The sequence below is a fragment of the Pholis gunnellus genome, assembly GCF_910591455.1.
Source record: "Pholis gunnellus genome assembly, chromosome: 4".
NCBI lineage: Eukaryota > Metazoa > Chordata > Actinopteri > Perciformes > Pholidae > Pholis > Pholis gunnellus.
In genome coordinates, this window is record NC_136530.1 from 16,365,327 (window position 1) to 16,493,840 (window position 128,514).

Sequence of the window (128,514 nt, forward strand, 5' to 3'; positions counted from 1 at the left end):
GCACCAAATGATGCATTCAAGGAAGGGCAATACAAATACAAACAGCTTGCTTCTCTCACTTGTTTATTCCAACATCAGACATGCATATGTAACTACTGCTGCCTGCCTGATCTTGAGTGGATGCAAAGCAACCTGGGTAGAGAGGAACAACTAAGGACTGAAGGAGCAAGAAAGAGAGAAAGAAACACACGATGAAATAAGAGCACACATCAGAAGAGAAGGAGATGAAGGTGAATAAATTTAAAGCAAGCAAAGGAGAAAGAAATGAAGTGAACGAGAAAGAGCAGAATGGCTGCTGTCAGCGGAGGCCCACCACAGTGAAACACTAACTGTAGCGACAGGCTGATGAGTCAGTGTCTGTTTAAATGGCAGCTTGTCAGGCCTCCAGCTCTGAGGTGGGCTGCCGACCTGTCAGGGCCCTCACCACATTAACCAGCTGACCCTATCATCCTTAACATTGCTCCGCCACCGAGCCGCCTGTCACTAACTCTGCCATTTGGCTTTCCAGAGATCTGCCAGAGAGGGCAGGCACAGCCACCTCTTAGTGTTGTTTATTGATTTCTGACCCGCCGCTTAATAGTTTTCCCAGTCCCCCTGAATGGCTTTTGTAAGCAATAGGGTTTGTACATCTCGCAGATCAATACCTTTTATATTTACAATAAAATTGAAACGGCTTCTTGGTGGGTCTCGCAGCACCTCGGCATTTGTCATCCTTCTGCAGGGGAAAACTATGTCATTATCTGAATTAAAACATTTATTTCTGATTAAGAGAGTGTCCTATCTCATTAATTTCCCCCTTTCCAATACAAGGGGAATGGAATCCTATTGATTTTTGTACTTTTTACACGTCTCCACTACTGGGAAGATAATTGAGAAGTTAGCCAGAATAAATGAAGTTTCTAGTCTTGCAGGGCAGCCAATACCTTGGAAATGTGAGGTGTTTTTGTGGGAGCAGGCCTTTAATTTTGTGCCAGCAGAAGACAGGGGAACTGAACAAATTGGATTAAGGCTGGGGACGAGGGGCCCAGGAGTCCGAGGAGGTGGAGGGTGGGTGGCCGGGGATGTACCAACACTCTGTGTGTGTGTGTGTGTGTGTGTGTGTGCGTGTGTGTGTGCGTGCGTGTGTGCGTGTGTGTGCGTGTGTGTGTGCGTGTGTGTGTGCGTGCGTGGAGCGGGAAAACTCAGGATTTCAGCAACAATAAGACTGAACCCCCTCCTTTCAATTTTAACACCACAAAGACGGCGCAGGAAGCGCAGATTAAAGCATCTTTGGTCCAATAATGATAAATTGCCTCCCCCAGCTTATTGTTGAGGAAGAATTGAAAGACAGTAATCAATGCTTGAACTAGACCTTTTAACACAGCAGGTCTCATTGATTAAGCATTATCAAATTAATGAGATTGAATTAAGTTTGGCTGTTTTTTGTGTCATGCTGCAGTAGACCTTGTAGTCAGAAAATATATGAATTTTACAAACTTGAAGTTGTTGTTATCTGATTTTACAAAACATTTACCATATTGATTATCTGGAACAATTAAATTAAATCCCCAATTGAATTGCTGTTGATCTAGGAATTTACATTTTTTTAAAGATGATTATACAAAACATACAGGCATGCATGTATTAAAATATTAATTGTGAATGTATCCATACTGAGGGGGTAATCTCATTTTGTGACAGGTCTGGATGCGCTTGTCCGTACAGTTTACTTATGTTTATGCTATCATATTTCTATTTTGCTCCTAGTGACAAAGAGAAAGAGAGAAAAGTCACAGAGTTGAAATGTGGTTAAATGTTGTGGCATGGCCAGTGTGCAGATTTTGAGAAGGCAGGGCCGTGTGGTCAGCTCCAGTTTGCACAAGCCCAGCGCAGCTGATATGGGGGTCGTGAGAGGGGTGACTGAACACAGCAATTGGACCTCACAAACACTGAAAGAGGCCAGCACCAGCCTACCTCTGATGCTGCCCGATCTTGCTTCGGGGACTGAGAGAAAATGTTGTCGGACTCAGAGAGGGCATCGTCCATCATGGCCCCAGTCCGCCTGTCAGCTGGCAGATTGTGGGAGAAAAGAGAGAGTGAAATGAGAGAGAGAAAGAAGCCCATGAGTCCACCAGGAAGGCAATTGTAAGAGAAACAGAGGGAGAGAAAGAAACAAGGCATGAAAAAGGAGAGGAAGACAAGGAGAGTTTAGTCTCTCCAGCCATCTCACCGACTACCTTCCTGGCTTTCGGCCACAGAGCCCCTGAGCGGATACAGTCCTCTACTTCATCCCTCCATTTCTTCAACCAAATCTCTCCACTCCCTCTTCCCATCAAGAACCCATCCCTCTTTACTCTCTAGCACTACATCCCTTCATTCTTGGGCCCTCTGAAGCCTGATCTCTCTCACTCCCACTTCTTCCAATGATGCCTCCGTCCTTCCATCCCTCCTTCATGGACAGCTGAATGTGAGGCTGATAGGCCGTGGAGTGAGTGGGGCAGCTGCCAGCGCCCTACAGCAGAACCATCTCTGACAGTCACTAATTCAACTGACAGAAGAGAAACCTCAACCAAACACCCAGATTTTAGGTCCGAAGAGAGGGGATGAAAAGTCCAGAAAACAGGAAAATGAACTGAGAGAGACAGAGGTGGTGGGTTAAGGTCTGGGGAACAACAAGAAAGACGTGAAGATCCAAGATGGGAGTTTTAATGAGAGACTGAAAGAGAACAGAGGGGATGATGGAGAGTGAAATTGTGTTTTGGAAATCTGCCTAACCTACAAAGGCATAGAGCACTAACTACAGAATCAGTGGAGTTGAGAACAAAAGTTTAAAGTTTTCTGGCTTGACTGCAAACTGTAAACCGCCTAGGAAGGCTGTAATGCTTTCATTTTATGTATTTTTAGTTTGATTATTTTAGCCCATGAATGTGAATACTGTGGTATCTACCAACATGTGTTCTCTCAGCTTTCTGAAAACAAACTAGTTAAAATGGATTAACTTTAGTTTGATTATTATTTACAGTCCATAGCTTATAGTAATCAAATGTGTCTGTTTGATTTACATTGATTTATATTGATTTACAATATAATATATTGAACTATGTGATTTAAACCAAATTTACAAAATCACAGGAAATTCACTAGATGAACTAGTAGCTACTGAGATCTGCCAGCTACCTGTAGCAGGAGTTTAGCCGATGCTTTATATGTGGTGTAACAAGTTCATCAAAATAAATATTTTTCATTTACAAGTGTAAATAACAATAACACAGGGGAACTAGGGGAAAATCAAGAACTAATCTTGGCTTTAGTTTAGATAGCCTTCTTACTTAAGCTGTTCAGGAGTAGAGATACTGAGCTCAGGCTTGGATTTTAGGTCAGTTTTGTAGAGCCACATACATTTTACATTTCTTATAGTATTATTATACAGTAAAATAGATGCCAGAAAGATAGAGACTCGAAATTGATCAAATATGTACTTTGTGTGTTTTGCCTTTGTAGGGCAGTGCTGGTATTTGTTCAATGCATCAACAGCCTCAAACATTACCTCAAACATATTTGAAAGTGACTTGAGTGATAATCAATGTGTAACATCTCCATAAAAAGACAAAACTTGTTCAGGTGGACTGGTCATTTCTATCATCCTCGGCAGGATAAATACCATGAAATAGCTTTTACAAACTATCCTGTCAACACATCTGAGTCCAAGGCAAAATATTTGATACATTTCAAAATTGTATTCTACATTGTGTCAGAATGTATGCAACATGTACAACATTGTTCAACAGCAGCTGAAAGAAGGGGAAAAAAAACAAGGTTATTCCTCCTCTGCAGTAGGCCAGGCATTAAAAACCACCACACCACCTCTCTCAATTTGTTTATCTGTATAAACGTACTCATGGCCGGCCAGGAGCAGTGTTCAATGAACAGCTTAATTTGTGGATGCATTTCTATGCCTAGAGTAATCTAAGGAGGGATCCAGAAAGGTTGGATACATTCATCACAAACACAAGCTTAACATAAGTGAAAAATTACAGGATTCCCAATGACCTTCCAACCAATCAGGCCTGGTAATTACACTCATTCATTACGAAGGAAGGGAGAGATGGAAGAATACAGAGATGACCCTTCAGGACAACAAAAATGTTTATAGATGGGAACAAAGAGGAAAATGCTAATGGCTTAGCTATCTGGCTGGATGACTCTGAGACAATGCAGAATAATAATTTTTCTATCAAGAGCAAACTATAACCTCCGCAGAATTTTACATGAGAATTTGAATTAATATTTCAGCCGTGCATGGCAGCCATTTTTACTGCAGAATAGGAGAATGTTGTTAAACATTAGAAATGTTAAATGCCACAATACTGGTATCTTTCCAAAATCATGTATTCAATGTAAATGTAGTAATGATATTATAACAGTTAAGTCAATCTGCAGTTAATGTGATGACATCATTATCTAAGCGTAGTTACAAGTCAGACCATGCAGATATTGCTACAAAGCTTGTATATAAGTGACTATTTTGGATCCTTTCAATACATGTAATTTTGTTTTTTGATCATTGGGTTGTGTGTGTAATCATGGCACTGTAATACACTTGTGTTTTTGCAGATCGCAGTTATATGCTGTAACTTTGCAACTTTGTGTTTGTGCCACAGAGGCTCTGGTATTGCAACATTACTATGGTGTAATGTCAATACGTAACATTTCAGATAATTCATTTTTTAAAGTTATACCAAATTACTGTATATACAGTACTCAATGTGTACGTTCTTCAAGTTTAGGATAATTTAGGTAAAGGTTAGAGGTAGGTCTGGAGCTAATGATTATTTGTATTAGTTAGTTAGTAGTTCATTAGTCTTCCAATCCTTTTTGGATTAATTGGTTAATTGATTTCCCATGAAATGTCAGAAAATAGTGAAAAATGGTCATTCAAATGTCTTGAAGCCCAAGTTAATGTCCTCAAAGTTCTTATTCAAGTTTTGACTGACCAATTGTCCAAAATCCCAAAATTAACAAATGACTCCAAGGTTTTGCTTGAAAAATGACTGCAAAATGTATCCAACCAAAATAGTTAAAATGAACTTACTGTTGTTTTATGATTAATACTTCTAATAATTTCAGCTCCAGTGAATATCAATAGTCATGCAGTATCTGGGAATAGTTCTAATAAAAGTCCTCTTTTAGGATAGCATAGTCGACGGGGATGCAGTAAAGGCAAAGTGACACTTTATTCAGCATCTCAATGTCGTTACCTGATAGATAGCTGGGTGTCATCAGTGGACAGTCAAAGTAAAGTATGGTGTAATAGTTTGATAATTGCCTTTCATGTGTTGTATGCTTTCTTAGGCTTTGATCATGTGTCAGCTCCAGTGCCTCTTCTCGTACGTGATTTCACGTTAACTCTATTTTTATGCAGCACTACATTTGTTTTTTTCCTTGTATTTTGCTTGGCTAATAGCTAAAGCACCCATGGTACGCTTATTTCCCATACACTAACAACATGGAGATTCCTCGCTGACTTTAAATCGAATCACTATCAGCCACAAATAGCACGATGCTCTGGCACTGAACTTTTCGATTCATTCCATTTCGCAGACGATGGTATCTGACTGCTTTTCTCTGATTATGCAGATGATATTACTTTTTTTTTTCTTTGTCGATATGTGTTTAGGTGTCATTTGCAGTGGATGATGTTCTCATTGCTCAGTTTACCGCGCCCATAATAAGATCACCTGTGGTATGAATACATTTTCCCACTCGGCTCGTGTATTTGGATTTGCAGGGTAAATGAGTTTCTCTCAGCCTCGGAGAGAGCAAGAGAGACAGAAAGAGAGAGAGAACACATCAAGCACGTTCTTAGATTCACTTTAGAGCTTGACACCTCGGCGCTCGGTCAGTAAATGGCTTTTCTACAGGAGCAGGTGGGGAAGGGGTTTTTATGTGTGTGCGCTTGCATCAACATCCGTGGATATCTCTGTGTGAGTGTCTATGCAGCTACAAGACTACGTGTGTTTTCACACGTGTGTGTGTGTGTGTCTTTTGTTAGTGTGTGCGTCCATGTGTGTGTGTACGGTGGAGAAGCCGAATTTTACAGCCACATCAACATCCATATGCCCTCTTTGTATTCCACCCTGCTACCCAAGAACATGCCTCAGCTGTCATTATTCCCTGTCCATCCACAGAGAAGTTATAGTTGGCAAAAAACCCATCAGGTGGGCAGGACAACGGATAATTGAGGTGATGATCGGAGCTGTTCAAAGACAATTGATAGTGATGGAGACAGGGGGAGCGGGGAGCTCAGCTGGCTGACCGAGCTCTCTCGGGGTTTCGGGGAGCGCCAGACCAGAATGTGGAATAACACATAGCAAAGGTACTGCTCCTCTTGTATAAAAAAAAAAAAAGTTTTTAATTTTCTTTCTTTAAATTAATCCACCATATTCAGCTTTCAACCAAATGAAATACATTTTTTCTGTTTTATTTTGTCTTTGACAACAGAGGTACAATATGTGCTGGCCCCGAGACCACCTTGGGCTTTATTAATAGCCCAAATCCCCTTCGCCGAGCCTGCCTCAATCACACAGCAACATATTGAACTAGCAGAGAAAGCCGTGACCTGAACATCATATTTCCACCAGCTCCAATCCAAGTGACAAGTTGCCAAACTTCAAAATCTTCCAGAAAACCCAGTTAAGGCAAAGCAAGTTGTAAAGGCGTTTTTCATAAGCCGAGGGACAAGGGAGAACAAATGGAGGTTATTACTTTTCTCTATTCCAAATAGCCCCATGCTGTCTGGCTGAAATAGGCCTGGCAAAAGAATGTCTGTATATCTCACATCCATACCTGACATCATACCTCTGGATTTTTCAATTACCCACTGGCACCTTTTTTCCTTCTTTTTCTCCATTTTTCTTTGCCCACACGCAAATGTTATCACCTAAATGTCATCAATTGTGTACATATAAAATCAACCCATGACGTTAACGCGTCAGCTGATTGAGTACTTTCAGGAACATGTATCTCCAAAGTCCTTGGATGTCTTTGCTGAAAACTTTGGATTCTGCCAGCAAACGTATCCGTAGAGTTTGGAAGCGTGCAGATTTTACCTAACTTGCATGCAGGTGTTGTGTTTCTTGGAATCAATGGGGGGTTTGAGTCCAAGTGCACAATATCAATAACTCCATCACATATATGGTGACACTTCACACACAAAATAAGTCATTGACACACATAAACACACACGCACGTTACAGATGCAGTGTATCAATAACTCTCTCATTCGTGCGGTGACGCACACACGCTGTCACACACACGCTGTCACATAAGAGACACTGTATCGATAACTCAATATTTCAGGTGTCAGTCTTGTGTGGTGTGCCATGCCCCCTGAGTGGCGGAGGGGGGAGCAGGTTGGCAGCAGAGGACAGGGAGGGACACTCCCTGACAAAGGCCGTCACACCTTTCAATACCTCCACTCAGCCTGTCATTAGCTTGAGCGTGTGTGTGTGTGAACTGCTGGCTCGAGCTGGCACAGTCAGCAACTATCACTCCCATTCATTTCCACCACAGTCACAGACCTCGTCCTCTTTACATTCTGCAGACTTAAACTTAAAGCTGGCTGATCCTGGAGGGCGACCCACTCTAAGTCCCCCTTGTGGCTCCCCCTACCTCCCTCCCCAGTGCATGATCCTCCACCGGCTCCTGAGTATTGACCCAAGCTGTCACCCTGGCCGGCACCCCTGACCCCCCTTGGCGGCAGGGGATCCATGGCGAGGCCGAAGGTTCAAATGATTTTCCTCCACCTCCCGCCATCCTGTTTTCCCAGTGAGCTGATTGCTAATGGCAACATTAGAAAAGGGCATAATGGATATTCCAAAAACAATTTGCCCCTTGGATTTGCAAACCTAAATATCTGCAGAAGTTACAAACAGGTGATGGATGATTGTTTCGTTTGTGTTTGCTCATACTGTTAAAACTGTGAGGAGAAAATATTTGGTGCTTAAAGACTGTGGGCCTCTGTTGGCCTGAGGCTTGGAGCATTTTGTTTATAAAGATAAAGTGAATAATTGAAATAGTAATGTAATGACTGCATTGTTCGCTGGTGGTTTAAGGAGACGACCATGGAATCGCAGTGTCGTCGGTTTGAGTCCAGACGGAGACTTATGTTGCACTTCATCCTGCATCTCCCTCACTCAATTTCCTGTTATCGCTCTACTATCCACTGTTAAAAAAAAGTAAAAATTGCCCCAAAAGGTGTAACATCAGACCTGTGCTGATGTCAAACTGAGAAACCTTAGCACTGAAAGGGTCAATAAAATATACTCAGAGAATACAAATTTGCTTTGAAACTTCAATTTTACAAAAGGAAAATGCAGAGGTGGATACAAGAGCCTGTCTGACGATAATAAAACAGTCCCCACAGTCTTTTATCTTGCACATTGTGGATTAATGTTAATGTAAGTTTCTCTCTCAGCGCAACCAATAACATCCTGCCAAATATCCTAAAAGGATCCCCAGAGCAGCGCTGATGCTCCTCCATTACAGGCCTTATAATAGCTGCCTGAGATATATGTATTTATGTGGCAGGAAATAACATCAGAGTGAATTGCCATAACAACTTTATAAATCAGGCAGGCACAGGGATGGCAGGTACGGGAGAGAGAGAGAGAGAGAGAGAGAGTGCCAAGGTGGCGGTAACGCTCATGAGAGGTATCTGAGATGGCATCCATCACCACTGTGCAGTCACACAAGAAAATGGGTTAAACCTTGGTTCGCCACACTGGGAGCAACCCCTCTCCCTAAAAACACTGACCTGTCTGCATCTAAACTAAAGTTTCAAAGCCGTCACATCATCAACGTTGAACCTACTGGTCCTGCAGGTCGTCCCGTCCCCCATCCATCCAGAAAAACAGAAGAGATCTCCCCATAAATCAAAAGTTACAAACAGAATTTGCCGTGTCATAACTCTTGCAATGGGCTTTTCCGTTGATTGATTCCTATACACACATACTGTCTGATTACCATAATGTGTTCTTGTGGTGAAAATTCTGGCGGCAGGGTAGAGTGGGGGTGGGGGTTGAAGGGAGGGTGGTGTTGGTAAGGGGTTTGGGGCGGGGGCGGGGGCGGGGGCTGTTGTGAAGCGAGCAGGAAGTAAATAACAAATGGCCCGGACCCCACCTCATCCGGAGTGATTTCAATCCAATGTTCCATCATAGCTAGTGGAGAGAGGCGAGTGTTTGGGGTTTGGGCTATCAATTACAGATATGTGTAGGCAGGCAGACACTATCATTTCGCTGATTGTCACCAGTCCACCGCAGTGACATCAGGAAGTGATTCATCAGTCTATTTCCTGTGACACCCAGAGAAAGATGACATGCTAGGGCTTGTGGAATTATGGGGGGAACCTGAAAGAAGGGCTCTTTAACATGCTCGGGGGGGCAAACACGTACTAATGCAGACATTTAACCTCTCTCCGCCAGCGATTGCTCTTGACTGGCTCGGTCCATTCATTCATTTCGGTCTGGCTGTTGATGAAACCATTCGCACTATTTGTTCACCAACGTGTCAAAACTTGTATCTGTGGCACTGGAAATCTGAAAAGTACCTCCCAAAAAATGTCTCAAGCTTTAAAAAAATGTGACATATTAACATCCATATGAAAGAAAAAACTAATAACAAATAAACAAATAATGTGCATTACAAACATTAAAACTGCTAACATAATTACTAATAATAACTTTAATGATAGGGGCAATTATCTCAGAGTATTTATTCTTTATTAAGTCAAGGTAATTCCACTGGGAATAAAAAGAGAAAAAAGGAACATTTTAGGGACACGGTAGGAAAAATATAATATTTATATTTTCATAATTTGTATGTCTAAATATATGCTTTTCTATCAAAATATATTGAATTACTGGCATCTGATCATCTGCTCTTATTCTACTATAAACTAGTTTACCCACTCACATTGTGGCTCTGTCATTTTACTGTCAATAATTACAGTAAATAGCTTTAAAAAAGTAATTGATTTCCATTAACCCCACTAACTATTCTTTAAACTTTTTGTATGCCTTGCCAGAAATACTGAAACCCGACTGGAAAGAGAATAGGGCTGCAACTCAGTTTTCTATATTGATTCATCTGCAAATTATTTTATCGGTTAATCTATGGTCTATAAAATGTCCGAAAATTGTGAATTGTCACAATTTTCCAGAGCCGGTGGTAACATCTCCACATACTTCGTTTTGACAACCAACAGTCAAAATACACACAGATATTTTGTTTACTATCACATAAGACAAAGAAAAGCTAAATCTCACATTTGAGAAGACGAGACGAGGGAGTGTTTGGCATTTTTGCTACAACAATAAAAAATGATTCATCAATTTTCAAAATACACGGATGCTTTTGATTTTGATTGTTTTTGCTGTCAATCAACTAATCACTCGACTAATCGTTTCAGCTCTAAAAGAGAATGTAGAGAACCATCAAGAGAATATCGGTGCGTTTTTATATACAGTCCTGTGCCTTGTGTTATTCGCAAGTCATCCTTCCTCAGAGATTCATACCAAGCTGGCAGTAAGCACAGATGATACCGGCAGGCCAAACTTTATTCCTCCCCGTTGCAATTGCGTCTGTGGGCAGTGACTCTATCAATCTGCTGGCGGTTGGGAAGATTGCCTAATCCGGTAGCAATGGGACTCTTATCATCAGTCTGCCTCTTCATTGTGTGTGTGTGTGTGTGTGTGTGTGTGTGTGTGTGTGTGTGTGTGTGTGTGTGTGTGTGTGTGTGTGTGTGTGTGTGTGTGTGTGTGTGTGTGTGTGTGTGTGTGTGACCAGCCAGTACCTTATTGGTGGGAAATGTATGTACTGCTCCTCTGCTTAACATTGTCACCCTCATTTGTAAACACAGTCATCCATCAGGCGCCGGCCCCCCACTTATCCAAACAGATGAAGAAGGTGTATGTTCTTATAATTTGCTCTCATCTCAGCAAGAGAGGGAATAATAATAATCTCTCCCTGATGTACAGTCGCCCCCTCCTCCTTCTACTCCTTTTTTTCCTCCACTCTCATTCTCTCCTCTTTCCCTCTTTATCGCTTGTGGATAGTGTATTAATGAAGCGGCCTAATTTGACACCTCACCGCAGCGTAATGGATTAAAATGCAACACTGCCATCCGTCTGCCAGCCACAAATAAAGCATGCAGTGTAAATATTGTAATTCATACCTGTAATAGGAATCATGGTGCCACCTCTTGTCTGTGCGATAATAATCTTAACCTGCTGATGTCTTGCAGATTGGAAAAATCTGACTGTGTGCCTGTGTTTGTATGGGTGTTTTTGAATTCATGCTTGTGATGCAAATAATGAGAAGATGGACTTCCACCATTTATGTAAAACTATGCAAATGTTCTTGTTTTCTACCCTTCTAGCCAACATTCTTTTTTTGTGAGGCTTATAACTAACACATACATTGTGCTTGGCATTATTTTGATACATTGACCTACATATAAAATATTGTTACACACATTGACTTATCTAATATTGTTATAATGTTACTATATTATATAAGTATTTTTCCCCCATTCTGTATTCCCATTTAATGATCTCCTCAATGTTATTTAACACAGAAACGAAGCAATTTAAAATCATACAAGTTGATGTTTTGACCACCAGCTTTAATTATTTCAACTTAGTTTCTGAAAAGTCACGTTTTGTTTGTCAGTTTTGCATGGACTAAATACTAAATACTCCCGAGCCTTGGCTGCTATTGCAATGGAGACAACACCAATCAGAGCAGTTGCAAATTCAAAATGCTTCGTCATGGATTTTGAACAAAATACGGCAGCATAGCTGTTAGCCCACAATTGACAGAGAATACAAAAGTGAATCGATTTAAACTGCAGATTGTGCATGTATCTTCATTTTAACCCTGACGATTAGACGTTTTTTTTTACTAAAATGCACCTTGTGAGTCATAGTTTACTTCTCACACAAAGTTTTTATGTACACAGAATTGCACCTTGTGTCAAAGAACCAGATATTTTCAAACTATCAATCACGTAGCATCATCCATGGGAAAGATGTATAGAACCAAGGCCGCCCAAAATAACTCAGCAACTCTAAACTAACAATCACCTCCTCCATTTCCACTTTTATTTCAATCACACCTAATCATACTTTTCTTTTTGCTCTTTTTCAAATCACCGTCATCGTGTTCATCACCGTCATCGTCATCATCATCGTATAGCCGTCCTCTTTAACAGCAGGTGTCTTGACTTTAACAACTCTTCTTTATAAGCCGCTCAGGCCGTCCGCGCTTTCGTCACGCTCTCGCAAGGAGCTTTCGTCCTCACTCCTGATAAGAGCCGGGCTGTTGTGTTCCCAGCTTTGTCTGTTGCCAAACGCGGTTGACACGCTGAGATAGTCATCTGTACCAACTTTATGAATAGACCTATGACACGTGGCAAGCTGCATGGGAAAAGATGCAAGGCAAAGCAGTTGTGAGTGGAGATGTTGTTGCCATCTGTTCAGATGGCAACCTCAGAGAATTACACTCTTATATCTTTACAGCAAATATTTCTGAATGTTAAGCACACTTGCAGTTGCTGCTCAAAACTAATTAATGTGAAGGAGTGCAATACCAACGACACTTTTAATTGTGGATCTCTACATATATTGTAAAAATGTTAAGTCATATGCATTAAGATGAGGTGATGCAGGTGATGCTGGGTTGGGATCAATTACTGCTTAATTTCTGCTCTTGCAATGTTTTTCATTTTGATATATTATAATGCAGCTTTTCTCATCAGCAAATGAACTACTGTTTATAGAACCCGTATAAGTGAGATCTGCATTAAATCTATTGAATTTAAATTACTTCTTATGTTTTGCACTATTGCCACAAAATCAGCCTATCCCCTCAACAGCATTATGGTTGACTATTGTATTCAGAAGTGGACCTCTAAGCACTCGTACATAGAGGGCCTATCCCAACTGATGCTTTCTGAATAGCAAACATCCCAGTGCCTCCATTTGCAATGTAGATGTGCGTGTGTGTTCTCGCTCTCTATTGAATTGTTTTCTTAATCGTTTCCTTTGTGCCAAGAAGTAAAGAAAACAGATTGTGTCTGAAGAGCATTGGAAGTGCCAATGACCCCTGGTCACGACAGCAACATTAGGACTGCCAGAACAGCAGATAAAGAGCCAGACGGGTCAACCACTCTGTCCTGCCATGATTGCTAGCACCAACATTTTCTTAAAGGGAGACCATTCGAAAATTCTATGTAGAAAAAAAGGCACATTCTCTACTTATTAATTTGCCAAGCACTGTAGCAATGTTCAAAAGGCCAAAAACGTAGTATGATTGGAAATAAACCTAATTGCCTTTCAAACCTCTGTACCACGTTGTATTTATTAATCTGAAAGTGGTTCCAAATCTTGGGGATAATGAAAATCTATTTTATAAATATGTATGCAGTGAAGTCACAACATAATGGGGGCCTGGTGAAAAACAGGAGGCAGCAAGGCAGCTGAAGGATGAGGCGCAGGCCCTGCAGAAAAGAATCTTCCCCCAGCAGAAATTGGTTTAATTAATAGGACATTTTACATAATGATTACAGTGTAATTGCACCGACTAGCAGAGTGTCATTAAATATATCCTTGCTCCTTTACAACACCCTCCAGCTAAAAATAATGAGTTACATTGGAAATCACTATGCAACAGGTTCATAAATAACATTTAAGCCCATACAAGGAAAGTACTTATAAATAATAAATATTTGCCTTTTGTAATTGAAGAAAAAATGACTGCCTCTTTTATTTCCACCACTGCATACTGCTTTGTCCTATTGTAGCTGTGGAAAGGAGATTTTCCCCATTTTTTCCCTCTTGTAAGTGCTGAATAATTTATTTGCTGGCTAATAGTCAACACTGTCAACACCCGGTGGTTAAAATATACCTGTGTCCAGATAAATGCAGCAGCAGGCTACAAAGCGATTATTCCCTGCTTCCAGATATTTTGTTGGATGCAGTCCCTGTATACACTGCAGTAAATCACCAACTTCCAATTACCTTCCGCCATAAAACAAGGGTCGTATTCAAATCAGGCCCCAAAAGAGAGAAAAAGAGACAGGGACAACTGAACCCATGCCTGGGGCGCTGACTGAATGTGTGCATGCATGAGTGTGTGTCTGTGTCTTAGTGGAGGGGGGTAGGGGGTGGAATTTGTTTCTTCATTTAATACTTATTCCATTTTACTGCAAAGTGGCACTGCTCCACTATCCCTGAAATAGCGCTATCATGCTGGCTGGGTTTTCATTGGCTTAAAAAGTTGGCTCCTGAAATATTTTCATTAGTCTTTCTTCAACTGCAGAGCCAGAAGTTTCTCTTGAATAACGTCCAAAGCAGGATGAAGGAGTTAGATATGCCATGATCAAGTGCCATGATTGCAGAATTACCAAAGCGGTGGTAATTGTTCTCAAGGGATTGTTGTGCTGTAAGTGGATCCATCAATCATTTTTATGTATTGGAGCTTGGTGGCGGATATTGGAGGCCCCGCTTAAGTCCTTGCTACTGTTGGATGATTATCTTTCATCTTGAAAAAGTCAACCTTTCAGGAAATATGAAAAATTAAAAAAAATGCTTTGAAATATTTTGGAATTACGCTTATGTTTATAAGAGTTTTAAAATAAGATACTCAGTACAAACATTTTAAACTTTCAGTTGATAGAAGTTTTTTTATTATTCAGACAGTGTATTGTTTATTATTATTGCTATTATATTAGAGCTCACTGGCGTCCAAAGGATTTCTGGTCATATCTCTGCATCAGCTCATCAATTGTGCAACAGGATTAATTGTGTGATTACAATTTGTTGTCTCTGTGTCCTCTATGAATTCTCTGAGCACAGTTTAGTGCGTGTGTGAGTGTGTGTATATTTGTGAGATATGTGTGTGCATCAAGATATGGAGACATAATTCTGTTGTAGCATACGGGTAGTAACTCTGTATTCTCGATCAGGTTTGCCTTTTATGCTGGTATTAAGTTGGAGGTTTTGTTTTGGGGTTGCGGTTAGAATTATGGCTTGATTGAGTGGACATCCCACAGCATTGGAGGAACTATTTAGATCCTTTTCAGCAGATGTAAAGGATCTAAATAGATTGTGTTATAACGTTATAACACACTATTGCAAGCACAAGTCCTGGATTGCAAATCTCACTTAAGTATGAAAGTATAATTAGCAAAATGTACCAAAAGTATCAAAAATAAAAGTACTCAATGTCAAAAAATAGTCATCGAATTATGCAGGTGCACGTGTCATTTTACTGCGTAGTTGGTCCAGGTGGAGAAAATGTCAGTGTTTTATATACTGTTGGGTAGTTTAGGCTGTAAAATCTATTGCTCATCATATGTTTTGTATCTAAAATTTGTGACAATAACAGATAAATAAGATAAATTTGATTAGAAAGTGGAATATTTCCTTGTGATTTATAGTGGAGTATGACAGCATAAAATGAAATTGGAAACCTTACCTCAAACTTCAAATTTGTACTTAAGCAAAGTAAGTTAGTAAGTGAGTGTCCTGTGTGAAACCAAAAGTCTACATTGACTTGTGTTAAGATATGTAAAGTACTTAACTTACGTCAAGTGCGTAACAGGCTTATTTCAACCTAAACCAAAACCTTTTCCTAAACCTAATCAAGTAGTGTTGTCGCCTAATCCTAAGTGATGTCAAGGCATTAAAAAGCGACGACTAGGGGTCCTGACCAAGTGATGAGTTGAGAATGAGAATGGGTTGGTAGAATCCATGTTGCTCCCTTTCATATGCCTCCCACCTTCAACGACCTCCTTCGTGTCCTCGCATCACCAATCTCTCTTGTCGTCTTGGCTCCTCTCCTCCACATCCTGCTATCCTTCTTGTCCCCATTAAACTAGCACAGAGGGTCTGATGAATGTCTACCCAGGTATCATCATCACACATGCAGATTTCCCCTTGAACACGATTCCCTTTTGATCAGCGCCTCTGTACAGCGGTGGATAAAAAACATTCAGGATGCTCTCCTTGCCGCTCGCCTCCCTGCCTCTGAGTGTATTAAATACCCGGTTTCCACACTCACACACACACACACACACAACCAGCCGCCTTCCCTCCATACCTATATTCCAGCAGCAGACACCATCAATGGATTGCATTTATGCAGAATGCATCAATAACCGGAAAACCTAAGAGGCCTTGTCAGGGACGGGGAGTTGTCACAGGCACGGGCAAACGATTCTACGCGGTGCTCATCTGAGCTGCAATCAGCCCATAATCTGAGTATACATCAGGCCTCAGTGACATGGAAATTTCCTGCTCCTCCGCTCTCATTTTCAGAGGCAGTAATCACAGGGAGAGGCGCTCAACCTCACAGAAATGTATAAATAATTTTCATTCAAACATATTAACAGTCAAAATACCAGAATCCATCACGGCGGTGCGGGGAGCTTCTTAAGAAGCAATCAGGGCCTCTGCATGTGTTCTTTGTCTTTGGCAGCTGAGAGACAAGGCGCAGATTACTTGTGCGAGTCCTGTTTTGCATAATGGCCTACCCCCTTGGTGCTTCTAAACTTTCCTGCCGATCCATTACGTTTACCAAGCCCAGTTCCCTGCCAGTCTTTAATATCATGCTTCCTTGGGAAGAAGATCTGGACGAGGGTTTAAAGACCTTTTTATTAAGGCAGGTATGTGGGCCTCCATCCATCTTCCCATACCGGCAGACACGTTTATGTTCCATGGACGGGTTATGTACCGCCATCTTAAAAAGCGAAAACTTGCCCTTTTTACCTCCTTGGGAAAAAAAAAAGAATTTTGGAGACGAGTTGGTAGTTTTCAAGGTTACCAGGCCAGAAATACCCCGAACAGCAGTCGACTAAAATGTCTCTTAAAGTGTATGTTGTGTGCCATCAAGCTATGTCAGATGATTTTTATAACAAATTTAGATGAAAGACAACATTGGACCCGTACAGAGAGCCCTTGTGCCGCCATGGATAGTGTCATAAAATGGCATAATCCAGGCATAACACCATCTTACTAAAGTACAGCAAAATATCCCTTTTTTCATGCCAGAGGAGAAAGAGGATGTTAGCGCAATTCACAAGAGGTGAAAATTAAGGCAGTTTGAGCTTGGAAGCCACCCGAGCTTGACAGGACATGGGCTGCAGTTTTATGTCACGTCGTTTATCTGCAGTTTATATTTTCTATGACCGCATTGTCTTTTTCAAGAACCTTTGGAAAATACACAGGCTGTAAAAGCAGCCACCTTTTGTCTGCCGTGTACCTCACAAATGCTAATGTTTTTGTAACAGTTGCAGCCTCTTAATGATCCACAAACACTTTTTGCAAGATATTTCTTTCTAATAGCGGTTTAAATGTCTTCACTAAGCAGCAGATATGGGGTCAGCGGAGGTGGAAACCTTAGGAAAAATAGGAGAGTAATGAAACATTCTGAAAATGGTGTAAAGCTAGTGAGGGATGCCCTCATCGTCGACGATAAAGCACACTGAGGCAAAGCAAACACCCATGGATCACAACCTTTTTCATTACAACAGTAGGAGGATCCATACTTTCCATTTCTCACTATCAGCTTAAAAGGGTAAAACCAAAACTTTGATGTAAAGTTCCATAATAAAAAGAATAATAATGGCTCTCTGTGTGCTTACCGATTAATGGGTTGTATCCTAGTTGTTGTAGTCAGAGAACTGAATATATTCTTTTCTTGCTAGAATTAAGCTGAAAAACAGACATGTGCTATCTTTAAATTAAAAGATATGGTATGTGCACCCTGAACTTGAAAGTGCTGTCAGAGCTAACAGTGTTTACCTGAGGGGGAAACAGGAGGTTGGGTGCTACGCTTCCACAACGGTGATGTCTGTCTGCACGGCGTTATCAGCTGTAACCGCCATATGAGCACAATGCACAGCAGATACCGTGAGTTGGCCAATGGGGCACGCCCACAAACACTAACATGCACTAAAAGCTAAGGTAAAGCTAAAGGTAAAGCTCATATAACAACACACACAGAGGGAGAGTGACTTCATTCACTGCCGATAGGCAGACATTACTTAGACAATTTAGCAAATAGTTGCCACTATATTTATGCTCTGAATGTTAATACAGCTCCTTTAAATTGCAAATCAGGATGGCATAGTGAAAAATGCTCGCTCGTGTTACATCCGTTATTTGCTCATCCCTCCCCCTTTTTTTCTTTGTCCTCCCCTCTCTCTGCCCCTTTAGACCATGAGGGCAAGAAGGAATTATAGCTCAGTGAAGTGCAGTGGCAAAGCCCCAGAGATTCATAGACAGTCCCAATGATAAAGTCCAATCCGGGAGAATCGCTACTAGTGCAATAACAGCGAGAGAGGGTCACAATAAAGTTTAGTTTAATGACAAGAACAAATAACTTTAACATTTGGCTGGGGCACTGAACCCCTTCCCTGGGATCGCATCTGATATATCAGCGGGCAACTGCCCGTGACTGCCGGGCGATTGTGCTCGCCTCTCTAGCACTAGTGATGCATGCTGGGTCCCGTGGCAGGTGTCCATTTTATAGACTTATTCAGTTCGAAATGTTGGATACTGGCTTCGGCTCGAGCTGGGGCAGAGAGGCCTGGCTAGATTATTGTTACTGCACAGTTGAGATGTTCCCGGCATCTTTCTGTAGCGCTATCTGGCCCTGGGACTCTTATCTAACTGTTAGCCACTGAACAGCTAACAGCCAGCGTCTGAGGTGATATCAAGGCTACCGCTGCAGAGCTTGGACAGAGTCCTGAGGACAGGGGCACTTAGCCTCTAATCACCACACAAACGACACAGAGCAGAAGAGAAATTATCGGGGACCAGCTGTTGGTTAGTTTACTCTTTCGCTACCAACTGCCGTGGCATAAGAGTGCATGTGATCTTTCATATTTCAATAGGCTTACGACTAATTATTTGTATTATTTATTTCGTTGGGGATTAATCTACCCATTATTTTCTTGATGATTTATTGTTTTGGATGAAATTGTCACAAAGTAGTGAAGAATGAAAATCTAAAGTGACGTCTTCAAATGTCCTACCTTGTCTCAGCTAAAGTCCAGAATAGTCCGTGTCTGGTTTCATAAGACACATTTTCACATATGAAGAGGTGAGAGTTGGTGATGTGTGGTGATCTTGCTTTAAAAATGACTGAAACAATTAACTGATTATAAAAATAGTTGCTGATTCATTTTCTGGCGATTGACTAATCAGTTAATCAACTTATCCTTTCAGTTTTTATACTAAATATGTCGTTAATTTAGTAGCAAGAGCACTTTACGATGGCAGCTGTCAGCTGAGATTGCAAGATATTAAGACGAAACAACTCCACTGGTAATGGCTTAAAAAGTTTTTTTTCTCTCAAGCTGTACTGTCTTGCATCAACATGTGAACAACACGAGCAGACACGGTGCATTGATGAGAACATTCTATGGATCATAACAATATTCAATTTGCAGCCACAGCACCCTCTGACAGGCTACTTGGCTCCGGTGAGTGATGAGAGATGATGGCCTTGAGGTGTCGCTGATGGCTGCATGGGGCTCCCGGGCAGCTGCTGGTCTGTGGCCGTATCAGGGGGTTCAGGCCGGCAGCCATATTGGGAAAACCAGTGGGAGATGAAGCCATGTGGAGAAGGATGATGGAAGATAGATACAGTGCACAGGATCACTTTCCCACACCTGAAATGACGGGCTTGGATGTTGTGTTTAATTGATTTGATTTGAAAGAAATATGATAAATATTAGGATGGAAAGATTTAAAGGGAAAAAAAAGCAGCTTTCAGCAACTCAAACATATTGGAGGAGACCAGTGCTTGAACTCATCTTAATGCTTCTCTGTCTGAGCTCACTCATCCCAGAGACCCTGTTGGTTATTTGTTGCCAGATTTCTAGTTTACACGGCCTGAAAAGACCCATTCAGGACAGCTATTGTTGAATGCAGGCCTCATATGCAGATCCATTTGAAGGGCCATTATCCAAAAAGAATGTGGGAGACAAAGTGAAGACAGGCTAGTGACAAATGATCAACCTGATAATAGGCTGTAAGACACACTTACCATGCTAACAACACGCCGCACAGAACGTACGCGCCCCCCGTTGAAAACAAACAATGTGCTTCCAATCTATCATCGTTGATCCGTGTCATCATTACCCCTGAATGGCCATGCGGACATCAACATGACAATGCAACATGCAGGATCCGCATTTAGTACGATAGATTATTATCATAGAGAATGTGGCACAATTCTCTTATGGAGCATTATAGTCGGTGTGGATGGTAACAAACAAACAGATTTATGTCGTGCGCTCTCTGAGGAGGCAACCTGGCTGAGCAGAGTGTGTGTGTGTGTGTGTGTATGCATATGTGTGTGAATTTGTATAAGTGCGTGTTGGAAAGCTTTGCAGGTGAAATGTTGTGCTAATTCTGCACAGGTTGGGCTAATGTCGAGCCCCCGGGTCCTGTATGTTGGCAAGCTGATTGGTGATTAGAGATATAATTAAGAGCAGCTTTGACACAGGCGCTGTCCTCCACCTCCTCAAGCTCCTTTGTCAACCCCCCCCCCCCCCCCCCCCCCACACTCCCCTCCTTCTACACACACACACAGACACACACTCCAACTGCCCCAGCCACCCAACCCGCAAAGCCCCCCAGGCCACTTCCCATCGCTTTTTATGGTGCTTCCTCCATTATCCGACAACAAAAGGAGTCCTCTACACACAAAACCCCAGCCAGCTGTGTGCCTGACATGGTAGGGAATACACAGCCTCTCTCCAGCGACAATAAAAAGAAACTTGAGTTTAAACAAAAAAAGTTATACCATATTTGCTCAGACTAACTATGATGAAAGGCAATGAAGACAAGGGCTCCTCATGTAGGTATCAATATAAATATTACTGGAAGGTCAATTAATATGTAAATTAACTCCTCCATTTAATTAGCTATTTAACTATTTTCCAAGGCATGGACATATTAAATCATGCTTAAAGACCCCTCTAACTAGCCTCCTGACAATAGTGCCAGGGAGTCGTGGGCTCATAAACTACCGGCTTGACCTATAAAGAGCCCCGAGTCTGCTAATTCCATCTCAGCCTAATTTTATGACTTGCATAAAATAACCATAGTGCAGCTTTGTAGCTGTAAAGAGGATATGGGTAATAAAACGGAGCCGGGGAAAGCATCAGAAATCTCCTCTTCACTAGTGTCCTCATTTATTATTCTATTATTCTTTGCAGGGTACCGGGCTCATGTGAAAGACAAATGACCTTATTATATTAAATAATTTGTGAGGGTATTAACCGTTAATCACACATAAACAGCATTTAAAAGGTATTGATTTTCCAGCGCTCTCAACAGCTTGTTAAATTTACGTCCAATAACATGATAATAGATAATCAGGTGAATGATACTGATTTGTAGGGGACAAAGGAAAGGTGATGGCATCACTGACCCTGATTTCACCATAATCTCCTTATCCCACTCTTTCATGACCGTCTAACAGGTATTTGACCGTGAGCACGTCTCAGTGCTCAAGGTCAGCGGCTCTACGCTGATTGACAGTAACATGTCAGACATTATGTCCAGACGGGGAATCTTGTTTTGAGTCATAACTTGTGCTTTTTATCCGGGGTTTGTAATAAATATTTTACCATTGTGCAGAAATCTAAAAACTTAGAAAGGAAAAGCAATTATTTCACTGCTGACACGATTAGCCAACGAATTGATTAGTCAATCAACAGAAAATGAACGAGCAACATTTTTGATAATTGTTTAAGTAATTTTTCAAGCAAGGATGCCAAACATTCTCCAGTTGCATCTTTTTCATTGTGATTACTTTCTGCTGTTCCCTGTTTTTATATGATAATAACCTGAATATGTTGGTGTTTGGACAGTTTGTCAATAAAACTAGTTTGAAAAGCCTTTTTATACACCAAATAATTCACACAATAATCCCCCAAAAATCATTTGATGAATCTGTGATGAAAATACCTACGGCAGCCCTGAATTGGTTCTAATAGTTCTGATTGTGTATTGCAACACTGACCTAATATGCAGCTCACTTTGGTAGAATTTCTACATTTTTATCAATTTGACTGGCTGACTCGAACAATATAAAGGGACAGGAAAGACCGGTCGATAGAAGAGGATACGCTATGACACAGGGTGAGTGGAAATTTGATGTACTGTATATAACATGTCTTAGCCTGCTGAGCCACAATGATGACCCCACTGTGTGGCTTCATCAGAGCCAACAAACTTTGGCTGAAAAGTTGCTAACTGTTTCTTTGTTTCTGAAACAGTCGAACACTTCATCAGAGGCATCACTTTTTTGTTTGGCACGGTTGACAGCTGTATTCTGATCTCCATGATTACTTTTTGATGCAGCTTCCCCCCTCCTCCGTGTGTGTGTGTGTGTGTGTGTGTCTGAGAGAGAGAAAAGCAGCGACTGCGTGTGTGTGATTTCTATGGGTGTCCTGACCGCCTGCAGATACCATTTAGGTTTGAAAAGTCCTCTAAGTTGCTGTTGGGGAAGCTGACTTGCCACAATAATAAATTTGCGGCAGGTAGCAGAGAATAGCGAGTGGCATGCAAATCCGTCTTGGTGTCCCTCTGGGGCCCCGGTGCTCACTGCGGGTGAAAATGAAGCCACGCTGCTCCAAACACTGTCTCTCTTTCTCTCCTGGGTCTAAAGTTAATTTCAGTGGAGAGAGCCAAATAGGGTGTCGACTGGTCTCTTTTCTCCAGCCATGTAGACACACCGGGGCTTGTTCCAGAGATGGATATGTGAGAGGATAGACTCACACTACCTACCTGACACTGGCCCTCTTGATTCATTATGACAGGCCAATCTTTTATTAGCCTGGGCTTCGTATTTAAACCCTATCAAAAAAAGTGAAGAAGCGGAATTTTCTCTAGATGAATACAGCAGATTTATTATGCAGCACCTCCTCCCCGACCCCCCCCCCCATATAGAGGCATGTAATTATTAGCCTCATGTTTTTGACAGTTCTGGTTAGCAGGCTGTTATTTGATATCCATGTTAACTGAGGCTTCCTAGATTGACAGATACAACCACACAAATTATCATTTTAAAAGAGATATACTCTGTAGGACATTTTTTAGTGTGCTGACCGAAATGATGGGATAAAAAACATTCCAGTTTTTACTATTGCACACAGATTTCAGAACAATAAATGAATACAAGGCTGAACAGTAGAGTAATTCAATTACTGTGTGGCAGTGCAGGCCCAGTTTTATAGTCTGCCTTCAGCTCTGTGAGCACCTCCACAGCTAAATGAACTTGATAGGCAATGGTCATCTCCTCCTGTTGTTACAAGATAGCTGTTAGGCTGCCTCAGCAATGATATGAACCAGGGCCTGAGTTCTCAGTATTTATGAAGCATAAAACAATATTTTAATTTGGTCAAAGGATTTCATTTTTTAATGATGTATGAGCACATACCAGCTCATGAAAACTTCTCATTACAGCTGTCATTATACTTCCTCTTAAAATTCTACAAGTCTACACCATCCCCACATATAACTTGGCATAAACTAGAGCTGCAACAATTTGTTGATAAATTGATTAGTCGATCGAAGGCAATTTAATCAGCAACTATTTTGATAATCGATTTCTTATTTAATTAATTAATTTAAGCTAAAATGACAAACATTCTCTAGTTTTACTTAGTTTTGAGGAACTGCTGCTTTTCTTTGTCTTATGATCGTCCATTGAACATTTTTGGGTTTTTGATTATCAGTTGGACAGAACAAGCTAAATACATCACCTTTGGCTTCAGGATACTGGATTGGGAATTTTTCACAATTTTTTTTTTTGGACTTTTAAAATAATTATTTATTAATCGAGAAAATAACGAGTAGAATAATCAATAAAGAAAAAAATCTTTAGTTGCAGCCAGAGTAACAATACATCACAATATATGGGAACATAGTTGTGTTTGTATTGGAACTGTATATATAATATTGTGTGTGTGGTACTAATTGTCAGATTTTGCCTCCTTGTTGTTTATGATTGTCCTTTACTGATTACTGAATAATTATGGTTTCACAAAACGCTATAAAACATAAAATACTCTGCCTTATTGTTTTCTACAATGAAACCAGTCACTACGACAATACCAAAATGCATCACTGTGAATGCACCTATAGGAAGAGTAGTGTCCTCAGTGATTGGGCCTTTCTATGGCTGAGGGCTGTCTGGTCACGTCAACCAAAATAAGATATCCATCCACAGAAGCCGGCTCTGTTGCAGTTAAACAAATAATTCTGTGAATCAGCTTTGTGTCCCATTCGAGTCTTTCAAAAGTAATGCTTGTGGTAAAATAAGTCTAGCCTCTGCATGACAGGGAGCTGGCTCGCCCTAGAGTCAGACTTGTAGTGTGGCTGATTCTGAGGCTTGTCGGTGTTGGTGGATAGATGTGCCGTGGTGTTGGGCAAGAGGGGTAAACTGTATTGATCCTGATCTAGTCTCATTTTTGTAAGCAGACGGCATTTCACGCTGTGTTTGGGTACCTTTTTGATGGCCCCTGACAGCCTCTGCTGAATGCTGTCGGAGACTATTTGACAGGCTGGACAAGGGTGAGAGGAGGGGGGAGACAGGAAGGAGGAGGAGGAATGGAGGGAGGAAAAAGGAGGAGGAGGAGGAGGAGGAGGAGGAAAGTAGCTGTTCAGCTCAGCGCTGGCTGGTTACAATCGCTTCAGCCTTGGAATCAATTCCCTCTGTTTACAGACCATTTCACAGCCCTTTACCTGTAACATCACTTGTGTCAGTCCCATTAATACCCCCAGATATATAATGGTTGAATTAGCATAATGGCTAAAGCAAGGCCCTGGACTGTGAACACATAGCAAATGTCAACATGTTCTCTTCACTAAGCCAATTAGAGGCCATTAACAGGCCTGCTTGGCTGCAAACATCATCAGAGTTAAAGACAATTCCAGACAGCATCTCTCCGACCCCCTTTTTCACTGATGTAATAGATGGGCCATAGAAACTGAAATGTTAGTAAACAGTTGGTCAGCTTAGACTTCTGGCTCATCCTCAGTCCGTTAGTGTATTCAGTGGAGGTAAATTGCTGCGGCTGTATTAACTCCATCTACCCGAGTCTACCCGGTAGTATCGTCACAGTGGTTCTCAACATCTGGCTTACAACTGCTTGTGATGGGTAAACCGTCTTATATTTTTGATTTACAGTTTTCGCAGTGTTTTCGAAAGAAGCTAAATTATTATTTTTACTTGTATGAATGTAAAACATTATCAATAAATAAAATAATATTTAACACACACAGTGTGGTAAAGACAAAGAGGTAGGCAGGCATTTGCAGATCATTGATTTCAACATGCACTTAGCATGCTTGGCAACATTTTTATGAATTCAAATGCATATTTAGATTTGGCCAATTAACTTTTTTTTCAATTAACTGCTTCAAACGATTAACTCAATTGTCTTTAGACAGCTGGTAGTCTTGCATATGCTAGCAAATTAGTGAGACAATGAACGCAGTTTTAAGATTAACACCAGATAATAATCATATTATGTTTCAAAAATGCATCTAATGGAGTTACCTGACATCTACCACTAAAGATTTTGAGTGATGCATTAACCACACAACATAACAGATTTACCATTACACATACATTCGAGCAGTGTGCTTTTACTTTCACTGTATCTTCAACATACAGTATATCCCTTGGCCATCATATAAAAACTGAAAGACAATAGTGCTCGTGTTAAGTAAAGGCCTTGAAAGTATTGTCACAAAACTGCAGAGGCAAGCAAGGCCAAGAGTCGAGTGTTCGTGACCACACATCATCCTTTACGGCCTTCAGGAACAGTTAGCTGTGTACCGGCCACATTAAAGTTCTCATGAAAAAACTCTTGAGTTTATCAACATTACACAAAGGGCTGGTCATGCACTTAAATTGCGATGTGAGACATAGGTGCAAGTTTGTTGTCTCCTTTGTCTCATTCTGTGTGTCTCGCAGTGCTACATATTTCAGAGTATTAATGAACTGGCAGTATACCCTGGATATATATTTTTGTTATGAATAACATCCTAGAATTGAGATGCATCCCAATGTTATTGTTTTGTTTAAATAATTTAGGATGATATAAAAACTGTAGGAATATGTGTCATGAAGTTTATTTCTGGCATGTTACAGTACTCCGTGGAGTTCTAGGCGTCCTGTAAAGACGCCATGTTTTATAGTATGAAGTGTGTTGAGTTTTTGATTACTAAACTCACACTAAATAATTTACATTTTCACAAGAGAAAATGTCTTTTAGGCTTTTCAAACATAAAAAAGACAGAGGGCTGTTTTCGTATCCAACCCGTTTATCTCTGATCTCTAATCAGCCTGTCTTCTGTAGTATTTGCTGATAATGCTGATTGCTGTTGCCATTGTCTGCTTCTAATCTTAAACTGACTGACTACTTTATAGTAGTGACGTATTATTAACACGTTTTTTATTTAAATAGTAACCTCAATTAATTCACAATTTCTCCATAAATATCTATATTATGAACCCAGAATTATTTTTATCGTCCCCTAGAATTATCACATAATTACACTGTCATTTGTAATTACCATATGTTGCAGTCTGCTTTGATACAGGATCAAAAGTCCGATTAAACCAGTTAAATGTTATAGTTCTTTGCTTTAAACTCTTTGTATGAACATTCCTCTGTAAAAGCCTTCTCAAAACGTCTTGGCACACAGAGAAAAATCACTTTTACTTTAACTATTTTTATACATTCTGTTTGATTCCGGGCTGAAATGGTTTTAATACCCAGCGTGTATCCCCTATCCAAGAGATTTTTCTCCCCATCGTTCCCCATGTTGACTCATAACAAATTGGTCACTGCCTGGTGGGCAGGTCACCAACAGCCCTCACCTCACGTCTGCATCAGGATGCAGTCCACTGTCTGCTGCCCCGCTCGGCTTAGCTCAGTTGAGCTCTGCGGCCAGCCCGCGATGATAAGTCACCCAGCCAGCCAGTATTGATTGGGGGTCCTCGAGGCTTATACAAAGGCAAGGAGGAAGGTGACTGATTGTGTTTTACAGAGAACATTATCACTCCACTCAACGTAGGAGGGCCGACAGAATTTCCGCGCCCAAGAAATGGAGACGACCACCCGGGCTGGGAGTATATGACTTGACTCACTGAAGCGCTAAGTCCAATTTGAAAGCCAAATTGTGAGGCTAGGAACAAAGGGGGAAGAAGAGAAATGGTTACAGTTTGTCTGGTGATTTTTCTCCCTTTAGCACTGACCAGTCCGTACAATACTACCCTTTCTATTTTCTGCATTTTCTATAAATTCATAAAAGCACTGAAACAAATTGCCTTCTTTTGTACGTGCTCTGCATGCTCTCCCTTCAAACAGAGAAGCTGCTACAGCATCAGGCTTCGTCTCATTTCTCCGCCACATATTAGGTTCTTTTATTGCGTCAGGTGGATATAGTAGGATAGCCCTATGACTTTGTCAAAGGTAGGCTACAGAAAACAGGTTGCATGTATAATTCTATTCCTTATGAGAATTTAAATAACTTTATAGCTTATCTTTTATCGCCTATTTTTTACAAAGAGGATTTACGCCAGAGCACAAGTCTTTTATCAACTCTGCTTGCAGATTAAACGTGTATCAGGGTGAGAGCTGCTCCCTCTGAATGCCATAATGCACAATAGAAGATGATCACAACTGATAAAAAATCTGCTTCAAGATGATGTGCTGTTGAGTCTCAACCCTTTTCTTCAGCTTTGTCTCTCTCTAACTCTCTGCGTCTCCTCTCCTCTCCCCCTGACTATCTTTCTTGATCATTTTCAGCCTAAATAAAGCTTGCACTCTCCCCGAGTAATCAGGCAAGAGTATCAGGATCTAATAGACTCACACAAGCTCCCTTATCAGCCAGGTGCAATCTGAGGCTGCTGCCGCTTAACAAGGAATTAAACATTTTTCCGTGCTGCTGCCAGCACTTTAATTGATTGATGCTAAAAGTTTGGAAAATAAAAGCCTAGTGCGTCAAGCGCGGGCACTGCTTTCCAGCCGCTGCTGGACCCCGCAGAGAGAGGAGCTCCGGATTAGAAGTGGCAGCTCACATTTTCAGCATCAGCCGGCCCTGTCATCTCAGTCCAGCCAGGATGAGTGTGTAGGTGTGAGTGTGTGTGGCATGTGTGTCTGCCACTTCACATGGAGAGCAGCGGCTGAAAGACACATGTACTCGAAATAAGGGAATCAATAGAACACTTAATGAACAATTAGGAGAACAGCTGTAGGCCTGTCAGACACCCATCTGTACACAAATCTGCTCTGAGAGAGGGAGAGCGAGATTGAGGCCTCACTACGGCACAGAGGCTATCGCTTCAGGACATGTGCAACCCCCCCTTTAGCCCATCTACATCCATTTACACCCTGCTCCCTCCCTCCGCTCCACGCTGTGAGACCCAGGCCCAATTTAGCCAAGCACACCTCCATCTCCTTCCATCCCTCACCTCACATTAGTAGGACAAGCTGCTAAAGATATGGAAATGGCACAGGACATCCTTCAGACTTGTGTCACGGGGAGGGGGATCGATAAATTTGACAATCCATGGCATTTAATTAAAATGGCTGCCGGAAGCTAGGCAGTTTGTTTTTCTGTGTGGGACCCAGCCCGGCGTTTATTGCTCAAATGAATACATAAGTGTATTCATAAGCACACTGTACATTAAATCCACCTCACTCTTTGAGATGGGCTGGGGGGGCCTTTCAACTTTCAACGCTGAACGAGCGCCCCGGACAGATGAAATTAATATCTCCACCTCTCCCCCCAGTGATTTTTAACGTATTCTTGATGCATAAAGAGATATCCTCCTCAACGAGAGCACTGACAAATGAACGTCGACCACAGTCAGCTCTCCTGATTTGCCTGTCTGTGACAGTGGCGACCTTATGTGCCAGTCAGGACGAAAAATAGTCAACAGTAAACGTACACTGACAGAGGTGTTGAATAGATAGGTTCAGCCTTCGTCTGGGCGTCTTGACGTTTTTACGTGTAGATCAGCATGCTATGACTGACGGCTATTATGGTTAACTAAGCACAGGGATCCGAGAACGGTATCAGAGGATGGGCAAAGTCTGATAATTGACCTTGTACAGCCTCTCCGTCGTTCTTTATTAAAACTTCATTTAAAGAAGAACAACCCCGGGTGGCTGCTGCTGGAAACTCTTTATCTCTCGCTCCCTCAGCAGCCGTAATGGATTACATAGGAATCCATTATGCATTCCACACAAGAAAGAAGTAGGGCCCAGGACCTGCTTAAAAATATATTTTTAGTACTGAAAATTAATGTGTTCATGCAAGCCACTGAATCATTTTAAATGTTCTTTTTTAGTATATTAGGTATATGTGTTGAAAAGACCTATATTTCAATGAGGCCGTGGGCCCAGTGGTGCGAGATTAATGGGCGTACTAATTTATTCATGATTTTAGGAGTGTCGTTATCTGTGTTTTTTCTTGTGGTTGTTGTATTGTATTGTATTGTTTAATAGTGCATACTGCATGTATTGAAATCTATGTCTGTTGTTGTGGTACACCTCTGTCACACACTTCCATCTCTTACTGCTTTTTCCAAGGAGGAAATAATCTGCATGTGTGCTCCTCTAAAACAGTTGTCAGGCTACATGCACACGCACTTTGCACTCTATTGCAACTATCGTACTCTACAGACTATATTTAGGTCTAGATCCTTATAGGCTGTACCACACAGCCATTTTCAACCTGGTTCTCTGCTTATATCTGCTGAATCACTGCACTCCGATGTGGGAACTTTTTCTAATTTTGTAAAATTTTGCCTTTACCTGAAGGTGACAGTGTAGATAAAATGGAAAGAAAGAGAGTGGCACGACATGGTCCCTAATCAAAATCAAACCGGGGCCATTACAGTGATAAGTGTGTACGTTCTGCACAGCCAACATCTGCCAGTTTGAGAGCAAGAACAGGACTTGGCTACCTCATTGTAAAGAGCCTTTTTCATAGCAGATATTTTCCACGTCATAACAAGAAAATCACTGCTGTAATTAAGAGCCTTTTTTTATCTTCGCCAGCAGGATCATGCGATCGGTTGCGTGTGTATATGCATCATCAGGTGAGTCAGTGAGTGAGTTGAGTGCACCTCTGTGTCTGTCCAAGACTAATCTTGCATTCTGCCGTATAGCAAACTGCATAATATTCTGGGTGGTCAGTTCTGGATGCATGCTCAATGACCTCTCGTGGTTGTTGTGAACACCTTTTATTGCCTGTTTTATACTGCCATTGACTGCCTACTGACTCCTCATGCACTGCTCTTAACCTACTCTACTGAGTGCACCGTTCTAAGTTACTGTATTTGTTCCAGTTCCTGGGCCCCTGCTATTATTTATGCTAGCTAGTTGTCACGGCATATTAACTACACTTAAATGGAACAGCCATCATCAATGTTACAGCATCGGTGCTTTTCTTGCTGTTAGGAAAGTCAAAATAACTGCTGTGAAAAAGTTCTGTTGGCGATGTTTGTTGTCTGGTCAATTAAAAAAACTGGCACAGCAAACAGTGCTAACAGTTCGGTGAATACTAGGCTTTAATCGGACAAGTTAACACAGTTAATTCAAGAGAATGTTTTTGTGCCATCCAATCCTGTTTCACAACTGAGTGCAAACCATGCCACCTCTGTTTTGTGGAGCAGTTTGTACTCAAACAGGTGGAATGTGAGCGCTGTGAAAGTTAATATGACAGTTCCTCTCTATTTTGGGTTCAAGTTCTAAGACGAAAACAAGGAGAACCCAGACAGGAAAACACCTTGGTAGCCACCTGTCAATCAAAAGGTAGCCGAGCCCTAAAACATACCCTGCTTTATCGTCTATTTCACTCTAAGTGGGACCATCATTTACTAAATTAACATCATGCTGTGTTGAAGAAGACTTGAAACTAGCGATTGAGACTATAAACCCATGTTTACAATGTTTTTTAAGATATTAAATTAAGTGAGTAGTAGAAGTCACCCCTGTTGGCTCGAGGAGAGAATGCAAGTTCAAAGCACTACCGCATTAGATTCACTTTTCCGAACCGGAGGTTTCCACCTGGTCTTATGATGACCAAGCTTCTAATTTTCCCAAAACCGATGTTGACTTATCTAAAGTGCTTATTTTCTCCGACAACAGTCAAAAACCCCAATATTTTTTGTGTACAATCATAGAGACTAGTAGAACCAGTAAATCTTTTTTTTTTCAATGGCAAAAAATATGTAAACAATTTATGTAATATCAAAATGTTTGCCAATTAAATTGCTCTCTAATCAATTAGTCGACTTAGTTACTTTCGAGTTAGTTGCGGCATGTCATCATCCTGACATTTCTGCCTCTCTCTCTCTCTCTCTCTCTCTCTCTCTCTCGCTCTATCACTCACACACACTCTGGTATGCACACTCAGCAGACTGCAGCTTTAATATTTGCCTTGGACAATGGTCCACTCATTGTCCACTCAAGAGTTTCAAAATACAGAATGATTATCAGGTGTATAATTTTTTACAATTCTAATTTCTGGAGTATTAAAAGGTTAGATTGCACCATTAGGTTGACTGTGAGCACAGGTGCTGATTAAGTTGATTCACTGAGGCAATTACAGCCAGATCCCCTTTAATTACTGTGGGTTTTTATTGCAACCGCGCGGTAATGGTGCACAGGGCCTGCAGGAGTTTTAGATGGAGATGAGATTGCAAAGTATCACACATAGACACAAATCTACAGGACGGAGGATACCTTTCACTCACTCCCACCTGTGCGTGTGCACACACACACACACAAAACAATGATGATCTCTCTGTCACACACTCATTCACAATCACACGCATACCCTCATATTCCTGAGGCAGTCGTTGGACAAAACTTACAGGCCAGAGACTGGTGTTAGTTACAATCTAAGAGTTAGGTAGAGAAAATATGTGTCTTTTAGTGTGTGTGTGTGTGTGTGTGTGTGTGTGTGTGTGTGTGTGTGTTTGTGGTGGATGATACACACTCCTAAATTCATAGCATGTCCTGCCATACACATTTACACACAGACAGGCTGACACCCTCATAACCTCCACCCTCCCATTCACACACACACACTTGCCACCCTGCTCAACACAGGCATGCAATAAGAAACAAGTCGACAGCTACACAGCAGGCAATATCCCCTGCCTTCAGCCTCTGCTCCTGTTTCGGATGCATCTGGTTAGTAAAAGCTGACAGAGGGCCGGCCATGCCTCAGAGGACAGCAGAATGAGGAATTTCGGCGTTCCTCCACATCACCCCTGAGATGCAGGAAACACAGGAGTGCCCCCGCCCCCAACACACACACATACGCAACCTGTGATGTGCTCCTAAGATTCCCTGTCACCAGGAATGGAAATCGAAAGTGGCACACACATCCGTTATCTAAATGTTAACTCCAGTGCCCTTCTTGTTGTCACAGCCGGGCAAGGTTAGCCAACACAAGAGGAGCTTTGCTTTGGGCCTCTGCCATGGTACACTCCTCTCAGTGGGAAGAGAGGAAGACTGATGCAAAATAATCACAGTGAAAAACAAATTCAGCCCCCTCACATGAGGTTTGCGGTATTATTTAGGTAAAGTAAAGCAAGGAAGGAATTTCCTCACTGATCTATAATGCCACACAACACATTTATTTGTTTTTTGATATTAAATCGAAATGAAAAGGAATGAAATTATGATGACGTCCTCACTGACCTTGTCCGAGGAGTCATTTCAATTTAAATAATGATTATTTACAACAATAGGTTCGAAAGTTGCTTTTTCACAGTAGCTTGCCATCTTTTAGTGTAGCCATCGACTTAGGACCAGGATCAATATATTTAAATGCTTATTTCTAAACTATAATAATTAAAAACAGATTGACAAAAGTCCATACATTTTCTTGACACTTGTTCCAATCAGTGACCCTGTGAGCCACAAACGGCAAGACAACACTTCAGCAAATTAATTTTGAGTTAAAGGTGCAAGAGTCGAGATTTCGAGCATTTCGATTGCCTCTCAACGGCTCTCAACATGTCGACGGTGAGCCAGCTCATACTATGGGCTCATAGCTAATTGTGCTAACAGCACTAACAGTGCAAACTACGGCGAAAGTGTTGACAGAGCCAACAGTGTTTACCTGAGGGAAGGCGTTATCAGCTGTAGCGGCCGTATGAGAGCAGTGCAGAGCAGCAGCCATCGGCTCACCCGTGGGGCACGCTCACATGCGCAAACATCCAGTGAAAGCAGACACGGCCGGCCCAGCTACCGTATGTCTTGGTGGATTACAGCACACGCAGAGGGAGAGTGACTTCATTCTCTGCTCAGGTAAATATTACTCCACTATATTTGTACATAGCAAATAGTTGCTTGCTGCGATATTGTTCAGAATGTTAGATACAGCTCCTCTAAATCAGGGTAAAATATTTGAATTTACTAACACCATACTATTAGGAACGCTTCTCCAAAAATAATACGCGAAATGACATAGAAACTAATCAAATTGAAACAAAGGACCGTGTTTTACTACAAACCTTTTTTTTTTTTTTACTTAAATAATTAATTTTATTAGCTTTAAATTACAATTTATTTGAAATAATTAAAAAATATAGAATATTTCAAAACAATAAAGGAATGTAACCAACCCTCAACTCAAAATATGAATACACTGAAAGTCAATAACCATTGAATAGTTGCTAAGTCTATGATTAGTCTATAGTTCATTAAAAGGTGTCGTAGTTTTTGCCGCCATGTTTATTTGAAAAATGCACTGGTGATTCCTAAAAGAATATGTTACAAGAAAAGCAGTTTTATTAAACATGTTTCTCCCGTTTGATTCCCGAGGGTGAAAAAAGTTGAAGAACCTTTGACCTTATATGTGCTGTGGGTCATGTTCACTTGGTGGTGCACCCTTAAAGCTCCTGTCCTGTGTTGTGCTGATTAATCACAGCATCATGACATCGGTCTGGCTTCCACCCAGAAGAGATGTGTGAGGCATGCAATGCCTCAGCACTTCTCCAGGAGCTCCTGTGAACAGGAGAGATAGGGGATGAGTTGGTAGAAGGAGACGGGTGGAGACAAGTGGACAGTTGGGTGGACAGACTTGAGACTCTGAATGCAGTCTGCTGCAGCGCAGGCGGTATTTACGCTCCGACGGCTGCAGGATCCGGGAGCCGGATATATTTAGCCGCCTAGAGATATCACGCCGAGATGAGATTTCAAAGTGAAGTACCTGTTTGAAGATGCATGGCATTCCACAAGGGTGGGCAAGGGCTACTGGGTATAAATCTAGCACCCCTGCACCTGGTGTGAAGACAGGAAGGGAGTGTGACACCTAAGATTTAGAATGACTTACACACAAGACGTACATATGTAAACTACACACTCATCCATATAAATTTACACACTACTCATGAATGGAAAAGACTGTACACATCACTTTTGAGCTTCTTCACATCCACACAGCTTCACACACACACACACATTCACACTCTCATACACATACATAGATTCCAACCCGTGTCGTTCCCTTTTTGTTAAATCTAATTCTTCTGGATGTTCTCAGTGTCATCCATCATGGTCTGATCTTGGCTGGAGGAGATCCCGAGAACCACGGGGTTAGAGGGAATAGAATCGACACTTTCTGGTGTATCACAGTCACCTTCTTCAATACAACTAAAAGAGACAGTTTTGATTACATTGTCACCGAAAAGAAAACCGTTTAATGTGTTGACACTGTTAGCATGAGACGGAGAAAGCTTAACACACCCCATTCAGTACTGATAATGTGTGTATTTTCCATAGGTCTGTAAGGGAGGCAACACATTAAAAGGCACCTTCTAGCATTATATGTTATGTGTTAAAACGGTACCATTTATTTCACAGCAAAATATTTATGATTAATCTTGTTTTACATGCAGTGATATTGAGAGATCTGCATCCTTCTTTTTCCAGTTATGTCCAAAACTTTCATTTTAAAGACATTTTTTCACAGGTTTGTCAAGACTTTGACACCTTTATGCACCTTTATGGTTTGTCAGGACATGACACCTTTATGCATTTGTCAACAACTTAGTTGACAAATGCATAAAGGTGTCAGTGTCCTTTCATCTTCCCACTCCCATTTTCGGTGTCAATTTGAAGATAGCATCTACAAACTCAACCTCGAACAGCTTATCATGGTATCAAGATTCACCCAGCAGATCACATCTTTGGTTTGTGGGTCAAGTCCCAAAGGTCTCCTTGTCCCAGTGAAGCCTGTAGGACTTAACCTAATCAGGGGTTTATCCTTAATACAGGTATGATCTTAAGATATGAGAAGGCCCCTTCCCTGTTGATCCCTCTAAGGGCTGCATGCCACAAGCCATTTCCTCTTGCAGATGACACCAAAATAAAATCTTTATTGGGCGTCTCTGGGTCTTTATGCGCACCCCCCCGTCTTCCATCCATCCATCCATCCATCTGTGGAACAGAGGAATGACCCTCATGGACTCCCTCTTTGTGAGGAATTTGCCCGGCTGCAGATTAGATTTTCAGGAATCTGCAATGTCAATGACACTTTAGGCAGCTGTGCTAAACGGGGGGAGCATAGTGTATGTGTCTGTGTGTATGTGTGTGATCGGCTTGCTTTGTAAAGCCACCACTCGCTTATTGCATTTCCCTCGAGCCTGTGACTCATTAATCAAATATTCATACATCCCCTGTAAATACATGGCGAACACAGACAACCCTCAGAGCGCTGTGTGCCCCCCAGCACAAATGCTCTTTCATGTTTCAGACAAAAATCCCCAAATGTCTCACCCCCTCCCTACGCCTCCCTCCTGTCCGTTCAACCCTTCCATCTTCCAAAGTTGGAGAATGTCGCCGGTCCTTTTGCTTCTGCATACTTGATGTTCCCGCTCTGTCCACACAGCCAGTCGGCCGTCCATAAAAAGAAAAAAAAGCGAAATGGACGAACACACAGATCAGACGGGGGATCTAAATGATGCCTTTATGTGTTTTGCCATTGCTTCTCCATGGTAGAGAAGAAAACAGATGAGGGATTCTTCTTCGTTTCTGTCCATCCATCCTCACCCTTGCCCCGGCTCTCTCACACAAGGGACAGTTCCCTCCTTTTAAAAAGCAAGGCTCATCATAATACAAGAATTTGTATTGTACAGAAAAACAGTCCGGCATAGCTCAAACTAAGGGGGAAACACACAGATTATCCATGGTAACAGAGCTTTGCACACAAGGATATTTTCTTTTCCTCTGCAGAGGAACACAATTGCTGCCAGTGTCACTGGGTCACATTTTTTCCGGTCCCTGGTTAATGGGCTGTAGAGATGGTTAGCACGTACGATTAGTTTTAATCTATTACATTTGACCGGGAGAGAAAGGGATTGAATGCATTTCAACACACCACTGAGGTTTGCATTGAGCACTGAAAATGAAGAAGACATTTTTTTTTATTCTACTAGAGTCCCTTCAAATGCTTCAAGTGGACCCAAAAGAGGCAAACGGATTAAGGAAGTCAAATATTTTTCACTTTATTAAACTTTTTGACATGTTATTAAACATATTATACAGTTCATTTATTCAAAAAGACATGCACGTCATGTAATGCAGGAAAGCACATGAAAAATATACATCAGTCAGAATACTTCAGTCTTTTTTAAATGAAAAATCTAAGTGCATGAGAAGTTTTGCAACCTAACATGTGTTAGTGTAGTTTATTAAGGTGCAGATACTGTCAAGGTGTTTTGTAGGAACGGCAACAGATCATTTAGTCACTCACTGCTGGAGACTAGAAATGAGGAAAGAAAATCACAAGAAAGAGACATTAACAAACATAACATTACATTTTAGAAAATCAATTTTGTAATGCTTATTGCAATACAAAAGGGATGGTTTGAAATGATAAAAATCCTTTGAAATAATTGGCCAGAATTGTAAATTGCACACAATATTGATTTGGAAAGTTGATCTAGTAGGTCTCTCGGATTTCTTTATGTGGTGATAAATTTAACTATATTTTTTTCTGATTCCCTAAATGCTTTTTTTATGCTTTGACTACAGTGTGTGTTAGTAGAATATGTTAAATACTTTTACATCTTAAAGATTCTATTGTAAAAGGTAATTCTTAACCGATAGCACTTAATGAGATATGGTAAATGACGATATCTGTTTAACGAACTGCATAAATCAGAGATGAATACCACTCTAAAACACACGAGACAAGCAAACAATTATACCATCAGACAACACCATCATATGCTATTGCTCTGACTAAGAAATCAGCTCTGGCGTGAGTAAAAAGACGTGTTGGCACAATTATGAAGAAAGTGTCCTTTAAAGCATGTGTCCCACATGCTAGTGCTGGTGAGGTGTCGGGTGAAGAATTCATCTCGTTTGAGTTTTTTGGCACAGAAGTTTGGAAAAGTTACTTTGCTCCATCATCAGAGAGCCCTCGGCCCATATTATTTGAAGCTTTTACAATACTTCTTTTAGCCCAGTGCTAACCACAGTTAAGAAACGTTTGTGAAAATACTGTACATGTAGCCCTGTGAAAGGATTTTAAAGTGGACCAACGCCATACGACACTGTTACGTCATTGTGGTGTCGTGCTGAACTGGACCTTATAATCATTATAAGAAACTCCCTTTGAGACTTCCGATACGAATTCTCTCAAAATTGGACGTGTTGATATAGTCGCTTTCAACAGCTTGCCTTTAAGTCCATACAGCAAATAAATGGTGCAAAATGAATAGTATTCCTCTTCTTCGCTATGTAAAACATTTTAAGTCAAGAAATTAAGCAGAGCACCAAAAGCTTCCTGAACAAATGTTCAGCAAGCTCACATTTCCAGGCAAAAAGAAAAGAAATACTAGAATAAGTTTTCAGGATGTGTTCACCAAGTTACTGTAATTTTAAAAAGTTCCATAACCTTCGGTGTCACCACGGGCTCAGACATGAGGCGTTGGATATCAGCAGTTCGATTCATTAAAAGAAGAAGTTCCCTGTCTGGAGTCTTTTAAACAGCGCCGTCAAAGCAGCACAAAGTCCCCGGTAGTGGTGACCGTCCTCCGCGGGTCACGGATGAAGGGCCATTCTCTCTTCTCCGAGGTCAGGCCTGCAGACAGGTCGTAATCTCTGCCATGACCTTGCATAAAAGTGAACGCGGGGTATTTCTCCCTTGCTGACGGCTGCAGCACCTGGAACAACAACAGTGTTTCAAGACGGAGCGCTAGTGTTGCACCATCCTGTACACTTCATAACAGTTTGCTTTCAATTTCATCACTTAACCTAACGAGTGGTATCTTATTGCACCTTAATTATTCCCTCTTAGAAATTACAGTATATTCATTGTCATATAATTTCTTTAGAGGCTGGTTTACAACATCTACCCCAACATGTTGACTGGTCGGAGAAGCAAAGTAAGAAAAGATTCATGGCTAAATGGTGCCACCTACTGGTCAATATTTATCACACTGATCACACATTTGCAGGGCACAAAACAGAATTAATATAGCATCGTGATAATAATAATTATTGTGAAATGTTGGCGCTGTGAAGTAATTTTAAGGAGTCCTGTGTTAAGGCAATACTATTCCCTACCTTAGACAGCTCCTGGCTGATCCTCTCATAGTCTTGAGCACTTCTAGAGTAGAAACCTATGGTGCAGCTTGGGTCCATCTTGCTGAAAGGCATCTTCTTTGGTGAGGGGCAATGATATGACTAGACAAAAAGAGACAAAATACATTAGAAAATATTCATCAAGCTGAAGGGCGAGATAATGTGTTACAACTGCGGGGCATTACATACACTTCATGGCAGCGACAACAGCGAATAAGATGTATTCTGCATCATTTGATGAATGAAATCCTATTTATCTGCTGTCACAGCATCCATCAATTTACAACTCTGGTGTGTTGTCACATTGTATACCACTGGATGCAAAAGCATAAAACAAAGTTACTATACAGCACCGTGTGCTGATTTTTATGTATGGGTCCTGAAATATTCAGGCTCACAAATACCTGATCCCGTATTTGCCGTATTTCTCTTAAGTGGCAGCTTCACACATCTGAGCAGCAAATAAATCAGCAGATAGGGACTCGGTAATTGGGCCATGGGCTGCTTTAAGATTCATACCCTTAAGTACTAACAGAAACTATTAAATTCACATTACTGGGGCCCCAGTCAGCTCGTCTGTGTAATTTCACATTACCTGGAGAGGGAAATCGCTGGTGCTGACATCCACAAAAGACTGACAGTAATGAGGGTCCATGTAAATCAAGCTGTCATCTGCAAGGACAAAACAAAAGACAAGTTATTCAAAAACATCGGATTATTACAAAAACGCGCTTCTCTCCAATTTCTATGCAGAGTAGCTCAAAGTCACCCGCTTGGCCTACTGTTAGGCTTGTGTGCGTCAAATATGCCTCCCAGAAGGTTGTTGCTTTTTAATATCCACCACGGTGGATTAAATTCTGCATAATCAGATGCGTTTGTACAAGCACATTCTTTACACCCACAGAAAAAGAGGTTGTCATTTAATTTTTGTGTGGGGGGGAATTACTTTTACAAACACGCAATTATGTTCGACCATTTGCATATGATAAATGCCGCGCTGTACCGCGCCTTGGCAGGGAGAATGTATTGCTTGTCATTTAGACATCATCCACCACTGTATTTCAAATTGGTAAAATGTAAATGCGTAAATATTGACTGCCAAGATGTACAACTGAAGGTTCCTCCTGGCTCCTGAAGGTGATGAAGAGTGGCTCACTTTGGGGCCCCGCATGAAATTTAATGCATGCCTCCTATGGAAATCAATTACAGCTCACAACTTGGGAGGTTTACTTGTGATAAATGGGAGAGGCTTTGATGGGTCAGAGAGAATAAAGTAAGCCCTGCTTCACTTGCTTCCATCTCCACTCCTCTCCGTTTTCCTCACGCAAACAGGAATACATTAACTTACTTTGTCTCTTCACATAGGAAGGGTATACTATGCAAAATAATCTGTTATTCACACCAACCTCTCTCTGTGTGTCTCCCTCTGTTTTGCATTAAGCTAAGACTAACCTTGAAATCCTACAAAGTAGCAGGCTTGTTTGGGCTTCCCTCCGATGATGCCTATGCAGTACTCCAGACTCAGTATTCTCTAAATGCAGAGACAGGGACAGAGAAATACAAAGTACATCTGACTGGGAGCCTAAATACTTTGATTTTGTTTCCACACATACTGTATTTCAATGAGAGTAACACATGTTAAACTCATCAACCCCCACAGTAACCTATTCACAGAATAATTACTTGAGCCCTGTACATGAGTGTACATGTGATCAAACACCAAAAGAGTTCAACAAACCACCCTGACCTACATGTATCCCTCACCTTTACAAAGTTAAAATAGTCAGGGTTTGTCTTCTCCCCTCCCAGCCGCACCGGGATGAGGATGATGACAGCGCGGCTGTCTGACAGGGTGGAGGCGGACAGTGGTTGGTCGCTCTGTGGGGAGGGAGGGGCATCGGATCCCTCAGCTGAGGCCTGCCCTGCTCTTGGTGCCCTGTGGCTATCGATGACATCAGCACTGTACACTACGTGGGGATCAATAACACAAAAGTCATTTGTCTGTTTCCATATCTGCCCCGTCAGTCAAGCTATCTGCAATTCTGTCAACGTCATTAGAAAGAATGGTTAATGAACAGCTGATTATGTTGTTGTTTGTATGAGATAATCTCATAATTGTTTGCAAAATGTCCAAATATATGCATATTTTTATGGACATTTCCAGTAAGAGTGCGATTCATAAATGTCACTTTATCGTCTCGAAATATTTCACAGTATGTCTTTAAATGTCTGAATAAACAGCAAACACCTTATTCTACTTTTCCCTCTGAAAAATGCTTTCATTGTGTTTTGATCTGTCTGAAAACACTAATTACCATACCTGGGATGCATGTTAATTATATTAGGGCTGCAACGGACGATTATTTTTTATCACAAGTTAACCTGTCAGTAATTTTTTTAATTGAATGTATAATTAATTAATCTCTAATGTGTCAGAAAAGTGTGTAAAATTCTCATAGCTCAAGATAACGTCTCCAAAGTCCTTGTGTTGTCCGACCAAACATCCAAAACCCAGAGAGATTAAATTCATACTGATACAACAGATAAAAGCAGCAAATTCTTCCATTTTGAGAAACAGGAAATAGTGCACGTTTAGCATATTTGCTTGATGGATGACATCAAATATAAACAACAGATTTTCTAAATTGTTAACTTTTATTTTGACTGACATTTGATGAACTCCATTTTGTACAGACGGTCATGAGGTCGAAAGCGCACAAGTTGAATTTGCTCCCAGTTTCTTTCTGCGACTCTCTAACATCAGACTCATAACACGACAAGACACTCGCTCTCACACCAGCTTTCTTCTGCTCTGGCTATTGAGAAGACAAACATGAATCAAAAAAACAAGTTATTGGGGTTAAGAAGAGGTTGGAGAGGGACGTTATAGATTTGGAGTTGATGTATTTGTTGGGTAATAGACACTGTGAGTCTCCTGTCACCCTTCTAAGCTACTCCGTAGTCTCCCAGCGGCAGAGAGAGATGGAAAAAGAAGGGTCAGTTTGGGCGTTGTGCCCAGTATCCTGTTTGTATCAGCAGCAGGCTCATCTTTCATACCTGTGCAGTCCTGGGAGACATAAGCGGTTATACCCGCCAAGCCAGGGTCCATCGCCTCCTCGACAGCCTTCCTAAGAGAGAGACAGAGAGGAGAGAAGGAGAGAGGAGGCGGAGAGAGTGAGGGGATGTAAATGTCTACATGCAGAGCTTATGCTAAGTTAACATTAGGAGTATATACTGTATATTACCATCAACTTAACTGTAATGATTATACAATAGCTAGTTCACACACGGACAGTTCCACAAGGGTTTATAAAAATCCTGCTGGCTCTTTGTAACATCCGTACATACAGATTTGTTTTACACCTCAAGCACGTCAAAGAATACTTCAGCATTTAGCTTTTATTTAATCCAATGTTTTGCATCCTTATTTTGACTAAAATACTTCTTATCAATGGCTGAAATAAAAGGACATTAACATGAATAGTGCTGAAACTATTCGTCCATTAGCTGATTGACAGAAAATGAATGATGATAATTTTGTTGCACTGATTGATTAATTAAGTCATTTATCGAGTTAAAATAACAGATACAGCTTCTCCAATACAAATGTGTGCTTGCTTCATTTTATACCTCTTTAAAATGCAACACTTTTACTACAAATACTTTTTTAATGAAAGTTCATATACTAAATTATAGATAAAATGAACATAATTGTCTAAAATCTGTGTATTAATCGATCAACAAACTTGTTGTTAATGCTGTGCAGCAATAACTCATTATGTGAAAGCCAGAAGTGGGGTGCATGTGAAGTAAGTTTTTAGACTTACTTGAGGATGTGTGCCACCACAGCAGGCCCATACCAGTCCCCCGCCCGTTTCCCCATCGTCAGGCCAATGCGAACCAGCATGTGGAGGCCTAACTGAGCCGAGGGGCTGTCCCCGAACCAGGATACCAGAGTGCGGTGGTACATCTCTTTCAAGTGTGCGTCTGCCTCCTCTGCGGATCCCTGGGCCTGGGCTTGGTGCGCGGGTGGTGATCCTTCATCGGAGGGCCTGGGGGAACTTTGCAGAGAGGCCTCCAGAGAAGCCACCAGACGCTTGGCTGCAGTGGTAGTCCACGTCTCTGCGTCTAAAGGCTGGAGCGACATCGCCTCCGACCAGGTCCAGTCTGTGGAGGAATAAATCATCAGCTAGAATCAACATTAGAGACCAAAAACTAAGTAAAGTTGCCTTTGAATACACATGTTATTAGGCTTAAGAACTTTACTTCTTAGACCACTGATGGTACCAGTAACCTGTACTGCATTTAAGAATGTATCAATTGTTTTAGAAGAATAGGCTGCCACTCAAAAACACCTTTGACAAAGAAAGAAAGTTCTAGAGATGAGATTTAACACAATATTGAAGGAGATTAAAGAGATAGGATAGCATATGTTCAAAACAACTGTAACATGACAACACAGAAAAGAGATGAACAATCCATACGTAAAATAGAGGTTAAATTTGTAGTGCAAGGAAAGCTCACAGGTTTGCAATAAAATATACTATTTGACCAGATATCTATGAGGCTCTCTGAACCTGATCATTCAACACATCAAAGTTCAATTTAGAGCAAGCCAAAAGTCTTTAAGAACTTGTGAAATTTAAGCTTTTTGCCTTAAACAGACAGAACCTTGTGCGCTTCAGTCACAGAATAGGTGTCATTCTGTTCAATTATAAGTTTGAGTGTCCCAGTATTTCACTTTAACGGTGCCTTAGCCTTACAAACAGGGTGGGAGCCGAAGGCGGAGAGAAAGGGAGTGGCCCAGGCCATAAAATGGGCCAGAGTAGAGTCTAAAGCATTAACAAAATGACCTTGATCCAAAGTGAATCAAAGTGAAATTGATCAATAAATGTCCTTAAGTGGCCATTAGTCATTTTATAGAGAAATATTTCATTAATGACATATTTTAGATTGGACAGAAGAACAAGTTTTAAATATTGTTTTCTAAATGACTGCATTAAACGGGCAGTCATCTCATTATGTGGGCCGGTAAAGTCTCGGACACTTCAGAGACAACAGCTCTGACAAAGATATGAGGAATTCACTCATCTTAAATGCTTCGCATCAACTAAATTAAACTTTCCCTTTCATACTGAGGATGAGGAAACTGTCTAAATTGGCTACAAGTTTGGCTTCCTGCTTAGAAAAAGAGGTAGTGAACTGAAAAGAAATAAAGACAACAGACATGGGATCCAATCGCAGTGCATTTCAAAATGACCTTCAATGATCTGTAGTCTGATTCACTCTTGCAATGTCTTTATAACTACGACATACCATATCTTTATGTTGCCCACATCTTCAGCCACTGTAGCCACCATGCTGGATACATTTTTAGATCTCTGTATCATTACGAAAAGGCTTTTGTTAATTAATCAATGCCCACCTCCACATTCATATAGAGTAGTTCAAAGAAAGAACACCTGGGAGCCGCAGGGTGCAAGCAATCTCCAAATATCTACACTGGCAGCTTCTTCTCTTGGTCAAAGGCCGATCAATAGTGGCTGTTAAGTAAGAAGGAAGGTACATTTTGTCACAACCAGAATTTCCAGCTAGTCTGAGGATTCAAATCAGCTTCCTTCCAGCCACAAGCCCCCTTTCTCTAACCTTTTGAGCAGGGGTTCCCAAATATTTTGGGCTTGTGGAATAAAGAAATGTCTGTGTGTGATTTTCCCCACTAAAATTGTCAAATGAATTATTTAATCTCATCTAGCTTTTCACAAAAAATTTGAAATGATTAAGTAAAGCCAGAAAAAAATGAACCTACTTTTGTAAAGAAGGAATATATTTAGCATTCCCTCCTATTCCTTTGAACGTCTAGGGTCGGACCATAAACTCATGGGTGGTCCCCATCTTTCTGCTCACCTCTGCCCAAGAAGTGCAGAATAAGTGCCTGAGCCAGCATCATCTGCCCGGTTCTCAGCATGCAGCCCCAGCCGCAGTCGGAGGTCAGGGTGGAGCTGGGCAGAGGAGGCAGCTCCTCCCTGTAGGTGAGCCACACTCGGGACGCAAAATCCTTGCGGAAAGCCTCAATGTTCCCCATGACGGAGTCCTCATCGGCGGCTTCACAGCAGGCTTCTGTGGCGCTGTCGTCATCTGGGGCAAACAAATGACACGTGATCAAACAGATGATAAATCTACTGGTTAAAGTTAATCATGTATTCATTTTAAGGATCCTATTACTATTTCTGTTTTGGACCTAACGTAAAAGCTTGTGTCTCATTTCAAATCAAATAATTGCACAATGGACATTTTTTATTTCTGCAAAAGGGCTGTGCACCAAAAAAAGAATGACCCAAGTAATATCTTCCCAATCTTATGTCCTAGTTAATGGCCGTGAGTGGTACTGGTGTTACACTGCTTTGTCATCCTTTGTGGCCCCTGCAATTAAATCTGAAATGTCCTCACCAGACCCCATATGGTTGTTACAGTAATGACATTAAATGGTGTGTATGTCAAGCCTTTGGATGTGTATGCATGTGAATGTCATTATAGGGAATGCAGTCAGTGTGTATTTTAATTGTAGTCGTATGCGTGCGCACTATACCTTCAGCCTTAAAATGGTAACATTTTCCGAGGAGAAGCACCGGGGAGTTTCTACTGAATGAGGTCTTCGATTTCAGAGCCCAACCTAAGACACACAATAAAGAAGACAATGGGTTACGGTAAAGTTGCTGGTTAAAAACAAACTTGTTCTATTGTGACGACCCCGCCTCTTTTGGCTGCTGAGCTGGCTGCTTGTCTGTGTGGTTGGGTCGTTGTTGGGGCGAATTGGGAACACCTGTGCCCAGTGTTCCCGGTCCTATTAGAGCACACCTCACCTGGCCTAGGTAGTCTTTCCTTTTACCACACTACACTTCACTCACTCTTTCATTCATGCGTACACATTAGCACTAGTGACCGCCACACCTCATGAGGTTTTGACGATTTTATTTGTGTCCTCTTGTTATTTGTCATGGTTTTGAGCCGGCCATGACATTGTTTACTCAGTTGGCTGGCGCACCTGCTCTACAACACCCATCATTCAGTGATCTGGGTCAGCCCCAAGATTTCTGCCTATACTTGCTCTTCTTATCCTACTTACTACATATTTTGCTTTTCTTCCTGTTACTTAAAAAAGGTAGATAATAACCATGGTGTTTTAAATAAACTTTAGTCTTACTGAAAGATTACAATGTGGCACAGAATGACATCGAGCTATTTTAAGGGCTGACTCAACAGCAGTAGGTTGTCGTCTCATTGAACTCTGATGCTTCTTTTTATTTGTGCAGATTCTCGTGTCTGCAGTACATGTTGTTGATCTCTCTCTGTACCTACTTTGACTCATATATACATTGTATGTTGTTGTACATCATATTTATGTTTACCTGTCTTTGTTCAGCTGTGTTGTCCTTGTTTTTTTAGCTGTATGTCTATTTCTATCCTCCTGGAAATTGTTCTTGGAACTGTGTGTAAGTATAGTGAAGGACACAAAAATTCAAATCATTTTTATGTGTACACATACTTGGTCAATAAAGCTAATTAGGATTTAAATTGTACAAATTCCATTTTAAGGAACATAACTCGGGTCAAGAAAATAAGATTGAAAGCTATATGGACAGGTTGAAACAGCCCAGCAGTAATGCATGAAACCATTAGAAATAAAGTGAAGAATAAGCTTGGGTGGCAGGGCTGTGTGTACGTCTAGTGTGTGTGTGTGTGTGTGTGTGTGTGTGTGTGCTGGCCTAAAGCAAATTACTTACTGTATTTCACATTGTGCCACACAGAGAAGAACTTTGTCTTCAATGTGTCCACCTCGTCGCTCCTTTTATTCTCCATTTGGACCAGCAAGGAATGCAACCCATTCCCAAACTGCGCACACACCCTAGTGCACAAACACACATGCGAACGCTCAGAAGAGAGTGTGCATAGTTCACCGGATCAGCATCACTTCATAAAGGAAAATTACGTAAAATCACAGCTTACAGTGACAGTTACAGTGACAGTTACCTCGGAACTTCCTCTTCGATCCAGGTTTTTTTCCCCACTTGTAGCTTTGTACAAACGTTACAACGTTGTATATTGTTGTAATACCAATAGTTTAACGGGGTGTATCGCCCATGACTTGCAGCATAACTTAAAACTGCCCCGCGATCTGCAATGTTTACACATTGAGGAAGTAGAAGAGTGGAAACTCGTGATCTCGCGGTGTTTCCGTTGGGGCTGAGAAGACGCTCGATGTATAAATCCAGGTAGCCCGAGCGGGCGGGGTTTTTGCCGTCGATTCACTGGTGTCTAGAATTAAAGCTCCGCTCGTTTGAGTTATTCCTTGTGACAAAACACACTTTATTGTATATAAAGGCTCAGTCTATGATGCTGGCAGGGCGACGAATAAAAAGCCGGAGGCGTCTATCTCATCCAAACACATTCATCACGTCATCTCCAATTAACATCATCATTTGCCTGTGAATGAATCATTCAACATGCATGGTCACATCACACACCAGAATAAACATACACCATAGGAATTTTTTAAGCAATATTTTAGACTTTCTTTCATTTATTAAATATACTGTTACTTAACGTTTTAATATACAGCATATCAGTTGTCATTGATAACTTTTTAAAACGTTGTATGAATTTGACTGTATATTTATCTATTTTTCGTCCACAGGCTTCTCTTGAAAAAGGGATCCTGTTCTCAGTGACATCAACGAGACTAAACATATTACAAATGTTTAATTTTAAATATTTACTAGATAAGGAAAATCGGATATTATATATCTATTGAAGAATGCTAAAGATGAATAAGACTTTTATTGAATGCTTGCAAATTACTTGAGGGTAAGTGAATAAAGTATATATAAAAACCATTTAACAACAAATAAAAACATTACTAAAAATATACTTATATTATAATCTAATGAATGCAACATATTTAGATTTTTATAACTAATTTGAGAATGGGAAAAAACAATTTAAATTCAAATTAAAATATTTGTACTTTGACACTATCCTCTATCTTGTGTGTTTATTTTGTATTGTGTAGATAGAACAACAAGGCTCTCATATTTGGGCTTTAATATTGTACAATATATTACATCATATGCGTCTAATCTCTCAGGTAAAATCATAATGTCTGTCTTGAAATGGATGTCCACGGTGTTCAAGGAGGAATAATCAAATAACAATGATAAAATAAAGAAAACTAAATGACATTTATAAAAAAGGGTGACTTCGATGTATAATTGATGTAAAACCTTTAACAGTGTAGCTTTATTCCTCCCAGTACGGTGCGCAATAGATTTTCTTTGGGGTGTGTTCTGTTGCAAACCATTACTGCCATTACGGTAACGATCGCATTCTCCCGTTTTCCAGTTTTCCCTGTGTAGTAGTGAGTGACTGGAAAGCCGAGTCTGCCTCCTGCAAGCCTGCAAGCCTGCCTGGGAATTTTAAAGCACATCAGCGGCCACTGCCATGGCTGAACGCCGCGCCTTTGCCCAGAAAATCAGCAGGTAAAAGACTCGAGACCCCGATACGAGCTCGTCAAAGGCGCACCGAGGCACTATGTCGCCTCTATGTAGGTCGCCCTCAGACCAACCGCTGAGGGAACCCTGTGGAGGAGGCCCAGCTATCAGAGCTAGCCGCTCGTTAGCCACATCGGTAGAGATGCTCAGACCCACCCAGACAGACGGCGTCACCGCTAGCTTCTAGTCTCTCTCCCCCCTGAATGCTAACAAAGGAGGGAGACGTTACATTGTTGAAATACATGTATTACAGGCACTCCGGTTGTTGGTCGTTATCCGCAACGAAAGGGACTCACTGTAAATTGAAAACCGTTAATTTCAGACAGCTGGCTATCCTGCCCACTGTAACGTTAGCTAACGATGGGAAGCTAGTGGGCACTAACGGTAGAGATGAGACTGAACTTTAAGTTGTGTTTTAAGCGAGAACCCATTGACGAGAGAGATCATTGTAATACAGTTAGACTGGAAACAAAAGCCTCCATCAGCAGCGAGATATTAATCTCTCCATCGCCTCTCAGACAGATCAAAGTACGCTAATCTCTTTAACAAAGGTCTTTGTGCGAGCTGTCAAATACCATCATCCCAGCTGATAGATAGATAACGTTTGATGTCTAGATATATATTCTGTTGTATTCCTTTCAACACAAACATGTGTTGCTGATTATTGAATTCACAGTCAAGTCAATCTTGTAAATATTGAGCGAAAACTAATATTTGTCTGCTTATTGATTCAGTTTTTCCTCAGAATCAATGTCAGACATTTTACACTTTTACACCCTTCTGGAGAGGTTATCATGATGACATGAAGTTGGAGAAGAGGAATATCTGTTATAATGTATTTTGTTTTCTATATGTAAAAACTACATTATTACAGAACATACACATGATCTTCTCTGTCTTCCTCTCTTTGACAAAACATTGCAGGTTGGAATCTGAAGTTGTGTCTGCTGTGATCGTGGATGTCAGGATGTTTACTTCTTTGTTGGTGTTGCCTGCATTTCTATTATAGTGTGAATCCAGTCCCCGTTAATCAAAACCACGTCCTATTATTGAGAGTTTTCCTGTTGATTTATGTGGATTGAGAATGTCCCATCTCATGGCAGGTTGTTCACGCAGGATGAGGCTGAGATGCCTGATGGGATGGTCAGCTGAGGAGACTACTCTCTGACACAGTTTCAACAGAAAATAAGCATTTTTAACGTCACAAAGGTGGTTGGCTGTTTTATCAGAATTATACTGTGCAAGTCTTTGTGATATTGTATCCACATCATGCATTTGTGCAGTTGAAATCTCAGTGAAACTTTCCTAAACACAAGGTTAAAAATGTGTTTGTCATTTTCAGACTCTTAGTCTTTTAATGTTGCTCACGTTCATTTAACCATCGGGAAAAAAAGTACCTCAATTCTACCTTTTTAAGTGATTTGTAGTAATGGAAGTACGTTAGCTTATGTCACACATTGAGGCAAACAAACAAAGTGACTAAAGTTGTGTTACTAAAGTGACCCAGAAGTTTACACCACATGTCTCAGTTGAATGGTTCTCTTATATTATAACTATAATGTATTTTTTTCCTGGGAGTTATCGGTGTTATTACCATCTTCAAGATAGAGACGGCTGTTTGTTTACCCGAGTTATTCGTCTGTGCTGAGTGAAGGTCTGGTGGGAGGACTGTGGAATGTGTTTGTCGGTTCAGTGCCGTTGCCTTTCTCCGTTTGTGAACAGCGCTGCACTGCAGAGGGCCACTGGAGCTCTACTACAGCACGTTATCACGTTATCCTAAATGAAGTTCATCTTAAAACTGGCCAGTCGGGCCATGCAGCTGTCACTGTAGAAGATTAGCTTAAACCTCCTCTGTTTTGCAACCTTGTATTTCTTTATGACGGAACAGTGATGAACTCAGCACTACGGTGGCTTTAAGGGAAACCAGACTCTGTTCAGACGTTGGCGGTTTTTGCAACATTGCTGACTGGATCGCACCTAACCCTTGCTCACCACCATTACTGTAACCTTCATACTAGTTACTGTGATAGTGCTTTCAGAATGGAGAGCGAAGACGAACAGAAGATAGTGTGTTGCTTATGAAGAAAAGTAATGAATAAACATGGTTAATCCTAATTGTTGGATCCATACAGCCTCACCTTGTGCCTTCAGAGTTTTGAACCTCATCCTTGGTTCAAATGTGTTATTTGTTTGTGTCACTTTGGGCTACTTGCTGCGTTGTTGTTTTGTTCAAGGCAAAGGTCTGAGTGGTTTTCAGTGCTTGCTGTGATTTAGAGCACCTGTGTATGAGTGCGGCAACAGCAGCTGTTGAACTGCAAGAGCTTTGTGCTGACCACTGGGGTCCAGAGGTTTTTACTTGTTTTTTTCCTCTCTGTCTGGGGGGAATATAGGAGTTTGTCCGAAGTGACAGAGTTAGACTATGAGACACAGAGAAAATCCTAATTGCGTGTACAATTGTTCAGGTTAGGAAGCCTAATCTTTAAAAGCTTCATGTATTTCAGGTAAAAAAATAGCAAAATCCAGCAGTGTGAAGGAATGCTTTTAATATGTTGATTTATATCAGTTGAATAACAGTAAGTGTCATCAGGTGTCACTTTGGATTGAAACCATAAAATATCTCAGAATACAATATTATTGCGTAATGTTAGCCACTTTGCTTTAACATTAAACTCCTTTTATGTTCTCCAGGAATAACAATTTGATACGGAACATTTTTTTTTAATGCCCTTTTCGCAGCTAAAATGCTGAATATCACTTATCCTTAGGACTGAACGTATTTGATTGAATTTTAAGGTAAACTTGGCTTTGAAAGTTTTCTGTTTATTCTCAGCCATAGGGGTGGGACTAATAGCACAAGTGATCGTGCGGTGTATCTTGTGATACTGTTGGTACGGTGGCCCCGGAGCTGCGATTGTTTTCTCTTTGGATACGCACACACATCTGAAATATAAAAGCTATTTAAGGGGGTAATTCCTTCTTCAGATCCACAGGTTTTAGGCTGTGTAATAGAAGAGTGCCTTGCAGTATCGATCATAATGTATCATAGGGGAGTGTGTTTCAGTATTGTGTTTTGCAGAATCACCTGTTTTCTCCCATTGTTATTATTATTATTATTATGGCCAAACATTGTTACAGTATTGTATTGTTGTGATTCTCAGTCGTAATAACAAAGCCAACATTGTCTAGTTTGTGGATCATTACACAGACATCTCTTCCTCCCTAAACCCTCCCACCTCTCCTCTGTTTGCAGGACTGTGGCAGCAGAGGTCAGAAAGCAGATAGCAGGCCAGTATGGGGGGTCCCCGCAACTATTCAAAAACCTCAACGTTGGGGCCGCAACAAGCAACACAGTGAGTAGTCTCAGAGACCGGTGAAAGGCCGGAGCCTACTGTTGATATCGTGTCTTGTGTGACAGCTGCTGTCTGAAAACACAGCATACATTACAATGACAGTGTCTCAGCTGTCAACAGTTGAGATGCTGTTGATTTTTCACATTAGCCCAAATACAATTCTAGTGTCTGCTATGTTGGGAAAACAAACACAAACACACACACACACACACACTGATGAACTGTCTGCTCACATTCCTGTATTTGTTTTGGTATAAAGAAATCACACTCTGGGCCGGTTGGAAAACAATGTGCTTGTTACCATTATTAAGATGTTTTTATGTGTAGCTATGGAGTGTAGATTCTATTTCAACTGTAACATTTTGCAGATTTGCAAGGGATGAAATGTAGGTTACATGTTAGACATGCATCATCAATTATTGATTACTCAGTTCAGCTACTTGGTCCTTTGGTCATACACAGCCTTTACAAGTGTAGTGTTTTAACAGTAGCGATGCCTGCCGACATTGGTCCCACCACAGTATTACAACCTAAGACAAGGATGTAATTTTCTGTTTATTAGAATGGCCGCACAGCTGTAAATACCATGAGGGTTAACCATTGATTGGCCTGTTCCCCACATCCACTTTCTGCTGCAGTGTTTGTAGGGTTACAAATGATTGAGGCCAAACATTATGTTTGTTAAAGGGTAAGTGCCAAATTCCCCCTGAGCAGCCCGAAGCCACAACACCAGCAAATGCTCCCCCTCTCCTCCTTAGTTAGGGCTACAGTTGGCTTTTAATTAAACTGTGAAAGGTATTTATGTTCAGAGAGAGAGAGACAGAGAGAGAGAGACAAACATAGCACACTTTTCACACTTAAACTGAACCTCAATTCCCTAAAGCCTTAAACGCGAGACTTTTATGACTTTGCCAAGACATTTATGTACATTAAAAATAAGAAGAGGTGCCGACAGGAGAACTGAATAGCTGACAAAGTCTTCTCAGCTAATGAACTCTTCCCATCCCTCTGACCCCCCCTCCCCTCTCTCACTGCTCACCAGGTTCCCCTCACAGAGGCGGTGGAGCCGGTGGATTTTGAGGAGTACCTCATCACTCACCCTCCCATCGTTGAGTCGGGTCCCCTGAGAGATCTGATTGAGTTCCCCCCAGATGACATCGAGGTCATCCACACACCCAGGGAGTGTCGCACGGTTGCGCAAGCCGTCCCGGAGGAAGGGTAAGGGTGCTGTGCGGTTGAAATACTGAAGTAGTTGTGGAGTTAAAGCAACTACAGGGAACTATCATTTTGTGTTGACTTTGCCGGCCCCTGTGGACAAGGCCGGTAGTGTTTTCCATGAGCGCCACGAATCGTGAAAGAAAGGAAGAAACTTGGTCACGAATAGCTTCATTAGTCTCAACTTAATACATACTACTGTCAATTGCCTGGTGCAAGTTGGCCATCATGCTCTTAATCACAGAAAGCTTTGCAGGGACAAATGCAGCTAACGTTAGCTTTGTTTTAGCCACCAACGTGAATTCTCATGTCGCTGTAAAACCGCATCTCACAATAAGTGTTTCTGTTATACATTTTGCAGCAGCGGCCCACGAAATATGACAGCTACAGTAGCTTGAATTTAATGTTCATCACACCACAAATGAGGAAAGAATTAACTAGCCAACGCCCGAGCAGTCCCTCACTTACCGCCACCAGGAGACTACTTTGCCAAAAAGAGAGAGGATGGCAGCTCCAGAGACATATCTTCAATTCGTGGCAGTAGCACCTCAAATTCAGCCAGCGCCTGGGTCTTAAAGGTCTTTTACACAGAAGCCATTATTTCCTACGGCATGTGAGGCGCGACGACGGCTTTTTGCTGCGTTGAGCAAGGAACAGCGCGTCGCTCGTCGAGCCCAAACTGTGCCCTAAGTACAAGGTGCTAAACCTGAGTAACGGACTGCATCAGCAAACAATCTGTTGCTGCTGTTACACAGTTAAACCCGGTGTGATGACCACCAGCCCGCTGTGACAACAAATCCTACAGGAAACACTGGAAATGTTTTTCATGAATGCGTGCACGGGACGTCCAGAACCAGGACTGCACGGGCCAAATGAAAGTTCCTTGTCAGAGCTTTAAATCACTAAATGCATATACTTTTTAAATTAAATACATTTAGTTACTTGAATTCATAAAAATAAATAAACATTAAGCAAATGGATTATAGATAATATATATACCTGAGTCTGAATTTGAACCGGAGTATTGAAAATGTAAAATTGTATTATGAGCACTGTCTTTAGACATTTACCATGTGGTTCCACATTTGATTTCCAGTTTCCATCTCTATAATCATTTATTAAATGGTTAACGTTATCACTTGCCACGCTGCCCTCTTCAAATTGTCTGCCACATGGCCATGAGGCTTTGCTAACTCTATCTTTCCATTTTCCTGCTTTGTGTTTCTTTGCTGCACACAAGGAGTTTCATTAGTAAAGTAACCTAATCAGACCAATCACCTCCTTCTAAAGAAGTAAAAGAATGGGGTTTTTGTATGTCTGTTATCATTTTCTTTTTCTTAGTTTACCGTTATTCCTTTCGGACCTTTGGAGGTTATAGTGACTTCAGCAAAAGGCGGACATTTTTTTTCAAAAGTTTGCAAAGTATTCGGTCACTACACTGCACCACATGTTTAAAGATGAAATGCTCGCAGGCTTAATGTCATTACTTACTGCAGCTTTGGCTCTTGGTCTGACACAAACATTGCAAGTGCACGTCACTGTGTGATGTACCAGGAAGATTAAATACATCAGCCCGATAGCCTGTCATCTCTGTGCACTGAGACTAATGCGTTTAAAGTCTGACTCGTGCTGTTATAATCAAACGTGTTTGATTGATTGAGTGTGTCTGGCTTCAGGGACACTGATACTCATGTCAGAGACTGTGTCAGATCCTACACTGAAGATTGGACCGTCGTCAACAGAAGGTAAGGCTTCACTGTGTGGAATTATTTTATCACCCGATCTCACTCGTTAACTCTTTAATATTGACATTATAGCTGTAAAAAGTAATGACTACCTTGAGCATTACTGTTAAGCACAGGACTGTTTTTCTCCGTTAGATACCACAAGCTTGGTACCGGCTTTAACCCCAACACTCTGGACAAGCAGAAGGAGCGTCAGAAAGGCCTGCCCAAGCAAGTGTTTGAGGCGGATGAGATGCCAGACAGCAGCAGCTACCAGGATGACCAGGTACTTAATCATTCAGCGGTTAAAAACAATAAATAATTTGTGATCTCTATTTCAGATTGATGATAGAAAGATATTTGGATGACCACATAAATAGTTAGATTTGTTTTTGTGTTTGTCCTGTAGGATGACCTGAAGCGGCGGTCGATGTCTATAGACGACACCCCGCGTGGCAGCTGGGCCTGCAGCATCTTTGACTTGAAGAACTCCCTACCCGATGCCCTCCTCCCTCACCTCCTCGACCGGGCCCCCAACGAGGAGATCGACAGGCACAACGAAGAGCATCGCAAGGCCAACCGCCACCGCGAAGTCTTCGCTCTGCACCCGGCCCTCGATGAGGTAGACATTTACCCGTTTACTTTCGCTGGAACCCCTTTTTACATCTGTATGTACGTTTTGTACTTTTCTGTAGACGTTTTGAAGGCTGCTCAGTCCAGGTAAGGCAATGAGTTCAATCTTCTGTGTTTTAAACCAGTCCCAGGATGTCACGAATCTGTTTTTCATCACAGCGTGGACGTTCACAGTCGAGTTGAAAAAGAGTTACTGATTTTTGTTTGTTTGTGATCGTCTCTGAATGTGTAGGAGGAGCCCATTGAGCGCCACTGTGTGCCCGAAGTACCCAAAGAACACTTTGGCCAGAGGCTACTCGTCAAGTGCTTGTCCTTGAAGTAAGTGGTGGACAGCCTTTTTTCAGAAAAAAAAAAAAAGCCTTCAACTCTTTTATTTAACTGCTGCTTTCTGCTGACCCCACTCCTTTTTCCTCTCCCCTTGAAGGTTTGAGATCGAAATTGAACCGATATTTGCTAGTTTGGCCTTATACGATGTCAAGGAAAAGAAAAAGGTAAGCTGTTATGCTTTCCTCAGTGCCTCCTCAGCCCTGAGTTGTTGTTGTCACTTCTGCAAACCATTAAAATTGTTGGGAGGCCAAAACGAATTTGATGAGTTGACTATAAAACTTTATGTTGTGGCCCTGTTATGCTTGTAGGAATGCAGTTAAATCATAAACTGTAACCATGTATCTATCTGAAGAAGATCATCCACTGCTGGTTCTCTCCACTTCCCTTTAGCTGACAAACACTAGAGGGTAGCAGTTGCCTTGACAAGTAAATCTCTCATATATATTGCTCTGCACTGGAGCTCCATTACTTTACCAAGTGGGTAATTTGTTACTGATATGTTATCCTGATTGTCGGCCACCACAAGGAAGAAATCCGGTTGCTGTAACACAGCCATTCACTCAAAAATGATGATTGAATATGGTTATGGTACGGACAATGGATTACATTTCAAATGTACGTTATGATTGTGTTCTAATCACCTGTGTGTCTGTTTGGATGTGTCCCTCAGATATCGGAGACCTTTTTCTTCGACTTAAACTCTGAGCAGACGAAGGGGATGCTTCGTCCGCACATTCAGACAGCAGCCATCTCCACGCTGGCACGCTCTGCCATATTCTCCATCTCCTACCCTTCCCAAGATGTCTTCCTTGTCATCAAGGTCACACGGTTCTGATTTATTTTGTCTTGATTTAGTAAAAAAATAGATATGTTTGTGTGTAAGACGTAAGAATGTTACGATACAAAACACTTTCAGGCTCTACATTGGGGGGGATACTATCCACTTTGGAAAACAAAATGTAGAAACGGACCTTGCATCAAAAGTGTCGAGTCGAGCCAAACTATATAGTGGAAATTAGGCATAACGGATGATTCAGTCCAAGGTCTGTTTCAGCAGTAAAGACGTTGGTCGCTGCTTTCGACACGTTTTCACTCAACATTATTTCGTTTATGGCAGCAAAATGCGCTAGACGAGCCATTAGAAACCCCTGTAGGTTTCACCCTGAAAGACACCATTAATAATTGATACTGTTGTCAATGGACTTAAAGGAGCTTGTTAGCCTAATAACATTAAGGCTGCAAACGACTCATAATGCAATAGTCTCTGTAGGAGCCAGTGTTCCACTGGTTTCTGTTTGAAAAGAATATATGATCCCCTGAATGGTCCTCAATACAATATGACATCCACTTTTTTTTTTAAACGTAATTTCCAGAAGAAAGTGTTGTGTCAGGCCAATACCGTAATTTGAAGGTCAGTCTTTGTCCCGTTTTGATCCTTTCGCTGCTGTGTGTGAGCGAGGTAACTAAATGTATGTGCTTTGTCTGCAGCTCGAAAAGGTACTGCAGCAAGGTGATATTGGAGAGTGTGCTGAGCCTTACATGGTCTTCAAAGAGTCAGATGCTGCCAAGGTATGATCCGTGTAAATGAGATGTTAAATGCCACATAAAACCTTTTGAGGCATGTCTCAAGTGAACTATAATGATACTATTACAGATAATAACTATGTTCTTTTTTTATCCATTATGTTAGCCAAATGTTCAGCTTTAAAATGACATCACTGTTCCAGGCAATGCAAACCATATTATCACCTAAATGTTCTACAATTTATAATCAAGTTTTAATGAATGAGTGAATACGTAAACCGTAAAATAAGCTTATTATTAGGAGTATGTAATGCAAGCTACGTTTCTTGTTTTGTTTTGTTTAAATAGTAGATTTAACAAACTTAAGTGAACTTTTTATTTTTATGTAGAATAAAGAGAAGTTAGAGAAGCTTCGTGGCCAGTCAGAGCAGTTCTGCCAACGTCTTGGCCGCTACCGCATGCCCTTCGCCTGGACCGCCATCCACCTGATGAACATCGTGAACAGTGCCGGCAGTCTTGAGAGAGATACGGAGCTGGAGATGAGCCTCACAGGTCTGACATTCCCTTTTTTTAACACAACCCTTTGGATTGTAACTGTAAACATATGGTATCTCACTGAGGGATTTTCAGTCCGGATACAGAAAGCGATACCTGGGCTTTGGGTGTCGGCTGATACCAGATACATTTCCTGACTTTGTAAAACTAAATATAACAAATGCATACACGCCTAAGGCTCATGGGCCAACAACAAATAGTACAAGAAAAATTCAAACAGAGAGCAAAACATCATACTATATTGATCCTCGGTGTGTTATTTTGAGTGTGACCTTTGGTGTTTGTCTAACCTTTAACCTCACAGGGTATCTTTGATGCTGATTGTGGTGTCTGCCGTTTTGTTGCTAGGCAGATCACAGAAATGTATGTTCTCTGTCACATGGGTCAGAAATATGGGATTAAACTTGAGCCTGTTGTAGCATCCCATAAAAGAATATTCTGCCAATATCCAGAATTTAGGTTGTTAAAATGCTGTTGTTGTTTTTTTCCCCTTGTGTGCAGAGAGAAAAGGCTCATGGTCAGAACGGAGGAACTCGAGCATCATGGGAAGGCGTTCCCTGGAGAGGACCACCAGTGGAGACGAGTCATGCAGTCTGACAGGATTTAGACCTGCGACACTTACCATCACCAACTTTTTCAAACAGGTCTCCACAACCACATATATACAAGTCTGATACATGTTTTTTAAGCACTGATTGGGCTAATTTGTGCTCTTACTTATCGTACACTGTTAAGCTTTCTCTTTGTAATTTTGGATGAAATATTCATACGTTGCACATGTGAGTTTTAGGAGGGGGACAGACTAAGTGATGAGGACTTGTATAAGTTCTTAGCTGACATGAGAAGGCCTTCTTCGGTGCTGAGGAGACTCAGACCCATCACAGGTACAATCATTTTGATTGGTCATTCTTTATCCCGTCAGTAGTTGTTAACCTGATGCTCATCTCCATTTGTTGTCACGATTCCCTTGAATTACTTGGAAATTTGAAGACGTGAACCACTTGTGTTTTAAATAAATAAATCACCTTTTGTCTTTCTTTACCTCCCCGTACACCCTTTCCATTCTGTCACCACAGCCCAGTTGAAGTTGGACATTTCTCCTGCTCCGGAGAACCCACACTATTGCTTGACCCCCGACCTTCTGCAGGTCAAACCTTACCCAGACAGCAGGGTACGCCCCACCAGGGAAATCCTGGAGTTCCCTGCCAGGGACGTCTATGTGCCAAACACCAAATACAGGTACAGAAAAAACATTTTGAGTACGGGAAACTGAGCCTTTTTGTATATCCTTCAGTTTGGTCAATTTTCAAGATAAAGCTTTTTTTTGTCAATAGGTTGCACAAAATACAAGCTGTTTTTAACTGTTTTCGTTGTAAAGCGACTTTTGAATGAATTGATATGGAATGTATTTAAACATAGCACTCTCATACCTGTCATTCAGGCATAGCTCAGTTGGCTGTACAAATGTTAAATTTCAATAGTGATTTTCATAGTTAACTGCCTTTTTGGAAATGATTTTCTTATCCAAGGACTATAGATGGATATAACCACTAGCAGCTGTTGTTCTATTGAGAGTTACATTGATTGCCTGTTAGAGAATACAGGTGAAAATAGGCAAAACGCCACATGCTCCATGAGCCGGATGCAAACTCCCTGTAGCGATTGTTTGAACAACTTTGATTGAGGTGAACAACCTCAATCAAAGCCTGAACCCAGCTTGAAGCTGCAGAAATCAGTTCAATCAAATCTAGCTTTGCACAGTGATGTCTGACACTGTGTCTTGTTAATGTTCACCTCTTTGTTAAAAGCCAGTGTACTGCGTCCATGTTCCATGTGGACAAGTGCTGTTTCTGGAAAGGTCACTTTGAGAGATTTTGTCACTGCCAGACGTTGCTGCTGACATGACCGTGCTACCACAGGCCTTGTTTGTCTGCAAACACAGGTGCCTTCCCATCGTAGATTAACTAATGCCAGACCTAGTTGAGAGCCAGCAGAACTAGGTGAAATAAATCCTAATTATTGCATTTGTATTGTTCTTTTACTTATTTAAATGTCGAGGCAGTTGTCTGGGTTCACAGTTTTTTTTCTTTCATAAACCTAGTTCTTTGATGTACTTTTCCTTTGAGTATATATGTATGTCGACTATACTCTCTGACGTCATAGGGAACCTGAACAGTTACTAAACTTGATCAAGATTATGAGCTGTAAGCAGGACGATACAGGTCCTGAGCTGGAAAACACAAAGCGTTTATGGAGATTATAGCAATGTGGGTGGAAGCATGCAAATGGAGGCATCCACATTTTGAAGTAATATATTGTTTTAGCGATTGTTTTAAATTTTGAACGAGTATACTGTCTTACTGACTGTGATGGCAGTTTTTCATCGTACATATAATACTAAAGTTATATTAAATTTGATTGAGTTCAATACAAAGTTATACATCAACACACTTTAAAAAAACGTGGCCATGTTAGTCATTTAGACAAGATTTTTATTTTGACTTCATAAATATGTTTTGTTAGAGCATATAGCTACTTATTAGGATGGCGTGTTAGTATGAGGCACATTTACAATACAGCTATATTGTAATAATGGACAAGAGTCAATATGACTCAATACATTTGGAAATACACAGAAATTATGTTTTTCTAACAATACCAGCAGAAGTGATATAATAGCATGAAATTGTTTAAATACTTTACAGAGTAAAAAAATAGAACAAACAAAGCAAAAACCCTCATCATTGTGCTGCCAAAGCTTTCTTTCTCTCATTTTGTACAGTATTTGACTGCTGACATTGTCCCCACTCTGTGGATTGTGTTCCATGAAACTAGGGATGAATCAGTGCAAGATATCTGCACAAAAATGACGTTCATTGGGGAAAAAAAAAATCACTCATATGGACACCTTTTTGAGATGTTGGCGATGCAGTGTTTCTCTTGAACATTGACTTATATAATGTGCATGCCTTATGTAATAACCTGTTGGTACATGTGCTCCCTGGAAACATGAAACAGTTTCACATCACAAAGATAATATTCATTTCAAATAGCTCTCTGTTCTAGCCAAGCAATCTCAGTTTTTAGAACTGCTTCGTAATCTCTCCTTTATAGTTTTCTTACCTACTGCAGTACTGTTGCATTTCGCAGCCAGCACTGAAACGGGTAAATCCATTTTGCAAATGATTGCAGATGTTGCATCATGCCAATTCTACTGTCCTTGCTTGATTATACCCAATAGGTTAATGACCTGTATGGCATGTTTGCATCATTTCGACAGGTCAGCAATTTCTGAAATGTTTTGGCCTTTTATTGGTTGGTCAGCACCCGCCTCCGACAAAAACGCTGTACGCAAGCAATCAACTTAATGATGCAGATAAACTGAGAATGTGTCAGTGTTACATCATGTTCCACTTCAATAGAACTTTTTGGCTGAGCGTTAGATTTGATCGATGTTTGTGAAAAATGCTATGGTGTTGTAAGAAAGGGTAGCCTTGTGGGGTTCAATTGAAGCTTTCAGCTGCGGGGGCTGGTCGTACGGTGATTTTGGTCATCTTGAGGGAATATGAGGACCCTGTGCCAGGCTTCCAGTAAATGGCCTTCCTTCTCATAGAGCGTCCCTTTGCCCTCAACCACAAATACCTTCCATTAAGGTTGTTCTCTCTGCAAGCATTGAACCACCAACCACCTGCCAAAGAGCCACGACAAGAGACGTAAGTTATATTAACACAACTTGGTCTTAAGAAAATGTACCATCTCTGAATCAGCCTGTAAAAACACTTTACCTGTGTAACTGCGAGCGCAGTTGGAGTTCCGGTGGTTGTCGTTGTTTCTGTCTTTGGTGGAGAATCTCATGCCGGTTCTGTTGGCCATGGCATCAGGCAAGTCACCAGAGAAGTGGCTGACGTGAAGGGTATAGTCTTGGGAGGAACCCCCCAATGAAAAGCGATACTCAGCCCAGTGCTTCCCATCCTTCCAGTCGTCCAAGTCAATACGCAGGATGTAAACTCCCTGCTGAGTGAAGCTGTGGATCTTCTTTAAGCCCAGCCAGAAGTCCTCTGCAGAGCATAATAGTCAGTTTTGAACTTGTTAGGATGTAGTCATTTTATGAGAAAAAACATTTTTGTCTGTTAGCAGTGAGTCTCCGGAGGTTAGAGTGATTTGTGTGGAAAGATTGTTCATGGGATGAGAAATAACTGATAACCTTTTAGTGTCTTATGTCTCTTGTATACCATCCACAGAAATTTACAATTCATCTGAAATAGGATTTTTTTTTTTAGTATTGATAGTTTTTCTCACACTGCTGTTTTTATTCAGTAATTTATCAGTTTCTACTTGTCGCCAATACACTTAGAGGCACCCATCTGTAATCAGTGCAGACGTGCACGTCTATTCACTTGTTTCCTTTGGCGTTGGGTGGATTGCTGCTCCAAACTGTGAGGTATAATCATTAGGTAGGTAGCAGAACTAAAATTCATGGCTGTAGGGGCCTCTACTTTGGAATGTTACATGACTGCACCTACAATATGACTGGCTGTCTGAGCCAGTAAGTGCCGCAGGGACAGCTGCCAAAACTTGATGTGTAATCAGACAATACAGGAAGTCACGTCTTCAGTTCAGGACTGATATGTAACAATTACTACTTCCTATGACCAGGCTTACAGGAAGTACTTGCAATCGTCTCCCCCCTGACCAAAAAGTAACCTTTCGAAGGAAAATATCTAAATCCAAATGTGTATAGTTTTGGCAAATGACATAAGCTGAATTCAATGCAAAGTTAAAAAAGTACTCACTTTCCAGATCTCCAAAGCCTTTCTCATACTCTTCCCATGTCTTGTCAAAATCCACTGAATCATCTGCCCTGCTTTGGATCACAGTTGAGCCCCCATCTATAGAAATTGATTAGCAATACATTGCAAGTCAAGTTACTGTTGTACTAGCTACACAACGGTTTTCACAAGGATCAAGAAACAAGGTACAAACAGAGTTGTTTTACGCGAATTAAGGCGGCGGCACAGAGTTCGAATCCACGTCCGTGTATAAGGGACGGTCAGCATGGTAGGACTACAGGCACCAAACACACTCTAGAAGCTAACGGTGTTGTGTTACACGTCAAGCATTTTTTTGCAACCAGAATGCTGGCATGTCATCTAAAATGGCTATAGATACCGTGAATGGGATATCCAGCCCATTGTCTGCCCTTTTTGATAACCTGCTGCTGTGGCTATCTGGCTTGATAAGCTATTGTTCATGGCTTGTTGATTGGAAACATGCATGAATGGCAATACTTGATCTTGTAAATGTAAGTGCTTGTGCATACAGAAACGGTATGTTGTTGCTCGTACTTAGAGCTGAGATTGCTGTGGTCTCACTCACCTGAACCCATTTCGCAGTAAACATTGAACGGCTCAGATTGGTTTGGCTTGATAACATAGATTCCACTTTTTGTCTCTCCTTTGTGAAACAACTCACTGCAGTCCACTGGGAGGTCTGAAACACAATTGACGAAATCATGCATTCAATTTTCCCCCAACCTTCTCCTTTTGAGCGTTTTAATATTTATGCCAACATTTTGAATACATTTCAATAAAACGTTACCATTCACGTCCAGGTCAGTTGAGTTTCCTGTCAGATATTCAAACATATCAAGCGCTTCAGGGTCTAAATCCATTGGCTTATCGACTGTCTCTTGAAATCTGTCATAGCTCAGCTGCAAGAGAATGCAAATACATCTGTGACGTTAAATTATCTTGTCTGCTCTGTAAAAAGCAGTTTCCCTTTCATTCTCACATGAAGCAAGTTCTCACTGATGGCAGATGTTTGGCCTTTAAAGACAGAATGTCGTGAACTCAGTCGTCTACCTTTTCCTCCAGGTTTAGAATCTTGATTTTCTGGTTGTCAAGCTGATCGTGCTGCTCCTTCACAGCTTTCAGCAGACTGGTAATCGTTTTGTCTTGAGAGTCGATCACTTCCTGAAAATACCATAATAAAAGCATTATCGATCCGTACAACATGTGTTGTATTTTACAATGTTTTAAACGTTTGCACCTGTTGAGTTACATGAATCAAAGAAATTGGCAACTACAGGTTAACTTAAATATCAGTTTTTTTCTCCAGCACGTACTTTGTTAAATGAGTGGAACTGTTAATTCTGTCAGTAGTAACATGAAAAAACCAAGAGACTATTGGCCACGCAAAACAACAGAACACGCAAATCACTTTGCAATAGGTGACGTTGCTTTCCTTATGCCGGTTATCATTTGCACAATCCTATAGCCCATATTTCTCACATGCCGTATTTTGACAAAGTCTAAAACAATAATACACATAGGGCAAATTGCTTTGAGTCATTAATAGAGTACGTGAAATGCATTTTTATTCTTTGCTGGAGTCGAGAGAAAGTTTTGGTGCACTTTTTTATTTGCTCACTTTTCTCCCATTGCTGCGTACATAGCATCTACTGACCGATGCAAACTTTATTAAGGAACTCAGCGCAGACTTGCTGCTTACCTTGAGCGTTGTCATTTCACTAAGCTGATCAATGGGGAAAATGCTCTGCGACAGTCCCGTCAGCCGCTCCTCCAGGTTCCCCACCTGGCTCTGCAGCTGCGTGCGCTCCTGAAGGATGCCGTTGATCTTGGAGTTGATTTCCAGCGACAAGTTCTTGATCTCCTCGTTGTTGGCCTTCAAGAAATTTGTGGTCTTCTTCAGCTCCTCCTCCTCCTCCTTGATCTCTGACGTGACCACCGAGAGCTGGTAGAAAGAGCGGTCGAAAATGTTCAACTTTTGGAAGATGTCGTTGATTTGGCCCTTGGTCTTGTGGACGAACTCTCGTAGACTCTGGCCGAGCTGAAGTAGGCCGTTTGCGAGTAGACGAACGTCATCCAGCATGGCGAAGCGAGACTTTTCCTCGATTGGGCTTGGTGCTGTGGTAAGGGCCTGGGAGGACAGGGTGGGGAACCGCTCTCTACCCGAGGACTCTACAGGGATGGCGGCAGTTGGACTAGCTAGCAGCAGCAAAAGGCAAAACAGCTTCATCGTGACTTTCTTGTCCAATCCTGTGATTATGAAATAATTTCTAGCACTGCTCCTGCTTTCCTCTGCTCACTACACTCTCTACCTCTGCCTGGAGCCCAGACTTCTTTGCTGTTAAAATGAAGGGAGAGCAGCAGGCTGCCCTGTGTTATATACTGCCCTCTCGGTAGAGGAGGGGGGATTAGCTGATCATTAAACCCTACTATGTTTTAACTCTGTACCCCCACCTCCTCCCAAATCCCTCTCGAGCCCTCCCTCTCCTGAACAAACAAATCACAGCAGTGAGCAATAGACATACACCCCCCTTCTCTACTACCCATTTAACCCCAATCCCCTCTCTATACCACACCCTACCCTGTTCTCCAACTGTGGTGCAGAGCTTTAGCTGATCAGCAGAAAGCCAACAATGGCCACCACATGTTTTTGATGGATTGTCAGACCGATCAATCTCAAACCTTATAACCCTGCACACACTTTGCTCTGATTGATAATGCTGTGTGTAATTAATGCTTCTGGCTTTGATTTAGCATCGTGCTGAATCAGCCCAGCACCAGTCTCTCTCTCTCTCTCTCTCTCTCTGTCTCTCTCTCGCTCTCTTTCTCTCTGTCTCTCTCTGTCTCTGTCTCTCGCTCTGTCTCTCTCTCTCCCTCTCTCTCCCCCCTCCCTCTCTCTTTGTGTGAGGAGGGGAGTGAGCCTGTCATCTCTGCCAGGGTTGAGCTACTGTGCATGAATTATGTTGGAGAGTTTGGACAGTGTGTACTCATCATCTTGGTTTTATTGCTCAACCCTAGTCATTTTTTATTTTTTTTTCAAGTTTGCTCTGTCTTATGTGATATATTTTTTAATACCACCAGACATGAGATGTGGAATATACTGTATAGTTTACTGATTAGCTTGCAGCTTGGAAAGGTTCTTTCCATTCTGTCGTTAAAAACAGTTTTTACTGGAAATTCTTCTTTAGTTGTTTCACGCAGACCTGACATGTTGGTGAAATATATCCACCTTCAGCTAGAGAGGGAGGAGGAAGTAATCAGTGAAATGACTTGGTGTAGTATTTATTTAGAAAATAAATATTTATACTTTTGGCACTCATTCCTGCATGGTTCCCAACCTCTAAAATAAGCGTGTTCTGTTATGTGGTATGAAAAAGCAATAATTGCCGTGTCATGCAGTCATTGCATTTTGTTTCGTGCTCATAAAGGAATGTATAGATTTAAAAAAAGTCTTGTTTGTCTTGTAGCTTTTATTAATCAGCTGATCAGTCACTTTGAACGATTATTACATTACTATAAAAAATATTACTCTGTCACAAATAGCAGAAAATACCGGGATATTTGGCTTTGGTTTAAAATGGAAACATGTTGGCACTCCGGCTGTTACAGTGCACGTTAAAATACCTCACAGTCATCTTAATGAGCTTTCTCTGGTCATTTGCGGTTTTATGATGGATTAGCTCAGTTCTCTGTAATGAGGGACTGCTACTTTTTTCATATGGACAGAGCATAAAGAAAGGGTCCTAAAGAAAAAAATGGAATGAGTGAATGTGCCAGGAATCTGCTTGATCAGCATAAAGCTGGTACTGATATTCAGAATCCGTCATGCCAGCACAGTGGTTAGCGTTGTGGCTTAGCGTTAAGGAGGTTCAGGGTTTGAACCTCACATGGCCTGCTGGGGCCTTTCTCTGAGGAGCTGGCATCTTCTGTACAAGTTAAAATTTGCTTTGGCATTTTCCACCTGATAAATTTGCATTAAACCACCTCAGCAGTCTAAGTGACAGGATTTGTCCACTGTTTTCACATGTTATCATATTTTGTGAACACTATTTTTGTGCATTCTTATTTGATTCAAAATGTCTATAGTCCATACTGTTGTATCTGTAGCTATACTGATTCTTTTCATTCTTGCTATCCGTTATCTCTAAGATATTTTATTTGTACCTATTATATTATATTATATTATATTATATTATATTATATTATATTGCATTGATCCCCTCTTGTGCTGACCTCTGTGTGAGAGGACTGCTCCAAACATGCTGTGACTAGGTTCTTTGTTCCACGGTTGGATAGTGTGGATACCTTCCACCACCCCATCCTTTGTTTACCACAAGGTGAAAATAAATGTCACATTCACTCACTATTGTCGCGCCTAATTGGCTGAGTCAGTCTGTCATCAGCTGTCTGTTTATTACCAGCCGTGATGGTGTGTGGCTGGCAAAATGTGGTCCTGGAGACACCTACTGTAGCGGGAACTACCACAGAGGCGCTTTGGAGTACTTTGTGTTAAAATGTCTGTCCGTCTGTCTGTGGACAGATCTTGTCTCTGTGATAGCATCACAACCGTGCAAGATGAAGTCACTAAGCTTTACAGGTGTGTAGTTGAGATCACAATGATGGGTGTAAGAAGTGTGGGAGGGGCCATTGGTCCCCCCCGCTTTACGCCGCTGGTCTGATTTGGCATGTAATCCTATTATTAGATTATCTTTAGTATTTAGTTGAGTTTAAACAGATGTCTAACCTCTTGAAAATGTCTTCACAGATTCTTGTGCTTTTAAGAAACAGACACTTGGGTTGACCAAGAAGGGTTCAATTATACTGAATTTAGGGATAACGTATCCTGATCTTTGTGTTGAGCCAGCAAACCATGACTCTGTCCCCTTATGTAGCCTCTGGTCTCTGAATAAGGGAGGTGGGTAGCCGTCATCGTTCAGTTGGGAGTCTATTGGGAGACCAACTTTGCTTTCACAATATTCATGTCTACTGATTAACCAAAGATGATATGAGATGAACTGACCAATCAGTGACACTTCCTCATTGTGCTTATATGGGGATTTCAGATTTTTCCACAGTGAAGTCATCTCGGGGTCTATTTCAGTTCAAATTCAACAACCCACTTTTAAAGCTGCCATTGTTGTTGTTCGGACATGCAAGATAGAGAGCGACAGAGGAAGGGAATGATTCTAATAATCAGACCAAAGAGATTCCCACGCTTCCTTGTGGTTCCAGCTGTGGTCTCTGTGGGGCCGCCCCCCACAGAGACCACTACGTCACTGCGGTTTGTCAGCTGATCCCGGCTGACTTTGCACTTCCTATTATGCAGTCTCCTCCCACTTCCCATCAGTGTTTTTGACAGTACAATATCATAACTTTTGGTGACAACGATGACAACAATGATGATCAGGATTGTAAAATCCCCTAACCACTTTAAGTATTTTATTAATAAAATATATTTGAAACAAGTTCTTACAACATCTGTTTAGTTTGGGAGGCAGAATAAAGCAAGTGTACAATTGAATTTAAATTATATATATGATAGATAATCTCTTGATGACCATCGCTCAACCTCTAGTGGCGTCAAGCTATTGCTACTTTCTGCACTCATTTTACATTGGGTACCTTTTTTATGTATATAAACCATCCAGTTTTATAGATTGACATGTTTCCTTGGTGCAGTGAATTCAATGACATAATTTATGATGTGCCTTGTTTTCTCTGTGTCTGTGTACATGTCTGTCTTTTAGGAATCTGCTGTATGTAAACCCTCAGAGTCTTAACTTTGCCAACCGCCAAGGCTCTGCCCGCAACATCACAGTCAAAGTGCAATTCATGAATGGAGAGGATCCAAGCAATGCAATGCCGGTACGCCATGATGAGAAGTTAAAAGAAAACCCCTGAATTTATATTAGTCCAGTCGGTCATCTTAGTAGTATGTGTCGCTGTGTCGACAACTAAGGGCATTTGCCATTTCATAGTAAGGTGTGAGGTTGTATGGCAAAGCTGTGCAATGTAACAGCACAGCTTTGTCCTCCAGCTGTGTGCATGCTAGCAGATATGCTCTTGGTAAACACATGTTGACAAATGGTCATGATTCATCGTAATATGGCTTCATGATTGTATTTCTTTTACTCCTCAGGTGATATTTGGGAAGTCCAGCTGTGCAGATTTTGCTAAAGAAGCTTATACTGCTGTAGTGTACCATAACAGGTAAGCTCTTTGTCCTTATATAATAGTCTCTATAGAGTGGATGGTGATGAAACATTTTTAACTAAAGCTCTGTAGCAACAACAATCATTCTGTATCATGAAAATCTGACATGCTTACGCCTTATGGTCTCCATGATTGTCATGAGATTGATTTGAAAATTCAATTCACAAATATCCTACTTTAATTTAACGTCGCCGTAACATCTTACACTTCCTATTACCCCACCAGCCTTTGATGGTGTTCATTAAAGAACCTTCTGGATATTGTAAAGTGGTGTCCTTGGCACATGTTTCTTCCATCTCTACATAAGAGCTGAGGGGTCTCTAATATTTTATCGCCACTATCAGGTGTTTTTACGACATCCAGCGGTTTGTCATTTGTCACCCAGGGGTCACACCTTCAAGGCTAAAAATGAATCAATCTGTGAATAATGTACCACTGTGACCAGGACCGCCATGCATCAGGACTTAATCCAGCCCTTAGAAGTGCTTTCAGGTCAATCACAGTCTGCTTTTCACTCAGAAGTGGCACAGTATTTCTCATGTCAAAGGGGAGGAAAGAAAACAACTCCATTATAAGAAATGTTTTGGAATCTAGAAAAATTCCACCTTTGTGATTGTATCTACTTTTGTCTTTGATCTAATGTGCTTAGCCAATTTTTTTTAGCAGTTTTGATCATCTTCAGCCTTAAGGCGATCCTCGCGGGTTAGTTGACGGGCTGCTGTAGCTGGGGGTTGTTTGTTTCTTTGCATTGGCCTGCAGACAATGTTTCGTCCTGAAGGACTAAAAATAATTTCGCTGAACTGAGTTATGACAAGTTATGTCATTTCTTTCCTTTTAGAACACTTGACTTGTCTTGAGACACAGATTCCCAAGTTATGGGATCAGCTGAAAATATAGTATATAGAGCTTTCAATTGATTTGCATATGTGTACATGCATTGATAGAAATGTACTAATTGCAAGTCCATCTGTCCTCTGTAAAGCAATGGTAGAACCCTAGAGATATTTAAGACTGACTTGTTCCCCCTTCAAAAACATGTGCACACCAGTATCAAGGAGGCAGTTGGTAGGGAAAAGCAGTCGCACCCTCTTTCCTTCATGCGAAAAAATTGTTTTTATGCGGGAACTATTTAACCGTCTGCGTAGTTCGGAAACACGTCTATTATGGCTGTGTGTCTTTCCTAATAGATCAACTTATTGATTATAAAGCAGCTGTAACACTGTTGTTAAGTAGTTTTATGTTGTTGTTACTAACTGCTGTCAACAGGTCCCCTGACTTTCATGATGAGATCAAGATCAAGCTGCCGGCCTCCCTGTCCGACCACCACCACATCCTCTTCACTTTTTACCACGTCAGCTGCCAGCAGAAGCAGAACACACCCCTGGAGACTCCTGTGGGATACACGGTAGGAAAAAAGAGAGTTTAGCAGAACAGCTCTCATAGAGTCAAAAGCCAAAGAAAAAAAAAAAAAAGTGTTTCAAGACGGGATACAAAAGCACACATGCTCTACTTGTCTGTATTTGTCTAACCAATGAATTTAGTATATATATGTACTAAATGAGAAATAATATCCTCTGTTGTTTGTCCTCTGCGTTCTCTTTCAATTCATTTTTTCGTCCCCTGTCTTTAGTGGATCCCGATGCTGCAGAATGGACGTGTGCGGACGGGTCATTTCTGTCTGCCCGTGTCTCTGGAGAAACCACCACAGTCCTACTCTGTTCTCTCACCAGACGTAAGATACCGCAGAGTGCAAGTGTGTTTACAGTATGAAGAAATGTATAAAAGTATGAAAAAATACAGGACGCTCAGTAATGTTCTTGTGAAAACGTTCATTTTGCTAATGCAGCACAGATTTACTCAGATATTCTTTTCCCTCAGGTTCCTCTCCCTGGGATGAAGTGGGTAGACAACCATCGAGGAGTATTTAATGTGGAAGTGGTGACTGCTTCAACCATCCACACACAGGTAACAGTGCTGTATACTGTAGTTTTGCTAACAGTGTTTAGGAGTATTTGAGTATTAACCTCCGTCTCATCCCCTTCACCCTTTCCCATCTTCCCTGTTGATATCATGCATGTGAGCATAGGTGTAAAAAAAAAGCAGCGTTTCAGAATTGAAGATGAGCAATATTACTGTAATATCGCTGTTGAATCGCTTTTGAATCATTTCCATAAGCATCTCGCAGGTTATCGCTTAGAATTTCAGTAAAGAGAAACAAACACACAGTGTTTTCACATTTACACAGTAATTCTTCCACAGCACCAGTTCATTAGTGGGTGAAGCTCGCCTCGGCAGTAATTTACTGAGGTCTACTCCATCTCTGTGTCGGCTGAGGTGTGGGGGGGCTTAACTGTGGTCCCTAGGAGCCTAACTCAAACTAATGTGCTCATAAATCAAAGCTCCTGGCACAGATTAAACTTGCTGGATTCTACTGTGTTGTTGTAGTAGTAACGCCAGTTTTGTGGTTTCCAGTTGGTGAGCCAACTTACAGATGAGTAGAACCAAGCTGAGTTTGTCCACTTCCTTCCCCCATTTTCTCCTTCTCCTTGCCTTCTTTTCCACCATCCATCTTTCGCTCTCTTTTCTTCTCTTCTCTTCTCTCTTTCTATATCCCCCATTCCTGCCTTTGCTTTGCCAACCAATTTCTCCCTCTCCCTTTCCAGGACCAGTACCTGGATAAATTCTTTGCCTTGGTACACGCCCTGGACGAGCACATGTTCCCGGTCAGGATAGGAGACATGCGCATCATGGAGAACAACCTGGAGGCCGAGCTCAAGTCCAGCATTGCAGCGCTCAACTCCTCCCAGCTGGAGCCAGTGGTTCGATTCCTTCACCTTCTACTCGACAAGTTGGTGTTGATGGTCGTGCGGCCGCCAGTAATTGCTGGGCAGATAGGTATGATGTTGCTTTTCACTAAACTTAAAAGCCAGTGATCACACAGTGATTTTAGTACAGCTTAGGGCTGCTGGTAAATCTGCAAAGTACAATTATGATTATTAGAATTAGAATTATTATCAATTGAGCAACTGCAAGTTGAAGATTTTTTAATTTTTAATTTACAGAAATGATGAATATAAGTTAAGGTTAAACGTTTTTCTAAATTTGGTCATGACAACAGGGATGCTATTTTCTACCCGTTGTGTTAAGCTAAAGTTCGTCACTGCTGCATCTGCTTCCACTCAAAGCTAAAAAATGGAAGACTGTATTTGTCGTAGAAGTATTTTTGTACTTTTTGGGAATTGGTAATGCTGATGAGTTTGAGTAATTTGAGTAATCAAAGTCTAAATACTTATGCAAATATATGTCTTGTGGCTCATGCTGTGTACACACACACAGACACACACACACACACATACTGTAACTTTGTGCGTAGCCGTGTATTTGTCCATCTCTGCATTTTTGCACGTCTCACTTTGCTTCTGTCTGTCTCTGTGTGTTCAGTGAATCTGGGCCAGGCATCCTTCGAGGTCATGGCATCCATAGTGAACCGGCTTCATAAGTACTTGGACACCAGCCAGGACATGCATGGCCGTAATGGCCTGCTGTCTTCTTACATCCACTATGTCTTCCGCTTACCCAGCACTGACCCGAATTCACCCTCTCCAGGTATTTTTACGGTCAATACAGTTAACCAACTCACATTTTTCTTTATTCTATACCTGTTTTTCTGTTTCTCCTTTTTAAGTTAACTTCACCCAACTCTTAACTCACCTTCACTGGGTTTCTTATTATCAAACCTACCCGCCATAATTTTTCTTCCTCCATTTCTTTTTATCTTTTGTTTTTTTCCTCCTTCATCCATTTTGTCTTCTGCCTGCCCAACACAGACCCCAACCCATCTGTATCAGGTAGATATGGTCCACCACTGTACATCTTAATCTGTGTGCAATTATTCTTCCCTCTAAATTTCAAATGACGTCAGTAATATTCCCTTTTGGTCGAGCATTTGAGCGGAAATAGATTATTTCCTGCAATCAGTCCTGTAATAACTAACTAACCACCCACTGCCAGGACTCTTTGGTTGCTCCATGGAACTATAATCACTCACGGATAAATACGCTTAGAACCTGTGTGTGTGTGTGTTCACCACATGCAAGATGAAGGGTTGTGTTTTCCTTTGGATAAGAGGCAGGGTTGGTACAAACTCAAATGTGTGCATTGGGAGCAGGGTTAATATGCCATCATCATGTCAGTGGAACCACAATGATTTGGTAGAAGTAGTTTTCCCCCCCACCAAATCACATCCCAATTGTTCCATTGTCCTTCTTCTGTGTGTTGGTCTAGGCCCGGGAGGGTTGGGAGGTTCGGTTCACTACGCTACGATGGCTCGCTCAGCTGTCCGGCCAGCCAGCCTCAACCTTAACCGCTCCCGTAGCCTCAGCAACAGTAACCCTGACATCTCGGGTACACCCACCTCTCCTGACGACGAGGTTCGCGCCATCATTGGCAGCAAGGTACGGTCACCAAATCCATATCTTTGGTTATGCATACGTAATTCATGTTTTTTGGCACTTAACCCAATTGCAATATTTGGTTCGCTCACTTTGCACGTGGATGTCAGATATCGGGGGTTAAACATTAAGTAGTCCCTCGTTGACTTGTGATGTATTTGAGACACGCGCATTTTAAGTGATTGTACTGACCTCTACTCCATAGTTCTGAGACCACATCAAGGCAGAGGCCTAGCATGTGCACACACTGACTCAGAGAGATATTCTATCACTTGTAAACTGTATAACCAATGCGTAAACATGAGATTGGACATCTTATCTCTCTAACCGCTGTAACAGCAACCTGACACGCATATACACGCATGCACACAGTGCTCCGTGTATGCAGGTTGTGAAAGCCACAAGAGACGTTTAGTTTACAGAAAGCAGATGCTGTCAGGAAGATACAACGGCACATTGTGTCATTGTGTCATTATTAATGTCTTAGCCTTATCAGTCTTGACTGTTTTTGTTTCTTTTTATTACATTTAATTTGTCTTGTTTTAATTTGTGATTGTCCTTGTTAAATTGTTTTTTCTTTAACCCAAAAGTACCAGAGCAGTGAGTGAATGCAGCCCCTTGTTTGATGAATGTTCCCTTTGCTGCTAATACTTAACTAAACCTTTCTTTTCTTCTATCTGATGGAGGGGAAGTTATTTCTTACACAGAGAAAGAAAGGGAGAGAGAGAGAACCTATGTGCTTTGCTCCTCTGTGGTGATGATTTTTAATTTACTGACAGCTAACCTGTTTTGGTCGCTTGCCATCTACCAGCAGTCCTGACTTCTGAACCTCTTTAACCTGTCATTATTCCTTCCCTCCTCCTTCCCCCGTGCTGCTTGCTCGTTCCCTTGCTTCCCGCCTGCCTTGTGTCCTTTGACCTTGGCACGCCTAGGGCTTAGACCGCTCCAACTCGTGGGTGCACACCATGGGCTGTAAGAGTGCCCCCTGGGGATCCAGCCCCGGGTCTGCTCCAGAAACCATGCAGGTGGTTTTATGAATGCCCCGTCCTCCACTTTGCCTCACTACAAAAAAACAACTCACCTTATTCACCTTGAAGGAATACTGGGATATTCAGAGTTTTGGTTTATTTTTGTACTTTGTCAGAGTTACTGAGGTGAGAGTTGTGGCAATCCATATCCTTTCATTTGTAGACTCAACACACCATGAAGCTAGGTTTTAAGTCACACTACTATGATTGCTAACTTTCTCCAAAAAACGATTTCTAAACCATATTCAAAGTGACGAGAGTACCACTAAGACATAAAAGAGCAAAACGTCTGAGTATAACAGTATTCTTGTAAACTTAAAATCACAACCCTCCCATGATCCCATACACGGGAGTCACAGCCGCCTCCATGACCCTTTATCTCCCATGCTAGAGTCTCAGGTGTCATCCCTCTTCACTTACCATACCTAACACCTCCCTTTTTCTCAGTACTTGCATGAAACACAGATCATCCAAATAATTCAGGGCCAATTTATCTGAGTTATTCATAGCAGTAATTTCTTGGACATAGTATTCCTCTCTGTTTTTCTATGACCAGCTTGCCTGTAGTTTTGGGTTTACAGTAGTCCATTATTGCTAAAACCAAAACCAAGACGTACTGTGATCTTATCGTATATTTAACAGAGGACTGTTGGAGTTTTAGAGAAAAAGAGTAGTGTTAAAAAAAATCATCTTCATCTGCAGACTATTTTTATTTTTTTCATTAATTCTCTTTCCTCTATTATTTCCTCTTCTCTTGTTTGCTTCTAACACAGTTATTCACTCCCTCTGCTTTAACCTCATAGTCTCCACTCTCACTGTCGCTAGTGAATACCGCTGCATGACTGTCTACGTACCCTACATAGCATTCATTCTGTCGCTGGAGCATGGTATATCTGTGAGTGTGTGTCCGTCTACATGAGTGAGGTCGTTTGTCCGCTTCACTTTCCATCTTCATGTGATGTTATGTCATTTTCAGTTGTCATGACATAATCAGTTGTTTGTCACTAATTTACACGTCCAATGTTGTGACTGTCAAGAAACCAGGATTGAATTAATTGTGCATATTAGCGATATGTAATAAAATCACAGCTAGTTTGCAACATTAAATGAATTGTGCCAATGTTGACAGAGCACGCACATTACCAGCATTTAACCTGTGATGGAACATTGTGTTAGTCTACCTACTAAAGAAAATACCTTAAACACTGTATGATTGTTTACCTTTATGCCATTTTTCTTCACCTGGATGTTATGCAGAATGGCGCATCATTAAGCAATGGCTGTAACATCAAGGAAAAGAAAGCCAATACGGTGTCTTCTCTTGATCTTGCGGCCCTTTATGCAGCCATTTTGTATCCCTCCTGTCAGGCACTCAAACTACCAATGTATCTTGACTGTTTTAGATTACGGGCACAGCGCTTTTATGTGTTGCGACCCTGTCCTGTGTCTTTATTGTTTTTGTCTCCATGTGTGTGCAAGAGATCACAAAAAGTATGTAGTGTGTATATGTGTGCGTGGATGTGTGTGTGTGTGTGACCCAGCAGACGCATTTTCCCTGTGTGCTGAAAAGGGTGCAACCCCCCCCCTGTCCTCTCTCCTGGTGCTCCTCCACTAACTTTGTTGTCACCGTTCCATTCATCCCACCCATAGGCCATGGAGCGCTGTGGCAATCGCATGTCTTCGCACACTGAGAGCGCCAGTTTCTTGCAAACTTTAACAGGACGGTTGCCCACAAAAAAGGTAGAGCCACTTGCACTGGGGGAGGAGCCGACCCCGCCCACCTCTTCGTTCGCCTCCTTCACCTGTCTTGTCTGTGGATGTGTGCCTCTGGATGGGTTGATGTAGTATTTGGTGGTTGTGGGGTTTGTTGAATGCTGAATGTTGCTGATCTGCCTCTTTGTTCTGAATGTGTCGATGCGTTTTTCGTGTGACATGAATGTTGGTTGTAGTCTGGCTAACTTAGTCTGGGAAGTCTCCTTTCATTGTGCACAATGCACTGGGTCATTGGGTGCATATGGGTTCTGTAACATGTTGTTAGTTAGGTAGCTATCAGGATACAATCTGCTGCAAAGGTTTATGATATTAAAGAAGTAGTATCACTGAAAAATGATTTCAGGTTATTTATGCTCAGCAATATTGACTACTTTAAAGACACAGAGATCATATTTCTAGTAAAATATACACACAGTCTAGAGGATAGTAAGGATAAGGATACAATATAAAGATAATGTTTATAAGATTATAAATGTGGAAATGAATCAGCTCCTTGTCCTTCCTAATCTTTACGCTATGTCAACATGATTGAGGAAGACTTGCCAGACTGTACAAGAGTTGGTGTGTTAGCCAGACTGTGTTAGATGTTGGATTTGCACAAACGCACACACCTAAATAAATGTTTCTGATGTGTAATTTGTAAAAGAAATGAAGAGGAATAAATTCTTCTCCCCATGCAAAAAACCTCTCATGCACACGGGAAAATACCGACAAGTGCGTTGCCCTTTCAAAACCAGTTCAACCAGTTCAGAATGGGCCCAGTGGTGTCGCTGCTTGCAGCTTTCTCAAGGACTGCTCATATGAACAACTTCACACTCAACACTGCGCTTTATTTGGTCCTCAGCAATACACCTGCCAGACATTCAGTAGTTGCGTCACACACCCAAGTTGTGGCTCGACTCGCGGTCAGAAACACTGGTAAAAAAAATACACTCTTCACTTGAAGTAAGAATTGTAAGGCAGGACTTACTGTTAGTGTAAATAGTTTTATTATTAATAGTAAATAGATTTACATGTAAATTGCACCAAATGGTGACAAAAGCACTCCCTTGAGCCCCCAGCAAGACACCTGTCGAGTGTGAAGTAGATCAGATGAGCGGTTCTCGAGATGTACAAAGAACATACAGGCAGAGATTCCTTACTTTATAGTTAGACATCGTTAGATTATCAGTAAGTTACATAATTAAATGCTATAATTTGCATGGTGATAAGAGTGCATCTTTCATCATTTCACAAAAATGAAAGTTGTTGCACACAACCGTAAATTATATTATTATTATTTCTTATTACTTTTAATGAATTTCTAGTTTTGAGTTGGTAGCCCTTACTGTAATATGTCTATATATCAAGTTTTTTTGGTTAAACCTCACTTTGCCTTTAATCAAATTATTTTTCAGTGTTGCGGGTGCAGGAGCTTTACTGGACTGTATTATTCTTTAAGTTAGAATTGCTAATGATTTTTAACTGAACCTGCTTAACTTTCATTTCATGTCATATTTACCATTAAGTAAATACACTTTAGAATTCATTCAACAGTATATTTATGTAGAATGATCTGCTCACATCATGTAGATTTAGGTATATTTTCATTCAAGATGGACAGGGATACTTCTCCTGGTGCCTCACATTCTCTCTGTCTGGCTTTGTTGCCTCTCCCTCTCTTTCTTTCTCTTTCACTCCTTCTCCACTTCTTTGTCTCTGTTTTCTACTTTCCTGTTCTCTTCAGCTCTTCCATGAGGAATTGGCCCTCCAGTGGGTGGTGAGCAGTGGGAGCGTCAGGGAGGGAGCTCTACAACAGGCCTGGTTTTTCTTTGAACTCATGGTAGGAAACCACAATTTTACACTTAAAACAGCTTTGACTTAGACGGATGGATGTGTCTTGTGTGTACAGTGCAGTACTTTTCACATGGCAAACATTTGTTTACCTTTTTTACCACAGGTTAAAAGCATTATCCACCACCTGTACTTCACTGACCGCTTAGAGTCACCCAGGAAGAACCGTTTCCCAGAACGCTTCATGGATGACATTACAGCGCTGGTCAGCACCATCGCTGGCGACATCGTGTCTCGCTTCCAGAAGGTAAGTAACCGCCTGGTGAACTGTTCCCAATCAGCATGCAGCTGGAATATCATGGGGATTTAGAGACTTTAAAAATAATTTTACAAATGAATCCCTCTAAAGTTTTTAAAAAACGAATCGTACTGTATTTGACAAATTTGTTTAGTTATGTTTGCCTCTGGCTTTCATAATGTGTGATAATAAACATTATTCAAATGCCTCAAATGGATGCCCCATATCATCCTTTTTGTCTGTTTGTTTCAATGACTTTAAAACAGTAGCAAAGCATGAATCCTGTTTTAAACTTTTTAAGACATGTATCTCATCCGATCAGGACCTAGAGTTGGTGGAGAGACTGAACACGAGTCTGGCCTTCTTCCTCAATGACTTGCTGTCAGTCATGGACCGGGGCTTTGTCTTCACCCTCATCAGGGCATACTGGAAACAGGTAAATGCCTTATTTAGATTCACAATTATATCATTTTCTTGTCTTGCTGTGTTTTTTCATAAAGAATAATAATAGATAATACAGGTTTAGATTAGTACGAGTGAAGAGAAAAGCATACCTAAATGGCTAATTAACAATCAGATAGAAGAGTGAGAAGTATGCAAATTAATTAGTGTGGCTCCCCTATAGAAATGTAAATGTTTAGTATGTCTTTTAGTATGTGTATTATTTCTTGGAGGCTACTGCCAGATATTGTCCTGTTTATTTATATTCTGGTGCTGTGACGCATACCTTTCGTGCTATTCAGTTTCAATATTTTTCAGGTTTCCTCACAGCACTAGGAATATATTCTGTGAAAAAACAACAACAAACAAAACAAATAATGAATTTGTACGGTTTCCTCTCTCCAGGTGTCCACAAAGCTTTATGCTCTGCAGAACCCAACCCTGGAGTCTTTGAGGCTTGATTTCTTGAGAATTGTTTGCAGCCACGAACACTACGTCACCCTAAACCTGCCCTGCAGTCTGCTGACCCCGCCTGCCTCGCCTTCCCCCTCTGTGTCTTCAGCAACTTCACAGGTCAGACATAAAGTGCTGTAGGGAAATTATAATACCTGCACGGCATGCTCCCAGTGATACAGTCCTACTCTTAAACAACAAATCGTGTAAACTAGTTGTAATTTCTGACATTTCTGCCAGCTTAACAACTGAAACATCCTTTCCTCCCCAACATAGCGCGAGCAGCAGCAGCATTTAACAAGTAATCAGTTCAAATGTTAATGGTCTAGTTTGGATGTTCTGTGTTCTCCCACAGAGCTCTGGGTTCTCCACACATGTCCAGGACCAGAAGATCGCCAACATGTTTGAGCTGTCTGTCCCCTTCAGAGAGCAACATTTTCTGGCTGGACTGGTGCTGTCTGAACTCTCTGTGATACTGGACCCAGACAATGAAGGGTCAGTCTGCTTTGGATGCACACTTTCTACACTTCTGAAGATCGTTTTATAAAGAAAGAATTTGTGTCTCAGCGAATGCGAGTTGAAGGGACATCACATGTCAGATTTATTAGTGTGTGTGTGTGTGTGTGTGTGTGTGTGTGTGTGTGTCTCTGTGTGTGTGTGTGTGTGTGTGTGTGTGTGTGTGTGTGTGTGTGTGCGTGCGCAATAAACCGCCTAATATTGTAGAGAAAAGAAAGTGACATTTTCAGGTTAGAGCCTCTGTATCTGTTGGTGAGAGATAAGCCTGTTTGCATGTGAGTGAGTTATGGTTAAGTTGAATGTGGGCAGGTTCTCTTGTTCTCTCACCCATTGTGCTTTTCACATTGTGAATTAAAAATGCCATGTACTACTTGTTCCTTTCTCCTTGTTTAAAAAAAAAAAGAATAACTTTAGTTTTTTCTTCTGTTCCACTGTAGAATGTTTAGCCTACACAAGAAAGTGGTGAGTGTGGTTCATAACCTGCTGTCCAGCCATGACTCTGACCCACGCTACGCCGATCCTGAGGTCAAGGCCCGCGTCGCCATGCTTTACCTACCTCTCATTGGCATCGTCATGGAAACACTAACACAGCTCCACGACTTCACAGGTAAAGATTAGGAGCTAACTTTAACATGTACAGTAAATGTTAGTTGTTCAGTATTTTCTATGGTCTCTTTATCTTGTTTCACTCACAACGGTCAAATGTCTGATGTTATATATATGTTAAACCCAACTGTTTGCTTCCTACCGTCCTGCATTAAAGCAGTTGTGAATGGGACATGCTGCATTGTGGCTCGAGGGTCTCTCTCTTGAGACATAATGTGACGAAATGCCAAATAACCTGAGCTATTCAAACAAGTTACATTGTGACCTGCAGTAGCATAGCCGTTGGAACGCAGAAGGTTATCATTTGACCTGCAAAATATGTTGCACAATAACATAATGTGCCTGATCTCCAACCTTAGTTCATCTCTATTGCATTTCGTTTTCTCTCCTTTAACCCACCATAGTGAACTTGCCTTACCTAGACCTGGGGGTTGTATTTACATTACCCATTCAATCAATTATTTAATATTAGCAGTAGGTCCAGAGTCACTTAAGCTCATGTTATAAAGCTTGATCTGAATACAATTTGGCCCATTTTGTGAGACTGTTTTTTTTTTATAGTATTTCTAAAATTGAGTAGATCCAATTCCAAACATCTCAATTACTTTAACATCTACATTTAGTATAGAGGTTACCTTGCTCTACACTTGTAGTGCTCATTCAGAGTGCAGAGAGGGTACATACTACATAGACAGCAGTTACTGCCATGTTTCTATATGTGGTGGGATCAGTCTATGGAGGTTTCCCCCGTCAATATTTATGAACTTCACTCTCTTTGTCTTTATTACATCCATAGAACTTCAGTCCAAATTGGTGTTACTCGTGTATTTTCTCTAATTGCAGTTTATTTGTTAACTTTCTTATCTCTGTTTTTTTTTTATGTCACTAGAGTCCCATAACCAGTGGGGTCGGCCGGGTCCCCAGGGAGCAGCAATGGGCGGCGGTGGAGAAGAGGCAGAAGGAGACGGTAACAGCATGATCAGCCAGACTGTCGCCATGGCCATAGCAGGCACCTCCACCCCGACGCCAATGTCCCGACCAAGCAGCTTCTTGCTCAACTCGCAGGTTTGCGACAATAATCTGACATTAATTCACGGAACAGTCCTCCTACTGGTCAACAAACACGAGGCCGTCATTTCTTGGTCCTTTTATGTTCTTTCCTCCCTGTTGATTCCCTTTCGTCCGTCTCTCCAGGCGAGTCGTCAGCACGGGAGCTTCTCGGCCGAGTCAAGTCGCAGTCTGCTCATCTGTCTGCTGTGGGTGTTGAAGAATGCCGATGAGATGGTGTTACAGAAGTGGTTCACAGACCTGTCGGTGTCCCAGCTCAACCGCCTGCTGGATCTCCTTTACCTCTGCGTCTCCTGCTTTGAGTACAAGGTAGCATCGACAGTGAATACACCTACTAAGTGTGACAAGACTAATAAACCACTGTATGGTGGTCAAGGGCAAAGGGAGGGTTAGGTATGTTGAGTGTGCCCGTCTATTCATCGTTTTGTTCTTTTAAATTCACATCCCACAAATAGGATGTATTTTAGGCTCATTTCAGCTGATTCACTTTTTAAAACACTTTTCTAAAGCTTCTGTGGATGATTAGTTAGCACTATCCGTTTGCATTCAGAACAAGCTTCTCTGCAGTTACTGTGCTTTGCCTGCTGAAGGTGGTGATAAAATAGTAAAAGCAGACAACTTGCTGCTCTCTATCCTTTAATCATGCATTTATTTCTGTGTGTTTCCCTTTCTGCTACGCTATCTGCTCGCTGTTTGCTTGTCTGCTTCAAACATGCTTTGCTTGCTGAGTGCTGTGGTGCAAATAACTTCCTCGCTGTGTTCTCTGTCCGTCCACTCATCCTCTGCCTCATGGATACAAGGCCCATGTTGTGTTCACCATGCAGGGGAAGAAGGCATTCGAACGGATGAACAGCCTGACCTTTAAGAAGTCCAAAGACATGAAGGCCAAGCTGGAGGAGGCCATACTGGGCAGCATTGGTGCCAGACAGGAGATGGTGCGACGCAGCCGCGGACAGCTAGGTAGGGTAACACATTTCAGCACTTGTACATGCATACAGACCCACAAAGTAAGGCTAAAACAATAAGTACTAAAGAAGGAAGAGGTTGTGTAACTCAACGACAGACACGCGGTATATCCTGCTCTCCACCCACCACTTTAATAGTATTGTAGATCCAACTCCAGACATTCAGCCAAAGTCAGTCACGTTTCTCTGTGTACCTTCTTTCACCACCAATAAAAGAGCAAACAATCCTTTCCCCACCATTTAGAGCGGAGTCCATCTGGCAGTGCTTTTGGCAGTCAGGAGAACCTGCGATGGAGGAAGGACATGACCCACTGGAGACAAAACAGTGAAAAGATGGACAAGTACGCTTCCGAATTCTCACTTCATGTCTCATAAAAACTTCAAAGATGCACCCAAGACCACCAAAGCTGATTATTCATTAAAGCTGATTATTCATAATCGATACATGTTATGAAAATGCCCATCCCCACTTTAACTCTTCAGCTCCATCTGTGCTTTTCCCCCCAAGTATAATCAGTCATTTAGAAGCATAACCTGAAATAAAAGAGTGAAAATCCTTTTATCCTCTTATCAGGATCTCACTGCTAAAGTCCATCTTGTAATAGATAAAAACCATCAACACCCCAAATCTCATTCAGTAGTGTTTATTTTTCACAACTTTCCATATGTTTTAGCGTTTTCCATACGGATTTACATAGGAACAGAATTATTTATTTATTTATAAAACTTATTTAAATATGATTACCAAAATAGTGTCCATGTTTTCCCAGCAGCTGCAGATATCTGTGTTGCATTCACTCAAAAGCTACAGCTTTGTATTTTATGTCACTTATTTTGTCAAATGGTGACAAAGGATACAACGCTTTACTTTTATTTTTTGCTTTTTCTCTCAGTTCTTGTTGTAAATTCAGCTCCAGCCTTTGTGTTTTGTTAATTTCCATCTGTTCTCTCACATTGCTGTGTGTTTATGTAGGAGTCACAGATCAATCAGGTATTGTATGGTCCACCTTTGCTGTGTGCTCCTTTTGAATTCCCCCTGCTTTAGTTCCTCGTTTATGGTGTATTCACATGCTTGTGGGCAGCCGGTGACCATGGACACAATATTAATTTTTCAGTTTGTATTAGATGTCCTCCTGACTAACCTCGCTTTAAACAAGTCTTCCTAATTAACTTGGTTGAGCCACACAATCATTATTCTAGCCACTGATGCACCCATGTTGTGATTCATTTCTCCTTAATTTTGACTTCCTAAGTTCACACATGCACATGAATGCACCAACAGAGAGCCCCTGATCCCCCCCCCCCATCCCATCCCATCCCATCATTCCCTCTGTCCTGGTAACAGTGTCTGTCTCCGGGTTGGTATTGGTTGCAGTGGGTCTTTTTTTTTGCTTTTTAACCAGTGTGCTTCTTGTTTTGGGGTTGTGACTCATGTGTCTCCCTGGTTGTTGCTGCAGCAAAAAGCAAACACAGAGAACATGTAGGTATACAACATTTAGCCCTAGTGACCAGGAATGGATTACTCAGCTGTTTTTACTTAATGATGAAGAACAGCCTCCTTAATGCCTTCAAACATCTTTACCCTCTGGTGAGGGGAGGGATAGGTTTGAACTAGCTGTGGGTCAGCATGCATTGTTTCTGAGGTCTGTGTTTGAGGTTAAAAGACATATTGCAGCATACAATTTATTTATTACAATAATAAACCTATTATTTGTATCAACTTTGGGCTGTTGTATGAAGATATCATATACCGTCAAAGTTTATGAAAACAAGATCATTGGCTGAGGTTCTAGTCCTTTTTCCTCCTACATTGTTCATGACTAATGTGGTGATTGGAAGCTTGTGCAACTTTTAAGGATGAACATCATCAGCATCATCATTTGGGAGTTGGTGATCCGTTTGTGACGGTGTTTTCTGGTTTCTTGACCGCAGGACCAGAGCTGAGCTGGAACATGAAGCACTGATTGATGGGAACCTTGCGACGGAGGCCAACATAATTATTCTCGATACTTTGGAGATCATTGTACAGGTATGCAAAGGGACCGGGACTTTCTTCATTTACCCACGCAGAATGCTAACATGCATGGGCGTGCTCAAAAAAACCCACACATGCTCCTCTAACAACTGCATATGTTTCACTCTCCCTTCAGACGGTATCGGTGACCGAGTCCAAGGAGAGTATCCTCGGTGGGGTGCTGAAGGTGTTGCTCCACAGCATGGCCTGCAACCAGAGCGCCCTCTACCTCCAGCATTGTTTTGCCACACAGAGGGCGCTGGTGTCGAAGGTTAGACCGCTGGACTTGTTATTCTCGCAATTTTCTTCCAGGACTTTATTCTTGTAATGTGTCAATCTGGGTGTGTTTCTCTCCGCCTGTGTAGTTTCCTGAACTGCTGTTCGAGGAGGAAACGGAGCAGTGTGCCGACCTGTGTTTGCGATTGTTAAGGAGCTGCAGCAGCAGCATCAGCACCATCAGGGCCCACGCCAGCGCCTCCCTCTACCTCCTCATGAGGCAGAACTTTGAGATCGGCAACGTGAGTACAACCGAGAAAAATGAAGACTTACAACTCAAAATGTGGTGTTTTCAGTTTCAGAGCAACATTTGTTCATGAACCTGGGATGATGAGGTTAAAGAGTTCTTATTCAGAGAACAGGTTGTTCAAAAGCATCTCATTACTTCAGTGAAAGCACTGCTGTAATTACCTCCGCCAAGAAGGTTTTGTTTACGGTTGGCTTTGTTTGTCTGTTTGGCAAAGGAAGAAGTCTTAATATTCAAGAGTGGATCCGAATAACAGGGCGAATACACTCATTATTTTTCACTTTCTTTAGTGAGAGAGGGCATGGCCTTAACGGAGGTCTGCGCTCTCAGATTGTCCTTCTAATGATTAAATCCGTTATTATGAGGAACTATTTTACTTCTGGTCAGCCATTTCTTCGCCATGTTCTCGTATTGGTTTATTCCTATTTTTCTTTAACTTTACATCACCCAATTTAGTTCAAAACCAAACGCTGCAATCGACAATCTATTTGTGGCCCAATTACAGGTGAACGCATCATTTCCTTTTGTTCTAGCACAGGCAGACTTTCACACCTTTCAGAAGGACTTCCTTCGCAGTCCTAATCTATCACACTAGAGTCAGTCGCCTTGACAAGATGTTTATATGTTTGAACCTTTTCTTTTCTTTGTGGTTGCACTTTCAGAACTTCGCAAGAGTGAAGATGCAAGTGACCATATCTCTTTCTTCGCTGGTGGGAACGTCTCAGAATTTTAACGAGGAGTTTTTGCGTCGCTCTCTGAAGACCATCCTCACCTACGCAGAGGAGGATCTGGAGCTGAGGGAGACCACGTTCCCAGACCAGGTACAGATCCATCCATCAAATTCTCTAGTTGTCGTCCATCACAGGGTTAGAGGGTTGACTGACAACTTGATGATTGATTTTTATTTACTGAATTGACTCCGCCTTGATTTCTGTAAGATAAAAGATCAGGCTTGCAGTAACTCAAGGTCTACATTCTTTTCTTTTTTCCCAGGTCCAGGACCTTGTGTTCAACCTGCACATGATCCTCTCCGACACAGTCAAGATGAAGGAGCACCAGGAAGATCCTGAGATGCTGATAGATCTCATGTACAGGTACAGAATACACACACGCACACACACTCAAGCAAACACCTTTTGATCACCTACAAATGTATTTCTGCACCGCGATCATTGTCGCCTAGTTGTTTGTGTGCATTCATGTGTGTGTGTGTCTGTGTCTTTGATTTCACGTCTCCAGGATTGCGAAGGGTTACCAGACGTCACCAGACCTGCGCCTCACGTGGCTTCAGAACATGGCTGGAAAACACTCTGAGAGGAACAACCACGCCGAGGCTGCTCAGTGTCTGGTGCACAGTGCTGCTCTGGTGGCAGAATACCTGAGCATGCTGGAGGACCGCAAGTATCTGCCTGTGGGCTGCGTCACCTTCCAGGTAATGGAGAGCACCGGATACACGTCATGTGTGTTCACATGCCCGGCAAGAGAAATGTCCGCTGATGTGTGTGTGTGTGTGTGTGTGTGCTTGTATTGTTCTTCTTGTTATTCCTCCATGTGTATAGAATGTTTCCTCCAACGTGCTGGAGGAATCTGCAGTGTCTGACGATGTGGTGTCACCAGATGAGGAGGGCATTTGCTCAGGGAAGTACTTCACTGAGATCGGCTTCGTGGGACTCCTGGAGCAGGCTGCTGCCTCTTTCTCCATGGTGAGAAGTGGAGAAGGATAGATGGGAGATTAGATGAATGGATGTTGATGTAGAGGATGTAGTCAGGGATTTTTCTCTCACCAAACAAATGAACTCATTTCACTGTGAGCTGTATTCATTCATTCTAAATCAAAGAGTAATGTAAGGCTGTAGTTAGACGTGTGTGTAGCTTTTCCAGTGATCCTAATTCAGGCCTTTTTAAGTCAAATATGAATCGATAAATTCAAGCTGAGGTGTTGTTACTTTTGGATGAGTGACTGTGCCGTACTAACATTTGTCTCGATCTCCCTTCCAGGCGGGCATGTATGAGGCGGTGAATGAAGTGTACAAGGTACTGATTCCTATCCATGAAGCCAACCGGGACGCAAAGAAGCTAGCCACCATTCATGGTAAACTACAGGAAGCCTTTGGCAAAATTGTGCATCAGGTAAACAAATACACACACATACGCCACACACACACACACACACACACACACACACACACACACACACACAAAGTAGAACTCGTCTTCCACACCAGGCTCCAGCAGCGTGAAGCTGACACTGAAAAAGAACCAAATCAGTTAGTTTTTTTATTTATCTCTCTGTGACAGATTAGATTTTTTGGGGTTTTCTATTGTCAGCCTCTTGCTATGAAAAGATCACATCTGGGTTACATTAGGTTGATTGATTTGTTCCCTCCTTTGTAAATTCAGTAATATGGATCCAAGTGTTCAAACAGAATAGCATGTTTTAAGATCATAACTCAATAGGAACACCGCAAAAAACCTTACTGACACTGTCACAGTCACATGAACGCTTTGCACAGGTGCACTTTGGTCACATGTATTACATCGCTCACCTGTTTGGTGCGTGTGGAGGGGTTACGTTTCTTCCAGCAGGATTTTAGGATAGAGAAATGGGACCAGAGCAAGCTCGCGCCACAAGGAGCAACGTTGTTCTTCTGAATACGTCTTCAAACAAATAATGCAGTAGCACCACCAAACACAACTGGAAACATTGTCACACAAACACAGCTTTGCATGGATTTATTATTTTTGGCATTTTATTTCCAGTGTTTATTCATTTATTTATTTATTTATACTTTGTCGGAGATCTTGCATGCTAAGTATAAAACAGGATGCATGAGGCGTGGGAAGAGACTCCTGTTGTGGTTTTTCTTAAAGCCCGGTTGTGTGGCTCATAATTAGGATGTCAAGCTACGGGCAACTGCACAAAGCCAAGACAGAAAGTTATTATTCATGATATAAGGATATATATATATATATTTGTTTGTCAGAGGTCAGTTGTTCTCCACTGCAGCTCGTAACCTGGGTTAGTTTCAAAGAGTCCATGCTCCTTGCTGTAACGTCACTGTGTGAGCGGATGCCACACTGTTCTGTGTGTTGTTGTTCACTTGTCCTGTATTCTCTTTGTCACACAGAGTACTGGCTGGGAGGTAGGTGGCTAAACAGTTCCTGCTTGGCCCTGCTCGTGTTGTTTATCTCTTTGTCGTTTTTTATTTACTCATCATCTTTTATTTTCTAGCCGCGGGCATTCTGTTGCTCTCTTTGCTTTTTTGTGACATACAGCCACATCCATTAACATCTGCAGACAATGTCAACTGTCTGGGGGGGGGGGGGGGGGGGGACACACCCTCGTCTTTCCCTGTCTCTCTCTCCTCCCTCCTCCTCTTCACATGCGAGAGAGGAGCTCGCTCTCATAACGCGACCGCGTCGGCCCGGCTGTGCATGGGGAGCCATTCACAGTGTGTGAATGCATCACAATCCGCACTCTTCCTGTCTTCCATCTTCTGTCTGTCTGCTGGTGCGTCGGTCAGAACACGCTCGTTGACCGACGACGTCTGCTGTCACACTTTATCTCATCTTCAACCACAGGGCTCGATTTCAGTGCATCTGTTAGCCCCCCCCCCCCACACTGCTCTATATATCTCTATTGGTCCTTCTTTCCACACACCGTTAAATGAGCCTTTTTAAAACACTCGGTGTTGCAGACTTGCTTTGGGTCGAAGCTGGAACCAAATTCCTGAGGCAGGTTTTTTTTTTTTTTTTACCAAGAGGGTTCAACTCACAGTAATCTCAGGATTACTTGATTCATCCCTTTTTGATTTTGATTATTTCTTATTCTTTTAATAGTTGAAACTAAATCGACCCCTGATATCGTTTCATCCATCCTGTTCTGTTGTTAACAGCATTAACCTCTTAGTTGTCGTGGTTTGTTGCATGAAGCGGACGGAGGACTCCGTGCTCCTTTTGGAAAACGCACTGAGAGTGCATGTTGTGTTTGACAGTTGTGGATCTGTTTGTTCTCATTTTGTTTTTCCTCTTTTTGTCACAACTGTCTGCCGTTGCATGGTTTGGATCCTCCACAATGACTTCATGCTCTTTTAAAAATCAATGGAGATATTTATCTGTTCTGTGTTAGTTTGTGTTGTTTTTGAAATTCTCTGGAGGAACCCAATCCTCATTAAAATGTGTTCTGTTTTCTCCTTTTTGATTTCCCTGGTTGCCGACCCTTCCTTCCCACTTTACTTAATTGTGTCTTGTGGTAAGTTCCTCAGTTTTCAGGGCCTCACATGTTTGGCTCAAGTTATTTTCAATGAGCAGTTGTAGTAAAAATACAAGATGGATTTTTAAGATTTGCCTCGAGCTTGCAGTTAGCAAGAGGGTTTATGAAAAGGTCTTTTACTAGAGTAACATGCCGACCTGCGCAACTTGTCCACAGCTTCTCCCGTTCTCATGTTACACACACACACACACACACTCGTTCACTCCCACCTGTACATTTGTATCAGTCCTGCTGTGTTTTCTGACTTTAATGAACTTTAGGCTGAAATTGTTTTCCGGCTGTCTGAGGGGAACACCATTCAGAGCTTCTGGATTTGATGGCCTTTTTTCCCGTCTGTTCTTCCTAAAATATCACAGAGTGGTTGAGTGTAGGCATCCGTCTGAAGTAGTTGTGGGCAGTTTTGTTCTTGTTTTCTGTCACTGCTCATGACTCTGCTCATGGCGGATTATTGCAATATAAGCATACTTCTCTATTGCTGAAGCAGGTGAAACGCATTCATAAAACACGTGTACGTATATGCTCGTCAAAATCTAGAAATTTAGGGTTGATTTCAATGTATTCTATCATATTCCTATCTGGTAGTATCTGTTCATGACGTGAATATTCTGCTGACTGGTAAATGCTTATTTTAGAATAGTTCGTTGTTTCCTGATGTTTTTTCCTCTGACCTCTGTGTACTGTACACTTTGTCGAGGTGGAAAAACTGTCAAACTATCTTCTAAAAACTTGAATTTCTTCAGTGAATGCTGATATGTCATACCTGCCTGTTACTGTGTGACTGTGGTCACTGTCGGCTAAATGTGTGGATGATAATCTTGAGGTTGATGACTTCCTGTCGGCTGCTTTCTATCCGACACCGTCCATAGAAAACATTCCTATACACTTGTATAAGCTACAACAAACACTGTATCTCAGTCTGGTTAACTGATTCGGACAATGTCTTCTTAAAAGTTAGATTTTAGTGTGTGTAATAAAGCCGCTCTTATAGTCATTTCTGTTCTGTTCTTGCTCAGCACTAACATTGAGCTCCCTCTGCTGGCAGGATGGAAAGAGGATGTTTGGTACGTACTTCAGAGTTGGAATTTACGGTTCAAAGTTTGGTGACTTGGACGAGCAGGAGTTTGTGTACAAAGAGCCGGCCATCACGAAGCTGGCGGAGATTTCTCACAGGCTGGAGGTAACGTCCACCATGACGCCTGTAGATTCTCCTGTAACACCACTAGTCCTACACGTCTTCCTCGCCAGGTGTGTGCGTTTACTCATGAGGTGCTGTGCTTCTCAGGGCTTCTATGGAGAGCGATTTGGAGAGGACCAGGTAGAAGTCATCAAGGACTCTAACCCAGTGGACAAGTGCAAGCTGGACCCAAACAAGGTTGGTGTTGAGCAGAATGTACATGTTCAAAGTGATTTTCATTCAAAACTTTCGTCTGAGAAATCCATCTTCAACCGAGTGAACGCCGTCTAAAACCTCAACCAACCAACGATACGTTGTCATTTCTGTAGGCGTTCGTCCAGATCACATACGTGGAGCCGTACTTCGACACGTACGAGATGAAGGACCGCATCACTTACTTCGACAAGAACTACAATTTGCGGCGTTTCGTGTACTGCACCCCCTTCACTCTCGATGGCCGGGCCCACGGGGACCTGCACGAGCAGTTCAAACGCAAGACCATCCTCACCACCTCCCACGCTTTCCCCTACATCAAGACCCGCATCAACATCATCCACAAAGAGGAGGTGGGAGAACACGTCCACACAAAGCAACTGACCTCCAGAAGCTTTTCCATTCTTTTTATACCTGTTTTAGTTTCTCTTGGGGTTTTTTTTTCTCTCAGACAGCCAACAAAACCACGAATAAAGATTTACATTTTTATACATTTTATCTCCAGCTGTGGGAGGATGATATTGTGAAAATGAAGTGTTTTATCCAACTCTTGAGACCGCTTGTATCCGTCACTTTGCAGATTATATCCACACCCATCGAGGTGGCAATAGAAGACATGCAGAAGAAGACTCAGGAGCTGGCTTTTGCCACCCACCAGGACCCTTCTGACGCCAAGATGCTACAGATGGTCCTACAGGGGTCAGTGGGCACCACTGTCAACCAGGTAATGGTTTAAGATCTCACACGTGTGTATATATATATATATATATATATATATATATGCAATAAGAAGAAAGAGTATTATCAAGGTATTTCTTAGCATAAGTAAAGTCGTAGAGGAATAGTCATGTCTGTTGTCCTCAGGGTCCTTTGGAGGTGGCCCAGGTGTTCCTGTCTGATATTCCCAGTGACCCCAAGCTGTACAGACACCACAATAAGCTACGGCTCTGCTTCAAAGACTTCACAAAGAGGTACGGGCTGTGAACGGTGAATCCACAGGGGGCAACATAACATTTGACACCAAATTATAAGAAAACAAGCTCAAAGTTATGTGTTCCGTATGTCAAAATGATGAGAAAACTACATTTAACTACAATTATAGTTAAACCTTAAAATGTCCAGGTGCCTTAATAAGCCTTGCTACAACGATTCTCCATCTACAGTAGTGAGACAAAGTATCGTACAGAGTCTAAATGCCATGTTATGTTTTGTCTGCCAAAGGTGTGAAGACGCCCTGCGTAAGAACAAGAGCCTGATTGGTCCGGACCAGAAGGAGTACCAGAGGGAGCTGGAGAGGAACTATCACCGGCTGAAGGAGGCGCTTCAGCCCCTCATCAACAGGAAGATCCCACAGCTTTATAAACCTGTGCTTCAGGTCAACTCACACAGGTAGGGCTTGTGTGTGTGTGTGTGTGTGTGTGTGTGTGTGTGTGTGTGTGTGTGTGTGTGTGTGTGTGTGTGTGTGTGTGTGTGTGTGTGTGTGTGTGTGTGTGTGTGTGTGTGTGTGTGTGAGTGTGAGATACAAGGTGTCAAAAGTATTACAAGTTTATAAATCAATTTAGCCACAATCAGGCCCTTTAAGGTAGAGTATGTAGGAATTTCCTAAAGTAACAATGCTTGGACGTTATGCGAAGGTTCCTTTTAGTGTTGTCAGACAAAATCCAAAGGGCGCTGTGGGACAGCACTAAGATAGTGCAGATTCACAACCCAAACCGTGTGCACGCACAAAGACATGAATATGCTGACCCTTCTTTTCGTCACTGACTGTGTCGGGTCGGTAAGGTCCTTCAACACCAGAAGAGCCATCGTTACTCCTCATGACCACGTTCAACGGTGGCTTTCTGTAGCGTCCATACCAGTAATTCAGCACATGTACCTCTTTTATTAAATATATAGAAATAATCTATGAATATACACATTATGCTTTGACTTTATGACAAACCGTCACTTTTCTCTACCTTTTTACCCACATGCTATACAATGACTGTTTTCGACATACTTTACGATGCTATGACTTTATTTTAATACACTATACTTTTAGGACTTTTTTCGACATACGCTATTCGGTTTTTATACTTTTTTGGTCTTGGAAGTGTTTTTTGGATAACATACTTTACCAAGACTTTATGACAATACTATTCTGATATGCTGTATGACTTTTTATGACATAGTAATGTATGGAAAGAGTCTTAAAAAGTATGAATTTGAACTTAAGGATTCCTGCATATACTCTGCAATCGTTTTGGATGTGAACTTAAATGAGTCTTTGTTTTTGCTTCTTCAATAATCACGCAGCAAACGGACAGCTTGACAAGGTAGCGCGGGACTTTCAGACTACATCTTGTGATCCTTTTGTTTTAGTGTCTTTGTGTTATTTACCAAAGGACCTTTTAGTACTCCCAGCTTCACAGTCTTGCTATTCTCACAAGTTAATTCCCCGAGTCACTTCCTTGTTCAATGAAAACATCCGATATTTCTGTCTTAATGAAAACATCTTTTTTTTTCCTTGTTTCCAGAGATTCCTTCAGCAGAATAAGTCTTCGCAAGCTTGACATTTGAAGATAAAGAAGAATACACACACACACCAGAAATTGCAATATTAATTTATTATTCTCGATTGTAAATAGGAGTCTCTTGAAGGTTGAGAGCATGTCAAAAGAAAGGCTCAAAGTGTTGCAGCTTGGTACGTCATTCCAGTGTCTTAATGTGTTTACATACAAACTGTTACACAGTCAGAGGGACATTCGAGTGGATCTTAAAGCGATGCCTCTGCATTTACAATTTTTCTTTGCTGGCCATTTGTCACATAAGGGGACGAGTCTGTAGACGTCCCTAAGCTACCACTACAAATATACTAACGTTAACCTCCACAATCTGCTGAACACAAAGGATGCTCTGCGTCCCTTTATTGGTTTGTCAAAGTGCCAAAAAAAAACACTTTTTTCCTGCTGATTTTTGACAGGTGTCTGCAGAAAAGGTGCGATTTTAAAAGTCAAGGTGTCGAATAATGTACTGTCAAAAATCTATTTAGTTTCATGTGTGCACTTTTTTATTATGGTGTAGCAATGCATTTTACATTGTAATTCAATTGGGGGGGGGGGGGGGGGACAAAAAAAATGGTACCATTATTTATCATACTTTAAACATCCTTGTATTATTTTATGTAGTTTTGTTTATTTTAAATATTTTACTAAATAAATATTTTAATGTTCACTTTGGTCTACGGGCGTAATGTTTGTGTTGGGTGTGAATGAGTATCGCCAGATGAAGGTAAAAACTTTATTGCTTCAGAATTGAACCTGACGACAACAATAGAATTACAGCTGGAATGAGTTTAAAGGAGACGACACAACTTGCTGATCGTTCATGTATATGATTCATAGTGAGTATTAATCAATGAGAACCAATTCAATCCCTGAAACCATGAGTGGACACAAAGTCACCGTTACTGAATATTTTCACATGATCATATTTATCAAACAAAGCTATGTAATAAACGCTGAACAAGCACAAACAAATCCTTAATAGTAACATGATCATTTGTGTTCATAGGGACAAATTCTGAGCGCAAAATCCTTTTGTGATGACGTTACATCTTCTAAAATGTATGTTCTTGTTTTGGCTGATTGTGATGCTGATCTCTGTAAAAGGAGAGGGAAGTCTGATGTTTCTTATTGTTCACACATTTATTTATTAAGATGGTACACAATTCTGGACTTTGGTCTCATAAATCGATCTCTGTGCTCTTAATTCATGTCTGATTGCTGCTCAATCGTGCTCGTTTTGTCCTAAAATAACTTCTTAACTGATCCTCTTTTTTAAAGAGTAGAACAGAACTGAATGCATTCAGAGTCTCACTGAGCACAGATTTCACTTGATATGTAGTAAATAAAGAAATATACATTTAAACAGATTTAGGTTTCAGGTTTAAATATCTTCACCTTAGATTTGGATCCTGAAAAGGCTTCCGATGTGTGGAGTGAGACGCTGCATTAACTGAGTATTAACAGTACCAACTAAACATTTATAACGTTTGCATATATAAGTGTTTTCAATGTAAAGATATGCCAGTGTAAGTCGTAGCATAGAGGACTTGCATGTCATGCTTCAGATGTATTTTTTTTTTAAAAAGGCTTCAGTGCAAAACAGAAACTTTCTGTGAAGTTGTTATGAGGAAAAGGATTTCTTCGTAACTACAGAAAATATGTCAAACTGCAGCGTTCTGACCTCGTGAAGCAGATTTTGTATTGCTTTGAAATGGAAACGCTAGTCGGGTCTTGTTTTGGCTTTGAGTCGAGTAATTATTCCAAACACGCTCAGCACTGACAGTCTCTTGACATTTCAAATTCATTTTAGAAAAATAAAAGAGGCAGAGAAAAAGAGTCTCCATTTTCAAATAAAATTTGTGTTCCAAATTGTAAAAAATGAGAAAGATAATAAACAGAAAGCAAAAGGACCGATCACTGTACTGAACAGATAAAAGGGCTAAAGTAAACCCGGCGCACAGAAGATTTCATTCCCACTTGACTTAATATTTCTAAAACCTTAACAGGCCCGTGAGCTCAGGTGCTGATATGGCAGCCACTGGATTGTAGTACTGAATGTGTCTGGGTGTTTCGCTACAAAGAGTCTGTCAGGCACCCCTGCCCCCCTCAGTCATGTCAGTGTTGGGGTCCAGGCATCCGTCTGTAGAACAGCAGGTACGGTGTTGATGAAGAGGAGGTCTCGGGAGAGCAGGCTCGCAGGAACTCTTCCTCCTCAAACAAACGCACCTCAGAGTCGTCAAACAGCAGCCACTTGCCCTCATAATCGAGGAGGTTGTCCAACGCCTGCTCCCCGCCACCGGAAGTGGTGGAGGCCTCCTGTCCTGCTTCACTACTCTGGCCCAGGCTGTTGGTGGGTTTCCTCCGTTTGGATCCCTCTGATCCACTGTTGGCTGCTTTCTCCGTGTGTTTGCCGTTGCTCCCAAGCTCACAGCTGGACCGACTCCTCTGGCCGCCCAACAGTCCGACTCCACCCTCCGACTGCTTCTTTCCTCCCGCTTTGCTGCTCGCCAAACTCGCTCCTCTCTGTCCCCTCGTTCTCAGGCTGAAAGACACCTCTCCGTCATCGTAGTCCGGCAATTCAGCTTTCACGTGGGCTCCCTCTTTAGTCTCCTCTTCCTCAGTTTCTTTTCTGTCCCACAGCGTCACATCTTTCAGATCAGACATGCGGACGTAGGCGGTGTAGTGGCCGCTGCTGATGGTGACGCCGCTGTGCATTACCACGGCAAACAGCTGGTAGCGTTGACCCTTGGTGGAGGAGGAGCTGGTGCACCACTCCTCCAGAGACAAGGTCAGAGGGGTCTGTAGGGGGGTGTTCACTTTGGACAGACCTGCATACGGGTCCATGCTACGAAGACAGGAAACAGGGGGAGGAGTTAGGATCTGTGACGGGACCATGACACTGTATTCAATTGAGAATTTAGGTGAAACCTTTCCTGTTGTATTCCTGTTTACAGTGTGTGAAGTCGTAAAATAGTCATAGTGTAGTGTGTAATAATCAGGTTTAGTGCGTCATAAAAAGCCATCGTATGTCGTTTTTTGTAAAAGTACAGTGTCATAAAAAAGTATATAAAAATGTCATAGTATAACATGAAATGAAAAGTTTTAAAAGGTCAAAGTACGTTATTTCATTAAAAGGTCAGTATAGTATATGTCATAAGAAAGTATGAAAATGTAAAGTTTGTCCAAAAACAAATCGTGTAGGACATAGAATAGTATGTAATACAAGAGTATAAGGTTTAGTGTGTCAAATTAAAAGTCTTAGCATGTCATAAAAAAGTACATGTATAGTATGACATAAAATTGTAAAAAAAATCATAGTATAGTATGTCACAAAAAGTTTAAAAAAAAGATGGTATAGTAAAATCATAAAAGTGTTCGTATAGCATTTCACAAAGTCTCGGTATAGTATGTTGAAAAAAGTAGAATGTGTCATAAACAGTCCCGGGCTAGTACGTCATAATAAAGTGATTGCATAGAGCACGTCAGATTTAATTGGCTGATATTAGTTGATCTAGATATGACAACATTGTTTCCCAAAGAATCTTGAATATTTCAGCCAAACAAAGCTAATAATCTAGAAATGTCATCAAAAACATTTTATGCTACGTGTTGTATTTAAAATCTTGTCTCAAATTAACAGTTTAAAGTGAACAGATAATGTAAAAACTACAGGTTTATTTAAAAAGAACCGGACAGAAATACCTTCCACCTGTTTCCTCTATGTGACGGATCAACATTACCGGGTGTTAGTTGTTGCAGCCCTACTATAAATAACCTACAATATTACTGAAGGATAGCAGACAGAAAACTGAGTGAAATGACAATAAATGTGTTCAAAAGTCATCAACTCACTCCAAGCTGTTGGCAGAGAAGCGCTTCAGGTGGATGGTGATGACTTCGGGAGTTTTGTCAAACAGCAGACTCCTCTCGGCCTCGGTGTAATGGTGACACGTCTCACAGAAGTACTTGTCCTCCCCGACGATGCGCTCCACCGACGCAAACTGAGCGATCGCCCACTTCAGAGTCTTCAGCTCTGGTTTGGGATCAGGAGAAACTGGGAAGAGAGAGAGAGGATATCAATTCATCATGATCCGGGACTTTGAAAAGCGTTGTTGTACTGACAGCTGTTTAAAGCAAGAGTCCTGACCCTTAGCGAGCTCGTCCGGGCTGCTGGGTTCCTCATCGAGCACCGGGACACTGATGTCTTGGAAGTCTTCTCTCCTTTCCGTGAAGCTCTCACACTCCAGACAGCGAGTCCTCAAAACCAGCTGGCCCTGGAACAAGTGCTCCATCAAGTCCAGGCCCTCTGGGTAGAAGAGGAACAGCTGCATTTAATGCCTGAAGTCACATTGATACTAATGCTGTCTGGTTGTACAGGGCAGAGGTTAAATGAACAGGAATACGTTTATGAGATTTCATATTCATCATTCTACTTTTTGAATTCTTCATTTCCTGCACCTGGCTAAATAGATGCCTCATATTAAACTCCTCTTATAGTAATGATCTCATACCCTGAAGCTTCGCTGCCTCCTCCTCTTCAGCCATCTTCGGAGTCTCTTCGCTCTTCTCGTTGGGACTTCTCTCGTCAGTCGGCTCGTCGTCCTCCGGCTCCGGTTTGTTTTGGTTCTTCACGGAGCTGATCTTTCCCACGCTGAGGAACTTGGAGAAGATACTTGGCTGTTTCCCTGAACGCCTCAGCCAGCTCAGCTTCGACCTCTTCTTTCCTTTCCCCTCTGCTTCTTTCGACGCCTTGTCACCTTTCCCCTCACAATCGCTGCCTTTCTCCTCCGCCCCGTTTAGCTTCTTCATCTTTTCATCCTCTCCGTCTTTCACCGTGACGTCCCTGGAGGACTTCCTTTTGGAGCGGGTGAGGGGCTTATTATCCTCGGCATCAGATTTCTTAGACTTGACAGATTTGGGCTTCTTCTTGGCGTTCCCCTCTTCGGTGTCACTCTTCCTCTTGCCGCTCACTTGGCCGTCCTCGTCTGAGGGCGTTTGGGATTCTGTTGCCGAGCTGCCGTCCTCAAGTTTCACCTCCGTCTCATTGGCATCGCACTCCGACTCCTGCTCCTTCCTGATGGTGTCACAAGCCTCTTGGATATATCCCAGGATGCACTGCAGCACTTCTTGGGCATCATGCTGAAGATAGCCTTCATACATGGGGTTCAGCAGCCTGCAAAACACAGCGCGCTCACAATTAGCTCACGGATGGGAATAGATATATATATTAAAAAATACATTTTAATAATTTATCAACTGTAAGGGACTAATCAAAATATAACATTTGCTTATTTCAGCCGTAGAAATGTTCTTTGGGTTTTTTGACTGTTGCTCAAATGAAATACGTCATTTAACACCCGTTTAGGTTCGTTAACATAGATTTAATTAATTAAATTGATCATAAAAAAAACATGTAATGCATTTATAACAGCAATGTGTTCATATTCATATCTATGGCTTTTGCTGAAGTTTCTCCTCTTATTTTAAATATTCACGCATACATGAAATGCGATGCGACTGTGCGTGGTGTTTCATAATAAAAATCAAAACAATGACGATAACAGAAAAATAAGTTTCAGGGAAGACAAAAGATTTGAAACCCTACTCGTGTCATTGTGTGTTTTGCAAACGCACAACTCGCTTGTGATTTTCACTGAACAGCGAATGCATAGTTTTGTCCTACATTACTCATTACTTTGTGTAGAAATAAGCTCATTTGGACAGCCATCCAGTCAGACATGATGAAGATCACATCATCACCTGAGTGTGTGGAGTATCCTCCGAGGCGGTGTAGCGAGCTCTCCTTCACTGAAGCTGTCGGGGTTCAACAGGAAGCTGGACTGCAGCTGCTCCGCTGATGTTATGAGACTGTTCAAGCTCCCGAGGAGCTCGATCTGAGCCGGCAACGCCTCAGCGGCAACTTCTGACTGCTGAGAAATAAAATACAAACTAAAGAATGAATCACATAAAAAGATTTTTATAATTGGAGCTTCGTATCTAGTATATCAGATCGAACTTAAGAGGAATTATTTTGAATTTGTGATCTTGATTAAATTAGTTCATTTCTAAAGCTATCGTTTACAAGTGTAAGTTTTGTAAAATAAAATAAATCACATTGTTATTGCTCTAACCTCTTGGCTTTGATCCGTTTCTTCCTTGGGTTTGTCTTTTCTTTTAGACAGAGTGTAGAGTTTCTTTATTCCTTCTCTGAGCCCCGGGCAGTAGTACAGCACCTGCAGCAGCAATCGCACAGAAATCATCTTCATGCTCGTCACGTGGACGACACAAACAAATCACACACTGGGAACACTTTGCCTGACAAATACTGAAACTATGACATTGCTATATTTGCTTTATTGTCTGTGAGTGATAACAATTACAACAGTGTTTCTGTAGGGTTCACAAAGTTAAACTGAAAACCTTTAAAGACATTAGAATACGATAGTGTTTCACTGTCTCACCAGCCAAAGCATGAAAAATATCCATGAGAAACAGAATGGGTGACAAGGCCTTTGAATTATTTACCAACTGCTTCAATTCGTTGACATTTATAATCATATGTGTGTGTGTACCTCCCAGTAGTAATCCTGATAATATCATTATTAACCTAGACCAGCAGCAGGAAATGGACAGACGGCTGGATGAACCACTTAAAATAACTTATTACAAATCATCCACATGACTTTTATACAAGGTTCGTGGTCTGAAATGGTAATATTGTGGATTATCAAGCCAATATTTGCTTAAATCACATGCAAACACATGGTATAACTTAAGTTACTGCATACGGCAGGATGACATCATTATTTCAGACCTCAAGTGAAATCTTAAAACTTTCTTTTATGAAACTGAATGGAACCTTTTTTTAAGCCTTTAAAGACGACAGTTACCTGAACGTACAATGTCAACACAGTACACAATAATAACACAAGTGCTTTCATACGGCATAAGAGCTCAGCTTATTGTCTAACCAGTGGCCTAAATGAAGATAACACATATTGTATCTTCCTTCAACAAGAGGGAAACAAAAGTCTTATTCCAAACAAGACGTGTTTGGAATAATAACTGCTCTCCACTCAGCCCTCACTCATCTGGAAAATAACAAAACCTACATCAGATTTCAGGTCAGCCTGTAACACAATGTCCCCATGAAACTGAATGGTAAACTTAGCACTCTGGGCTTCAGTACCTCACTCTGCAACTGGTTATTAGACTTCCTCACAAACAGACCCGAGCACCTCCTCCACCGGCGCCCCCCAGGGCTGCGTGCTCAGCCCCCTCCTGTTCACGCTGTACACCCACGACTGCTACCCAAAACATGAAGACAACTCTGTTTGCAGACGACACTACCGTCATCGGCCGGATTACAAACAACAATGAGACTTCACATAGTGAGGAAATCAACAACCTTTCAGTGTTGCTCAGAGAACAACCTACTCATACAACGTCTGTAAAACCAAGGAGTTGATTGTTCATTTTAGAAAAAAAGGAGACGAAGATGCACAAAGCTGTCTACATCGCTGGAGCCGAGGGGGAGCAAGTTAGCAGCTTTAAGTTGCTGGGAATCAGACTCCGTGTGTGTGTGTGTGTGTGTGTGTGTGTGTGTGTGTGTGTGTGTGTGTGTGTGTGTGTGTGTGTGTGTGTGTGTGTATATATATGTGGTGAGAAGTACCCACCTGTAAAATACTGTTCAAATAGCAGGTGTTGCCCAAGTTGTTGAAACCCACAAATGGCACCAAGCCGTCTCTGTTGTCACATGACAGGAGAAGGCCGGGTGAGGCTGGACATGGAGAAGGACCAGAGACCTGATCACAGCTGCTGAACAGTGAAGAAAACAAAGTTTGAAATTAAAAGAAACATCATTACTTACTAGTTACTTGTTTGATTTTTGCAGTTTAACAAGGGCTGGACAATATAGTTACAATCATTATCCTCTGTTGTACAATACTTTAAAACAAACTCTTAACATGTACATAACCAAACATGACTAATTGGCAAATTTCCCAGATAAATCACACGATCACAACAGAGACACACCTCGCCTCAGGCTCCTCTTGATCTACTGTTTTGGGCTCATCTGCTTGCGGTTCAGAGAAGTCCAGAGCCCGTTTAGTGTCTTTCTTGTGGAGGAACTTCAGAGACAATTTACTCCTCTTAATGGAGCTCCCCAGCGCCGCCGCCACCACCTTCTCACCCTGCAGACCCGGCATCTTTATCACTGCTAACGTTGCCCTCGGGAGATCTTTTTCTCTTCACAGAGATGCAACAGCGCACCTCACTGGAAAGAGAAGGGACAAACAGAACTGAATTTCAGTGGGCGCCGTCAGAGTTTAACGATAACGAAAGTTAACTACGCACTGCGTTTGGTTGTAGTTACGTAACGTTAACTCACTACAACCACACTAGCTAACGTAACCAGCTAACGGGCATGGAGACATGTCCGGTTCAACCGAATGAACAACGAGTTATGTAACATGTTAACGTTAGCCGACTCTCTTGTTAGCGTTGCCCCGCTCAGCATTTGAAATAAAGCCGTTGACTTTAGCAACCGTTATCTGGTTTGCGTTAGGAGTTAGCTAGCACGTAGCAAATAGAGCACAATAAACTGCAGTTTGCACACAACACAGAGACAAAACTAGGTCAAACGATGTGGTGGACGAGGAGGTGTAAAAGGGCAGCGCGCAGTCATTTTTAACAGTTCGCTTAAACAACACTAACTTTGAAAATCCCTACATTGTCTATAGGGTGTGCACGCTCACCTGCATTAGTCATTCCAGGTCGAAGTCTACTATATTTCGCGGAGTATCCACGTAAATACGAATGTTTGGCGATTCAGACGGTGCGGCAGAAGTTGGCGCTTTTTCCTGACGGCAGACCGGAAAACCCACAGGCAGCTATACCGCCGGTGAAACGGCGACACGACATCAAAACATCCGGCAAAAACGTCCAAATAGCGGTCAGCCTTGGTATTAAACGTATTTCAGACGCATACGTAACGTTAGTAAATTAGCGTGTGCGTTTGTAAAATGATATAACCAGAAATAGTTGCTTTTAAGATCTCAGGCTTAGATTAAGTCACCTAATTAATTTAGGCCCCCATAGCCACTCTCGGAAGCCATTTTTGTAGTCCTTTATCTTTGTAGTCCTTTATCAAGCTGACAGTGTTACAGTGAATAACACCGGCAGTGGGAGATTATTCTTTCAAAAAAAAAAAAAAGTGAAGAAGTATTTGGTTGAAAATGATTCCTGCACATGATCTTCAATGAAGAGTCAGATTCATATACAACTAACAATGAAAAACTTTGTAAAGGCGTTGTAATTGCAGTTTTGCTCATAACCTAATACGTTTGTAGCTTTACAAAGTCAAATTTTGGATGCAGGACTTTATCTTGAAAGTCTATTTATATCTTTTAAATTATTGTATGGCTACTTAATTAAAGGAAATTAATAATATACTACTTCCACCACTGCTCAATTGCTTCCCCAGCAAACAACGAACAAAGACACTTTTCATTTCATTTGAAATGGGAACTGATAAAAGATTTGTAGCCTTCTGTTTTAGATACTGTTTACGTGCCTAAAACACTGCATAAACTACAGATAAGAGTTTTGATACTAATTATCATATTCTGACCAAAGCAGTGTACAGAGAACGGGGCATATTGTATATGCAATTCTGATTTACAGACTAGCAGCGGCCTTCTGTTGAAAAGAAGTTACTGATAATTAATTCAATGTATTTAAAAGTATTATCAAATTAACCAGCAAAAAATATCTATCATTCATCTCGAAAAAAATGGTTGTAGCTGGTGTATTTCTACATTAGGCCTATATGGTGCTGGGGGAAAGGCAGAAGTTCAGTTTCCCACATTACAGGACGTTTCGGACTTTATTTTGAAAATGGTAAACGGGAGTGTACTTGTATCTCGCCTGACTTGACAAAAGTAATTTTCGAGGAACTCAACCCCAAAAAACAATTTGTGTATGTTTTAATTACTGAGCCACGTGTCACAACACTTGCTCTTCGCTATACTTTAGGAAGACATTTATTTTACATAAACATAAAACAGCTCGTCTCCGGTTAGAAACGGCTGCTTTGCGGGCAATGTCCACCTTCAACCGGCAGGGGGCAACATTGTACACGTCAACGGAGGTGGAAGTCTCGAGCATCATTCCCTCCTCCACCGGAGCATCTCTTCATCTGACAGTCAGCAGAGGCTATCCTTCCACGATTTTAACGGTAAGATACTATTTGCCATTTTCCGGCTTTTTCTACGTGATTCAGATAAACTAAAATCAGCTCGAAAGGGTGACCGCAAGAGCGCTTTATTTCACCTCTGTTTCGGCTCATCTGCATCAGTTGTAGTGTGTTGATTTCAATATTGGAGCCACGGAGTGGTGTTGCTGGCGTGCGTTTTCATCATACGGGGAGGATCGCAGCGATTGAACGCAGAGCAAAAGAATACAGCAAGGACAGGTGTGTCGTTTCCTTTCACGCAGCCAGTATAGGCATTTGATGGCATATACGACGTATAGGCTATGCGGGACGAGCCGCCGCTGCAGCTGCAGCTGCAGAGTGGCTGCTTGGTCAGCAGCAAGGATGTGTCGATGGACATGGGCGAACCTACTGTGCCCCAGCTTCCGGAATCACTCTTATTTATTTTCTGGCTTGGTGACCAGGTGATGTTGCAGCAAGGCTGCTGATACAGTAGTGTACGGGAGCAGTTGGGACTTTCTGTGGGGCTGTTAGCCTTGTGGTGGTGATGGAGCTATACAGCATGAACTCACCGTCACCGTCCTCAGAATATGTTATCTTTGCAATCTCCAGTTCTGGGTTGGCTTCAAACAGTGCATTTCTTGCACTCAATGTACCAGAAACCCATACCGTTGGAATTATCTTAAACCACACACACACTGTTTAATAAATGATTGCCTTATGAAACAGATTTCATTACAGATGTGATAACCAGCAGGGAATGTTTCCAGATGTAACACTGGTGGGGAGATGTTATGTTCTCTCACATCCCATCTAAAGCCTAACCAGGGGATGCATTATAAAGAGGGATTACTGTATCTCACCTCCCCCATCACCTCCTGACAACATCATTTTCTCAAGGGGGAGCCTTTATCTATATACTCTGAACAAGGCAGAGCATGCCACCCATGTCCTGAACTATGTGAAATCAACACAAGGCTTTGCTTTTCATTGGCTATCACATTACACAACACAGTGGAGGCAACAGGATTGTTTTGAGAAATGAAATGGTGGCGGAATTGTACTCTCCCTGAAATGTATTCCCGAAGGCCCCATTGTGGGAGTTTTCTTTTTCTATTTTCAGATGACACAAAACAAGAAGAAAGACATCCACCTGTTCCGCCTTGAATATGTAAACGAAATCTGCCCTTACTGTTAATGCAAACATTTCAGAAATACCGCCTCCTATTGGCCCACCCAACAAGAATTTAACCCCTAACCTGTCGGAGTAATGAGGGCCATTCTCCATGTACTAAGGAATGGAGTTGGCCTTTATCAAGGCAGGCTTTGTCCCGGAGGCACAGAGCTCTCACGGCCAGAGCAGCAGAGGTTGGCGGTGTGGCAGCTCAGAGTCCTGGCCCATGACATGAACCCCCCCCCCCCCCCCCCCCCCCCTCTGCAGCCTCCACCCACCTTCTCTCCCAGGAGGGGATCACTGCAGGGAAAATGAAATCATGTTGAGCGACAGGCAATGGTGCATTCCAAGAATGAGAGGCATGTCCTGAAGTCTACTTTAGTTTACCTCTCAACAACAAACCTCTCTGTACACAAAAGCGCACCTTCTTCTTTGCAGACCTGCAGGGTGTGGCAACACTATTCAACCATTTAATTACAACAAACAAACACAGTATAACATGTTAATTAATGAGCTTTGGCAGTGCTGGCAGGTGGATTTTGTTACCTTTGGACGGAACCAAGCTAGTCATTTCAGCCTTTGTGCTAAGCTAAGTTAGCCATGCAGTGAATCTTAGCATTGGAGAAGCTGAAATCAGCAAATGCTGAATAATAATTCACTTTAAATGATCCACTGATAATGGCAATTGTTGAGAAATGTTCTGTCTCTCGTCTAATTCACTAAAAGAAAATGACAGGTCAAACAGGTTATGGCCTCAGTTTGGACATGGAAGTGATTTTTCGCTTTCAGATTGTTTCATTTTAGGTTTTTTAGAGGCTGAAAGGGTTAAAAAAAAAATACAGCAACTCACAAGATTAATCAACTTTTTCAGCCCTTCAACGTCTGCGAGCACCAAGATAAACTCATTTAAGGCTGTTTTTGCCACGAAGACTGTTATTGCTTTGCTCTCCCATCTGCTAGTGTACTTATTATTTTCACTGAAAGTCCCAGGCAGACATCTCACACAGGCTCTGTTCTGTACTTGTGTGTGTGTGTGTGTGTGGGTGTGTGTGTGTGTGTGTGTGTGTGTCAGTAAAAGGGGGTTAATGAGATCCTTTATGAGTGTACGCATGTGTGCGTAACCTCGCATGCATATGTGCATGTATCAGATCAGATTAGGAGGATTTCTCCCTCTGCATACTTTTAGAGCATCGGAGAGACTCCCATTTGATGCATGCTGACGAGGTGGGTGTATCCAGCCCAGCCGCTCTGATGTTAGGAAGCAGTAACTCTTCCATCCTACTCAGTCTGCTCTCTACGCTCCCTGTTTCAGCCGGTCGGTCTGCCCTCTAGCGTAGGACTCTCCGTTTCTCTCGCCGCTCTTCATCACCATCCAGGATACATTCACACAAACCTACGCAGGTAGACAGAATACTGTCCCAATGGACTGAAGAGTTTTGGCTGATAGACACAGATGTATGTAAATGACCTTGGAAAGTGCTAGAAAGTGGGGATCTGTGGTGGTGCTGTTGAAGCTGAAGTCCCCCCCCCCCCCACCCCACACACCCCCACACCCCACTACGTTTTTTTGTCCCAAAGGATACCACACACAGCCGCAGAGGTAAGGGAAGGATAGATGTGGTCGGCACTTTCTGCGCTCTCATTCTTTCTTTCTCAGCTGTTTCTTGTGTGCCTCCTTTCTTATCCTCTCATGTCTCTCTATTTTACAGAGTTATTGATTTATTCCTTCTTTTATTTTCATTCTGTTTACTCTTCATGTGCTACTATCCTGTGTTCTATGTTTCCATTTTCTTTTCTCTCTACTCTGTCTACTCGTCATTTTAATGTCATTTCTGGAACCGAATCTACATTTTTAAAACCACCACACACACACACACACACACACACACACACACACACACACACACACACACACACACACACACACACACACACACACACACACACACACACACACACACACGCACACACATATTCCAGCCATGCTGTGAGGACTCCAGCTGTTATCATCTTTCTCTCTGTATGCTGATGTATATTTTTCTTCTTGCATCTGTGTGTTAATCAGATGCTAGAAGCGAGGCATGCATGTACATAGTTGTACACACTGTCAAAGGGAATCTCTCTCTCTCTCTTTATCGTTGTCGGTTTGTCTGTTACGGCTCTCTATACTGCTCGATCCCTTCTCTGAAACATTTCGTCAGCTGGACCATGGCTTCAGTCAAATTCCCTCCTGTCCTGACTAATGTCTTTCAGCTGGAGCCTGACTCGTGCACACATTCACACAATCACGATAAACACCGTAGAAAGCACGGGGACCAGTGGAGAGAGCTGAGAAGAAATAGCAAGTGATGGTTGTTATTTAGTGTGATCATATATGCAACTTTTGCATGGTTGCTTCTTGGCGCTATGCATACAATCACTCTGCATCTTTGCTTCGCTTGCCATCCCCTCGGTTTCTCACTGTCCCTAATGCAAAACCGCCCTGTCTCTCTCCATCTCTGCTCTTTCACGGTCTGTATTCTGTGTTAGTCTTGGTCACTGCTCTGCCGGCCTGCCACAGAGCATTGTTCATGGTTGGTTGGCTAACCGCAGCTACACAACATTAAAAAGGCAAGGCGTTCCTGTTACACGGGGCATGTTTACAGGGTGTCACGTCGCGTGTGTGACTGTGTTTTGTGCTGCGTTCACTGACATTAGGATCCATCCATGCTCAGGTTAAAGGGCAGATTGTTATTCATGCACACACACACGCACCCTGTTCTCCAAGATTTGTCTGACCCGCATGCATGTGTGTTTATCTTTGCATATGTGTGTGTGTGTGTGTGTCAGTGTGATTTCCTTGGAGGTGCAGAGAGGTGACTCATACCAACTCACATGCTGGTGGCTGTTAGGTGCCTTCTCTGTAACGATGCCATGATGTGTGATTTGCTAATAGGCACCGTCTGATGAAACCGTTTATCCGTGAAATGTCAACTTTTCAGGAAATGAAAACAAGCAAAAACAGCCTCTTTTTTTTTAAACTCGCCAACCATGAATCTTTAAGGATGTTGAGTAAGAACTAAGAAGGTTCTCTAATCCCAAATCTCATAGCATTTCCTAACACATTGAGGAGCGTGTCATCCTTTAATTAGAGTTGAACAATTAAAATAAACTAATGTTTGCATTGTGTTAACAACATGACAATGATATGTTTGTATTGACAACTGAAGAGTGGCCCCAGGGACTGCAAAGTCTGTCCGTCCACGACTTTGGTCCAGACCGAAAAAGATATTTCATGGATGGCTATAAAATCTGGTACAGACATTCATGTCCCCCTCAGGATGAGCTGTAACTACTGTAATGATGCCCCGGCCTTTCTTCTTGTGCCATCATCAGGTCAGATTTTATAAACAAATAAAACATCTGCAAAACTAATGACATTCCCATCAGCCTCAGTTGTACTTTGTGTTTAGTGCAAATTAGCAGTTAACATGCTAAGCTGGTGAACATTGTAAACTTTATACCTAATAAACATTAGCATATTAGTTTTGTCATTGTGAGCATGAAGATGTTAGTGTTCAGCTCAAAGCATTGTTGATCAAATTGCCAACAGAAAACAAAGAGGATTTTCTGGGGTAAACTAAATGTCATGAATAGTCAGATAGTCCACTTTGGTCCTGCAGTGGAAATCAGACCATTAGGGACCAAGCCTTAGGTAGAACTGTATAGGAAAGGCTTAGCAGCTTAATCTGATGGAAAGTGTATTGATGCACAGAATCAGACACACACACACACACACACACTGGGCCCACCCAGAATCTGTAGCCACTCCAGTGAGCATCTTAGGGAGGCTGCTCTGATTCAGAGCGAGGCACGGTACACTTGCTTCTTTCCGAACAACTAAACATGCTTTGCCTTTCTCCCATCGCCACCACACCGAATAAACTCTGGTTCTGAGTTATTATCGCGATGGTAATGATTCTAATTCGTTATCAGCTGTCAGCTGAAGAAACAACACACAACCATATGGCAGACGACACGATTCCTTCACACAAACATTGTAGTGATGAGTGTGTGTGTCTGGTGCGTCTGTGTTACAGGTTGTTTTCTCACTGAGCGAGATGGGCAGTAACGTGCGTGGTGTGTGTGTGTGTGTGTGTGTCTGTGGGTAAAGTTGTCCGGGGCCGGTTGATGCCAGCCTGTGCTCTGTCTGGACTGGCCGAGCGCCCGGCGCTTCCGTGTGGCTCATATCCTCCAGACTTTCACAGACTCCTCCTAAGGCTTCTCTGAACCTGTAAATGCTTTTGTTGGCCCACACAGCGGGAGTGTGTTTGCTCAAAAAATGTGTGTGCCGAGTTGATTGCTGAAAGGGATAAAGGTGCTCATTTTCTTACTGAACCAAATAATCCCCTTCACAGGCAAAACAAATAACCTGCGAGAGTGAGCTTTCAAAAACACTTCCTTGCAAGTGTGCTTGAGTTCCAGCCTTTGCAGGGCGACGCTAGGCTGGATTTTTTTTATTGTTTTATCTCCGCAGTATTTCTAGTTTAAAAAAAAAAGAAGATGTTCTTTTATTGAACAAGTGATAGAGCCTGGGCTAAGGAGCTTTAGGGCTTCTTAGCTGTACTCTGGGAGGGAGAGGGACTCCCTAAACTCTCTGTCTGTGTCAGTCAAAGAAGCCAAAAAACCCTCGCTGAGAACACACACAGATACATGAGAGCCAGGAGTCAGCAGGCTCACACACACACACACACACACACACACACACACACACACACACACACACCAGCTGAGCGAACGCCTAGGGATAGCACTACTAATCTCATTCTCTGTTGACACACTATTCCTCAGCTGTGCCATGCTTTCACAGCTCTGTCTCTCTCCATGTTGGTATCCTAAAGCTAGAGGTGTGTTGCCTCCTATCACTGTCAGCAGAAGGGTGCAGTTCCCACCGCGCTGGAGCTGTGCGTATATGCTTTGTGCCTGCAGCACATCTGCTCTGCAAACCACAGCTTCCCACAGACTGCATGACTTTGTGAAACAGTGGGACTTTGCAGAAGTTCAGAGAAAGTGGCTCTGTGGTCGTCAGGTGGTGTTTTAGCGGTGGGTATAAGTGGGAGGAGATTCTCTCAGTAAGCTATTTCATTAGATTACACAGCTCGAGTGAATACAATTTGAACACATTGATTTTAACCCAGTGTCAATTTACTTTATCTTATAGCTTTTTCTTTCATATTTCTTTTCTATGGACCACATGTCATGACATAAGTATCCCATTATAAATGTATGGATTCAGAGAAAGTGTGAAACTTAAATTGAACTTTGACAAAATGAAGAGTTTGTAGACATCAGCACTTTGCACCCTGACAATTCATGAGTTTGTTGTGGCTGATTCAGCTCCATTTTTGAACCGTAGCCAATGCTAGCATTAAAGTCAATGCCAAGGTAGGAAGATTTCTTTCTTTGCTCTGGAAGCACATTCTGTGTTTAAAGGAATGTCTGCTGGCTTAGATCACAGACTCTGTACCCGCTTTTTACAGCCAGTTTGGTTTTGTTGGCAAACCTATTTCAGTCATTCAGTGTCGTTACATAACACCGTCAAAACTCCTAACACTAGCATCCTGTTTGCCACAGTGCTACCGCTGTGAAGGTTAAGATCGATAATTTAATTTCACCTAGTTGCCAGAACAAAAGAAGCTGACGAGGCAATTTTCCTTCTTAAGCTCAAATTCTTGAGCGGCCCAAATTGTGAAACTGATCAGTCGTCAAACACACCATTTGTTGTCTTCTAAATGTTTATGAGTCAACTCTATGTGCAATGATGCCTTTCATCAGGCAGGCGTAGTTGTGTCAGGCTACAGAGCAAAATATATTCCTTTTGATCACCATCACCCCTTCAACTGCTGGAATACAAAACTTTAAGCGGAATATATAACTAAATAGACCACGTTTTATCACTTCAAAGCAGGTGGGCTGCCCCATATTTTTCCGTTTTATTGCAACGTTTCCTTTAGTGTGTCCCATTTGATGTATTGAACGTAGATTAGGAAGGAAAAAATGCAAAGGCATCTTTTGCTGATCAAAATCAGCCAAAGAAAGTCCATAATTTGTTCCACAGATTCTTCAAAACAGCATTTCTCCTGTTTAATTGTAAGTGACGGGGGAGATGATGCAGGAAACAGCTAAGTTAATATTTAATGTGTGATCTTTATCTGATTCTTCTTTTGCCTTTCTGTCAGAACAACGCTACTAAGACGTGTTTCCAACTTTTGTGTTAAACAAGGGGGAACCTAGACAGTCAATGAACACCTCAAAGATGAACAACATGTAATATCTTCTTGTGACATATACCTTCGTCAAACAGTCCAGACTTTGTTATGTGGTGCATAGATTTGCATTGTTAATCGGTACGTGTGTTTTTGTGGAGTTCGGGTGAGTTTAGCTGGACGAAGGTCACTGAGGTGGGCTTCAGTTCAATGCTGAGGGGAACGATGGAGATCAGAGGAACAATAAAAGCTGCAAAGCTTTCGTTTTTCCTTTTCTGTCCGTGCACTCATTGGCTTTGGAGGTAGACCTTAAGGGACAACTTTCTCGCAAGATTTAGCGACATTTGGAGCTAGTGCTGCTAGCTACTTTGTTGGGTTTTGTGGTTGGATCGTTTTTCGAAATCTAGCTTACTCTTGCTAGTTTCTTAAGATTACCAGCCCTAGCTTTTAAGTTTGGTTGTAGGGTACTTAAAAAAATTCCCCAAACTGCCCCCCTTGAGATGATCACAGACCTAAGCATTCACAGTAATGGATTATCTACAGTGTCCACTTGTCTACCTGCGTGTGATTTGTAGTCAATGAGCTAAAACGTGTGTTAAAACCTGTATGGCCCTTGAAGGATAAGGGTCAGATAGTTTCCAGTGAATTAAGATCAGAGCCATAATTTATACCACCATGTCTTCAGGCAGTATTTAAAACACGGTCCTCTCCTACAGCTACGCCAGAAATAAAGCACCACAACAGGACATTTCTCAAGTAGCAACGGTGAGGAACAATTGTTAGGTCCATCCTTACATTGTTTCCCTACGTTGCATACCCACCTCTGCTCCTTAATGGGTTCCTGGCATTGACAGGCAGGAAAAAACAGAGTCTGTCGTGAGAGGAGTCCAGAGTGCACAGGGAAACGCGGGACTTCCTAATGGAACCTTCATCGCTAAATGCGGTGTTGTAATTGGCTCGCTGCAGGAGGCAGGAACTTCCTGTCTAAGTGTTGTTGGAAGTGACCACTCCCTGCGCAAAGTCAAAGACTTATTGAAAGTGTGTTTGCATATATGTGTGGGAGTCAGTTGTGTGTTTTCAACCTGAAATAACCTTTGACTTTGAGTGTATATTTGAATATTTAAAATGCTTGTGTGTGTATAAATATATCGGTTTTGGATACAGGGTGATGTTCTTCTTGTGGAGGTTGTGGGAGACTTGAGTTCCACTGACACATGACATGCTTAATCACTAAAACATGTTGTGCATGTACTTTTATTGCACTGCGGTCTATTCATGCACATTCTTGTGTGATATCTTCACAAACTGCCTTAACTGCTCAGTTTGCAAACATTCCTCTCACCTTTTCGACTGCTGGTCAGTATTACAGCATTTCCCATTTTCCCGCTGACCTCAGCTTCCACCTGCAGCTTTTGATTATACGTCGTCCTAAGAGGTTGATTATCTTCGCTCCCCATGTGCTGCACTTAATGCTTACTCCATTATCAACACTGTGCATACTCTGCATCCACATTATAAGTCTGTTCCATGTGAGTTCACTGGCTGAGTTCACTGGCACCCACACACTCAGTGACTGTCTGCGTTGCCTCCTACTGCTCTTGCTGGCAGCAGGAGTTGCAAGGAGAGATTAAGAGCAAACCACAACTATGTGAGAGTACAGAGGACTGTGATCGTCGCTGTGGCTGCTGGACAATAGCGGGAAGTCAGAAGGATTTAACTGTTGTATCAAACCGAGCCAGCGGTTTGCAAAATCTTGGTTGGTTTTGAAAATAGATCTTTTTTGGCCCCCCACATAATAGAGTCAAACAAAGGTAAGGCTGTATTTCTTAAATTTGGTTAACAGACTGACCAATAGTAAAAGAGTTAAGGAGATATATAGGAGCTGACATAATTAGTCCCTTAATAAATTAGTTCATCAGACAATTCATCCGGAAGATTTGGTGCTTCGCATCCTCTATAGTGTTGGCAGAGCCCCAAGTCAAAAGTGTCTTAAGACATATTTCTCAGCTGTGTGACTTCTAAAATGTTTGCTGAATAAACGCTGAACACAGAACCGTCCCCACAAACCAGACACAACCAATGTCAGCCAGCTGCCGAGCTGCAGTGCCAGCAGACTTGTGCTTCCTATCAGCAACAAGAATAACGACAGCAGTGCAGAAGAGCAGATGTAAACAAGTCAGTGTGTGTCTTTTTCTTTAGTTTGTGTGTGTGTGTGTGTGTGTGTGTGTGTGTGTGTTTGATTTCAGATTCAACATTGTAATCCTGTGAACATGTGAATGAGTCAAGAGGTGCTTCCATGAGCTAAAAATGTCTTGTACTTCCTGCCTGAATATATTTAGTCTGGCGGCGTTCATGTAAAGGACATTTGTGATCGTGTGAGCTGCTGGTGCTGAAGATTTTGTTGTATTATTTTGTCTTGTGTGTGCAGGTGTCATCTTCTTGACTTTGCCTGCTGTTTTGTTGTTGAAGGTGTTATTGTTAAATGGTAAAAGTCAGTTATAATGCAGTGTTGTTGTATTGTCTCGTCCTGATGTGCTTGTGTCTGGGCAGCTCTGTGCACCTGTTCTACTAAGTGACGGGTTTTGTGTTTGTCGCTTACTCTAAACGCCCCCCCACCTTATTATTCTCAGGACAACCTCAACACACGCTTCCTCTATAGCTACAACTCCCTTTTTTCTTATGAACATTTTATGTCTCCCATCTGCAAGCCAAAGAGAAAATTGTCTTCATGGCACTCTCTCCTCCACAATCTCTCTATCTCTTCCTCGCTGTTGCACACACATAACACACACACACACACACACACACACACACACAAACCTCTGTTGTTTCTAAGGTAGTTATTGCTTTCCCAGAGGTTAAAGCACACACATTTTAGATGATGGAAGTAAAGATGAGCACCAGAAAGGCAGAGATGAAACAAAGATGAAAAGGGAGATAAAAAAGTGATGGAATGAGGGGAGAGACATGATTTCTTTTTAGAGAGAGAGAGCGAGAGAGAGTATGTGTGTGTGTGTGTGTGTGTGTAAAGCTTCTTTGATGTTCTTCCCATCTTTCATTCTAACTGTGTTGAGATGGCTTGCACTAATGGGTTGCATGAAGCTCAGGAATGTAGATCAACAGATGAATGCCTGCGTATGACTGTGTGCGTCTGTGTAATTGGGAGTGTGAGAGTGAAAGCAACCTGCAAGTATGCCGTGTTGGTACATGCACACACACACACACACACACACTTGCTTGTAAGCTACGGTTATGAGCTCTCAGAGGTGTGTGTGTGTGTTTACCTCAGTAAGTGTGAGTTGCAGAGTGTTTGGCCTCAGTGGAGCTGCTGCCTGACCTGGATTTAATGAGCCCTGAACCATGTCTGCTCCTCCACCTGTGAGTGTGTGTTTGTGCATTTCGGTTTCTCACAGAGGACCATGCGGACACGTCTGTATTTGCCCATTGTTTTCTATGTTATGTATATACTCGCATATTTACAGTGTTCCCACTACGTTCTGGAAACCAATCTTGGAGCCAACAAATGTAATTCAGGTAGAGTTTACGTAATGCTGTGTAACAACAGAAATGTGCTTAGCAAGCAAATAAATGAGAAAAAAAAAACCATAAAAGTATTCTCAAATAGTGCGCCGATGAAAAAGTGTGTTAAATACAGTTTGTGGCATAAATGTCTCTCTGTGGACAAAAAGATAATGAATTGTGTGTGCTTTCAGATACAATGGCACATAATATCACAACTGGGTTCTGCTGGCAGCGGGCAATAGGATCCAAATGTTAGTAAAAAGGCAGTTTGTGGAGGATAACTCTTGGTGACAGGCAGTCAGGATCAGGCAAATAAACACTGCAGACTTGGCAGAAAGAACATATACAGCTGGCAGGCAACAGGTAAGAGGCAGGCAAAGAAATCAGTAGAGACCTGTCTCTGTAGCAACATCAGGCACATTTGACAATCTGGCAACAGCTGAAAAGCTAAATCTATAACTGTGTTCTTACTCAGGAGCTGCTTCCTTTCCCTCAAGAATGAATACGTTAAAAACGGGTTGACAAGGCTGTCCCCCTTCAAGTGTTTTTGTGGCCTCCGGTGCATCTCTTTCAGCTCTTAGTTCCACTGGGCATCCTTACTCTACTACAGAGACTCCAAAAAGAGAGTCAGAGGCATAGAAGGAGGTAGAGAGGGAAGGGGCAGGTGTCACTGTGACACAATCAGACTAGATTGCGGCACTTGAATTGGCACACCCACCTCGAATGACTCCAATCAGCCAGCTTGTATCATCAGGGAGACTTTTTCTGTCTGTCAATCAGAGCCCAGTGTTTAAAGCCCATCTTCATTTGGAAACCCAGTTCCTGAACTGAAATATCCATGTCGCAAAACTGCTTTTAGGTTTATTATTTTGTAGTCTTCGACAGTACAACAAGCGAATGAAAAGAGAATAGATGGGACATTTTAAGATCCCTATTACAGTGTACGAGATTATAGAAAGAAATATGTATGAAGTTGTTTAATTACTTGTGTGACATAATAGCCACGCTGGATATTCAGAAACGCTGTTTTATTACTATCCATATCTACTTTGAGATGATGTACTCTCGTTTGCATTCATTTTTATTGTATATTATTATTTGTAACACTGGGACCACATGGCTACTTTGGGGTTTCTTAAGTAGTCCAGTTGTTATTGAACAGTGACTCATGGAGAAGGGAAATTATTTCAGTAAACCATGGAAAAAAAACATAGAATTGAGAGTTGCACTTTGATGTGTTTTTGCAGAGAAAATGTATACGTGTATGTGTTTCTATACAGTATGTCTTCATACTTTCATTCATTCATTTTTTCACCAGGATATCTACTTCTTCTGGCCCCTGCGGCTCCAGAAGTTGCTGACACGTTATCTCCCTGTTCTCCCCGGTAACTAAAATCCACAGACGGTTCTCCATGTCAGCCAATCAGATAACAGATAGCCCCTAATTTCGAGTCAGTGCTGCATGCCTTTCATCTCGCTGCTAAAAAAGTGTTTTGCTCGACAGATAGGATCCTGTGGAGTGTTTACTGTGTGCAGGATGAGAGGAATGGGCATAATGAGAAGGAGGCTACAGAGGGGTGATCTTGTGCTTGATTTCAAGGATGAAGGAATGAATGAAGGGGGGGAGGAAAGGAGTGCGGTATGGTGCGGAATAGATGAGCAGGGAGGTTGGAGACAATTTGAAAAAATAGGACTGAGTAGGACTGATGGAGGGAAGGGTGATGAGAAGAGGGAGACAGAATACGTCTTTCAGCTCACTTCTCCCATGTCAGCGCTAAGGAGGCCTGGTAGAGAGGCATTAAAAGGAATGAAGGAGCGAGAGAACGTCAGCAGGGCATTCCAGAGGCCATGTTCCCCCCCCCACTATCTGTCTTTCTGCCTGTATGTCTGCGACCCAATCAGACATTTCTATCAGTCAGCAGTCGGTTCCTGAAACACTGAGGCTCTCTTTGCATCCAGCAAATCAGATGCAGAGAGATGGAAGGAGGGAGGAGGGAAGGAGGGAGAGAGAACAACTGAGGATAGAAAGGGGAAGAAAAAAAGCAAGAGAGGAAGAAGATAAGAGGAGGCAGCATTGACGGGTGAGGGGGGAGAGAGCACAATCTTCATCCCTGATATAATTGGCGTCTTAAATTAGGTTTTCTGTAGCACCAGTACACTCACTTTATCACTCTCAAGCTCATATTTCCTGAGCAACATTAGTGTCTTAATGAAACTCTCGTCTGAGCCCAGGCCAAGCCTCAGAGCAAATTGGATTCCTCGTCGCTAAGAATTCTTGTTGTTCCGCATATTGACAACGGACAAAGGAGGCTATCCTGTTCAAACAAGTCTGCTTGGTCGGCTGTCACTGTTAATTATTTTAACCATTGAGCGATAGGGTACAGACGTACTTGCAGTTTCACAGTGCATAAGGATGCATATAACAGTGGCACAACAGAGAGCAGCAGTCAGTGCAGAACATGTTCTCAATAAATATATGATCAATGTGTGAATGCGGTTTGGTTGCAGCTTTGTAAGTATGTGCAATAAATGAAGAGCAATGCAGAATTCAAAGTGGTGTTTGACTGTCGAAAAATCAAGCTACTGCGTATACAAAAAGTCAAATGAGGGCTTCTCTCCAAATCCATTCTAGCTGAAAATCACCCATTGATCTCTTTTGAATCCGTCGAATGCAGAGCACAAATAAAATAAATAAAAAATGTCACCATCCAAATACTAAAGACTGCCCCGTACATTACACCAACATTTAAAAATAAGGCCCCTCCGAGTACATCACACTTTGTTCCTGCTGTGTGGTCATGCCTTCTCCCAGGAGCTAAAGCCAACACATGCAATTGCCAGTCTGCACCGCAGCACAAATACAAACCAATAGTGACCCACTGACGCATTGTTTTTCTGTGTCATGATGCCACCGCCGTGCATTGTCTGCAGCTGACTAAGCCGCTTCAGAGCTCTCTATGCGATGCTCCAATTTGGCCACAACCCAGAGCCCCAGATTTGTCCCAAACCATTTCAGTTAGGACGTTTGTGCCAACTGTAGATTAATGTGGAGAGAAATAACTAGCCTGCATAACAAACCATAATCAAGCAGATGGGTCGTGTTTAGTATGTCTGTTTGGTCTAGTCCTGTCATGTCTTTATCGGAGCGTCTTGCTGTTTTGCACCCTTATCTGGCAAATCGTCATAAGTGGCCATCTGTTTGTTTACTGTGAAACGATTTATGCTATCTGGACAACCTGTACCTCTGTGTCTTTGATCTGCTAGTAGATGGATCGTTAGGTTACATCTTCTGTATAAGGTGAGAGTGTGTGTACAGTATGTGTTTAATCTGTTTTTTATTATTGATGCTGAAAACAGGATTCTCTCTCTCGTCCTTCCTCTGAGCTTTAACACACACACACACACACACACACACACACACACACACACACACACACACACACACACACACACACACACATTAATGCGCAAATGGATGAAGCGAGGTCTGCAGAAAATATATCTTCCAGGCCCCCGAGGTTATTTTTATCCCGAATGCTCGTAAGCTATGTGTCTTGCTTTTTACGTACCTCAGTCCCTTAGTGACTTCTCTTTCCCTTTCAAATCTCTCTTTGTCTCTCTCCACCCCCCTCCCCTTTTCTATCCATCCATTCATCTGGGCTGTGGGTGAGCGAGGCTGAGAGAGAGGAGATGAAAGAGTGGGGTTTTCACTAGACACACATGTACACACAGTCACACACACACACACACAGCTCTCCTAATGTAGTTTGTGATTGTAGTGTACTGAACTAAATACACATGTTACTGTGTGTTTTTCTTGCATTCTGACATTCACATGTTCCACTTCCTGATGAAATTCTGATGAAAAAAGAAAGGGTTAATGTGCTTTGGAGGTGCCTAAATTGAAAGAATTTCTAAGTGTAAAAGTTGCATCATTCATTAAGTGTGTGTGTGTGTGTGTGTGTGTGTGTGTGTGTGTGTGTGTGTGTGTGTGTACACCTTATAAATAATTAGGATAAGTCAGTTTCCAAGAAACAGTGTATGTTCACGTGTAGGTGGTTGCATGCTGGATGCTTTAGTAATGACTTAAATGATTCATTGATTAGTGTCGTCCATTAGTGTTTTTGTTAATCAACTATTTAAACTAGTTAATCGACTTTTCTTCAGTTAAACTGCCAATTTCCGAATGTGAAAAGTACAAAGCTAATCCCTATGGCAGCCACCAATAATGGCCAAAAATGCTAATCTTCTTGTTACCGTTAACATCTTAAAATTGAATGAACTGTTGGTGGATTGACTGCTGCAGTGCCCGGTTGACTCTTGACACACAGCTTTGTGGGGTATTTAACATGGCGGCAAATGGGAAGAGCATAAACTGACAGGCAGAAAGAGCCCTCCCTTTGATGGGATTAGCACAGCGGCAGACAGAGACTAGTGCTTTAGATTGATTAAAGTGTAATCCTGGTGGATAATCATGCCTCCTGATGTGACATGTGTGACCCGCACCCCCCCCCCCCCCCCATCTCTATCATACACATAAACACAAACTGAGTCCTCTGTCACATTCACACTCTCTGTGCTCTCTCCATCTTCTTTCCCATTTCTTATTATGTCTTTCCTTGACTGTAGCCTCTTGAAAAAAAGGTCAAGAGTAATGGAGAAGAGATAGCACGGATGGGAAATTAACATCTATCATCTCTATGTCTCATCAGAGATTTATCCGGAAGGTTTAAGGGATGGTATCAAGCTTATCTCAGATAGTGGAAAAATAGATCTCCCCCACGCCATGTTACTGTTTCTATGTCTGTTTATGTCCATGTAAGAGTATGTGACTCCCTAACTAGAGAGACGCTATGTCCAATATCACATGCTGAATCAGAAATAGTCTCTAGTGGGTCATTTCTTTTTAATTCTAGAAATTCATGAATCGTCATTATTTTATATCACTGACTGGTGCATAACTGTGATTTACGCATTCATTAAAGGCAAAGCCCTGAGGGATGTACATGCTAAGACTTCATTTTTCATTAAATTGTAGAGTTCTACATTAGTACATTTTGGACACTCAAATAAAATGACAGAAAGTAATTGTATTGCATTAAGATGCAAATGTTGAGTCAGAGACACTCTCCTACAACGGTTTTCACAATTAAAAGAATCTGTTTTTACTGTCTACAATTTTCAAAAACATCTTTTATTGTGTAAATCCCTTTTTAATATGACGTCTGGTGGACATTTGCAGCAGGTCTGGCTGCTATCTCCAAATGCAAGTTGTTGCTCCAAGTTTGGCTCAACACTATTGTTCCCTTTCCCGCCTTCTATTTTAAACAACTTGATGTAGCGGAAACACATTTGTATTGTCCAATAATGTCCTCAGAAGGTTTAACGTTATCTGAATGGTTTTAGCCTGGTACCAGAATCATGAACCGCTGCCTACATCTGTGATTCAAATTGTGAAACAAAATGGCAATTCAGTCAACTGACTAGACAAGGCTGTTGAGCAGCATCCTCCCTGTTAGAAACACAAGTCAGTAAAACAGTTAAATTGTAATGAATGCTGGCAATGCGGTGATAGTGCTGTTACTGGATTCAGTTTAGTTGGTTGACAGAAAGTTTTGTAACGAATAAATTAGTTCATTCTTTTATCAGCAAAAATGTTCATTAGTAGATGGTGTAGAATTCAGACTTTTGGAAAATGTAGTTAGCATCTTTCAGTATTTTGTAAAATGTTATAGATTTTATGATAAATCGCGAACTGCAGATTAATTATCAATGAAAATAATCCTGACCTTCAACCCGGATGCCAATAAATGATAAATTTATAGTATTGAGCAGTCTCACTGTATTGTATGCCTCCATTAGCAGGAAGGCGGTATTTGTTAGCAGCATGGACACAGAATCGTTTCAAGTTTTCCATGCTTCGTTCCAAGATGGGTGACTCATGGGAACATTGTTCATGAGGGCCACTGAGAGTATAGAACGGAGGTCAACTATCAGCAGTCACTCAGGCATTATTATGAGGGGGGGGGGGGGGGGGGGGGGGGGGGGGGGGGGGCAGTGAGCTCTGTAGAATGTCTGTGTGATAGCCTGGAGTATGGGAACTTGTATGCAGCCTAGGGAGAAGGCCATTTATTTTAGATTCACATACCACATCCATGGTCTGGATAAATTCAGCAGCGACGTATTCGTCATGTTCTGAGGGAGATTAAAGTGTGGTTTTGTGGTGACTGTGTGGTTTGGCTTTAACTATGGGAACACAGTTAGCAGCCTATAACACAAGGTCTTTTATTTACACTCTCTAAAACTGTTTATTCTGGCATTTATACTGTGGGTTGTAAAAGAAAGAGGCAACAGAAGAAATTGTAACAAAAGTGGATAGTGACTGAATAACAAAGAACAAAGAGCTGTAGTACATACTGGCAATTAGGAGAAGGCGGAAATACATAATACAAAACCCAGGCTACTTATTTCAGCTTCACGCAACAATCACACACACATACTTGGTAGTTGTTAAGAGGTAGTCACCTGAACAAGCTGTGCCTTTCTCGCCCCTCTTTCTTTGTGCTCAAGGATTTTATAATATCATAGCAACTCCAGTGGTGACATCTTGTCCTGGCAGACAAAGCAGGGGACAGGAAAGGAAATCAATACTGAGAGAATAATATAGATCCAAGATATGAGCTGATGCATGCTGGTGTGTTTCATCAAAGAAAAGGATTTGGCCCCCATGAAGCATATTTTGGAAACAGATGGAGGCTTGTCAGCATGTCTACTGGTAGGTAGGCCTGTGAGGCTGTAGCTGTCTATTGCCATTTCTTTGAATTGTTTTTTATTACTTTTTGCATCATTTGCTAAAAGTGTCCTTTCTCGCATTTGTTAAACACTTTCTTTCATAGCTGCTTTTCAGGTTTGAACCATTCGCTGAATCTCTCTTTGACCCTCTTTCGGACACGCTAGCCTCACACATAGAGCTCATCTTAAACCATCTGCACTGTGTATCTCTGGCCATCTGCTTTCTCAACCTCTTGACAGTGGTCGAAATGTTACTCAGTGCTGTCGATGGAGAGGCCAGCAGATTAAGCTATTTGACGTGTTCCCCCCCCCCCTTCACAGTGAGTGTGTGGTAGGAGAGTGTAAAGTAACAGATGGTTTTCTCACATCAGCATCATGAAAAGAAGGGGATTTAAAGGGCGCTTCCCTCAAGGTGGTTTTCTAATAAACATACAGCGTAGTTTTTATTGGCACGCTGATCCGTTGCATCCTGTGCTATATTTGACATATTGGACACGGCTGACTTTATTTTCATTGATTTGGGGAAATAATGTCAGCCCTGTGATAGACTGGGGACTGGGGGGTCCAGAGTGCCGCCTTCCTCTCGCTCGATAAGAGCTGGGGAAGGCTCCAGCCCCTCAAGGCTTTAAACAGCATGAGGGGGTAAAGATGGTCGGGGTGGCTAGATAGATCGATGGGTGTGTCACATTGCTATAGAGCAGGGGTGGGCGATTATTTTTACCAAAGGGCCACATGAGAAACAGGGACTTTTGTGGAGGGCCGGACCAATAGACTGAACTCAATCCTGCTCAATATTATTCCACCTTTTTATTAAAAGCAGTTAATTGTATCGTTTTTTAGTTCAGTGCGAGAAATCTAGTCTGTGTTGGGCTTGAACGAGTGCACTGAAGTCAGGTTGAATGTCTGAGGTGGATATGCGAAAGGCTGATAGGTGATCGTCAGTGAGAGAGGATCTGGTTCTGGATTGTTAAACTTCATCACGGAGAATGTTTGTTCACAGATGTAGGTCGATCCAAAGAGAACCAACATCTTCTGAGCATGTTGCTTTTGCAGCTTAGCTACAAAGCCTCAGATGTCCGTGTCCGCTCTGCATCAGGCAAGTTTTCGTATTTCTCTGTGTTTCGTCTCGTAATAGCGATTCAAATTGTAATCCTTAAACGCTGCGATCTGTTCTCCACAAACTAAGCACACGGTTGACTTCAGCTAATATATACGTAGAAGTAGAAGTACTTTTTTAGACATAGGCTGACATTTTTCAGGGCTAACAGCTGACACATCTACCATAAACTCAGTTCACCAACACATTGCAGTGACGCTGCTGCTCGCACACATTCACGAACGTACTAAAGTACATAAATTGAAGAAAAAAAACAGCAACAGTCGCCTTTAAAATAAAAGCAATGCAGCTGTATTCCGTGCGTGATGTACACTTATTTACGTTTTATTCCTAATTTCCCATTGACGGGTATGGCACGGGTCTGCTATAGAGTGTGACATTTGCAAATTCATTTTCTTTTCGAGAGTTAGATGAGAAGATCAATTATCAATCTTACAGCCAGCAACAGTTGGGTGTAGTGACTTCCTGGAGTCGTCACAGTGAGGTTTGCCAGATTTTATATCTATTCTTAAACTTGTGCTCACCAGGAGTCCCCTCCACCCCTGCTGTCATTCTTGCTATAATAAGCTAATCTCCATTCTGAACTCAATGTAACGACACGAGAGAGGCCGCAGTCTTCTCATCCAACACTTGAACAGGCAGCAAATAGGATTCATTCCCTAAAACGTTTCATTCTTTTAGACTGTTTAAGACTGTCAGGTAATTGCACAAGTAAAAATGCTGAATCTTTGCTTGTCACAGCCAATTTAGGATTTGCTTGCTTCCCATTATATCATATCATTTTGAATTAAATACTTACATGTTTTCACGATTGCACAAGATACTTGGAAGACATCACTCCGGGCTTTAGGCAGCTGTGATGGGCACTTATCATTGTCTGACATTTTATAAGCTAAACGATTAATCAATTAATTCCTTGCTGTGCAGCTTGATTAAAATCTGGTTAATGTAGTTGCTCTGTCAGCTGGTATGAACTATAATCTATTTTGGCTTATAATGGAAAGGGGGTTATTTAAAGTCTTCATCCTTTTTTCTTTATTTAAATGTTTTTTTTAATCCCTCATGTTTTGAAATTGAGTCTCCGTTGATTTTCGTGTCCCGCTCAATTATTCTCTTCATCTTGACAAGTGTGAAGGTCCAGAAAACTCAACACCATGTCCACCTCTCCCTGCTGTACGAAGCCTGTCTATTTCTACCAGCTTGCAAAGCTGTAATTTCCAAATGGCTTTTTACAACTCTGGCACGTTGACAGCCTATCCATGTATTCCCCAGGTCAGTTGTCCATTGCGAAATCATCATAGTGTTGTGGCCACAGTGGTGAGAGAGAGGAGCAGCAGGTAAAAGGGAGCCGAGGCATAAAGCAGCGACGGGTTGGAGAAGAAAAAAAAGCAAGTGTGCACTCAGCTCAGGAGCTAAAATAAGAGAGACAGGAAACAAACATGGCTTTACTCCATCTACTGGAGAGGGAGATACAGTTACGGTACTTTGAAGAGCTGGGGAATCCCACTGAGGTGACCAGCTCCCAGGATCCCTTGTTCCGCCAGTTTCCCATTTGTGGTTCCTCTTCCCTGTACCATATGATCATGACCTTAAGAGAGAAAACATCTTTTTCGTAGAGCCGTCATTGTTGTTTTGAACGAAAAGTTGCTTCTCTGCGAGTCTGTGTCGCCTCGCACACACAACCTAAACCATGCAGACGCTGATTGGTCCGGTCACTGGCTGGCCTGACACGGATTTTCGTGTGATATGTGATATCACGAGGATCCAGCTGCCGTGCAAGGTAGCTGGGCTGCACCCCGGTGTACACGTCTGAAACAGTGTGAATGTTTAACTGTCGAGTGTGGAAAAATGCCTACATGTTCAGCATTGATTTAGTTTTCTTTACTTATTTTCACATTTTCAACACTCCAGTCACATGCTAGAATTACTGAAATCAACATCCCTGGGTAATAAAGGGATTTATGCTCATTTGAATAATCTTGATCTTTGGTAATACAAATTACCACAGAGCTAATGACATTCAAATCAGGGAGGCACGTGTATGAGCAAATGCTCCGAGCCAGCACAGAGGGTTGCTTAAACACAGCCAAGTTTTCACAGACCCATCGCCTGTTCTTCTCACATTCGAGTGCCTTCTGCTACTGCCTCTTTTTGGAAAGCATAACAACTTCATCAGTTGGCTGCTCCGACTCTGTAATTGAAATTGCAGAAATGGCTGTTTCCTTGCATGTGTAAAATCCATGTTTTAAGTTTAGACTTTAACAGCTAAAGCAAATACATTGCGTATGTTACCCTCTCTATGTTGGCTTTGGAAAGTACATCAGGGATCCACGAAATGTTTTATGCATCACCCAGCCATATTTTTTGACACACATCTTTATTAGCCCTGTATCTACTTCATTGCAATGATATCATATTATGAAATGTTCCTCCTCACATCCAATATCCCTCTTCTTTTATCTACATTTTTTATAAACATCTGCCTCTAGTCAGCCAGCCAGCTTTTTGTTTGAGAATCCACTCTGCCGCCCGAACGAAGTCTGTGTTTTTAAATTAGCTCCCTTCAGGCCAAACCATATTTTTTTCTCTCCAGTTGGATTTTATTTTGTGGTCATTGTGTGTACATGTTCAGTTGACTGACCCAGTGCCCATGTCCTGGTCTGACTGTGGCTTTCTTCAGCCAAGTCATACAAAATGCATTTTAGTGGTCTCTTTTTATGCTAAGTTGGAAGCCAAAGCAGAAGTGTCGTAAACTGCAGTTCCCCCAATGGCCACTAAATGCTGGCTCCAAGGAAACTCAGACTGCACAAGGGAAAACCTCTACTCCCTCTCTAGAAATACCAAGTCCATAAATAATTTCCTCCTGCAGTGAGGGGCATTCTCACTTGATCCTCAGATGTCCCAGTTTATTAAACTACAATCCATTTGCCATTAATTTTTTGGGGTTTGAAGATGGCAAATCTAACTCCAGGCTCCAAAACATCCCTTCAGGAAGCTTTGAGGAACATAAAAGGGGCTGCCTCACTGTTTTTACAGTCAGTGTTGCAGGATTCCCTCTTGGGATACAGCGGCAGTGAGGCAATGTTGCAAACATAAAAGAAGTGGCTGAATCTCGTCCCATATTTGTATGAGGACTCTCATTCGATTGAGCTCTTTCTGCTGTTGTTTAACTTATTCATTTTAAAATATTATAACTACATATTTGTAGAGCCATTTGAAGCAAAACGAGTGGGTTTTGCTTCAGTTGATAATAATCTCACAAAGCATGTGGTGGCAAAGCAGAAGATCGACGCGTATGTGTGTCTGTGTGTGTCTTTGTCTCGCCAAGTGTAACAACATGTGTGTGTGTGACAGAGACAGAAACACAATGAGAGTGCGTCTGTGTCACTTTTGAATCTCCCCCCTTTGTCCCAGTGAACCTAAATACATTCCCATTTTATTTAAACAGAGCAGTTCAAACGAAGAAGCTGGTAATTTGGAAAGCTATTAAACCAAATGGTGCTGAAAGGCAATCTTTCCACTCTGCTCTCTCTCTCTCTCTCTCTCTCTCTCTGGTTTGGAGTGGCTGATACAGATGTGTATTTCCTCAGATGGAGAAAGAATTAGGGGTATGAGATTTCTAAACTTGTTAAGCTCCACAATAACAGTGTAAGCCAATTTCTTTGCTATCGACATGTTCTGAAAAAGACAGAGTTTCTACCACAACCTTTAAAATGTGTGTGTGTCATGTGCTCTGTGACTGTACGGTCAACATTGTGTTTGATACGGATGAATGATGCAATAATATTGTTGTTCAACATCTTTGATGTGAATCATATTGTGATGGTATAGGATCATAGCATTTCATTGGTCTGCAAATTTCAATTGTTCTTAATAATTCCGAGCAAGCTGTAAATTAGCTTGAAGCTTTTCATTTACACTCTTCTTCCCTCACTGTGTGTAGCTGCACAGGTATGTTTAACACGCATCCTGAAGTAAAAGAAGAATTAAAAACAGAAGAATTCTCAGCAAAATGTACTGAGATGTATCAAAAGTAAAAGTACTCATTATGCAGAATGGCTCCTTTCAAAGTATCATATTATCATACAATATTATACCATTACATACATGTAAGAGCATTTTAATGTTAACGTGGAGCTAATTTTAGATTGTATGCTATTTGGTAGATTAGTAGCATCATATCATAAAAGCTATTTATAGAACAAGTACCTCAAAACGTAGTGCAGTATTTCAAAGTCAAGAGTTACACCACTGCTTATACTGTTGTATTACATCTTATAAACTAAAATATGTGAAAGTCAGTAGTTGTTGCTTGGTGACAACAAACAGCAACTGCTGCTGAACACCAGTTTGATGATTTTATATGCGCATACATTTGCAAAATCATGTACATGTACATATATTATTATTACATTTTTCCTGATTCATATATTGATTAAGTCTTGATCGGATTCTGACTAGTTTTTTTGAGGCGTCACTTAATTTGACACTGAAATGACGGATGTTGACAATCCTTCATGTTGATTTGTGTAAAGCTCCAGAGTATCCTCACGGGTATCTTCAAGGTGCTTGTGTATGTTGCAGCCCAGAGATTAGTCACATGACCACTGCGGTGTCTAATTAAGCAACTGCAGGACTCCCATCGTCAGAGGAAATTATGTATATCATCTGTCCTCTGAGAACATACATTTATGTGTCCGTTTTGTGCGCGCGTGTGTGTGTGTGTGTGTGAACGAGAAAGAAAGAGAAAGGGAGGACGAAAGTGACCTTGGCAACCCTTTCTTTCCCTCCGTGTTATTCCTCCTTGAAGGAAAGAGTAGGAGGCGGTGAGGAGAGGAGTGGGAGACGGATTTCATTTGATATCTCTCCCCTGCTCAGGGAATACACCCGCCTTCCTCTCTCAGTCCGGCTATCTGAGCGTCTTTCTTTTCGGTTTACAGCTGAATAAAAGCTGCCCTTGGAATTAATGACTTGAATCTTCGTCTCCATTAACATGGAAGATACACATGATCTGCTCAGGGATCATGGATGGATTTTATAGGACTGTCTGACCTCTAAGAAACTAGAATCAAGATGAGATTAGTGCATAAAATCATGATATATAAAGAATACAAACCCTAATGCGTTGTCCAGCCTGTTATAAGCTGCTTTCCACTCGTATCGTCTAAACAGAAATATTTCAACATCTTCCAAACCTCTTGATACTAATACCATTAAATCTGACTGAACTTCTACCAGCGGCCTCATTCACTGATGTTAAAAAAGATCAATACTTCCCTTCTGGTCTTGTAGCTGTGACTGGGAGATAAATTGGCTAGAAGCTAAGCCAGCTTGAACACAAAATAAATTGGGCCTCTTAGTGGTATACTGTAACTGCACCATGTACTTGTAATGCTGTGTGAGTCACACAAATACCCAAACAATAATTATGTGATTAGGTGAGTGCTGTGAGCTGTTTAAGTGACAGGCTGTTGATGTACAGAAAGAAAGACCCTCTGCACCTGGCAGTGAGCTTTATCGGGACAAAAGTAGCGATGAGGAGTCATGATAAAAATAAAAGATGAGACGGAGAAAAGAGCAGGAGGCACAGGGGGAGACTCTCAGACAGGGAGAAGACAATAGTATCAGACTGCTGTGTAAGTGAGATGACAAGCTGTGGATCAGAAACAATTTTAGTTTTCTTGTATTAGTGTTTCAGAACAGTGTTGTTTTATTAAACTGGTATTTTGCTGTTTGGTACCTTTTCTTCACTCGTGCACATTTAGTCTGAGCCAGCAATTAGCTCAACAAGCACCACCTGTGCCACTGAGCGTGACCCATTTAAAGGCCCGGCAGATCTACACAGGTGTTTTCATTTATTCTGGCTGATTAGACCTCTGCTCAGGTTGCGACTGGGAAGAGGAAGGCTAGTATGAGAGGTCGTGAAACTCCACTGCTTAATTGGGATTCAGACAATAAAGGAAGTTTATAGAATACAGAAGTCTGCTAATGTTAAGCTTTTTTTAAAGAGGATGTCGTAGTTGTAGAGAAGAGCTGATCTTTACAAGGCTATATGCGCATGCAGGTTTTTAATTAAACACTATATTTAATCGGTAAAAAGACCTGTAAATCTTTTTCGGTGGGGTAAATCTCCGTGAAGATGTTGAACACGTTGTTATGCACTGTAGCAAATATAAGTCAGAGAGCGAGACACTAAGATATATTGTAGGCCGTATGAGGCAGTGCAGGAATGGAGTTAAAAAACAAACTCATTTGCTCATTTTTTTTATATAGATCAAGGATCCAGGGAGCACAGCGGGGGGTTGATGGGTTATATTATGGAGCCTGGATTAGAAAAAACCCAATCAGTATTCAAATTTGATGTCATGAATCTAGGTGGCAGTATGCATCTTTTACACTGGCTTGCGTTCTGCCAATAAACACAAAGAAGAAACAGAAGATGCGCCCCGGGTTTCGCTCTCCATTAATGTCTATGAAGCTTGATAGTTTGACAGAAATTGTTGTTATTGTTGTTGATATTGTTTCTAATCTTGTTTCCATCTGAATATATAACAGATTCATGCTATTTGGCTGCAATTACAGTGACAGATTAATGACGGTCAAGACTTTGAATACATTTCTATTATAGAACGCTGTTGTTAGCCTGCTAATATTGCTTCATAGCACAGGTGTAGGTTTACAACCAACGCTGTTTCCTGTCCCGTCTGCTTTTAGCCATACAAGTAAATTTCGCCCCACACAATA

At 41.7% G+C, this 128,514-nt stretch overlaps 4 protein-coding genes across 7 annotated transcripts; 1 reads left to right on the plus strand and 3 right to left on the minus strand.

Annotated features, from left to right (window-relative positions):
• Positions 1-36,610: 36,610 nt before the first annotated feature.
• On the minus strand, positions 36,611-46,851 carry atg4c (autophagy related 4C, cysteine peptidase). The gene is made up of 11 exons (XM_079158463.1): positions 46,724-46,851; positions 46,477-46,598; positions 45,282-45,365; positions 44,600-44,830; positions 42,523-42,862; positions 41,753-41,823; positions 40,460-40,662; positions 40,148-40,226; positions 39,291-39,367; positions 38,678-38,797; positions 36,611-38,274 (listed from the first exon to the last, which is right to left on the minus strand). Exons 2-11 carry the CDS (start codon positions 46,550-46,552, stop codon positions 38,107-38,109), a joined length of 1,449 nt encoding a protein of 482 aa, XP_079014589.1. The 5' UTR covers positions 46,553-46,598; positions 46,724-46,851; the 3' UTR covers positions 36,611-38,106.
• Positions 46,852-48,105: 1,254 nt separating this feature from the next.
• On the plus strand, positions 48,106-92,811 carry dock7 (dedicator of cytokinesis 7). Of its 3 annotated transcripts, XM_079157669.1 has the most exons (50): positions 48,106-48,228; positions 51,491-51,590; positions 52,633-52,808; positions 54,482-54,550; positions 54,686-54,815; positions 54,939-55,151; positions 55,395-55,480; positions 55,587-55,653; positions 56,160-56,309; positions 56,978-57,058; positions 57,403-57,565; positions 58,070-58,212; positions 58,359-58,452; positions 58,645-58,807; positions 68,124-68,241; positions 68,516-68,586; positions 69,856-69,994; positions 70,220-70,321; positions 70,468-70,554; positions 71,253-71,484; positions 72,031-72,195; positions 72,874-73,043; positions 75,719-75,808; positions 77,568-77,663; positions 77,781-77,921; positions 78,235-78,348; positions 78,759-78,926; positions 79,162-79,301; positions 79,760-79,929; positions 80,818-80,993; positions 81,123-81,305; positions 81,821-81,956; positions 82,206-82,302; positions 82,935-82,952; positions 83,894-83,990; positions 84,112-84,246; positions 84,341-84,493; positions 85,161-85,319; positions 85,492-85,592; positions 85,738-85,930; positions 86,058-86,201; positions 86,497-86,628; positions 87,627-87,641; positions 89,823-89,948; positions 90,054-90,143; positions 90,275-90,511; positions 90,739-90,882; positions 91,023-91,129; positions 91,380-91,547; positions 92,675-92,811. In XM_079157669.1, exons 1-50 carry the CDS (start codon positions 48,191-48,193, stop codon positions 92,715-92,717), a joined length of 6,330 nt encoding a protein of 2,109 aa, XP_079013795.1. In that variant the 5' UTR covers positions 48,106-48,190; the 3' UTR covers positions 92,718-92,811. The 3 variants fall into 3 exon arrangements, with proteins under 3 accessions (XP_079013795.1, XP_079013793.1, XP_079013794.1); XM_079157667.1 differs by lacking the exons at positions 48,106-48,228; positions 51,491-51,590; positions 52,633-52,808; ... (2 more) ...; positions 54,939-55,151; positions 55,395-55,480 and having other exon boundaries at positions 55,595-55,660; positions 56,169-56,309; XM_079157668.1 differs by lacking the exons at positions 48,106-48,228; positions 51,491-51,590; positions 52,633-52,808; ... (3 more) ...; positions 55,395-55,480; positions 87,627-87,641 and having other exon boundaries at positions 55,595-55,660; positions 56,169-56,309; positions 89,814-89,948.
• On the minus strand, positions 61,072-64,606 carry angptl3 (angiopoietin-like 3; the record flags this gene model as incomplete). The annotated part of the gene is made up of 7 exons (XM_079157688.1): positions 61,072-61,256; positions 61,354-61,626; positions 62,362-62,457; positions 62,945-63,058; positions 63,167-63,278; positions 63,430-63,540; positions 64,079-64,606. The coding sequence occupies 7 exons, from the start codon at positions 64,604-64,606 to the stop codon at positions 61,072-61,074; spliced, it is 1,419 nt and encodes a 472-aa protein (XP_079013814.1).
• Positions 92,812-93,266: 455 nt separating the features above from the next.
• Positions 93,267-101,580, minus strand: usp1 (ubiquitin specific peptidase 1). Of its 2 annotated transcripts, none has more exons than XM_079157686.1 (9): positions 101,464-101,580; positions 100,742-100,982; positions 100,381-100,522; positions 98,836-98,937; positions 98,465-98,634; positions 97,216-97,877; positions 96,852-97,010; positions 96,557-96,758; positions 93,267-95,549 (listed from the first exon to the last, which is right to left on the minus strand). In XM_079157686.1, the coding sequence occupies exons 2-9, from the start codon at positions 100,912-100,914 to the stop codon at positions 94,820-94,822; spliced, it is 2,340 nt and encodes a 779-aa protein (XP_079013812.1). In that variant the 5' UTR covers positions 100,915-100,982; positions 101,464-101,580; the 3' UTR covers positions 93,267-94,819. The 2 variants fall into 2 exon arrangements, with proteins under 2 accessions (XP_079013812.1, XP_079013813.1); XM_079157687.1 differs by having other exon boundaries at positions 93,268-95,549; positions 100,381-100,519.
• Positions 101,581-128,514: the final 26,934 nt, after the last annotated feature.

Bases quoted from the DNA above. Each gene is read 5' to 3' on its own strand.
- usp1 (XM_079157686.1), bottom strand. From the start codon at position 100,914: ATGCCGGGTCTGCAGGGTGAGAAGGTGGTGGCGGCGGCGCTGGGGAGC. The intron at 100,523-100,741 runs GTGTGTCTCTGT...TTCACTGTTCAG, and splicing joins CAAGAGGAGCCTGAGGCGAG to CAGCTGTGATCAGGTCTCTG. The intron at 96,759-96,851 runs GTCAGGACTCTT...CTCTCTTCCCAG, and splicing joins CCCGGACGAGCTCGCTAAGG to TTTCTCCTGATCCCAAACCA.
- atg4c (XM_079158463.1), bottom strand. From the start codon at position 46,552: ATGGAGAATAAAAGGAGCGACGAGGTGGACACATTGAAGACAAAGTTC. The intron at 44,831-45,281 runs GTATAGTGCGCA...TGTTTGCCCCAG, and splicing joins TTACCATTTTAAGGCTGAAG to ATGACGACAGCGCCACAGAA. The intron at 42,863-44,599 runs GTGAGCAGAAAG...ATTCCTCCACAG, and splicing joins TCTGCACTTCTTGGGCAGAG to ACTGGACCTGGTCGGAGGCG.
- dock7 (XM_079157669.1), top strand. From the start codon at position 48,191: ATGGCTGAACGCCGCGCCTTTGCCCAGAAAATCAGCAG. The intron at 78,349-78,758 runs GTAAATGCCTTA...TCCTCTCTCCAG, and splicing joins TCAGGGCATACTGGAAACAG to GTGTCCACAAAGCTTTATGC. The intron at 79,302-79,759 runs GTCAGTCTGCTT...GTTCCACTGTAG, and splicing joins CTGGACCCAGACAATGAAGG to AATGTTTAGCCTACACAAGA.